This window comes from Sebastes fasciatus, chromosome 5, assembly GCF_043250625.1.
Source record: "Sebastes fasciatus isolate fSebFas1 chromosome 5, fSebFas1.pri, whole genome shotgun sequence".
Lineage (NCBI taxonomy): Eukaryota > Metazoa > Chordata > Actinopteri > Perciformes > Sebastidae > Sebastes > Sebastes fasciatus.
Window position 1 is genome coordinate 10,757,463 of NC_133799.1, and position 128,215 is coordinate 10,885,677.

At 40.3% G+C, this 128,215-nt stretch overlaps 1 protein-coding gene across 7 annotated transcripts; it reads left to right on the forward strand.

The window, feature by feature from the left end:
- The first annotated feature begins 593 nt into the window (after positions 1-593).
- LOC141767569 (discs large homolog 1-like protein) lies at positions 594-121,644 on the forward strand. Of its 7 annotated transcripts, XM_074635030.1 has the most exons (24): positions 594-953; positions 2,438-2,608; positions 6,579-7,443; positions 8,259-8,385; positions 69,519-69,572; positions 72,309-72,359; positions 74,867-74,991; positions 76,122-76,291; positions 76,819-76,955; positions 77,763-77,907; positions 78,994-79,126; positions 82,252-82,408; positions 83,089-83,191; positions 97,533-97,647; positions 104,855-105,037; positions 109,121-109,184; positions 111,387-111,402; positions 112,778-112,819; positions 113,221-113,271; positions 113,954-114,055; positions 115,125-115,297; positions 115,390-115,499; positions 116,003-116,094; positions 117,978-121,644. In XM_074635030.1, exons 1-24 carry the CDS (start codon positions 935-937, stop codon positions 118,082-118,084), a joined length of 3,312 nt encoding a protein of 1,103 aa, XP_074491131.1. In that variant the 5' UTR covers positions 594-934; the 3' UTR covers positions 118,085-121,644. The 7 variants fall into 7 exon arrangements, with proteins under 7 accessions (XP_074491131.1, XP_074491132.1, XP_074491133.1 ...); XM_074635031.1 differs by lacking the exon at positions 112,778-112,819; XM_074635032.1 differs by lacking the exons at positions 594-953; positions 2,438-2,608; positions 6,579-7,443; positions 8,259-8,385 and adding exons at positions 31,873-32,169; positions 37,585-37,707 and having other exon boundaries at positions 117,978-120,982.
- The last annotated feature ends 6,571 nt before the right edge of the window (positions 121,645-128,215 follow it).

The window sequence follows — 128,215 nt, forward strand, 5'->3', positions numbered from 1 at the left end:
TTTAGCTAATTATTTCAACTACCTTTTTATTACTTTTAGCTAACTATTTACTTATTTATTACTTTTAGCTAATTATTTTAACTAACTTGTTATTACTTTTAGCTAACTATTTCAACACTATTGATTAATTTTAGTTAACTATTCCAACTATGTATTGTATTACTTTTAGCTAACTATTCCAACTGTGTAAGGTATTTATTACTTTTAGCTCATTATTTCAACTGTGTATGGTATTTATTACTTTTACAGTGGCTAACTATTCCAAGTATGTATTGTATTATTTTTAGTTAACTATTTCTGCAAATTTCCCCACTGTGGGACTAATAAAGGAATATCTTATCTTATCTTATCTTATCTTATCTTCAACTATGTATTGTATTACTTTTAGTTAATTATTTCAACTGCTTCAGGTATTTATTAGGTAGATAGAGTTCAGTGGATTACATTTGACTAAAACCTGCTTTAATGGTGTTTTGAGGTGTGTGTGTGTGTGTGTGTGTGTGTGTGTGTGTGTGTGTGTGTGTGTGTGAGATCATCCCGCACTAAGAACCGGTCTGACAGCGTTGGGAGTCAAGTCACCTGAATGAAGAACTGGAGGAAAAGTTAGTATCAAAGCGAGGAGACATTTAAAGTGAAAGAAGAAGAAGAAGAAGAGAAACAACAAGATCCGGGTACTAAAGTCCAACGTTTGATATCAGCGTCTCTTTATTGTTTTATCTCCGCCGCCCTGACGGCTTTTCTTGGACTTTCAAACACTTTTTAAAGCTTTTCTTTTGATGAAAAGACAGAGACAGGTTGGTGTGGTGTAGAGACGGTTGTGGTGTCAGTTTGATGTCCCAGATTGGGACAGACACACACATCTGTGATAACAGACACTGTCACAGCCACACACACACACACACACAGCCGGAGGAGGACGGAGCGTGTCACCATCATGCCTGTGCGACAGAAAGGTAATAATGTCTTTATTTCTATTTCTTTACTAGCCCTACATCCACTCACATGTTTTATCTTGTTAAAGAGACTATATAGAAGAGGCTACATCAGTTGTTACCACTCTAACAGGCTGTGTTGGTGCAGCCAGCGCTGTAGAAGCGCTCCTCCTCTTCTTCACCCGAAACTTCATCTAAAAAACACGCAATTTAACGCTGAAGGGTCTATTGGTGCACGAATACAACGTATAGATCATATTTTAAGTGATTTCACTAATCATTCAGATATTGTGATAAATTCGGCGCACAAGTTATTCACCAAGTGGTATTTTATTATCATTTTTTATTTGCTTTTATTAGTTTACAACCTCATAGTTGGTATGCAAACGCATGGAAAGAGAGCTCAAAGATTTTTTGACTCTTGCCAAATGTTAATTGCATGCCCATTAAAATGTGCAATTGAATAATATATGAAAGCATGCTCTTCTTTATATGCACATAGATACATCAGTCAACAGTCAATATGTTTTGAATGCTGTTTGGCATTTAAAGAAAGCAGTATTTGTTTGTGTTATGTTGATGCTGTCAGTGCTTCCGGTTTAATCAGCTGTTCCATGAGTGCCATGTAGTCTGCACCCTTCTTTCACACCATAAACTATATTGCCCTCATGTCATGACAACTTAATAGTAGTTACCATTTCACAGAATGCAGATAGGCCTACTTCATAGGTTGCACCATTTTCCACTGTTTCCCTTATAATTAAAAAAGTATCACTCAAAACTCCAGTTCAGTTTTATTGTATTATTAATTCATATGACGTCAGGAGCTGAGGATAAACTTACCCTTATATACTTTTTTTTTTTTTTTTTTAATTTCTGATATTTATTTTGCATTTTCAGCTCTGGCTTGAACCTCATGAGCATCCATACAGAATTCAACAAACAATACAACCCTTAACAAATTGAGCGAACAGTACAACATTTAACAAAAACAGTTGTCAGGGGGCAGTCAAACATGTATATATTCTCCAACAACACATGCATCATGTTTCATGTTCCATGTAAATGATCCATTTTTCCCAGTTCTTGTCAAAGATATTGCTTTTAAATTTTTAGTTGGTACGTCAGTTTGTCCATTGAAAAAATATCACGGACAATCCCTTATATACTTTTAATTTTTAGTTGCTGTCAAATTTGCAATTCAACATTGATGTCAAACACTGACAATTGGCAGTAGTTGAGACTGAAAGGGAAAGAAAACATTCTTGTGGCACACCTGTGTCTACACTCACTATATGGAGCCAGGTGTTATCAATCCGTCTCTTATTAACTTCACCCTGATGAAGACCTGTGAGGTCCGAACCAGTTTTTTTAACCATAGTAATCCTCAATTAAGTAGATGCTTTTAATTGACATTAATCTCCTTGTTCTGCTAATACTGCCTGGAGAATTGTGTCATTGGGGCAAAAGGGTTTCTGTTATTTACTTGAATATTTTGTATTTAGATGCTGAGCGAGCCCTGGAGCTTCTCCAGCAGTATCGGGCCAAGCTGGACCAGAGACAGCACAACCAGAGCCGGACCAAGCAGGGCCATGTGGAGGAAGATTCCCAGCTGCAGCAGTCTCTGGACAGAGTCATCAATGTCTTCCAAAGTCAGCTCTTTAGCGCTCTGCTTGGTAAGTTGAGATCTGTTTGTTTGTTCATATACCCGGCCAGTCACTGTTCCTCTACACATCCACTTATGCCTGGTATTACAATGTGAGCTGCTGATTTTTGATGCATGGATTTGACATCTGTATATTTTTCTGCCCCAGAATCAAGGTATTTAAAGGGATAGTTAGAGTGTTCTGAATTGGTATTGTATGAGGTACTTATCCATAGTCAGATGATGGTCGGCACGCCCCCAGCTTGGAGAAACAGACAAGAATACAGACGTAGGAGCAAAGCGATGTGCTGCTGTGGACGGGGACAGCAGAAAAACATATTTTAGCCACCTAAAAGAAAGGCTCACCTAAAAAAAAATCTATATCTATTTAAGTGTACGCTATATTTAGAATATTTTGGCGGCTAAAATACATTTTGCTGCCAGCCTTTTTCCAAACTGTGGGCGTGTCGACCGCTATCTGTAGGTAATACATTGACTATGGATAAGTACCTCATATAACACCACTTCAAATCACCTGAACTATCCCTTTAAATCAGCGCAGTTATGTTAGATTGAAGTGTTACCTCACCAAAATCACAAATCCTTTGGTCGTCACTCATTCCAGTTTGCTGCTTCTAGTGACTGAAATGAGTTGCAGAAGATGCTAAAACTCTACACCTTCATTCTCTTACCCTCCTTTAATTAGTCATTACAAGCAATCGTTTCTAATCACTGGACCTGCTTTTGAATCTCTGGAACACAGTACACTGATCTCTATTTTGGTATATACAGTATATATTGTGATTTAATTTTGTCTTGTTGTTTTATTCCACTAGTTGCATCTATGTTTTAAGGTCTTGTATCGACTTGCCTTCTGTCGTTGCGTCTTGACCAGGTCATCATTGTAAATAAGAAACGCTTTTCAATTGACTTACCTGGTTAAATAAAGGTAAAATAAAAATAAATAAGTTTAAATTGGGGTAAACCATTTGCCTTGCTGTGGGCAGTTTTCACTATTTTCTAGCTTTTCTTGATTATCTAGAGTAACTGGGACTTTGTTTATGGAAAGCGGTTTCAGTTAGTAGTTTTTCAAATATTATTTTGGATTACAAATAAAACAGAAACTCTATGTATGGCTAGATGCCAATGTTTTTTTGTGTGATTTGGGTGAACTGACTAGCTTAACTGTGCTGGTCTCCACAAAAAGTTCATGAACTCAGTGCAGTGAGGTTCAGTCGTCTTAAACGTTGACGGAGCAGTAAGTAAGTAAGTAAGTAAGACTTTATTTATATAGCACATTTCATACAGGAGTTGCAGTTCAAAGTGCTTTACATAAAATAAATTAAAAACAAGCAGCAAGAGCAGTGCATGGAGTCAACAAAATCATGATAAAAATAATAAAACATTTTAGAACAGTAGAAATAGTAAAATATAAATAGTGCAGGATAAAATTCGTAGTGCAAGTTACAGAGAAAATGCGCTGGTAAAAAGATAGGTTTTAAGATGTCTTTTGAAAATGTCTAGCGTCACACAGTGCAGTGTGTCAGTCCAGTCGGGAAGGATACCATGTGTTTGGGACTGTATATGAAGGCTTGAAGACAGGTGCACTTGTGTGTGCATTTGTCCAAATGAAGATAAGAAGGTTTGGCTATAAGACAGAGGGCCTGTAGGCCAGCAGACAGAGGGCCAGGCTGATCATAAGAGAAGAGGAGTGCTGTGTTAGCACTAGTTTTCACGGTAAGATCTTGTGCTATCACATGACTGTTCACCAGGAAATAGAGATCAGAACACAAACATGTAGGCGTGATGTGGCCTGTCACTGAAAACACAAGGCCCCTCTGTAGAAATTCTGCATAAATTCAGAGAATGTGTGGCAAGCATAAATTCCTCCCAAGAGTTAACAGTCTGTGTCTAACTGGTTTGTTCTGCTTGTGGCGAACTGTTGCTTATTGGAAGGAAAACACATGTGGTTCAACAAACTGGTTCTTAGTCTCTGGTCCCACCTGCTTTGTGCCATGCCACTCCTTTCTCTGTTTAATGTGTGTGTGGGTGTGTGTTTGCGTGTGTGCGTGTGTGTGTGTGTGTGTGTGCATGTGCGTGTGTGCCGTTCACTAAACATGGGACTGAGTTCCTGTTTGTGATTTTGACCTTTAATCGAGCCGTCTCTTGTTAAAGTTTTATCTTGAAACAGCGCAGTCTTTCTTTTTTTTCTTCGTATTATTGATCCTTGATTTCTTTTGTGTTGAAGACATTTGACTTATCTATTATGTAATATGTTTGAGTATGTTGTACGTCGGTGAATGTGATTATGTGTCACCGTACTTTCTATCTTTACTGCTTGTTTTATGGTCATTTTTATGTATTGTACAGTTAAATTCCCTGAGTGCTTTTCACTCTTCTCCTTTTCTCTTTACACATCCTCCTCCAACTGTCTGTGTATTCCCTGTCCTCTATCCACATACTGTACCTCTTCATCATCTCTTTTATGACCACCAAACTTATCTGAGTGAGCAGCCTGGGCTTTGATTAATTGTAGTATTGCTGGTTCTGTATGCAGAGAGGGAGAAGTGAAACATCTAATCAAAGCAGTCACTGATGCGTTCTGTCAGTGTGGTTACTTCTAAAAAGGGAAATGACAGTAGGATTAACTATTCCTCTTTTAAGTGGGAAACCCTGCATACTTCAGGAACTACTGTTCTATGTGACTATAGTGGCACCGTGGCAGTATCCTTTTGCTGCCACTAGAGGTCAACAGTGTATTAGCTGTTTATCCTTTGCTTTCTCTAACATGTACCTAATAAAACAATTGAGACTTTTTTGAGATCAGCTTCAGTAGTGATTAAGGTTTTCTACAGCTTTACAGGGCTGCAACCGGGTGAATATTTTCGTTATAGTTAAATCTGGAGAGTTTTTTTTCCATTAAAGGTAGGATTGGTAAAGATTTTATAAACATTTTTGTTATATTAGTTGAAATTCTCATTACCTCCCGAAAGCAATCAATGAATCAAATGCTCTGACAAAAAAACAAAAAAAGGAAAACAAATCTGGTATCAGTGGCTGTCGCAGGACTGTAATAAACCCGTCCAATCATTTCATTTGGCCCGAATGAAATGATTGGACGAGCAATGATTGGCGCGCACTCTGTCCGTGCACCCATAGCACGTCACCGGAGTCTTCCACAAGCTTCTAGCTTGATAGCTGTGATTACTAACAATAGCCATGTTCGTTGTTTACATTCATTATGGTATTTATGTTCGTAATGATAACAGGGGGGGGGTGGCTTTGGAGGGAGGCCTGAAGCGACGGACTGCCAGTGTTGCAGACTTGGCGACTTTCTCTCTAGATTTAGGGACTTTTGGAGCTAGTGCTGCTAGATACTTTTATCGGAAAAGAGTTGGCAACGCTGGGCTCAGTTTTTTTGGCTGGATCATTTTTAAAAATCTAGTGTACTCTTGCTAGTTTCTTAAGATCACCCACCCTGCTTTTAACCACTTTCAGTTGTTCAGTCTATACACTGTCAAAAAGAAGTGTCCATCACAGCTTCCCTGAGCCCAAAGTGACATTTTCAGTCTTGTTTTGTTCAACGAACTGTCCATAATCCAAAGATAATCAGTTTACAATGATATGAAACAAAAACAGAAATAATTCCTCAGTTCGGATAAGCTTAAACCACAAAATGCTTTTATTGTTCGAGTGATAAATGTCTGAAATGATTAACTGATCATCAATTTAATTTGAGTTTAAGTTTTGACTAATCTGAGGTAAAAAAAATATTACCTCAGTGTGCTGATATTTAGTCAATTATTCATTCATTCATTCTTTTTGTTTTGTAATTAGTTATTCTTTCATTTTTTTATTTATATTCATCCATCTCTTCAATGTGTCATTACCTAATTTACTAATCCACTAAACCCTTCAGTCATTCGTCATGTATCTTTCATTCTTTCTTCTCATTCTTTCATTTTCATCTTTATTCATCAATCTTTGCTTTTCTCATCCAGATATTCAGGAGTACTATGAATTGACCCTCCTTGCAGACAGCAAGTGCTCTGTGGACCAGACAGAAGGTCCGTGGAACCTCCCTGCCTCCGGTAACCTGCTAGCAGAGCTCCCAGTCCAGCCACAGCCCTCCTCTGATTCTTTGAGCCCCCAGGCTTCTGGAGGATCCCCCCAGCCCAAATCCCCCCTGACCCCTAGACCCAAGTCAATCAAGTCCCATGCTGCTCCACTCCCATCCGGGACACCCACATCAAAGCCATCTTCCCCTACAACGCCGTCCATTACACCCCAGTCAGAGCCAGGCAAGGTCAAGTATCGTGCTCCTCTCCCTCCTGTCCATCCTGGAGCCTCCACCTCATTGGCATCAGAGACTCATTTTCCGTCTTCTCCCTCTGCTGCCACGTTCTCCGGAGTCACATTGAATGGTGCAGAAACCCCCACTGGCTCCATAAAAACACCTCCTGGAGCATCACCGAATGGAACAAAGCCACATGTTACTGCCACCAACTCTAATGCTTCTTCAGAAAGCTCCGTCACTTACATCAATGCACAAAGCGATCCTGTCTCTCCAGACCTCAGCCTGGTGACTGTCTCAGCCCTCGTCTCCAGCACCATCCAAGGCTTTGTGTTTCCAACCACTCCAGACAAACTTAGCCCCACCCACACCACTCCTATCACCAGCCCAGGTTTCAACAGAGTCACAGACGCTAATAAAGTCTCTACACCTCCTGCGATCAGCAAGGACCCAGGCATACGCCAAGTCACTCCCGGCACGAGTCCAACTAGCCCCAACCAGGGGAAATTTACCTTCAGCAGCTGCAGCCCCACAGGTCCTCCAGGGCCTTTGACTGAAGGGCCTCGTATGAGGTATGTCCAACATCCATATACTTTAATTGTTATTAGGGTACATTAGCAAGACTTTACAACTGTTAACTGACATTTTAACACACTCAATTGATTAATTATCTCTGGAAAATTCAGTGCAAAACACTACGGCAATAAGCAATTAGCACCTAAAATGTGGACAAAATAAAAAACAAAGTGTGACTTCAGTCCCAATTTGATCAAACAGGGTACTGACACTGTCACACTCCTGGTTATTGATACTTTGAATAAATATAATATAGAAAAATAAGCAGTATGCTACGAACTATGAGAGCTTTTTCATTCATTTTCCATTGGTGACGTTACAACAGGTGGTCCTTTTCTTTACTTGGTCAGCTTTCGTTCTGTAGCCATGCTGCTCATTCTAATTCACAAATTTAGTCTATTTATTTCCACCAAAATTGAGAACACAAAACCCATTTCAACAAAGATTTACACAATCCCTGGTGGTTAAGACAGCAAAACTAATATACTGACAAACTGGACACAGGTTAACTCTTTCAATTTATGATCAGTCTGTGATAGAAATTAATAAAATGTGCATTTATTTTATTTAAAAATGCCTCAAATTGTTATTTTTATTAGAAAACTTGTATAAACACAAAATTATGTTAGCTATTAAATATCATGCTTTTTATAATGAAAATGAATGTATGTCACGTGGCTTAAGTGACTGATAGACTACAACACTGCATTTTGTTTGCTATTGGGAATTAAGGTGTGGCAGTACAGAATAATAACTGACCGTTTTCAGAGTTCATCTCCAGACACCCTCTCTCATTGATCTCTGTTCCTAGTCCAACCAGCCCCGGGCCACCAAAAGTCACCTCCACTAGCCCTAGCCGAGGTCCAGCCAGCCCCACTAGCCCTAGCCGTGGTCCAGCCAGCCCCAGGACAGCTACAAGCCCACTGACCCCCAACAAGGTAAGACATCTCTGGTTGTATTGTGCCTCCGGAAACCTACAGGAAATATCTCCTCAGTTCATAGCAGTGTATAATACGTATTGCCTCCTATCTGAAGTCGATGGGTGATCTCAGTTGTTGCGTGGCAACCTCGAGGTTACAGTAAAGTAGGGTTGCAACATTGTGGAAAGGGAGTGAGGTTATGTTTTCTGTCCTGAGTCTTAGAGGAACTATTTTTAAATGAAAATATAGCATCCATTTTCTCCTTGTGTCCAGGAGAGCTTGCCATGTTTGGTGATGTACTGTGTAATTCTTCCATTAGATGTTTATATGGTCAGGTGGCACAGACTTCCTACTAGGTTTCATGGTCCTAATAGCCGAATATTTCATATTCAGGTTTTATTTGGGTAGGATCCGTCAACTAGTATATACAATTGTTGTCGGCTAAACATTGCTTGCAAGATATATGCTGTCATGATTGTGTTTTTGTCAGAATTAGGGTTGGATGAATTCCTAATCATCACAGACTAAGTTTTCTCGATAATGGCATTTTGTTTTAGCTCCAAAGGTTTTTTCTTTCGTTGTGCTACAACCTGTTTTGTTTTTTGCCTCCTGTCTGCGCACAGTTGGTTTGACGCTTACTTGTCATTTATGGATGCAGCTTATGAAGAATTTAGGAACACAGTTCACCCTGCTAAAGCAAATATAGAAGAATCATATTCTCATACAAGAGAAGATTTCATGGATACTGAAAATAATGGTTTTAATATAACTAAATAACTGCAGAACATGAAGTTTTCACATAGAATTAGTCTGGATTTTTTGCTTCATGTCACTTGTCCCTACATGGAAATAGTTGTGATACAGGGCAAACATGTTTTTTACTAGTGACAACATGTCTAATCTTGAACCAGTATTTGGAAAGGCTGCTGGTGGCTGCAGAGAGCAAAGTTAGATGGACAGATCGTTTATGCAGGATGGCTGTTTGAACATTGGCTCACATTGCATTACATAATATGACAAGGGGAATCAATTCAGTTCAGTAACATTTTATTCTCCTGTAGAGTCAGCAGGACGAGCTCAGAGATGGGCTCATACAAGTGCTTTTGTCTTGTTGATCTTGCTGAAATGGTTTTGTGTGGTTTGGGCTGTTTGAACACAGACTTACACTGCACACATCATTGCTTTGATCTGCTGCTGATAGTCCACATCTCAGGACATTGTGCTAATATTGACTTACTTTGCTTTATACCAAAGCTGTTTTCAATACAGTGCTGTACTGTATGTGCATCAGGCAAGATTTATAAACACTGCTTGTATTGTGTTGTTACACAATGAATGTAACTCCGGGTACATTCATGTGCTATTCAGGCGTTCCTAATTAAAACATGTAAATGCAAATCAACTGTTATTGTCACACATTATATTGTACACAGCATAGTACAGAGTGAAATTTAGCCTCTGCATTTAACCCATCCTAGTATAAGGAGCAGTGGACAAACTGGCACCTCTCCCAACCTGATATCACGCCAAAGCGTGTTATAGACGCGCCAGTCCACCAGAGAATAGCGTGTCAGTGTCACGTTTTGCCTCGCAGACGTCACTAACGTAACTTCAAAACAAAACACTGGTCTCCTGGTTGAAAGTCCTGTGTTTGTTGGACCCATCCACCTCCCCACTCGACCGCCTGTCATATATATGGCTCTTAGCGTAGCATATTCACTTGGATGTATTTACATTGCAGTCAGTACAGACTACACGGCAGGAAAATGACACACCTAAAGCAAGAAGGGCGTTTTTATTACACGCTTTTTGCCTTGCGCATTATCGTGTCATTCACAAGTCTTTTTGTACAACAAGGCTGCCTCTCCAGCTACCAGTCCGCACTCCGTACTAGGTCCGTGCGAGGACTTGAACTGGCGACCCTTCATTTCCCAATTCAAGTACCACAGACTGAGCTACTGCCGCCAAATTAATTTATCCAATAATAATTATAAACTGCGGTGATTAATTTAGTTTTTGTTATCACACAAAAAAGGGAATTGTGTTCTTAGTGACCGAAGATTAAATTAAATTAAACACATTTTTTGCGTTTCTTATTAACCATCACTGACCTGTTTAATGAATGAGTTTACTGGTGTTAAATGGCTACAGAAGAAATTGAGACCCAATAATAATACTCATTTAGCACAACCCAGTGCAGAGTAGACAGACTGACAGCTCTCTGTTGGCAGCAGTGAGCATCATGAGAGAACTAACAATGAGTGCAGGGCCAGAGGAGGGTGGAGCAGGACAGAAGTAGAGTAGGACAGGAACAGAAACAAATGTAAAATTGGGTGTATGTGAGTGTTTGTTTTATTCAAGACGTTTGGATGTGAGACACCCAACGTTCCCTCTCTGCTTCGCTGGTCTTGTATAGTACAGTAACATCAATTGTAGGGATGTTGTGTATCTAAAAATAGCCCAGTATCCTGAGTGAGTGAAATCCCATCTTTGTGTGAAGCTTCAGGGTGCATATGGAGCTTTAACTTCGCCAATACCCAAAGTTGAAAGTAGAGCATCCATTGCTATACCGCTGTTACTGCTCACTCAGTCTAACCCCCCACTCCTCCTGCAAGAGACTGACCTGATAAAACCGCAGAGAGTGGTGTGTGTGTAGCATAAGTATGTGTGTGTGTGCGCTTATGTCTGTGTATACACGTCTGTCTGCGTGAGTGTTTGCCTGTGCATCCATGTGTATGCGTTTCTGCGCCTGTCTCTGCATGTTTGCCATTTTTTTTGTGTGCGGATATATATTCTGAGCCATGCACTCTTTGAGGTCAAAATGTGGCTACCCGCTGCCATAAAATGAAGACCGCAGCTGGAAAACAAGAGGGCGGGCGGAGGTGCACCGGGACAGCTGCCATGTTTCCGAGTCGGCCCCTATTTTAGCGGAGAAGTCTTCTCTGTCTGCTCCGATGAAAGGACAGGTGGACAGGACATGAGAAAGGGAGGAGAGTGAGGGATGAAAGAAGAGGGTGAGAAGGAGGAGACATAGACGGCAAAAGGATGTCACCAAAAGCAACAAGCGGCTGAGTGGTGGAATTTGCAGCTGGAGGATGTTTCGGTGAAAGTTTGCCAGTCGGACTGGTGAGGATGGACTGCATCTGCATCCTCACTACCAAGGTGAGACACAGGAAGAGAGCAGATCGGAGTAGAGCAGAGGAGCATGACAGACAAGACAGAGTAAACAGGGTGTGACAGCGTGGACGTTCAGCCTCATATCAAGTTTTCTAATAACTACATTATCGAGGTTTTGTGATAAGTGTCCCTGATTGTTGAAATTGTGTGTGAATTCCTCACATGATCATTTTGATAATATACCGTCATCAAGATAGAATGATTTTCACCTGCAGTCCTTTGGAGGAAGAGGGTGGAGGGGGATTACACTTACTATAAGACATCCAAATTAAGCATTTCCTGATAAACTACAGGCTTAGTAAATGATGGGAAACTAAGTGCACCTGCAAACAATTAGCCATATCTAATTGGCGACAGGTTGCTTCTTGCACAGATGGCGTGCTGTATTTTGTGAATGAACAGGCTATAAGGTGATATCTTACAGGAAAGGGCTGTGATCTAGTGAAGCGACTCTAATGGGAATGCCGAGCTGTTTCTCAGCTGTTGGTCTGACAACATGTGACACCCAGAGAGACAGGAAACTGGGTTGATAGGACACACACTTCAAAAGGCTAGCTATCTGACTGACTGGCTGGCGGTGTAGATAACTGACTGATTCGCTGGTTGACTGACTGGTCTCAAGACGGGAGAGATCGCTTGGGTAAAAAAAAAAAGGCTGGCATGATGGACTACATACATACATTATGCACAGATATGCGTGGCCTATATAAAAGGAGCAGAACCAGTGTGAGCTGAGGTTAAGCAAGTATAGACAATGGATGGATGGATAATTTAACTGTTAATGCTTTGAATGACTTTGTATGATGTGTCTTCTGACCTCATCTAAAGACAGAAGTATTCAGATTTGTCCCAAATGGCCACGCTTGAAGGCAGGGTGAAAAGCTTGCTGTTTATGAGAGGGGCGACATGCGATCATTTTTCACATAATGATAACAGAGCACACTTCTCAAAGGCATTCATGGTTGCCCTACTATAGTTTGTGCTGAGAAAAAGAGAGCTTGAGAGAAAAAGTTCAAATCCTGCATACTTTGTCACCTGGAAATTGTCCCACAATTCTTGGACGACACTGTTTGACGACCTTTCAAACGCTTTGTTTGAAGCAACAACTATACTGCCTGTACAGATCTTTGCTGTAACTTCTCATCAGTCATTAGACTTGGCTTGTGTTTCCACTACATCTCACAGACTTTGACCACACCACCTGATCCTGCACTTACAGAAACAGTAGTTTATTCTGAGATACTGGTGTGGTTATATCTTCAACTTAGTTACTGTAACGGAATACAACACATTGAATGTGTGGCTAAATCAGGCTTGGCATCTCGGGGTGCTCTCAATCTCATTATCTCAATCTTATTCATGGACTCTACTTAAGTGTTTATATCACATTGTCTGCTTGAAGTACAGACACTTTGACCCCTACAGTAGGTGACCCTGCCGCCTTAGTAAGAAATACTGTCTTAGAGCCAGTTCATGAGGTTGCTTATTAGCTGTTAGGAGCAGTATGACCTTCCCTTGTGCTGGCTCACACACGGATTGTGAGGTTGAGACAAAGAATCAAACTCTCACTGCAAAGATGTTAATTCTATCTGATAACAATATAATAATAAGCTCAAGAAAGAAGCTGCATGGTCTTTAAAGGGATCTGATGAATGATAAAAAGCGCTCGAGGACTGACACACACATATGCACACAAATACAAATAAGTCTGCAGTGTGCTGGCATATATGCAAACAGACTGCAGGGATTCCATCTCGCATTCATCTGGCTAATCTCGTTTATCTCATTAAGATAATGGATTAAATAACAGAGGGTGTCCCTTGAGCTCAAGACTGCTAGATTACTGCTGGAGGATGTATCCGTTCATCCTCCCCCATCCTGCTTGATTCATTTCTTCCTCCCATCTCCTTCTTTGACTCTTTTACTATGTGCATTCTGGTTTTAAGATCCAGACCTAAATGCACTGGGTTGATCAGAGATGCATTTGGTTACATTAACAATAATAAGAGTAAAAATTCAATTTATTTCCGGTGCACACATAGGAACAATGATACAAATAGATTCAATCGGTTGCACCTCTAATCCTGACATAAATATCAAACTTGAAGTTACTACAAGGAACTTTGAACTGGTTATGAAGCCACTATATGAAATACATAAGCAAACGAGACCATCAATGAGCTCTTTCTAATCATTCTTAATGTTTGTCATCGGTGCCACCGGGTCAGATTCTGCTCAAAATCAGATGAAATTATGCAGGTTCACTACAAACCTCTTCATCTCAGACTCCAGTTATCGGCCCACTGTGGACAGACCAAGATTCGGCTTCGCTGCCGCCTTCAACCTGCAGTTGGAGCTCTGGCGGGAGGCGAGGAGCTCTGCGCCCGGCAGAGCAGAGCTTTGCCTCGCTTCTCCGCTGAGAGCCAACACCGACACAACGCTGCTAGAGGCCCAGGCTGTATTGCTGGGTCCACTGGAGAGAAGGGAGGCACGGGAGAACCAGAACCAGACTGTCACACCCTGCTGCAGTAAAATGAGAAGTTTTCTAAAGGGAATCTGGTGCTCGGAAACACTACCGCTTTTGTCCACAGGGACCGCCAAAATCAACACAAAATGAAAGTTCCTTGTTGTAACTTTAAAGATTACAGTACAATACTCTTATATGTGTTTAATACAATCCTTCAAATAATAAATACTCAGTTTTCAAACATCTACCAAACATATATATTCAGTAGTGTCTATACTTGTGGAGATTGTTGTCAAACATACAGGATGTGGATTTTACTTTCTCTCGGTATACTCTTCTCTATCTTGCCCAATCCTCTTTTCCTCTCTGAATTATCCTGTCTTAAATCCCACCCTGGTTTTATCAGTATGTGATTGTTGTCTGGCCTTCTGGCCTCCCCCTGCTCCAAGAGAGCAAGAGTCTCTCCTAAGAGGCTTACCTTAGGCTGCTAATAGACTTTACAGAGGTGGAGCTATTCTAGGTGGGACAAAGAGGAGAAAAAAAGAGACAAAAATGAAAGAGACGCACACAAAGACTGAAGGGAGAAGAGAGATCTAGTCTGTGAGCGAGTGCATGAGTTGGAGTTCCTTGTATATCTAGCGTTTCTGGGTTATTTGACTGGATTTTGCCAAAAACGTCTGCGCTACATCATTCCACCGATCCATCCATCTGTGCAACTGTCCAGCTGGCACTGTGATGTAACTGTGAGGAGGGGTCACGGCCGACAAATTAATCAGCGGAGGAGGCATGAGAGGAGAGGAGAGGAGGGAGAGAACTTCCCAAGCAGCTGTAGGACTATTGATCTCAGAGCTATGTATCTGCCGTAGGACTAACCCAGCGATGTACTGTAGGGCTGCTGTCACAGGTTAACTCACTTCATGAGACCCTCAGCGAACGGTTCAAAGATATAACCTCTTGTGAAGAATTGGACTAAGTCTGTAGGTGTTTGGATAGCCCTGCCTATAGTAGGGTTGACACCTACTGGGCCAGTGCGAGGGCTACATGTGAAGATGGACCATCGCAACTCTTCACCCTCAGTCAATGTAATGTATCTTCACTTACTTTACAACTCATTCTCTGACTCACCTGCTGTGTGGTTCACGTAGGGAAACGGCCAAAGTCTTGTATTTATGGTAGAGAGTAGCAAGGTCCACTGAGGTTAAATCCATGGCAGTAATGAATGACCAGCAGTACGTCACTGTGTATTAATGTGTGGTTTATGTGAAACCACATGCAGTGTTGTTGCAGACACAATTTGGTTTTAAAGCTTCACAGTTTTAAATTAAACAAAAATGTAAGTTTACATAGTATCTGTGTACATACGTAAGGCACATGTCTCATGATCCTTATCTAAATACACTTTTAGATAATAATAATACCAATAACTCATTCTCTTTCACAGTATTAAACCAGTATCAACCTGTTTCCAAAGCCTGTTAGTTAAAGTACACATTGGCATATCAGTGTTATAGATGTTATAAAGATGTGTGTCCTTCTGAAACACCGTGATCTAGTCCCTGATTCATGAGGTGCTAAGGATCAGGGATGCTGGCCGTCAACCAAGATGGGCTGAGTAACTAGGAAGAATTAGTCCAGGGCCAGAGGTCATGACTTTTACATTAATGATAGCTGCCTGCTAATGGTCTATTCCCTGTAGTGGCTAAACAACTACTTCTCCACTAAATAAATAAAAATCCACTGAAGAACACTAACGTTACTCATTCACCTCGACATTGACCACGATGGAAAACATGTCCTTTTATGTTTAACAAGGGACATAAGAGAGCCAGATAAAACTGTAGCTCCATTACTTTGCTTTAAGGACTCTTTTTTTTGTTGAAAATGCTTTGCAAATTGGTAGATTTAATAACCTCCAGATCATAAGTGAATTCATTTTGAAAATGTTTCAGTTATAACAATTTAATATTTAAGTTTTCTTTCCAATTAATTAACAGAAAAATTGTATAATATGTCGGAAAACCCAAGTTGTATCAACTTGTTTAAGGCCCTGACCCTTGAAGGTGGGTGAGAAGCTGGTCATCATAGTGAGTTCGTAGCTGTTAAATGCGTGACTTTGATGGAGACAACATAAGATGGGATCAACTTGTCATAACAATTCTAGCAAGGTACCCTACTATAGTAAGTGACAAAGCCCAGATACCTTCTTTTATATTCTCCTTGCTCATTATTTCTAATCACACAATACAATATCAATGGTCGGTACAGTAACTGAATGGAACTGCTATGATGTCTAATGCGTGGGAAAGCCATGAATCATTTAAAGTGGCCCAAAGCTAGCTAGAGTGCTGCTAACTGGAGCTGTCCACATCCCTGAAACCGAGCCAAATCCGGAAGCCATGCAACAGGCATCCGGTCCCAGACCTCAGCCACGATCAGACCAACTTGGCTGGTTACCAGGGTCAACTCTGGAGGCAAGGACTGACCAGTGCTTGTCTCTGAAAAAGAAATCACCTGTCTGAAAAAGGGTTCTAGCAGGATACCAACTCTCTGGTGGGGCTGATAGCCTTATGAACAGGAGTAGTAGTAGTTTGTGATCGAGGGTGCTGTTCATATCTAAGTTAAGAGTCCAGTTCTCCTTAGATCATTTTGTTTTTCTGTAACTACTGTTTACAGGAACAGGGATTTGTTAGCTGTGTGACCTCCTCTTGTTTGGCCACCTCAGCTAACAGGCTAGTGAGCTAACATTTAATAGTTCAACCCATGTCATGCCTGAGTACAACCGGAGCAGCTAATCCCATTAAGCAGATGACTAATCTCTAAGGAGTTACACACATAGACACACATTCAGAGATACCAACCTACTGTGTATATACACACATACAAACACCAAGGGAGTCAGCTGAGTTCAGTTTAGTCTTATTATTGATTTTTTTTCAGGAGGGGAAAATTAATCTGCTTCAAATCATTGCTTTATGAACTCATGACCTCCGCCTGTCAGGATAGTTTAGAGTAGATCAGGGCCGTTCTAGTGTATTGTGGGTCAAAAAGATTATAAAATGTTCCCCCTGTCCCTCTTGTACTGCACTGAAGTACTACCAGTAGCATAAATGCAACAGTTGCTGCAGAAATTATCATTTGTTGAGCCAAACAGTGGAAAATCTGTTTCCTTTAAAATACTATTTGGCCTCAATTGATTGCTGCACAGTGTTTTCACACTCAGTGTGATTACATACATGAAAGTCTTTCACATTATATGGCTATATAACCACCTGGTTATTTTCCATTAAATAATCAAGTACTCCATGTTTTAATGAAAATGAGTTCAGTAATTAATATTGAATGTACACTCAATATATGTGTAACGCTATTCTATGTCTACGTCCAGATCCAGAGAGGCGGTGCCATGTATTACTGCTGTGTTATGCAGTATTTGTAATGTGGATGTATTTTACTACAGCTCATACAGACCTTCATGAAGAACTTAATAAGATGCTATAAGCCCCGATGCCCTTATATTTAATTCTCAATGTCGGCAAACAACTTTAAAACAAAAGAAATCTAAGTTTATATTAGACATGATTGTGATAAAATTATTATTTCCAGAATATTGCCCAGGTGCTGCTGTGTCTGTGTTTTGCCACATAGTGGCACTGTATGTATGACAAACACACCAACATGTTGGCTGCTCAAATTGTGTTTCTGCAGAGACTTGTCACTCTTGCTATTTGTCTTTTGGAATGAATTATCATACAATATTCAATAAGTGACAGCCCATTAATGGGATAAACCGCAAAATGTTTCTGCTGCACAGTAGATATTTGTAGCTGCTGGGTTTCAGCAGGAGTCGGTGTGTCCTCAAACAGCATTTTAGAGAGGGAGGAAGATACAGTATATGTAGAAGAAAATTCACTCATGTGGAAACTGAATACACAGCTGGTAAAAGCTGATCATGTGACCATATTTGAAATGTTGATGTATGGCGTCCTTTTGGATTGGTCGATGTGTAGAATGGAGAATCCGCCATGATTGGCTAGTAGTGAGTGTATGAGGTTACCTCACACACATACACACAGTGTAGTTATTTCTGTGCTGGCTGACCTACTAATGTTAACATGTAGTGCATGCCTGCTAGGCTCATGAGGTAGCATCCTCTGCCTCTCTCTCTCTCTGTCTCTCTCTCTTTTTCTCTCTCCCAATTTCTATCTCATTCATTTGTTTATTTCTGTCTATCTATCAGTAATTTTTGATGTGTGATTTTGGAAATGTGACGTTAGATTCTATCTTTAACCTCACAGTATGTTTTATAGCCATATGAGCCAGAACGCCTGTGGCTATCCCAGATGTATGAATGTGTGTGTGTGTGTGTGTGTGTGTGTGTGTGTGTGTGTGTGTGTGTGTGTGTGTGTGTATCTCCATCTGTTCCTTGACAAACACACTCATACTGTATAGCTGATCTCAGGACGGCAAGACTTTTGGAAGACTTGCACTTGACCCAAAGCTGACTCTTTTAAAACATAAAAAATAACTCAGATTTTTTGTTTTTGTTTTACATAAATCCTAGAAAAAGACATAGACGAAAAGTTAGTGTCTGCCTCCAGAACATTTTCATAATAATTTGCCCCTTTTTCTGTTGTCAGGAATCACTCTTACTCTTTACTCTACCACTCCTGGGAATAACTCTCAGGCCTACAGCAAATGTTTATTCGAGAGGAATAGAGGAGTTGGGTAGTTGGCCTCAGTGTTTGAAGAGTGATATTCAAAATGTTCAGAGGAAATCTTCAAAGCAAGCAGAGAGCGCCAAAAATGTCACCAACAAACAAGTAAACTCCAACACACACACACACACACACAAAAGAGGAGCTCATGGATTACTGGTAACTCAGAGGGATTTTTTTCCAATCATGAAAATAAAATACATCAAAGTGACATAAAATGCTGCTAAAATTCTTAATAAGGATGCTAAACAGTGTTCCCTCCATGAAACTCAGGTCTAAATAAAGACCACTTTCTAGAGAGATTTGATCTTTGCAACATGCTTAAGGTATTAATTATTCATCAATTATTGATGCATTACACAGAACACACAAAGTTGTACATGTGTAAGTTTTTGCATAAGGAAGTTTTGAAGAACAGTCCCTGCTGTGCTCAGAATAACCTTTCATGTCATTGCATTATTTATATGACTTGTCTACCTGCATCAGCTTCTAGACTTAATTGGCTCCTCCAGGCTTGTATCTCTGCATCTTGTTTTGGAACCATTACTGATTACCAGCTTTGAATGTAACTTGGCATTACCTTGGATTGTGGATTACTCTATCAGTAAATTTATGAAATTACCTTGGAGACCTTTGTATAGTATCAGCTTGTCTTTCCCTGCCGATTCCCCGTCGGTGACCTCAAAGTCACCCTCTGCTTGCTTGTTTCCCTCGCTTCATCCCTCTGCATTCTCGCACTATACGCATCCCTTTCTCTGTCTCCTTCTCTCTCATGCTGTGTTGTTTGTTTTCCTGTCGAGGTGAGAAGACAGAGACAACCGCAGAGAGGAGTACTGTGTGTGTTTGGGTCTGTGTTTCTGTGTGTGTGTGTGTGTGTGTGTGTGTGTGTGTGATAGTCCAGATGGCCCAGCCGTCAGCATCAAGAGCCTCGGTTGAAGAGTGCGCTTTGACTTGTTTGACTTCCTCTGCCCTTTATCTCCCATAAATCCTCTCCTCTGGCATGTTGAAGTTGGTAAAGTAAAGTCAGCTTAGATAGCATGTGGACAAATTCACACTCAAGTTGAATTGCCTCACTCTCTGTTGCCATCACAATGTGTTTTACACCCTATGAAGTGGTACATGTTTGGTCAAATATTGAAGTAAGAACCTAATGTGTGATAAGCTGTGACCACATATACTGACTTGGGATATCTTTGGTAAACGTATAGTTTGGTAGTGTTCTTAATAGTATTTAAAAACTTAATAACCTCTCTGAATCAGAGTTTAATAATGCTATTGTAGCAGTGTGTAAATCATATTTGCCTTAAAGGAGCAGTGTGTAACATTTCGCATTTTTGCAAAACCGTGGTACCGTCAGCCATCGTCTAACTTCCGTTGTTCCTAAAGTAGTGTTATTATGGTAAATATGTCCTCTGAGTAAGCCATAACACGGTTTTGCACTCGGCAGTCTTGGAAAGGGAGGAGTGAGTGGAGGGGTACTCAGTCGGTTGCAATCTGCAACCGCACCACTAGATGCTGCCAAATCCTACACACTGCACCTTTAATATTTACAGTAAACCCATCTGAAAACGGTAGTCTGTGTTATGTACTGTATATAAGGTACTGTACATTAATATGTACTATACGTTTTTTTTCTTATGAAATCATTCAGGTGTTAAATGTTTGTTAGTTCAGCTGCATAAAGTGCTCATTGGCTGCTGTTAAGTACAGTTTTGAACACACAAATGTCACTATTTCATTCTGAAGAACTGGATGCAGAGATTAGCTGACGCCTAAGGCCATGCTCAGACTGACTAAAAAAAGCGCAGACCTCTCATTCATTTTAATTAGGCCAGCCCGGTGACACAGCAGGGGTGCCAACACAGAGGGTTCCAACAACAAAAAAAAATGCAGGGTCGTCCAGCAAAAAAGTTCTGGCTCAAAAGCGCAATGGGACGTTTTCCTGTAAAGCGTTGCAGTGGCCAATCAATTATATGCAAGCACACACTCCTGGCAGATTACTTTGTAACGTAAAGGGTGTAGTGTACTGTTTACATGTGACCGTTGCAGCGAAAGATTAAATAATTGCCGTCATTGTTATCATTATATTTCAGGTCTCACTGATATCTGAAGCAACACATCCCCACCAACACAACCCTTTGCGTTGTTTTAACGCAGGGCTGTTTCCACAATGAATGCCTTCTTAAACCAACATTTTGGCACATGGGGCGAATCTGCGGCATCTAAGTTAGTATGGATGGGACACCCTACTTTGTGTAGAGTAAGATATGTGCATTTTAATTTTATAATCTTGTCCAGTGCTGATTTCATGTGCCATTCTGCTACTCTGATCATGCGTTCCGGTCACCTGTGATTTAAATGGCTTAATGCCAAAGTTGTCGCCCCGCCGCCAGCACAACAACAGGGCTGTGTTCCAATATCAATTGACCATGTCACCCTTTTAATGTGTGTGTGTGTGTGTGTTTGGGAGACATCATGGCTTGTGACTCTGGATGATGTAACGACATTGTCTCTGCCTCACTCACTCACTCTGTATGTCTCTCTATCCCGCTCTGTCCACCAATGTCATATTTGGTCAATTCAATCTTCACTAGCCCGTATAATACTGTACTCCCCTCCTCCCCGCTGTAGTGTGTGTGTGTGTGTTTACTGGTATGTGACTATAGCAGGCGGAGCATCACTGCAGCAGGTAGAAAGAGAGGGAGAGAGAGAGAGAGATAGGGGGGACACTAGAGAGACGACACATTTTTTGAATCCTCCCTCCACCTCTGTGTGCAGGTCTCTCCTCTCTCTTTCTTTCTGTCTCTCATTGATCTTGCTGTTGAGAGGCGGGCCAAGAGAGGCAGTGGAGCGAAGCGAGGGAGAGTGAGCAAGCCAGAGAGAGAGAGAGAGAGAGAGGCAGAGGGAGAGAGAAAGAGAGAGAGAGGGAGAAGGGGAGCGATGGAACGAGAGAGGCACACTCTCATACAGATAGAGAGAGAGGAGATAGAGGACTGGGACTGCTGCTGCAGAGGAGGACAAGAGAGACCACATTCATACTGACACACACATGCACACACTTGCATGCACACACACACACACACACACACACACTCACTCACACATATTCATGCACACACAGACAGACAGACTGACACACACATGCTGACAACAACAACAACACACTGAAAAGCCAAACACATGTGCTCACAGATTCAGACACACACACACTGACGCACAGGCAGACACTGACCATGTTGCTCCACGCATCCTGACCAGCTATGAGGATTACACAGATGGAGATGATGATGAAGATGAGAGCAGTGAAGAGTGAGAGGGAGAGGACGCCGGCCTGCCACAGCTGAGGACCACAGCCGGGCGGTGGGGGGGTGGGGGGCGGAGGCGTGGGGCGGGGGGGCCGGCAGAGTGGGGGATTGTGGGACAGGATGGAGCGTGATTGATAGAACACATGCATGTGCATGCGTGTGTGTGCATGTGTGTGTGTGTGAGTGTGTGGATGTGTGTGTGTGAAATATGTGTATGAGGACTAGGATGCCCCCCCAGCGCGGGACCAGCTAGCTAACGTTAGCCACATGTTGTGCCACTGCAAAGTAGCATGCACCAACAACACCATATCTCTGATGTTTGGATGCAAGGTAGGTAGAGAGCTGTGTGTGTGTGTGTGTGTGTGTGTGTGTGTGTGTGATAGAGAGAGAGAGAGAGAGAGAGAGAGAGAGAGAGAGACATGCAGGTGGTATAGGTAAAATAATGGACAGTGTGAGAGAGAGAGAGAGAGAGAGAGAGAGACACTGACCAAGGCAAAATGTGCTGAGAGAGAGAAGGAAAGAGGTAATGACTAAGCTTGTCAAGGGACTCTGGGTTGAGGTAAACTAAGGTGAGAGTTGGTAGCCGGCAGGAGAGAGCGAAAGAGCAGTCCTCGTGGTGTGTGTGTTTGTTAGAGAGGTAGAGAGAGAGGTTTGTGTTCTGCTGTCTGATTTCATATAGTGAACTCTACAGCCAGTCTACCACCAACATCTTCATCATAATCCCCGTTGCTACAGCAATGGTATCTGATGGTTCTTTCATTGAATTCATCTGTGAAAGTAAAGGGAGACTTTATGTTAAAGTGGAAACGGACAAGTTTTCAACCCCCCAATTGGATCACTTTCCCTTTTCACTTTCCGTTACTTCGGTTATTCCTCCGTCCGCCTTTTCCGCTACTGGGGATAGTAACTTACATTGTAATTCTTTGGTAACTGGGGATAGCGGCTTCCTGTTTTGGTTGCGCACTTTCTTTGTGCTGTAAAAGCCTTCATTTTCTTTGGAGATCATACCAAGTGACAGAATTGCACAGTGAAAGCAAGGCTTATAGGGAACCAATCTATGGTGTCATTTTTCTATAGCAGGTGGGTCCAAACTTTTTCCCTTGGAGGGCCAAAACTAAATGAACTTAATGGTGGGCCACAGACCAAAAGCATAGACCTATTGAATTGTATTGTTAAAGGAGCTCAATACAAGATTAGGAGCATTTCTATTGCCTCTCGACGGCTCTCAACATGGTGGACGGAAGCCGGTGGCTTGTGCAAATAATGGTGAAAGTGCTGACAGAGATAATAGTGTTTACCTGTGGGGGAACTGGAGGGTTGGAGCTTCTGCGACAGCGACGTCCGATATCTTGAGGTCAGAGGTCAAGGGACCCTTGTGAAAATGGCCATGGCAGTTTTTCCTCGCCAAAATTTAGCCTAACTTTGGAGCGTTATTTAGCCTCCTTCCCGACAAGCTAGCATGACATGGTCAGATTCCTTAGGTTTTCTAGTTTCGTCTGATACCAGTATCAGCTCTAAAACAGCCTGCTACAGCCTCTGAAAGGCATTAAAGTCGGTCGGTATTACCGGCAATCCCGCGGGTCTTTTAATAAAAAAATTAAAAAATCACTAGAAAACGTCTGTCAGACCAAATCAAACCTTATGGCGGGCAAACTGTGGCCCGCGGGTCCCACTATGGGAAGCCAGTTTTATAGCCATTACATTGTGCAATCAACATTTACTTCATATTGATAAGTTACAGTAAAAACTGTGTCTATTGCTTCATACAGTTATTGAATTAATTTCGATGTCTTTGGTAATTTTCAATCTTTTAAATAAATTATGATTGGCGATGACAACTTTATTGACCGATCTATCAGTTGTTTTTGTGGTTAATTATTAATCGTAATAGCCTATTAAAATATCACAAAATATTGAAAAGTGGCCATCAAAAGTTCTCAGAGCCCAAGGCAACCCCTTCAAATTGTCCAATCAGCAGTTCAAAAGCCAAAGATATTCAATTTACAAATATATAAAGCAGTCAAAAACAGCAAATCCTCACATTTGGGAAGATGGTTCCAGCATATGTATGCATTTTTTGCTTGATAAGTCATTCTTAAATGGCTAATTAATTATCAAAACTGTTGAAGCTTAGTTTTAAAGGTTACTTAGCCTCTGTATTGTAGCCTATTGGTTCTGTTAAACATTGCCAAAGTTAAGGAAACACTTTCCATGATCTCTATTGCTTAGAGAAGCCAAATATGAACCGTTAAACGTTGTCGAAACACAAGCTGCTTTCCAAGGAGAACCTAAATAAAATAGTCTGATATCGGCAAATAATTTAAACCAGGAAGTATCTGATTGAATAAGTACTAATTCAAGGTCATTTTTATTACCTGACATTTTTTGGTACCAAAAAAACTATTGAGGTTTGATAACCAGCATTAGTGTCCCCATGTGCATTTATTTACACACAATGTGCAAGTTAGCTGTGTAGAGCAGACGATGGCGGCACAATGGTCCATTGGGTAGTGTAGCACTGTTGCAAAGAACATCTTAGACTCAAACTGTGCAGCTAGTTGCGTCCTGTCTGTAGAGTTTGCATGTTCTTCATGTGTCAGCGTTGGTGCTCTGCATTTCTTCCCACAGTCCAGAACACAAAGGTTTACTGTAGGTCAGTTTGGAAGCTCTTCATTGTATGTACAGTATTATTATGGCATAACCCTGTTGCAAAAAAAAATGAAATAAAAATAGAATTCCTTTGCATCTGTCCTAGTAAATCCAAATTCAAGCCACTGAAGCTGCCTTTAATTCAGTCATTCCATTATGAATGTGAAAACTGTAGCCTCTTGACAGGTCTGTGGCATCCCTAACCCATTATTAAATGAATATCACCATATCCCTTACGAGTGTACTCACTAATTACATAACATAAGTACTAAGTGAATGAGCTTAGGCTAAAATTGGCAATCATCATCTTGCAAAGTATTCTGAAACTGTTGAGTGGAAAATCAACACATGAAATATTAAAAGTTCTACCCGAGCGCTTAAGGAACTGTGCCTTTGATGTGGAGAAACTGTTGGTACCCACTGTGCTGCATCTTTGAATACACAGCTAACCCAAAAATGGGTTCATAAATGGGTCTATGAACTTGTCTAAATATATTTTGAAAATATACATTTTGTTTACTGTTTGACTGCTAGCTTAACAGATTCATTTCCTGTGAGAAATTCATGTACAGTAGTGTAATATATGAAGATACAGTGTGACCATTGGACTGTGTGGATCTGTGTATATGAGCATGCATGGGTATGCTGTTGTCCAGTTCAACAGTGAGGCCATAATACACTGTATGGACTTCACTTCTGTCCTATTAGATCACCTCACCATGATAGCCTGTTAGATGGAGGCAGGCCGGGAGACAACTGTTAGGCTGGAGCGAAAGAGTGAGAGAGGGAGTGTGTTTGTGACACAGTAGGAGCACTAGTTTTGTCCTCTACAAGTATAGCTGGAGAGGGTCTTGAGGATAATAAGATGTTGCTCAGGGCTTTTTAGTTTGCAGACAAGATTTTTGAGAGATGGTCGTGTTGGTCACAACTGCACTGTATTCTGTATTTCCATACATCAGGAATAGCTTGGGTTGAGGCTGCACCTGTATGTCTAACTAGATCACGTTTGGATGAATATTTTTTATTCATGTTTTGCCTATAATATTCAAAACTAATCACAAAATAGTGCAGAAACATGTCCCTATGTAAACATAGACCCATTTTTATTTAACAAGGAGTTGGCAGTCAGTAGACTTTTTCACGAAAGACATTAGGCTCGTTCGAGATGAGCCAGGCATGCGCTGCATCGATCACCAGTGATCGCCGCACAATGCATGATTTCTGTCTGACTTGATCCCGACTTGCTCTGATGTCATGCACACGTGGGCAACGATAACCTCACGAGATCGAGGCGGACGCAGATTTGAGGCGCAGTTCATCTCCAACAAGCCTACCTTGACTTGTCGGTAGGAAAAGCACAGGTGTAAAAAATGAGGAAATTAATGATGGTTGCTGAATCCCATTTAGCTGCTTTGATATCAGAGTCCAGGTATTGTGCATACTGGCTCACCGTCGCTCTCACTTGACCACCTGAATATAACAGAGCCATCGCTAGTGTTATTAGTAACACCTGTGCTTTTCCTAAAATGACAAGTCGAACTTTTCGGCTATGAAAAAAGCCAATGGCTAATCTTTGGCTTCACCTGGATTCCAGTTGGTTTGCTGGTGAAAAGCTTTGAATGTGTCTCAGCTGCAGGAAGTGTTGTCTTTGCATTGACACAAACAAATTTACAAAATGAAATTAACAATTCCTAACTGTATCGCTCTACAGTAATAGCATGGCAAAAGAAAAACACTAGTTCAGAACAACTACTTCCTGAATATCTGCAGTTTGAAAGAGTGAAAGTAGTTCAGTGCTCATATCAGTTTGCTAGATTCACTGAACATCATATTTCTATATATATTTTAGCAATCTTTCGCACAAATTGGTCAAGTCGACTGGGTAAAGTACTTACTACTAAACCTTACCGTACCTTGCTGAACTCTCTTGAGGATGCCCCCCGCCTTTCTAGTGTTGAGTCAGCAGATACTGCTGCTGGAGAAATGATTGTGTCATGTACAGTATGTAATGAGGACATCCTCTTGACTTGCTCTTGGGGCTAATCAAGATTGATTTTACACAGTAAGAGGAGAAATTGATTTACCGTTAAGAGTTCCTCCACAAGAAGAAGGGTTGGGTATTGAGGATTGGTTTTGAATTGGAACCACTTTGAAATTCAAGAACTGTGGATATTACATTATTATTATTATTAATAAATGCTGACAGTGAAGTGTGGAAATGCTGTTCATCAGTGTAAATGATAGTGGCGGGCTGTAGTTTGCGCTCAAAAGTGTGACCAAAAAAGGCTCCAAAAAAAGGCTTATAGTGATACAGCAAAATCTAAATGTAACTGCATAAAAATAATTACATACATATTAAAAAGTCCATAAAACATTGGCATGATAATGAAAATTCTGGGGTATTATGACTACAACTAAATGTTGGAATGCTATGTTGCAGCACAGTATAATAATGCAGCATTTGCTAAAGTTAGCACTTCCAACTCAAACAAAGCAGTTAACATTCAACAAATGTATGGCAAGATAAAAAATATTATTTTTCTCTTTATTTTACATTTGGATTAAAAAGAATCACACAATACCTTGACGAAACTTTGAAAACGTTTATGGCAGCTGAAAATAGTACTTTTTTTCTTCCAGCGTATTTTTGTTTCTTTTCTCACTCAAGTATTGTGCCTGTACTGGAATTGATTAGCTGAATTGTTGATACTGAACCCGTAGAATGAGCAGCTACTGACACAGAAAACACAGTGTAAAGTTTGATTAAAATCACATGTAAAAGTACTGTAATATACAAGAAGAGATACAAGCATAACAGACAGTTTCAACACATACAGTGCATAGAGTGGAGAGTACATCTTATATACATGAGGGTGAGCTACATTTATTTTATCTTGCCAGTAATGTGTCCATTGCTGAGGTTGTTTAAGTGCCTCAGAAGATAAATCAAACACACCTTAACTAGGTCAGACATTTCAACACATTCAAAATAGATGAATCTCTTCCTCTCTTTCTGCTCAGGTCTGTTTATTTTTACTGACTGAAGCCCTGGTGAAGTCAGTTGAGGTTTTCTCTTTATCACCGCTTCACCGAGTTAGATCAGATGTTTTAGATGTATTGAAGATGTTTATGACAAGCTTTCAAATTAAACCATACCTAGACTGTATATAAGAAGTGGACATTGGTTTGTGGACTGCCATTTTGGCCGTCGTCATCTTGGTTTTTGGCCGTTGCCATCTTGTTTTTTTGCAAACAGGAGTGACCCGAGAGAGTGGAGCTAAGTACAACAGAACACTGATTAAGACATTTTTAGGCGACCAAAAAGGTTATAATTAAATTTCATTAACATTTCAACACACTGTGAAAGGGTTAGATTTCTAAGACGAAAACACGGACAACTCCCAGACCAGACAACGTTGTGGTAGTGACCTGTCAATCACAAGGTAGCCACGCCCTAAAGCATCCCCTGCTTTATGGTCTATTTGACTCTAAATGGGACCATAATTTACTAAATGAACATCATGCTGTATCGAAGAAGACTTGAAATTAGCGATTGAGACCATAAACTCATGTTTACAATGTTTACTGAGGTAATAAATCAAGTGAGAAGTAGGCTCATTTTCTCATTGACTTCTATACAATCAGACTTCTTTTTGCAACCAGAGGAGTCGTCCCCTGCTGGCTATTAGAAAGAATGCAAGTTTAAGGCACTTCAGCATTGACTTCACTTCTTAGAACCAGAGGTTATCCCTAATTTAATCATTTAAAATAACTTTGTTTTATTTTTTCAGACATGTTATGCTACTTGTTTTCATCCCATCAGCTGTTAAATAATTCAGTTCCCGTTGCTGTTTTTTTATATTATACTTTCAATCCTAGTTTTAGAAGTTTAAACAACATCAGCTTTTTGTTGATAATTTAATTCCATGTGGATATTGGTAAGTTTTTAAAAAAAAGAAAACTGCGTCCAAGTAGCGCATGCATAACTCTTATTGTGACCTTGTTTTATCGATGATATTACATCACTGTATTGTGCACATTCAGAGAGGATGAAATTGAAATCTGTGTCTAACAAATGTGTCCTCTGATTGTGTTTGGCTGATGACTTTATATTGTTAAACCATTTGTGTCACGTTGTTATTGTTGCTAAATGAATCTGGTCATCAGCTGTTGCCTGATGTTCTTGCTCTGGAAATAAGTACTTCTGTACTTCATGCCAATAAAGCATGAGAGAGAGAGATGTTGGAGATGGAGAGAATGAAAAGATATAGAGAAAGAGATGGAGGCACGTGTGTGTGTGTGAGAGAAGTCCCTTACGGCAGAGGATCCCCTGCTCTTTCATATCTCACCAAGCGTGACTAACGCCTGGCTTTACTCTGACACACACACTCACACACACACACACACACACACACACACACACACACACACACACACATAGATACAAACTAGCACATAGACATGTACTAGGATGCTGAATCTGCTCCCAATCTAGTCACGTTTCTCTGGCTACGCAAGACTGGCTGACACACTAACACATGACAGCAACAGTGTGCACGCATGTGTGTGTTTCTGTGTTTGTATTTGTGTGTGTGTGTGTGTGTGTGTGTGTGTGTGTTCAGCTGGCTATCTGCAGGCATAGTCCTGATTAGGATGCTCTTGCTAGTCGAGCAAGCAGAAACACACATGCACACACTGTGATGTAGGAAGAGACATATTTGGTGTCTCTGTCCATTCATGCATTAATTCATTCAGACTGAGGTGTTCTTCTGCCATGAGAAAATTCAACGCCAAATATAGGATTATGGCGGACTACGTGTGTGTGGGTGTGTGTGTGTGTGTGTGTGTGTGCGTGTGAGTGCAGAGGGCAGTAGCATCAGTGTTGTGACAACAGTGTGAGCCAGGGTCTCTTCAGGGTCTTAGCGCCTGGCCGTTCAACCGCTGCTGTCAAGATTATTCTGAGGCATTTCTGACTAATTAGCGAGTCGACAGTGAAAGAAAAGATCAGGCCGAGAGGCGGCGAGGAAATGAAATGCGCTGAAGGTCACGAGACGGGTTCAGATCAGTTCATTTTGTCAGAGCAGTGTTTACTCCCAATCCCGGTCTAAATGAGGTTAAAGTATGCAGCAGGGGGAGGGCACGCACACACACACACACACAGCCACGTCTTTTTGAATCTACAGGAATTAGCTGATATACTGTTCTCCACTCCCTCCCTGCCCCAAAACACAATTTCCAGAATAGATTTTGCATCTTGTTGCTGACCAAGATGACAGTCAGCTGCAGTGTAGGGTCAAATGTAAACGATAGTGTTTTAATGATAAGCTTGCTGGATGTTAAAGCATGAGTTTGGAAACATCATTGATCAACACATCTCCAAATCCACTGGTGTAAAGTCTTTAGAATACCTCAAGTGTGTTACTAAAAAACTCATGACAGGAGAAATACCAATAACAGTCTGAGCCTGAGAACAAAACGTCTACATTTCTCTCTAGGGAAATAAGTTTAATTAGGACTGTGGGCTGTGTAGTTACTGGTGTAGAGACACAGAGGGAGCTGTATGATAAATCACACAGGCACACTTGATTTTGTAGTTCATCCATTCGCTGGAAGCTTGCCCTAATCTTAACCATTACCTCTACATGCCTAATGCCGATCTGAACCCCTAACCCAAGTGCACTCTCAGGGATGTCAGCTCTGGCTTTATGTTGGCTTGGCTACCTAGATACTATGTTGACATGCAGTTAGCAGCTAAATCTTGCCATGCGAGTGCAGCTTGTGTGTCATCTTGGTGTTGACATGGTCAGAGAATTTAAAAATCATCAGCTTCTCTTTATCAGTATCTCCTCTTCTGATTGGTTTACATTTAAATGGACAAATTAATGATTTAACCTGGATTGATTTATCAGTGTACTTCCTGGAAGGAGGTGTGCATTCAGTGTACAGAGAGACTCTCCTCTCAGCTGCTCAGCTGACTAAGTTGGACACCATATAACCACAATGTTACAGATTCAAAACTAGCCTAGGACCTGTCGTCCCTCCTATCCCCCCTCAGCTTCACTGACTCTCTCCACTTTACTCTGTCCAGTAAAGCAGAAAGAAGCATCAAATATTATTTTTAAAAAGACGAAGAGAAGCGACGGAGAGTGCGTAGGAATGGGGAATGGGGAATAAGACGGGAGAGAGGAAACAGTGAGACGTAACTGTAGTGCGAGTCTGAGATGTGGAAGGGAAAGAGGCATGATGAAGGTATAGAGGGATGAGGAGGAGAGAAAGAAACAGCAATTCCCCGAGGCAGGCTCGTCTCCCGCTCGCTGTCCTCATTCAGTTTTGCGTCTCATTTTGCCTAAAAACTTCTGTTTCAAGTCCAGGTTGTGTGTGTGTGTGTGTGTGCGTGTGTGTGTTTGTGTTTGCGTGGGAATGCATTCACGTTATGTACAGTACAGGAAGCTCAGGAACACAATTACTACCATGCTGGGTGTACACCTGGACTGCCCCATGTGCTTACACACGAAAACATTTCTATAAAAATAACTCATTACACACACATGCACACACACACACACACATACACACTCTGCTATGCTCTTTTTTGCTGGTTGCTTTTTCTGCACTAATCTTTCTTCTTTTCCAGCCTGACTAAATCTTTTCTGCTTCCTAAACTAACACTGTCTCTTTTTCTGTCTTTTTCCCCCCCTGCTTCTTCCTACCTCATCTTCCCAACCATCTCTGTCCTCTTTTTCTTTGACATTTCCTCTGTCCCTCTCTCTTGGCCTTCCTTCCTCTCCTTTACCATCTGGTGTCCTCTCCTCCTCCTCCTCCTCCTCCTTCTCTTTTCTCACTATAGAAGTATCGGTATCAAGAAGAGGAAGGGGCGTCACCAGGTGCCCCAAAACTCCACCAACACCCCTGCCATCAGCACCCAATGGGAGTAGCCAGAGAGCTGAGGGATGGAGGGACACTGGGGAGGGACGGAGGGACTCTGGGGAGGGACGGAGGAGGGACCCTGGGGAGGGACGGAGGGACCCTGGGGAGAGACGGAGGGACTCTGGGGAGGGACGGAGGGACCATGGGGAGGGATGGAGGGACCATGGGGAGGGACGGAGGGACCATGGGGAGGGATGGAGGGACCATGGGGAGGGACGGAGGGACCATGGGGAGGGATGGAGGGACCATGGGGAGGGACGGAGGGACCATGGGGAGGGATGGAGGGACCATGGGGAGGGACGGAGGGACCATGGGGAGGGATGGAGGGACCCTGGGGAGGGACGGAGGAACCATGGGGAGGGAGGGGGGGACCTGGAGGAGAGAGGGAGGGGGCGCCGGGACCATGGAGAGAGAAAGGGAACGATCACTGGGGAGGGACGGATCTCTTGGTCGCCGCGGTGACCTGCGGGGCGCGGAGCTGGTTCAGGTGGCGGAGCGGCAGCTGTCTCAGATTCAACACGTTCACGGATACGTCACTCACACACACATCACGCCTGCTCAGGTAACTAAGGCTTTGGCTCTTTCATCAGTATGTTAACCAACACACACACATGCACACACACATGCACACACACACATTATACTGACATATTGTCAGTCAGTTCCCCGTCACATCTGCACTGTCTACCTGCCTGTCTCTGTTTAAGAAACAAACGCATGGCTCAGGGCTCACTTTTACATCATGTTCGCCCAAGAGATTATGTCTGTCTGTCAATCCATACGTCAAAATAACTTTGTTGACAAATGCTGTATATTTGGAGCCAGATATCACTGCTGTTCCCTGAAACCTTTTGGTGATCCTTATGTTTTGACTCAAAGGCCCAATGGAGGTACAGCGTCAAATGATCCTTTCAAAAGTCAAAAGATACTTTATTGGAGGAAAACAAATGAAATACATTGTCACTTCACATTTTACTTATCCATTAAGTATGAATGTTTTTTACTAGATACGGTCATTAACAATTAACAACATTAGTTTATTATGTTGATAAAAATAATTATCTGGGCAACATTACACTTCCTTCAAAATGTATTTGCTGTTATTAAATTAGTGGTATATTATTATCATTTCTGGGGTAAAGGGTTGCAAATCTTGCGTGATGATTTTTTGTTGTGGGTCTACTCTTTTGTTTACAATTTGATCACGGACTTTCCCTTTAAAATGACTCTAAAATGACTCTACAGTTCTTTGGGAACCTTGGGCTTTTGAAACCTTTTTTTTAAATTATAATGCAGTCAAGCTTAAATTAAGCCTGTTTGTCACGGTCCCTTAAAAAGTGACATGCTAGAGATAAAAGATTATTAGCCAACAGCAGTGATATGCTAAGTTCATGTCTATTGTGATTGTGACGTAATGTATTCAGAGTTTGGTCTAATATCAGAAAAACAAAAACAGACGCTGATGGCTTTTCACAGTGTTGATCAAGGTGGCAGAGGCACCTCTCTTTTTTAAGTTCAAGTGCAGACAGAAGTAAGGAGACTTGTTTCAATATGTCTCCAGACTGAAAGTGCTTAGAAGTCAAGGATACTGGCCTACATTTTCTTCCACGCACAGAGCCTTTCTTTGTACCAGGAGAATACTTTAGCAGAACTGTGCATGAAGCGATTCAGTCGAAATCTTGTCCCATTTTTTAGTAATGAGACCCATTACTATCTCTGTTCTGCACTCGGTCCGTGTCTGTCTGGCTCCCTCTCGCTTTGTGTCTCTTCTTTTCCCCCCCTCTATCTCTCTCACACACACACTCATAATAGCACAGCGTAGCCGTCTAATCTTTTTATTTTGGTTGATTGGGCTGTATCTGTCTGCAGATTAGTGCTTACATCACTGTACTCGCACTGCTCTGACCACACACACACTCTCTCACATACACATACTTGTTTCCCTGCAGCACACTCATTCCCCAACACAAACACACACAAACACACACACACACACACACCTCATTATGCCCCATCATGTTTGTTTAACTTTTGTTGACATTTCTTGCTCTACTTTTGCTCATACTATTACTGTTTTTTTTAATTGTAGGTTTTAGTGGTGTCTGGTAAATCATAATTATGGTCTTTTATATGTGGGATGTAACAAAAGCTGGCCCATAGTCCATTAAAATTACATAAGAATATGCTAATTAAGAATATCCAATTACTTACTACCACATTGAATTATATGGTAGTGGTGATCAAAGGGCCATTAACTCGTCGGTCTTCCTCTGGATTCTTTTAAGAATAACCTCAGCTTTTCAAGCCATAAGCCACAAGAGGCTTTATAGTGATTTTAAAACAGACTTACATATAAAATAAGATTTAAATGTTCCTCTGCTTCTTGCATGACCCACCAACATGTCATCCTGTCTAAATTCTGTCACAAGTGAGGATCAGTTAGTGTATTATTTTCATTAAATCACCTCTTACGTTGTCAGTAGTACAGTATGTGTACATTGGGGTGAGTTACAACTGCCTTTAGCAGTATGTGTATTAGTGGTGTGTCAGTTGCAAGTCATTATACACTGTCATTCGTTTGTCTCTGCACTGAGTCAGTCGTCAGTCACCGCAAGTTCAAAGTTTGTCTGCTGGGAAAGCCTGGACAAAACTGAAGATGTCATCACTATTGTGAAGGAAAGGTTGGTGTGTAGCTCCACCTTGTGGTTGGACACCACCCTCCCGTCACTTCCAACCCATAAATAGTTCACTGTTGAAATCACAGAGGGGGCATGTAAGGCCATATGGGTGTTGCTATTGATAGATAGATGGAATGAATTGTTTATCTTTGTATCCATCCATCAATAAGACTTTCCATCCGATCTCCGTTTACTGTACGCCAACGATCGTGCAGTAGATGTGTGATGTTTGTGGAAATACAGCTAAAGAGTTTTAGGCTGTTGTCCTTATATTGCATCAACCTCATTCCCTTAGTAGCACTGAGGTTCCGCTTGCTTCATGGTCATGGCGTAGAGGTTTCAGTACCCTCGCCCGTACCACACCACAAAATCATCATCAGCATCATCACCGCTCTTTACAGACAGATCCACTTCAACTGCTCATCACCTGTATGGCTGTATACAATCTGTGATGAGGAACTGTGGTGAATATGTGTGTTGCTGCTGCTGTATTTGGGTTTTCAGGTTGAGAACTCCTCCTTCCCAAATGGTGTGTGTGTCTGTGTGAATGTGGGACCGCAGGTGCTGGATCTGGCTAGCTTCTGTATGACAGATGGAGCTGCCACCTTGCTCTCCCCATGTACATGTTCTCCCTCTCTCTGGCACGCACGTACGCACGCACGCACGCACGCACGCACGCACGCACGCACACACACACACACACACACACACACACTTCTTGCTCTCTGTAATTTATCTTAAGTGCACATTTGTGTTACTTCTCAATACATTTTATAAATAATCCATGCCTATAAAACATCTTTTAATGTAACACGTATGTATTTACTGAAGACTTATTTTCCTCCTCTTCATCTACTCTGCCCTAGTTCAAATCAGAAAGAGATTTTTTTTTTTTTACATCAGTTTTACCATATGAAAAATACTATGCCGTAGAAATGTGTAATTTTTAGGGCTGTCAAAGCGATAATAACGTGTTAACGCAAATTCATTTTAACGCCACTAATTTCTTTAACGCATTAACACAACTTGCAATTTTTAGGTTGTCTCGAGCTCAGTTTTAAAGCTAGAGTAAAGATACTGGCATCATATGAAACTAGGAAACCTAAAGAATCCATTGGTACCAACCATGTCATACTAGCTTGTCACGAAGGAGGTTAAATAATGCTTCAAATTTGCACTAAATTTTAGCGAGAAAAATTGGCATGGCCATTTTCAAAGGGGTCCCTTGACCTCTGACCTCAAGATATGTCAATGAAAATGGTTTCTATGGGTACCCACGAGTCTCCCCTTTACAGACATGCCCACTTTATGATAATCACATGCAGTTCGGGGCAAGTCATAGTCAAGTCAGCACACTGACACACTGACAGCTGTTGTCGTCTGTTGGGCTGCAGTTTGCCATGTTATGATTTGAGCATATTTTTTTTGCTAAATGCAGTACCTGTGAGGGTTAAGATTTAAAACTAGAGGGAAGATACTGGCATCATATGACACTAGAAAACAAAAAGGAATCCGATTGGTACCAACCACATCATACTAGCTTGTGGCGAAGAAGGCTAAATGACACTACTAATTTACACTCAATTTTGGCAGGGAAAAACTGGCATGGCCATTTTCTAATGGGTTCCCTTGACCTGAAAATGGGTTCTATGGGTACCCACGAGTCTCCCCTTCACAGACATGCCCACTTTATAATAATCATGTGCGGTTTGGTGCAACTCATAGTCAAGTCAGCACACTGAAACACTGACAGCTGTTGTTGCCTGTTGGACTTCAGTTTGCCATGTTATGATTTGAGCATATTTTTATGCTGAATGTATTACCTGTGAGGGTTTCTGGACAATATTTGTCATTGTTTTGTGTTGTTAATTGATTCCCAATGATAAATATATACATACATTTGTATAAAGAAAGCATATTTGCCCACTCCCATGTTGATAAGAGTATTAAATACTTGACAAATCTCCCTTTTGAGGAACATTTTGAACAGATAGAAAATGTGGGATAAATTTGCGATTAATCGCGATTAACTATGGGCAGCCATGCGATTATACACAATTAAATATTTTAATCGATTGACAGCCCTAATAATAATAAAAAAGTAAACACAAACAAAGGAAGACAGAACGGACAGACAGCAGACCATCCATCCATCCATCCATCTGCAACCGCTTATCCCGTTAGGGGTCGCGGGGGGGCTGGAGCCGATCCCAGCCGACATTGGGCGAAGGCAGGGTACACCCTGGACAGGTCGCCAGTCCATCGCAGGGCTTACACATAGAGACAGACAACCATTCACGCTCACATTCACACCTACGGGCAATTTTAGAGTCCACAATTAACCTAACCTGCATGTCTTTGGACTGTGGGAGGAAACCGGAGTACCCGGAGAAAACCCACGCTCACACGGGGAGAACATGCAAACTCCACACAGAAGGGTCCCAAGCCGGATTCGAACCTGCAACCCTCTAGCTGTGAGGCGCCAGTGCTAACCACTGCACCACCGTGCAGCCCCTGACAGCAGACCGTGAAGAGATAATCACTGAATTTGACAAAAAGTGTATTATTGTATTAAAATCACAGGCACCACCTTTAAGGTTAGACTGAAATGCAGCTAACCGAAGCTAAAGCTAATTTCTAGACTTTTTTTTAATATATTTCCTGTGATTGAAAAAGCTATTTTGATGGTCCAACACCTCAGCAATTGTTTGTTACACTACATGCAGTACTTACTGTTTATAAGGCAGTGGCTAAATTCAACTATTACAGATAAAGAAAAAGTAACACCAGATAAACTAGTCCTGCTAAAAGCTGACTAGCCTACCTTAGATGCCCTTTGGATTGTCCAAACAGAGACTAAAGTATCTGATTTTACCTGAAAATTAGCCTACTTTTGTGTATAAAAGTGATAAACTTTCTGTAGTTCGTGCTGTCTGCCACTGTAAGGCAGTACTGGTCAATATATTATGATCTCAATATTTGAGTTAAATAAATGAATGGTCATTGGCTATCGATGACATCCTGCTCAAGCTTGATTGAAGGACCTGAAATATAGAGTTATTTGCACAGACGAGAGCTGTGGACAATTTTGTCTCATGCAGCTGAATTGTTTCCCTTCGCTTTGTAAAAAATTGGTATACATAATTATATTTTAGATAACTGTGTAACAGTCAGGCTGGTACCCACGTGCAATAATCAGACTGGAGTAGACTTTATTGGTGTGCCACAGTGTGTGTGTGTGTGTGTGTGTGTGTGTGTGTGTGTGTTGCACCATGCTGAGCTCTGTCTGTACATCGTAGGTAGAATCTCCTGAGGTTCCCTTTGATGACGAGGCGTGGCCTCACCAAGAGGGAGAGAGGCTGAACGAAGTCCCAGCTCCGCCTTTCTCCTCCCTCTATCCACAGAGCCACACCTACTACCAGGTAACCCCGCCTCTGAGCATGTCGCATGCATTCTTAGCTTTGTTTGTTTGTGACATGATGTTCGTTTCTCGTCTCTGAAGTTCAGGTTATATGAGCATGCTGTTCTAGATTTTTTGTTCATTCGTTTCTTGTTTCGTGAGACAGCTGTGCAAATAATCCCAAGATTTGTGAATCTGTGGGGAATTGTTGTTGCATCGGTGGAAATTCACAGACACCGTGCCTCAACACCCTCACAGAAACATCTTAAAGTGTTCCATGTAGCATCTTAACATCAATAAATAGTTAATAAGACAGACACTCTTCCTCTATGCAAATGGAGCTAAAGCACCAGAGGTCTCAGTGGCAGATGGTGCAAAGGAGGAAAACTGAAGGAAAAATAACTTGTTTATATTCGTATAAAAAAAAGAGACTGGAGGGAAGGCTGTCAGGAGGGAAGGGACACATTTGATATCCTCTTAAAGAAGCTTCATGGTTTAATTTGGAGAAACAACACAAATGTGAGACAAGGTATATCTTCAACACGTCCTTTGTTTATTGTATAATTAATTTCACAATCTGAGTATACTCATTATTACTTACATTTAAAAAAAATACAATGCTACATGTAGCATCTTTAAAAGGCCGATTCTGCAGCATGCTCACTCTTTGCTTTTATCTGATAACAGAAATGTACTTCACCAAAACGCAGCTGTAATGTTCTCGTATATTCTGGTTTTGTTTCTCTAAACCACGAGAACACAGAGCATGCTAATGCTGCGATTGTTATGTTTGTCTGACGTGACAGCTTATGTCTTTATGTACTGTGCACATGGTCTGACATGGACTTAATTTATTACACAAGGAGTAGACCTGCATGTGATCTCATCTTCACTTGATACTCAGAACTGCTGCTGAGTCTTTTCTTTGAGTCTGTATGAAGGATTTTGAAATGAAAGTAAATAGAGAGTGGAAAGAGAACTGAGACGGTTTCCTCTTCCATCTCCTCTGGTTGTATTAGTTGAGATATGTAGTTGCAGTTTGTAAACTGCAGGAGGCAGTAGAGGCAGAAGTATAACCACCATACTGTGTGGTGCCTTCACAACTCAAGATCTGACTGAACTGAATTAAAAACGGTTTAATAGCAAGCATTATGACTGAATGATTGAATATTGCTGGTAAAGAGACTCAATAAATGAAATAGCAGGGCTTATTGTTAACAGTATTGGCATATGTGTTAGACAGTTTATGGTAGACTGAAGAGGAAATGCAGCCGACACTGCAGCAGTATAATTGACTTTGCTTAAATAACTCCACTGACTAAATTTATATCTACTGCAGAGACTGATTAAGGAGAAACAGTAAAATCAAAAGTCACTTGGTGCCTTTCTATAACACACACGAACAGTAAGACACACATAGGCCACTCAAAAACCTTATAGTGGCTCTTAGTCATTAAGCTAATGCAGATAATTAGGAAGGAAGGAAAGACAGAGAGGGTCAGGGAGCGGCAAGAGATGGGATAAAGAGAGAATTACAGGCAGACAGACACAGAGACAGAGGGCAGATTTGTTGCTAGATGTTAATCAACCTGTCAGTCAGCCAAATCACTCCACTCCTCCTCCTCTTTTCCCCTCCTGCTGCTGATACAGTAATAGAAATTAGACATTTACTCTGCACTTACTGTAATGTCTGACAGGTGTACAGTGACTGCCACAGTATGGGGGGCCACATGGATGAATAGACAAACAAACCAGCTACTGTATATTCAGCAAACTCTCAAGTTTTTACTATTCTCCTTGATTGTGATTGTCTTTAAATCAGTGTCAGGGTTATATTTGTCCACCTTTAAGGGGAGGTCTGGTTTGCATTGATGGACTTGAGCCCGCTGTGTAGATCAAGTTTTTTAAGGTTTAATAAAACAACAGCATGGCACTAGCTTGACCCTTGGGCAGCTATTATTAGATGTTACTTAGATGTTTAGAGCTTAAATATGGCCCCTTCCATATGTAATCACCCTTACAGTATAGCAAATACGGCGAGGAATAGTGTCGCTTTTATTTGCGCCATCTATTTACAGGAAAGTTAATTTGCAGATGTTTAAACCTGCAATAACTGATACATTGGCCACTCAGGGGCAGTGGAAACTGACATATTAAGACTTATTTACGCATTGAGCAGATACAGAGTAACATTAACTTCCTGGTGGAAGTCCAATATTCACTCTCCTTTTAGCTCTGTTTTGGTCTCCACCAACTCCAGAGGGAAAGCGCTGTCTCTTTAGCTGCTAAATGCTCCACTATGTTCACCAGCTAGTTGCTAACTTTGTTTCTCTGTAGTTTGGTGTTGAGCTGCATGCTACAGCCAACAAAGATGCTATAAGAGAGGCGATAGTGAGCCAAAACAGTAAAGTTGCTGCTAAACAGCTAAACAATGAGCTGAAACTCGCTATAAAGCTCTGTGGAGCTGCAGAATCGGATGGTAATTCTCTGTGAATTCATCACTACAAGTGACCCCTTTCACATTACACTAAGTAATTTGATCCGTTGCCACTATAAAAAAATATTGTGCAAAGAATAACCTGAGCTGTATAGCTAAGTAAAAGCCCCACCCCACGCCCCCAAACACCATCTGAGACGCTAAATATTTGACCTGGCCTATTGGGATTGATCTGGGGCTTTGCTTACACTGCAGTGCTTTATATCTGTTCGTCTATACCCCCAGTATTTACCAAGGGAGCTCGACATATAGCTTTTCAAAATGGTGCTTACCAGAATCTGAAAGGGATCTAATGGAAGGGCTGGGGGGGAGCCAGAACGGTTAGGAACCACTGGAATAGACCGCAGTATAGATCTGCATGACGTCTGGTTTACAGTGCTTCTAGCTGCACCAGCGTCTCTTTATGGTTGTTGACAACACAAAGCTGATAATTATTATGATTCTATTCAGAGCCATGTTAAAGTTAAAGGCGAACTAACACAATGTTACAGGGCAACAAAAGTACAAATTATGTCTCAGCTTTGGTTGGCCACCGAAAAATGCTTGTTAACCAAATATACTTCAGATGTTACTACTTGTAAATTAATTATACAAAATCTTATATAAGCACAGTCGCTGATAAAATCAGTAGGGATGAAGCCTCAAGTCTGAATTTTGGCCAAACATACATAAGTGCATTGTTACTGGGTTACAGTGTCAGGATGTCTGCTGCCTGCTGAGCTAGTATCCAAAATAGATTGTGGGTCAATCTGTGTTGGAACCACGGCCAAATCATTTGTTAAAGAAGTGAACACAGCATTTGTATGCCAGGCTGTCTGTCTATCATAGCACGGCCTACCTGTAGAGGATGGAAGGGCAAAGTTGGCCCTCCCAGCAGTCGGACATTAAACATGCATGATGTGTGCTTTTATTTAATTGGTCCTGAAATATTAATAGAGCCAGCATTCACTGGCTGACATTTGACTGGAGAGGGAGAGAAGGAAAAAGTGAAAGAGGCACATGAAGGCGGGGTTAGTTGTGATATAGCCAGTGTGTCACTGGATTGTTGCTGTGTCAGCTGGCATGTCAGTGGATTGTATTTTTTGTCATGGTGGCTTGCTGCAGACACACTGGCTGTAGAGAATGACTGGCAGATGCTAATGATATGGTTCCAGTTGTAATTTATGCTCTTACTGTGCGTTTACATAGCAGCCAACATGATTGATGTCTTGCTCAAGTATGTGTTGGTTTAGAGAGAGTTTAACCAGGAAGCATTTATCCAATATCTTACCATAAACAACTCAATGCTTTTTTTAGCCACGCCAGCAGCAAGACTCTAGGGAAGGCACTATTGGTCGTTCCATCACTTTGGTCCAGTTTTAGTGAAACAACTTGACAACTATGGGATTGATTGCCATACAATTTGGTTCAGACATTTATGTCCCACTTTAGGATGAATTGTGATAACTTTTCTGAATTGCTTATCATATATATACATATCCATCAGGTCAATTTCAATGTTTCCAATACTTTGGTTTATGACCAAATATCTGCAAAACTAATGACATTCCCATCAGCTTCAGATGGACTTTGTGTGAAATGCTAATTAGCAAATGTTAGCATACTAACACACTAAGCTAAGATGGTTCACATCACAATGTTAGCATTGGTATTGTGAGCATGTCAACATGCTGATGAGAATTCTTGGCGGTCCGTCACAATCCACATTTTACAGACAGCAGGTTTGCTGGTTGCCCCCACACGAGCCAAGCTTTCCAGGTTGCTCAGTGGCTTTCTCGTGGTGTGGATATACAGAAAAAAATATTATTTAGTAGCCACTTAGGACTGTTAAAGGAACAATGTGTAGCATTTAGGGGGATCTATTGGCGGAAATGGAATATAATATGAATAAGTATGTTTTCTTTAGTGTATAATCACCTGAAAGAATCATTGTTTTGGTTACTGTAAAATGAGCCATTTACACAGTATCTACATACGGAGAGAGTCCTCTTCATGGAGTCCGCCATGTTTCTACAGTAGCCCAGAACGAACAAACCAAACTCTGGCTCTAGATAGGGCCATTTGCGTTCTCGCGTCGGCCACTGTAGTTCTCCTACACGTTTGCCAGTTTTTGTTGGTTGGAATCTGCAACCTCACCGCTAGATACCATGAAATCCTACATACTGCACCTTTAATATCTGTAGCCTTTGTAGTCTTGTAGCAGCTTGGCTGGTCTGTAGCTATTTTATATTCAAACTCTTAAGTATTAGTCACAGAAGCCTCTTGTAGAGGCGATTCAAGCCAGATCAGGGGGACACTTCACGCTCACCCACTCTATTTCCCTGTCACATATGAGGCAGTTTTCTTCGTATTAGTTTAATAAAAATAAAAAAAAAAGCATAAGAAAACTCAGTGGTATTCAGATCTTCAAACAACACATTAGTCAGCCAGTACCAGGTGTATTTCAGGACTCGGAACGCTGTTGCCATAGATACAGTTCCCAAGGAAACACAGGAAGAAGCTGTGACAGGGGTCCTGCTCCACCTGTGGCTAATTCCTCAGAGAGGCTAAGATAGCTGTGTAGGCTAGCTGTACAGCTCAAGCGCTAGGGGATACTGCTGCAAATAGCTCTGTTTAGTGTGTGGTAGTGAGCTCAGAGTGACCTGCCAGATGAAGCTAGATATACACCTGGCTGCTCTTTAACTTAGCTTGCCTTTGGCTCAGACATGCTAGCTAATTCACTGCATGCTAGGCCTTTATGCCATGCTTATGCTTGAGGGATGCTGTGAGGACACTTGCTCGCCCCGTTGTCCACTTTCTCCTCTCCTTTCCCCCGTCTTCTCTCTTCTTTCATCTCAGTCGGTACCCAGCAACACCCTGTTGTTTTCCATTCTGGAGTCATGCTCTTTGCCTGCATGTCTGCGTGTGTGACCGAGTGTGCATGTGTATGTTTGTGTGTGTGTGTGTGTGTGTGTTTGTGTTGGTGTGGTGCATGAGTGAGAGTGTGTGGGAGAGCTGGGTGCTGCAGTGTCCGGAAACAGCCTCAGGAGAAGATCTCTCTACCGAACACACACACACACATAAAACACACATGCATACACACATGTATAACAACAATCAACTGATGCATCCATGCACTTTGACACACACACACACACACACACACACACACACACATTAAAAGCATACTTGTTGGTACAGTGCTTGATTGTGAATTGTTGTTACTGGGTGAACGTCCCTCTCTTATTTCACTCTTGCTTCTCTCTCTCTCTCTCCCACACACACACACACGCACACACACTCATGCGCACACCATCTACACACACAAACACCGTATCTATGCACAAGCACACTTATCTTGACGTTATTTGTCTAGGCACGGTTAGCTTTCATTTTCTACTTCTGTGGCATTCAGCTGTTTTCTACCTCATCTCCTCCTCAACCTGCAACAGGCATCATTGCATATGTTTGTGTGTGCATGCATGTGTGAAGGTGTGTGTGTGTGTGTGTGTATTTGGAGTAGGGGGGCTCTGTCATTGGCTGGCTGTTTTGTAGGGGTGTGGCTTGTACCAGTAATGATATCTGACAGTGAAAGAGAGAGAGAGAGGCGTCAGGTTGCAGCTCCAATAAAAGACTGGAAAAGACAATTTGCTGAAAGACAGGCAGAGAGAGAGAGAGAGAGAGAGAGAGAGAGAGAGAGAGAGAGAGAGAGAGAGAAACAGACTGAATAATGTACTGTACTGAAGAGAGAGTGAGACTTGGAGCGATATCACAGATGTAGGAGGGAGGGGAGGAGAAACAGAAGAGTTGCAGAGTGATTTTCTTCCAACCATCCTCCTACTTCAGATGCTCTCCTCCTCGCCTGCATCTTTCCACCTCCCTCCTCTCATCCGTCCGTCCAGCCACCCGTCCCTCCCTCCCTTCTTCCTTCCATATTTAATGGGAGCACACGCAGTGACAGAGGGGAGATTGACTGGTCATCTCCTTGGACTAGAGAGAAGGAGGGAGGGAGGGAGGAAGAGGTGGGGTGGAGAAAGACCGAGAGAAAGAGTGAACCCCCTTAAATAATCAATCCTCATATCCTGTCGTTGCCTGGCCCACGCTCGCCCTCAGTCTCTCTGAAGAGAGGAAAGGAAGGAGTGGAAGAGAGGAGATTTTTTGGACGACCAGAGATGTGGATGTTGGACATTTCTCCTGGCTAGAGAGAGGATGGGATGATGGGATGATGGACAAATGGACGGACAACAATGACGATTGGGCAGATGGATTGACGAGTGGACGTACAAAGACCTCGACAGACCGACTGATGCTCCAACTCTAGGAGGACTCTGTCTACCTGCCCTGCACTTTCTACCTCCTCCTCCAACTCCTCCTCCAGCTCCTCCTCCTCCTCATCTCTCCATCTGCCAGCTGCTCTCTCACTCCTGAGGGAGCTGAAGAAGAGAAAAGGGAAAAAGAAAGAGAAAACAATAAGAGAAAATTGAGAGGTTGAAGATGAAAATAGCAACATAATCTCCAGCAGAAACTGATGACAGCAAATAAGGAAGTGCTGGACTTGTATATTTTGACAGCAACACCCTAAGAGCTTGAGAGAAAAAGAAAGCGAAGCGACAGAGGAGAGAAATTAGAGATGAAGCAGTGGCGAAGCGCTACAACATGAACTCTATCTGGTGTGTCTAAGGGGAAGAGCAGACAGCGGAGACGATGAACTATATTTTCGGCAACAACACCTTGTACCCCCGCAGTGCGAGGGTGGGCGGGGGATCTGGGGGTCAAGGGGTGGGGCTAGGAGTCAAACAGAAGCCGGGGCCCAAGCGGGGCTCCTCGGAGGAGCTGGCACCTCCCCACACCTCCTCTCCCTCCACCTCCTCTCCCGCCTCCTCGCACCCCTCCACCTCCTCCTCTCGCTGGCAGCAGCTCCTTACGTTCTTCTCCAGGAGGAGTGCCTTCACCGACTGTATCACTGCTAGCCAGGTAACACACACGTCACACCCTCTGTGTGTGTGTGTGTGTGTGTGTGTGCTTTATGCTTGAGGGATGGTAGGGGATCAGGGTGGGAAGCATGTAACTTAACCTGGGTTTTTGTTGTGTGTGTGTGTGTGTGTGTATGTCTGTGTGTGTGTGTGTGTGTGTGTGTGTGTGTGTGTTACGTTAGGGAAACATTCTCTAGTTTCAGTTTCTTCGCCAAAACAGGGAGTCAGTCTGGGGGGGCAGCAGGGGAGGTTTTAAATTGAAGTTGAAGCGGCTCTCTGTTGGCGGTTGAGATTTTTGATAATGTTGTCATGGAAATGAGCCCTGGCATAGTGTATGAGACCCAGAGAGCCGGTGTGTTGCCATGACAAAGTAGTCCAGTGGCACTAGATGCTAAATACACACAGAAATCAAAATCATTACCGTGGAAAGGGAAGGTGTGTGGCCGACCTGATGAGAGAGGAGTCACCACATGTTTATACGGCATATTTTGGCGCAATGAGCCATATAGAATCCTGAGTGTTTATAGATAACGTGGCTTTGCATCTTATTTAAATTTATAATGTGAGGCAAATGTTTTACATACTTAAGCCTATACGCACGTAGCAGACGTAACTACGCCACAGCTGATGTGCACCTCCTCGATAATGTAACTACAGCCCCGGCATCTAAAGCGATATTATGTAGAGAGAGACTGTGAAACAAATGTGATTGGTCAGTTTGGGCTATTTCTACAAATTTTGTTGAGAACATTAATCAGTGAAGACAACGTGAAGAAAATGAATTATCTTAATTATAATTTATATATTTATTTAATAATCTTAATTGATTATCTTCTCCTTTTCAATAATACACACACCTAGCAAGAATATATTAATATTAAGAATAGTTACCTTAACCACAGTTCTATGAGTGCACGAGTAGCCCACCGTCTCTCTATTTCACAAATTAAATGAGGGAATGTGCACATAACTACTGTGGGGATTATAATTAAAGCACAATACAGCCTTATTATAGACGATACATCCGTCGTAGTGCTGCAGTGCTGCTATCAGTGGGTTAAATATGATGCTGAACTATAACTCAAAACTAGGGCTGGGCGTTATGGAGAAAATCAAATATCACAATATTTCTTTCCAAATACCTCAATATCGATATTGTGATGATATTGTAATGATATTGTAGGTTTGACCGTCGATGCTTTTACAAAACATTTACATGAGATTTTTGATAAATAATCATCAGTAATGTGGATATAATATCTTGTAATAGAACAATCTGGTAAGTTCAGAAAATTACATCGCTTTTCTGTAATGCAGCCTTTAAAACCAGGAAGACAACACTAATGCCAAATTACGATATCCGAAATCTAAGATGATATCTAGTCTCATATCATGATATTGATATAATATTGATGTATTGCCCAGCCTACTCAAATCCTACGCTGTAGCTATCTATGGTGGGACTGCCATTAACGCCTTGCGTTAAGTATAAATCCAGCTAGCTGCTATGACATCGGCATTATAATGACCTTTCACATGCTGATGTACAATTATGGCTCAATTACAAATACGATGCTATAATAATGATACATCAAGCTTTATTTACATGAAAGTGTTTGTAGCCTACCTGGGTGGTTAAATAAAGGTAGAATATTTACACCAATTCATGTGGTGATGTTTAAGTCCCCCGGTATTTCTCTGTCAAACACACAGGACGCGTAGCGCTGACAGAACTCAGAAATAAATGTCATCATACCAACAACTTGCATAAAATCCAACAACCTATGAAGGACCCAGCAGGCCAGGAGTGTACTTACTGTACTCCATAAAGATCTTTGCATGAGGCCTCTCTGATGTTGACAGATGCTGCAGCCACTGTCTGCAGTAAACAGTTTCAAGTTGTCTCCTTACACCACTTCCATAATTACAATAATGCATCAAAGTACCCTCTATCTGTTCAGATTCTTTAATCCAAAGAACCTTTTCAGTAGACACCATCACAAAAATTGCTCAATTTTGTGCACAGCGACACATAAATCCCTTTCATGTAGGTTTGTTTCATGTCATCAAGTTCTGCCTTTTTATACTTTTTTCTTTTTTTTGCTCTTAAAATGTGAACCACCTGCAGTTGAAAGAGTATTTAGGGTCTTGATATTAATATTAGATGCTTATATTTAGGATGCTGCTGTGTCTGGCCTGAAATCTCAGCCCATTAGGAAAGTGCTGCTGTGAGCTGATCGGACATTATTGAGTCCCGCACCGAAATAGAAACATTGACAAAAACTTGTCCGAATATTTTGTCATCCTACTTTTAAAAAGTAAGCGTTTCTTGATCATACATGACTCAACTTTCCATCCAAATGTAGCGCAAACTTTGACTCTGAATTTTCAGAGTCGTCAAATGAAACTGCAGATTATTATGAGGAGTTGGACGGCTTGAGAGGAAGTGTTGGTGGCACTGATTCGTCAGTCGGGTGCCAGTAAACCATTGCAGAAGAAGAGGGCACAAGGAGATGACGTAATTAAAAGAGCACCAGTCAAACCTCAAATGAACGAAAACAATGTGGGAATATTGCATTTATGTCTGCATCATGCATTAATTCAAGCAACATTACAGTCTCCTTCTTGATCCACACATACTGTCACTGATGTCTTTGTCTGCCACAGTTTCTTATCTCTTCAGTGGAACGAAAGCTTCAGTGGGCGTTCATGTCACATGCTTTGTCATGATTTATTCGCTATGCCTGAATCCATCACACTTTGTTCAGTTTACTTTTATTGATTCATTTTTCAACCTCATCCAAGTATAGAGAAAAAGATTCAAATTGATCATAAAAACAGGTGGATGGAAAAGCACTCATTGTAATTGCTAGAATGATAGAAAGCATGATGATATATTTTCAACTGTAGCACAGAATGATTAAATACTTTCTGTACTGCAGATGACAAATGCAGTAATGTCTCTGGATGCAAACCTGCATTATTGATCTAAAGTTCCTGAGTGGACGGGGCGCCACACAACGTTCAACCCTACAGCACTTTTACTGCAGATTTACAGCGCAGCCCATGGAAAAAGTTACACCCCACCCCCTTGCAGTAATCATATTGGCCAGTGTTTTCCCAAGGTGTTGCCATTTTCCTGTCTAAGGCACTTACTGCATGACTGATAGGCCATTATACCACACACACACACACAAACAGAGCTGTTGGCACTGATGCAGGAGAGGGAGAGACTGTTTTTTTAACTGTTTGATGGAAGTGATTTGGATTTGCTGGTTTGGCCTCGCAAGATTAATCAGAAATATGCCATCACGCATTTCAAACTGTGTGCATTTAAGTGTTCAGGGTCATGGTCTGATTAGAATTTGATGGTTGAACTAAACACTGGGGAGGTGTGCATTTTTCACCTGTACACACCATAGACTGTGTATATAGATGGACGACGCGTCTCCACTTCCTCCAAAATATCTCGGATACAGGAGCTGCCATCTTTAGATTTTGACGTAATTTGGAGCCTGAGTCTGCACAGTAGTGATCGGGGGGCTGGAGAAGCGGTATTGAGGTCCCGCCCACACACCGGCCTGAGCCAATCACGAGCCGAGCACGGCTGCAGCTTGCAAGCGTGAGCCACCTAGCTGCTATGTTAGCAGAATGGGAGCTGTTTGGCTAGAAAGACAAACCAACTGACCCTAAAATCTCTTTAACTACATTTATGATCAAATTGACACATTCTATTACACAGACTTGTAACGGTTATAGAAAGTTAAAGTTACATCTCCTCTCTGATATAATTCCTGAGCCTCTGGCTCTGCGACTACTTCACTCAGAGCAGCTGTCAATCACAGCTGTCAATCATGACGTCTCACCCCCTTTTTATAGCATCAAATAACTAATTAAAACCAAACTTATCAGAAAATGTAACACTTGAACACACATCAGCGTGATGAGAACTACCTAAAATGACAGAACACATCTTTGGGAAAAATTGATTTGACGTGTTCTTTGACTTTTTAGTTTGGCCCATGTTCCATCCACTAACATGGAGGGGGTGGGAATTACGACCTATACTGCCGCCAGCCACCGGGGGGCGATCCAGATGTTTTGGCTTCACTTTAAGGGAGCTATCATGTCATTCATCTTTATATACAGTCAATGGAACACACACACACACACTCATACACCTCCATTACTCTTTAATCACATTATTCAGTCCCTCTGACAAAAGCCATATAGGGTAAAACAATGTGACGTTAAGTGGTCTGGAACATGTTAGAGTCCAGAGATAGTACTTAATCTCACCGGAAAGCATTTTATTGCAAAATCTCCTCTTTGCTGAGCATAATGCCTTGTGCTATTAGCCCACCAGTCAATCCGTCTGTTTCGGTGGCTCCACTGTTGACTTTAGGTTGTCTTATGATAGTGACATTGTTAAACTTTTTTAATTGTAGATATATATTACTATAATATATAGTGATTTTGTTCCATCTCTATGCTCAGCAAAATGTAGAATTCATGTTGCCTTGGAGCAGCTCAACAAAGTGTCATATCTTATTTATGTGTTTTCGATCTTGTATTATATCCTCACCTGAGTTTATCACTCTCAGTCATCACAGAAAAAAGGGTTGACCCAACTCTTCTCCATTGTTTTTGTTGTGGACTCAAACAGTGGCCCTCGCTCCCTCTCCCCTCGCCCCCACCGTCCTGTCTCTGTATAATTGATGAGTTGTACAGCAGAGGTATGAAAGTCATCCCGGCAATTCAGAAAGAGCTCTAAAAGCCTTAAAGATGTGTTTAGTGGTCACAGGAAATGAGGGGTAGAGAGGGATGAACAGAGATGGGATAGGGATAGATTGAGGTAGAGGAGAGAATTAGTGATTGATTAGGACTGTGAGAGAAATCTGATAGCTTATTAGCTCAAAGTGGGCAATGTGAATACAACATGCACATTACCTGCTTAGATAAAAATAGATCCATCAACACAAAGAGCACACATCAAGTCAGCTGTCAGTTAATCGATTATTTTGATCAGGATTGGTTATGACGGGAATATTAATAGTGTCATCAGAGGCAGTAAGTGAAACTGGTATTACTACTTCTATCTGTGCTAGAATGAATGAAGTATGGAAATCAGAGATGTTCCGATACCATTTTTTCCCTCCCGATACATGAACTTGCGGTATCGGACGATACCGGGTACCGATCCGATACCAGCATTTATTTACTACTGATCATGTATGGATGTGATATGATTATTATCTTTGTTGTATGGCCCTGGTTCAGGTTAAACTCTTTGTAAAGCATGAACAAATACATACAGAGAATGAATGCAATAACTTTCTTTTATTATTCAGTTTGTCAGTTACAAAGAACATAAATAAATTAATCTAGGAATAAATAACAATACTGTATTCTCTTAGCTGTCTTCTCAGTGGACAGCCTGTGTGCTAATTTGTCCTGCACGGTGTAATATTCACAAACCCTACTAGGGTACTTCCACCCCTCGAAACGGACGCCTCACATACCGGACATATCGTCATTTTAATTGTTGGATTTCCAAAGTGAAATGTTGCCAAACGGCTGATATTTTCCTCGCTTTGACTACCGTTACACACTCCACTAGCACCCCACTGTTGTTGTTTGCTATCGTCACATGACAAACTACCTTCTTCGCTGCTCTAAAATAGTAGTTGCCAGTGACAGCCGTGATACATCCAGGGCGTCAGAACAGTAAAGGCTACTGTTTTGGAGTGTCTAAGAAGCATTGATTTCCAGTTAAACAAGTTGAGTTTTCTTCTGGTTTAATGAATTATGGTATTGGATCGTTGCATAGACTGGCGTACTCGCCGATACCCGATACTGAATTTTGGGCCGTATCGGACGCCTTTCCGATACTGGTATCGGTATCGGAACAACTGAAATGGAAATATCATTTATCTTTTGTATATTGGGTCATTTAAAACTGGAAAAAGTGTCAGGAGCCACGTCATTAACACATCAACCTATACTGCGAAGTGTGTGTGTGTGTTCAGTAGAGTTCAACCCACTCTCCCCAACATACACCCCGCTACTCTAGAGAGTAGCTCATTACCCTTCTGCTGCCCAGGGAAACTTTCCGCTCTCCCTGTGCCTCGTGGGATAGGCTTCTCCAGTTTTCTCTGTCTTCTTTCTTTAGATCTGTTGCTCCAGCGGTGCAGTAAAGGTCGTATTTAGGTGCATTTGTCCCGAGTCGGATTGTGCAACCAAGTATGCCTGAACACTATGAAACTTAATCACAGCTTCTGCCACGTATTTTTTTAATAGATCATCTGTTACTGAGGGGGCAGCATGTAAGAGACCAAACTATTTTTGTGTATCTTCACACCATAACTGCGAATTTTCACCTCCCGCAGTCTTCTTTGCGCACTCAGAAACTATACATCATCGGCGCATAGAAATTGAGCAGTGCTTCAGTGCAGAAGTGAGGGGAAGGGAAGGCCATACATTTAGTTTACAAAAAGAACCAAATATGGGACAAAGAATAAAACAAAGATGTGTGATTCATTCGTCACAGAACTGGATAGAATCTGTGCTTATTCCTTTTCCTGTGCTGCTCTCACATCATGTTGGAATACATATTGGAGCAGCTTGAAGGTTAAAACCAATGACTTGGAAACATTAAGGCGTTCAGTTCACTTTTTTGAAACCTTCAAGGCACCATGACTGACGTATACTGCCCACTCTGGTTGATCCCGATCAGCTGCTACATGTGAACTTACATGTTGTGGGCTGCAGTTTAGAAACTGTTTCAAACTAAAATGTTGTTTATTTTCTTTTAAACCAATCATTTCCCAAATTGGAGTTAGAGAACAAGACGTCATTAGACGTTTCATCTTTCCAATAAATCCTAAAAACAGTATGGAGGTGATGTCATCAGTGGGAGGGGCTTTTGCAAATGTTCACAACCTGGACCCCCATCGCCCGCGGTAACCAATGAGCTCCTTCTCTGATGCTGGCCAACACTGCGGGCGGCATCAGCTGTTGTCATGGTGATGCTGCTATGCTGATCACCAAGCAGAGCGTGTGTGTGTGTGTGTGTGTGTGTGTGTGTGTGTGTGTGTGTGTGTGTGTGTGAGAGAGTTGAGGAGAAAAAAAAACAGATGAGTGTGTGTAAACTTAAAATCTTAATTTACTTGCTCAATCAGTTGCATACACACACACACACACATATTGTAGCAGTGACTAGTGCATTAGATTTGTGGTGCTTGAGAGTGTGTGAGGTGTTGCATCACCTTCTGTGTGTGGGATGAAGCTTGCATATCGGCTCGCTCCCACACACACACACACACGTCTCCACACAGACACACTTTCTCTCTCTTCATCAGTCTCCTACCTCCAGCCTGTTCTCTGCCGATAGAATCAACACAGATTAGCTGACCACAAGCAATCGCTTAATATGACCACTAACTAATGAGGCTGAACACAACATAATGACAGCTCCATCTATCCTCCTGTAATTAGCATGGAATGGTTTAACACTACTGAAAGCTCTCGACCTATTCACTGCTGCCACATGAAAACTTCATAACTTGATATAAACGATGATGATAAGAATCAAAAGAATTAGCATATTGCTGCTTTAGAGAGTCTTTATCTGACAGCAACATTGTATGCTTTTGTGATATTACCAGACAGAGTGATTTTAGTACTTTTGTTGTTGCAGTAAGTGACAGGCTCATTACTGTATGGCTCATTACTGTATGAGACACAGATTTTGATTGTAGACGTCATTGTTACAGAGAGAATATTGTACAAGACAACAGCAAACTGTGTCCCATGTAAGTGATGCCATCCCTCTTAACCTGTAATTGTTGTGCCTCCTCGTAGGCCGGTCAGTGTGTTTCTTGATTAAAATTAAAGTTTAATGCGACGTAATTCTCTGGCATCCTGTGACACAAGTGAACGTTAGCACCGCCAGTGGTTCAAGGAGGAGGGAACCTGCCTGCCAGCAGAAAGGCTTATCTAGACCAACCAGTCTGTCTCGGTAAACAAAGCGCTGACCACAGTTTTGACTAAAAGAGACGTTGCTGTGGAGCCGGACAATAAAAGTTAAAGGTGCTAAATTCGATATCCAGAGCATTAATATAGCATCAAACAACTATTTGCTATGTAAAGATATAGAGGAGTAATGTCTACCTGAGCAGAGAATGAAGTCGCTCTCCCTCTGTGTGTTTTGTAATCCGAGCTTCTCCGTGCTTTGTTGACATCGCCTGGCTGACTGTGTGTGCTTTTAGCGCATGTTCGTGCATGTCGTCAACTGGCTAGCTCACAGCTGCCGCTCTGCACTGCTCTCATAGGCGGATACAGCTGATTACGTCGTGCCGACTGATGGCATCGTTGCGGAAGCGTAGCACCCACCCTCTGGTTCCTCCTCAGTTAAACACTGTTATCTCTGTCAGCACTTTCCCCTTTGTTTGCACTGTTAGCGCTGTTGGCACTGTTAGCTGCGAGCCACCGGCTTGCCGTCGCCATGTTGAGAGCCATTAAGAGGCAATAGAAATGCTCCCAATCCCGTATTTAGCATCTTTAAAAATGCAAAATATTAATGCACATCTTTCACTACTTTTTGTTAATTTTTAGCAAAATGATTAATCAGGAAAATAATCAGCAGATTAATCGAAAAATGACCGTTAGTTGTAGCCCTTGTGTCATTATCATCATTGTCATTTCTCTGTTCTGTTTGTACCTGTGATGTGAGCTTGTGGACGACATATTGTGTTATTGTAATAAGTTATTGAACTGGAGGAGGAATTGATGATCAACCTCTTTGTAATTAAGTCCTACAGTATTGGAAGTTAGATTTTATAGTCACTTTTTGTTGTGTTGCAGTGGTGGTTGCTGATCCGTGATCTCTGCCAGCGACAGACAGACTAGAGGGCAGCATCTCTAAGCATTGAAAACAGAGTCAGTAATTAAGTCTTGGAGGAAGAGATCTCGGAGCTGGCAGACACTGTAGACACCTAGATAGAAGGAGAAAGAGACAGAGTGGCAAACTCATCTGTAACAGACACTGAGACCATATCCTTAACAGAGAATACCATTACAGAGAAGACATTACTTCACTCTTGTTCTTTGGCTCGCAGTTAGAGTGAGGCACAACCAGTCTAGCCAAGAGTACAAGTTTAGGGTTTCACCAGAAAGAGCGAGAGACAGAGGGTGACACAGATAGATGAGAAAAGAGAGAGTATTGTAGTCTGAACTCCACGGTGAATGAGACACTCAGTTAGTGTTGAACTCAGTGTCCTGACCTGAGGAAGTGATCTTACCCACAAGGGGGATGACTTCCTGATCAGTTTGAGAGGACGAGGATACTTTAGACAGTGTAGAAGACTCCCCCTGTTGACCCCACTACTAACTCCCAGATCCTATGACAGAATATAATAGCCCTGTTTAATGTATTTGGATTAATTAGAGGTGATATTGGATTGCAGTTCATTGACTAAAGCGTTTTAAACCTGTGCTTCATATTAACTTTAGATAAAAATACGTGAGTTTCATCACCTTAAATCATAAATGGGCCTGTGACTCAGGGTGCAACATATTCAGAATGTGTTGGGAAAGAACCATAATATGAATATTTTAACTTAAAAGGACGGTCGTATAAGGTTTTTTTTCAATGAAATGGGCCTTCAGATAAACTTATTGCAAACCAAAGAATCTGTCAAATTTGCCAGGTAAAATAATTCATCAGGAATTTTATCTGATAGAGTACCAAAATGTTGTTAATAAAGTGAGTAAGGATTCTTGGGTTGCGTCATATAATGGGCAGTAAAAACATCTCTTTGTTTGCCCACACAGACTGCAAGTACTCCACCCAACAGATCTTTTTAAGCTGCTTTTTTATGGAAGTTGAAAAGACTTGTGCGGTAACTGGGAAGGCTTACCACATAGGCAAAAATTCTACTACATCACAACCAATTCTACTGTGCAGTTTGTGAGACAGTGGTATTTGTGGGTCCTCGAGAGAAGCCTTGGACCCTTATGTAGTTGGACAGACTGCATAAAACATCCATAACTCTCCACTGATACACTATGGAAAAAAGTGTTTACCCAGATTGTTTTGGTGACCTGTATGGACACTGGTAGAATTTTTTTTTCATGACAAATCATGCCATACAACTTATTGCTCCATTAAAGGTACCCTGTGGAGTTTTTGACCTCTAGTAGCGTTATGGAGCAGTTTTTTAATAAGTGGGTCCCCGTTTTGTTTGTCTAACGCATGCACACTCACATGGGGGTAACGCCATACTCATTCCTGCCAATTGTTTCACATTATTGCACTGGTCTACAGGTGGTGGTAACACGCAGGGAAGATAAAGACCACTCACGATGAAAACATGGATGTAAACAATGCAGGCAAATCTTTTTGTGGAGAAGGAATACATTAAACGTGTTTGTTAGACCTCAGGGATGCACACAATGCATTTTGGTGACACTGATTGTAAACTTTTAATTGCTTAGACGAAAACTCCACAGGGCACCTTTAAGTGTTTGAATGAATCAAATTACCTTGCAGTCCTACACAGCATTTAGCTTCTTTTAGCACCTTGTTTTGAACTAAAATTACCTTCAATGAGCTGTGACACATATAGTCTCTTTTCAAACCCTGATATAAAACAGTACTAGGCAGCCGTTTCCTGCAAACAAGCTTCAAGCCGGGTAGTCACGGTGAAGGAAGTTGAGCATCCACTGGATTTGATTTTGTCAGGTGGCCAGAAGCATGACTCCAGTGGGATGCTCATGTTGCTCCGTCTCTGCTGGATGCTTAAGTAGGAGATTGTTGGTTAACACATTAGCCATAACAGCTTGATATGCTGATGGTACATCAGTGCTGTTTTCTGTGACTTTACATCATCTGATAGATTTCTTACCACAAACATAGATGATCCAAACTGACATTATTTTCAATTATTTTTGGCGCTAAAAGTTTAGTTATGTGATAATACTGCTTTTCACACCACACTATATCCTCCCAACCTCATCCCCAAGCAAATCCCTGCTCCAATCATGACAGACGATGTAAATTAATACCGATATAGTCTGCCATGTTGTGTGTGGCTGCTGGTGTGATATATGATAATGAAGATCTCAGGCTGTAGCCTCCCGTGTCTGATCGCCCACTGATCCATGGAGACCACAGCTCTGCTGTGTTGGGATGCAGTGTTTTCATATGCTTTACCTCCAGAGGATGCCAGTGTATCTGCAGCCGTTATGCAGTTATTCTGTGTCCATTTTAATATGAATTTAGCTCAGTTCAGTCAGGAACCAGCTTGTATTTTTAAATATTAAAAGAGCGGGACACTCTGCAACACTTGGAGTTATTTGGTTATTATTTTTAAGGACTGGACTATATATAAACACTAGCACATAGTACACAATATCCAGTTTCCCTCTAACATCAGTGTACCTAAACTAACATCATGCTGGGCTGGACATTTGCAAAATACAATCTAGAAATTAGTCAAATACTTTGTCATCAGTGTCAAATAAGCAAATGAGCAACGTGATACTAAGATGAAACTAACCAACTAACACAACTTAAAAATTCTACAGATGTTTGTAGAACGAGAACCAGACAAAAAAGCTTTAAAATACGCTGCTCCTTCTTCCTGGAATAATGTAGAGAAGGACCTGAAATTGTCAGAGCTGATTACTATGGGGGAATTTAACTCCATTCTAAACGATTGAGAAAGTGGCACTCTAGGTCGATGTGATTGTTCTTGAATTTCTCACTGAATCGTTTTGAGATTGACCTTTTCTGTGCCTGTGCATTATAGCTGTTTTTGTGTTGCATATACAAACTGGACGTCATGCTCGTTCATTTGTGGTCTGTGACAGTTGTATTTGTCTGCTTGTGTGGTTTGTTTTTATTGTTGTAATACTGGTTGTGCTGCCCTCTTGGCCAGGTCGCTCCAGGTTTTTTACCTGGTTAAATAAAGCATATATATATATATAATTGATTAAATTACAGTGAATGATTTTGTGGCATGATTGTGTGTGTATAAGCTCAAACTAGATTTAACCCACTTTCCCTGTGTGCATGCATTTCCTACCACCGTTTTTTATCTCTTCCAGGAGTCTGCTAGACATTAATGTGAGATGCAGTGCTGCAGTATCTTTGTGTGATATCATACATGCTGTCAATCAGTGCTGATAATATCAGACAGCTGAATCAAATAACTCAGTAATGACGAGGGAACAATGCTGTAGAGAAGCATCTTCATATCTGCATGTGTGTGTGTGTGTGTGGGGGTCCCATCTGTCGGTGGAGTCTGAGGCCCCCTGCTGGTGACATACAGTGTCACAATCTTGGCTCCCTGAACACAATGGAATTAGGAAAAAATATTTATTATTATTAAATGTTTTATGCAGGTCTTCCTAGCAGCCCCTCTCCAAGGTGCTATTTCCCTATATATGTTTGCTTTCCCTTTTAAATTTGCATTAATTCTGCTTGGCATAGTCACAGATCAGCTTTTGAGAGAAATGCTAAGGAGTTTGGAGATAAGGAGTAATGATAATTTCATAGGAATAGCAAAGACGTAACAAGTGGTCAGATGATTTAACACTGGGTTTGAGTCTAGAATAGTGGGATTGAATTGTCTGAAATGTAATTATATCGTTGATATCTTTTGCTATTAAACAAAGACACCGGATGGCGGACAAAGGATGGCGCTCCTTCACTTTTTACTGTATTCAGCAGCTACTCTCACTCTGAGTCAGACTGACCTGCTACAAGTAATTAGTGTGCATGTTCACTAGACTAATTAATATCCATACACTAATTAAGTGGAGTAGAAAAAGGTTTTTCCTGAATTTTTCAACTCCATCATCGGGTCAGTCTGACGCAGAACGTAAAAACGAGGATTCAATTAAGCGAACCGTTTTACAGAATTGATGATGTCATGCTTGATGGACTAATTTGAAGTGTTTCTAACAGCCGTGTCAAAAGGAAGTGGGGGTAGAAAACTAAGTAGAGCTTTAAATGGTGTGGGCACGCTGACTCAGATGTTTCATACATAACAATATTTGAGGGTGAGTTTTGAATTAGTGAGGTATGGATATAATAATCGTAGCATCCACTAGAAATTGTTTGACAGATCAGATTTTAAACTAAAACTCATCTACTGTACTAAACTAAAACTCAACCCCCATCCCCTATTTTTGTTTTATCTTGTCTTCAACCCTTCCCCACCACAACCCTTCCTACCCCTCCCTCCAGCACTATATTAGTGTGGGCTTCATCTAGCACTGTGATGCTAACAGCCTATTCTCCTTGCTCATCCTCCCCTGACTGAGCGGTTAGCCTGCAGCGCTAGCAGCACTTTACACAGGGAACACACGCACACACTGGGCGGCTATAACAGCCTTTCTCTCAACCACCCTCACCCTCTTTTCATCTATTTGTGCTCTCCACATGGGTGCTGCTTTTTAATGTCTCTCATCTGTCTGCCTATCAGCCTCTCTCTCTCTCTCTCTCTTATCAGGTTGGTTTGGGGCGAGTTGTGGCATACATTTACTGACATTATAGAGGCTTGGACCTCAAAGTGTATAACTCTGTATGTGTGTGGCAGCTCATGTTCTTGCTCAAATACCAGCTGAAGCCAGCAGTAAGAAGCCAGAAGCTATAATTAAATTGATAGTTAAAGAGATACTGATTAAAGATAGCGACCATTCTGCACATCACTGTCAAACTAATATTAAGGATTTTAGTCATTTCCTTGTAACTATATAAATATAGAAATACTTTAAAATGGCTCTATACGATATCCAGAGCATTAATATAGCAGCAAAAAATGATTTGCTATGTAAAGATATAGAGGAGGAAGGTCTACCTGAGCAGAGAATGAAGTTGCTCTCCTTCTGTGTGTGTTGTAATTCTAGCTTCTCTGTGCTTTGTTGACATAGCCGGGCCGTTTGCGCGTGTTTTTAGTGCATGTGAGCGTGCCCCACTGGCTAGCTCACGGCCACTGCTCTCATATGGTGGTTACAGCTGATAACGCCGTCCCAACGGCGACGACGTTGCAGAAGTGAAGTACCCACCCTCCGGTTCCCTTCCCTGGTTAACACTGTTAGCTTTGTCAGCACTGTTGCCGTTGTTTTCACCGTTAGTGTTGTTAGCACCGTTCAAGCCACCCACGTATGAGAAGTTTGCCTACAGGGCTTTCTGCCTGAAATCATTTAAGGTTTAGGCAACAAAACTACTTGGTTTAGGAAAAGATCATGGTTTGGGTTACAATAAGCCATTTTTGGCAGAAAGCACCTGAATGCAAACTTCTCACATGTGCGCGAGCTGCCAGCTCAGCCGTCGCACCACTGAGAGACATGCGGAGGTAGTGGAAATGCTCCCAGTCTCACATTTAGCACCTTTAAAGGCTGCTTGATCAATTGATTGATCTGTGTGTAGACTAAACATTTCAGGGTTTAAATAATAAATGGACACTTTTATAGCATAAAAGCTAAACCTAAGCAGGAAAAAGTGCTTCACATGCATTTCACTCACACACACACTGGCTACATACTGAAGGTGGTGGAGCTGCAATGCAAGGAGCTTGCCTGGCCTTTGTAAGCAATTTAGGGTTCGTTGAGGGACACTTCAACGTGTGACTTGGAGTATCCTGGGATCAAACAACCAGCCCTGCGTTTATTGGAAGACGAGAGTGATGAACTCTCAAAAGTGGGTCAAATGCTTGTCTTGAATCAAACCTCAATATAATATACAATTAACCAAGTTATTATCTAAATCAGGAAATAATTGATCAAAGAATTTGGTGCAATCTTTCCATAATTTACAGTTTATGTTCAAAGACAATAGATACAATTTGGTTGTTACTCCAAAAGTATTGAGTTTCTATACTATAAAAACTCAATACTTTTGGAGTAACAACCAAAGAATCTATAGTAACCAATAGTACCATACAATAATGCTTTAACGCAAAATCGTTTTAACGCCACTAATTTCTTTAATGCATTAACACAATCGATCTTTCTGAGGTTGTAGGGTTTTAAAGTTAGAGTGAAGATGCTGGTATCATATAAAACCTAAGGAATCCATTGGTACCAGCCATGTCATACTAGCTTGTCACAAAAGAGGCTAAATTACGCTCAATTTTGGCATGGCCATTTTCAAAGGGGTCCCTTGACCTCTGAACTTAAGATGTGTGGATGAAAATGGGTTCTATGGATACCCACGAGTCTCCCCTTTACAGACATGCCCACTTTATGATAGTCACATGCAGTTTTGGTAATAGTCATCAATATTTTTTTATTCTAAATGTAGTACCTGTGAGGGTTTCTGGCAATATTTGTCATTGTTTTGTGTTATTAATTGATTTCATCAAGCATATTTGCTGCATGTTGATAAGAGTATTAAATACTTGACATATCTCCGTTTAAGGTACATTTTGAACAGATAAAAATGTGCGATTAATTTGCGATCAATTTGCGATTAATCGCGATTAAGCATGGACAATCATGCAATTAATCGTAATTAAATATTTTAATTGATTGACAGCCATAGTTCCAATCCTTGACCAAAAGAGGAGAGACATTTCCAGTCTTTACTGTAACGTCACCGTTTGCACTGTAGCTTTGCTCCTGAATAGACTCGACTGAACTGACTTTATATTTTACCCAATCATCACGAGACCTACACTATACCTGGAGTCTTGGACTGTGTGTCTGTGTGTGTGGTGACTTAGAGACTGACTTAGAGACTGCAGATTGAAATACCTTGTCCAACCCAACAAAGATTTAATTTGGAGACACACATACAAGCAGAGAGACACACATTCTAACAAGGAAGTAGGCCAACGCATAGAGACACACACACAAACACACAGCAGGCATTTCATACACTGTATTCCAGCTGACCCGGCCTGCCTTGTGATGCTCTAAAAGAACAAGACAAAGGTTGATGGAAGGGACTGCCCTCCACCAATCACATCTCTCTGTTCATTGTACACACACACACACTGAGCTCTGAGCGCTGTATCACTGTCCCTGGTCGCCTATTGATTAGTCATGCCTGGCTGCTGTCATGTGCAGGAGTCCAGGGAAGCCCCTAATTGGCTAGTCCAGGAAAGAGAGAGAAAGAGGGGGGGAGTTGGAGAGAGAGAGAGCGAGAGAGGGACAGACACTGAGAGAGAGAGGGACAGACACTGAGAGAGAGAGGGACAGACACTGAGAGAGAGAGGGACAGACACTGAGAGAGGGAGGCAGCATAGAAAGATGAGAGAGGCTGAGAAAGAGAATTGTGCATAGAGATGTGGCCTAATATCAAATCATGATAACAGAAAGATAAAACAAGACAAGATGAAAGAAGGACGACGAAGAAAATTGAACTTTTTTTAACCTTCTGGATGGAAAGAAGGAACACGAATCTGAAAACAAAAAGAAATCAAATGTAAGAATCTAATCTGAATCAACTCCTGTTTGACTCTCTCTACGTTTTCCTTTGGAATGAATCGAGCGTCATCGTCGACAGAGCAAGCAACACTTCAGATACGGCGTGCGCAACAACATGGGTGGATAATATGAGTTACCCTGTGTGACTGACCCTTGAAGTGGAGCGTAATCCCAGAATGAGAAAGACAAGTCTTCCATTGGAGCGCATGAAAGAGAGACATCTTGAAAGAAAACAGGACTGAAAGGAGAATCAACTTGTCCAAGGGGTCCTTCTGCTTCTTCTTGGGACTCACATTTTATTCTACTACTGACCCTGTAACCCTGAGAGATGGTAAGAGGGTCAATGTGCTCCTAAGCGGAGAATGTCGAGAAGAGGAGTGTTAAATATCGCATTGAAGAAGGATGCTTTGCTTTTCAGGACCAGCTGATGTTCCAGTCTATGAGGCAGAAGAAATGGAACCAATGCCCTCAAAGGAGTATTTAAATTTTCTGATATTCCTGTGATCTTAGAAACACCGACGTACAGCAGGGAGAGAGAGAGAGAGGAACGACAGGATTACCTACTTTGTACTGGACAGAGAGGAGGATTGGTTGTTCTGGAGAGGCATGACCTATATTATACGGACACAAGCTACTCTCAGGAGGTACTCCCTTTTGTCATCTCTGTAAAGAAGATGATGTGGTGAGAGGGACACAATAAGATAGAGAAGATCTCTTTTTTACTTTTCTTTTTATATATATATATATATCTCTGTAGCTATGACCACTTATTTCCACAGCCATGAGTTCTGTTGTAGCCCCAAGAAGCCCAGCAGTGGCTCCACTAAGGGCAAATCTGGCAAAGGGAAGACCAAGTCAGGGAAGAGCCACTCTCACTCGAAGCATAACCAGAATTTACTGCAAGTACAGATGCCGAATCACCAGCTGCAACCTTTACCGCTGCACTCACCAAATCAGCATGCCCATTCACCCAAACATGGCTGCCATTCGCCAAAACTTCTGCTTCCTTCTCCCTCTCCCAGCTACTACCACATAGCAACATCATCTCCAAGTTGTCAACTGGCTCCGCCATCGCCAACTTACCAGCTGGCTCCACAATCGCCAAATCGCCTACTGCACTCGCCAAGCCACCACCATCTTCACCTCTCACCGAGTCATCATCAGCTACAGCATCATTCTCAAAACCAGCAACACTACCACCCGCCGTCCTCGCCAAGTCACCTGCTTTCTTCCCAGTCGACTCATCAAATCTACCACCAACAGCCGCAGCAGATGCAACTCCATTCCCCGAGTCACCACTCGTTGTTCCAGCAGTACCAACACCACCACCACTGCCCTCCTCCTCTTCCTCACGCCTCCCAGTCGCTGTCTATCCACCCCTTTCACTCGCCACAACTCCCCCTGTGTTCAGGGCTGGGCGGATATGGGTGGAATACACTGCCAACCAGCCTGGCCACTAGGGGCTCCAGAGAAAAGTTTCCCAACCTGAGGGACAGCATGAAGAAGAGTCCCACAAAGAGCAAAGCCAAGGGCAAGGCTGGGGGCAGGCCGTGGCCCAATGACACGTATATCTGGACCTCACACTCAACCCCACACGTGCCAGTCATTCACCACTTTCCACAAATACAGGCCCAAGTGCAGGTAGGTTTGATGAGTGGATAGTAGATGGATGGATACAGTAGATATGGGCACTGATCCTAGCAAAGAAAAGCTGATACGGAGCTGTTACAGAGCACAGGTGGTAAAAAGTCGTGCAATCGTACTAAAAGTTTGAAAACGTGGTAGACTCCTGCACACCTTTAGCACAAACTACATATATTTATACTTTTCATATTTAAAAACCACTATGTTTTGATCATACTGTACACCTTTGTCAGGAATTTAAGGAGAAAATCAGTTTACGGTGTGGTGTTCAGTTGAGGGTCAGTCAAATTGCGAATATGAAACATGAAATCAAAAACAGCATGCCTTAAATTCTTCTCTCAGTGTTTTTATTGGCCTAACCTTATCTTACTATACCTTTTTAGAATTAAACAATAAAATGCAAAAGGGAAAATAGCAGGGCTGTAGAGTGTTTGTTGGACAATTCATCATAACCTTTATTTAACTAGGAAGTCACATTGAGATTAAAACCTCTTTTACATGTGAGACCTAGCCAAGACAGGGTCAAATAGCAGCACCCAACACACAACAGCAACAATAGGTACAACAAAATACATTATATCTTACAGTGCATTAACAAGGCAGCATGTTTGGGTAGTGTTTGATATTTAATTGAAGCAACTGCAGCTTGCAATGACCACTTCCTTTATTCTATGTTTAAAATCATTTAAAGAGATAAGGGTCTGCAAATCATTCCAGGACCAAGGACCGTAGTGGAAAAGGCATGTTTTGCCAGCTTCTTTACTGATAGAAGACACTTTAAACTGAAGCCATTTATGTGACCTTAGATTATAACTGTTTTGGAGAATTACAAACTTCTGGCTTAAGTAAGTCAAAAGTTTTCCAGAGATGATCTTATAGACTCAAATGTACCAGTGTTGTAACCTCTGCAGAGTGAGGGATGACCATCCTACCATGCTGTATAAGGTACAATGATGGGTCCTAAAGCCAGAATTAGTGACATACCTCAGGGCTGAGTGATACAGTATGTCAAGTTTGGACAAGGTGGACGGTGAGGCAAACCTGTAAATAGTATTAACAAAATCAATCTGAGTCAAGAAACGGCCAGCAACTAAGCGTTTTCTTGATGCCATGGAAAAACAGGACTTTAGACTGTACGGAAACCCCAGTGTGAATTTTAATTTCTTTGCTAGATGGTCAATATGGCATTTCAAATTTAGACTTTTGTCCATCCAAAATATTTGTAATGTCAATTTCTCCTGTACTATCAAAACATCTGACAATAACTTAAATTCTCAACAAAAGGTGGATAGAATAACATTCTACCAAGAAACACAACACAAGTTATGTAGACAAATTGATTGCATATTCCATTAATGTTCAAAGTACTCCTGGAATCAATACTTGTCAAGATATAATAGATACTAAAGGAATGATAGGACAAAGAGAAGGGAAGAAATGTCTCCATCAAACACACAATATTACCATGGGATGTCTACATCGTACGCTAGCTGCTGTACTTAATACATTTATCACTATTACTTGTCAAACTGCTCTTTTAAGTAAAGCACTGACATCCTGAAGTGCTTCAGTGCTGTTCTGAACGTAAACCTGCACTCTGAGCCGTCTACAGAACTGTATTATATTCATAGTGTCTGCAGGTTGAGACTCTCACTTTGCTGAAAGTAATTCTAAGAAATGCTGGAAACTAACAGACCAAGCAGATTGTGGTTAAATGAGAGTCTTATCAGATAAGTCATCACAAAATAACAAGGCAGGACATGTTATATAAACTATACTATAGAGTGCTCCAGGGATGACGTATTTTTGTAGGCCAACCAGGAAGTTAGCCTCGACAAAAAGATAATAGGATTTTTTCCATTGGGTTTTAGATTATTGCAGAAAATAAGCTCTGTGGCAAACACACATTTATGATACTTATACATTTTGTTCAGCAAGATACTCGTCACAAATGAACACCACTTTTAGGACTTTTGAAGTGTAAATGCAATTGCCAGAAGTAAAAAGCTAACGTTAGGCTATAAATTAACTACACGACGGTCGCGTGACTTCAACGTCACCACCACCCAGCTTGATTTGTGACATTTAATGTCCCACGATAACCTCTGTAGTCTCTTTCAGCCACTTGTTAACAACTGCCTTTTTTTAAGACACGTAAAAGCTTCAAAATTCACAAATGGGGTATTTACTGACACATTTTACGTCGTAGAACAAAACGTAAAATCTCTTGTGTTAACCGCAGACCTTATTTCAGGCATCTAACTAAAAACCCATTCAAAAAATTTACTTCCAGACGAGGGAACCGGAAGTGTTAAAATGCTAACTCATTTCCGGGTTGTACGACTCATTCCTGCGCCACTCTATGGTGAGATAAGGAAAATAATCCAGTTTGGCAGCTGCCCGTTATTAGCTGTCGGTTGGTTAGTTATCGTGCTGTACGTCGGCACTGGCCACAGTGATCAGAGATAGCAGGAGGTGATAGTCTGATTAGCGTGATTAGCATGGCCGTTCTGATTTGATTAGAGTTGCGCTCCATCTGATTAGCTCATTAGTCAAATGGAGTTTCATTGCACATTAGGAAGACAGAGTAGATAGTGATATTAGGAGTGGAGTATTTGTGTGTATGAATGGCTCAACACTGGCCTTTCGGTGCTATAATAAGGTGGCAAAGTGACCTTAGCAATAGGGTCAGTTTTTAAACACTCGTCATTCTGCCCAATTTGGTTTGTGACTTTTCCTTTTTGCACTTTGTTTGTTTATATGTTCTTACATGTATGAGTGTGTGTACATGGCATAATATGGCACAATGCACTGACTGATTAATTAACAAGCTGCTGATGTGCATCATTTAGATATTTTGGGATTCTTGATTTCTGTTTATCCAATCATGATTCATTTGCTAATTGAATTATTATGATGATGGTGTAGACGCTGAACCCAGCACCCTGCGCGCACACACACGCACACACGCACACTTCCTCACTTACTTGTCCGTCTTGTTGCTTGGTGAGACAAACCAGTGATAGTCTGGATCGTTTCTAAACTGCGCTGTGCTGGACTGAACCAGGCCACGATACCGGGATAATACAGCTGGTGTAACAGCAATTATGTAACAACTAACAATCACTTGCATAGAGCAGCAAAACACTATGGATGTTGCGTGTTTGTGTATTTGTGTGCGAGTTCTTGTTTGTTTATATTTGCACGTTTGTTCTTTTGGCCTTTTCATGTAACACAACCTCATCCACACACACTCACATCGATGTTACATAAGCTTGCAGTCCGACACGGCGTGTCATTCGAATCACCAGCGCACAAACCCACTGGATTTGACGCTCAGTGAATGACGCACACACAGACGTTTTGTGCTTTGTACAATCCTGTTGTTACAATGGCGAAGGTGTCAGATGAAGTTTAGGTGAGACAATGGACTGTTATTGACAGACAAGTTAACTTTAGTGAAGCCAGAATGAAGGTATATTAGGTTACATTAGCATCAGCTGAGATGACTCTGCAGTCAGATGAAGCATTTTCATCTGAAATGTGGATTCAAATAAGTTCAATCTTTAGTCAGTATATATTGAAAACCCTTCACTGTTTTACAGTGTACAGGTCAGGATACCTGTAGTTATTCTACGACAGCAGAAAAAGTTTTAGAGGCTTTACAGAATCATAAATGCATTGTTGTTTGGTACAGTCACTGTTGTTTACCTTCCAATCCAAACTGACTAAATATCAGGTTACAGAGTGGAGAATTGACTGGTTCTCTTTGTCAATATGATTAGAGGTAGTTCATCAAAATGCTTGCAAATAAAGCAGGTTCTACTTGTCACGTCACAGGTTATGGCCTTACTATGAACATGAGTTGTGAGCAGTGATTTCCTCCCCCTCAGGTTGTTTCATTTGAAGGATATTTGGAGGCCTTAAGTGGTAAAAATCCAGTTTTTTTATTAAAAAAAAACTAACATTTAGATAAAAGTTTGAAAAATTATAATTTTCTGGTAACAGACATATATTTTTAAAATCAATCTTTAATCCTCTTGTGAGCAATAAATAAATCAAATGCTTTGACAAAAAAAAAAAAAAAAAAATCCAGTATCTGTGGTTGTCCCAGGCTACCTATCTGTCTACCTACTTGTCTACTTGCCTGCCTGCTCGCACTCTGCACGTGCACTCATTGCACGTCACCAGAGTCTTCCACAAGCTGCTAGCTTGACAGCTGTGAGTACTAACAATAGCCATGTTTGTGGTTTATATTCATTATGATATGTTTATAATGATAATCGTGGGGGAGTGGCTTTGGGGGCAGGCATGAAGGAACAGGCTGTCAGTGCCGCCGACTTTTTTGCTTTTTTGAGGACTTTTGCTAGCTACTTTTATTGGAAAAGAGTCGGCAACACTGTGCTGTTTTTTTCGGTTGGATCATTTTTTTAAATCTAGCATAATCTTGCTTGTTTCTTAAGATTACCAACCCTGGCTTTAAGGAACCCCCTAGTGGAATTGATTGACCCTGATGTGACCTGCAGTGTCATTCTGTAATCAGTGGTGGAATGCATAATGAGTATTTTTACTTTATATACTTTGAGTACATTTCATTGAAAATACTTCTGCACTTTTATAAAAGCAAGATTTTGAATGCAGGACTTCAGATTTACCACCACAAACTAGCTTGAGAGATTTTGTGCAGCTCAATGGCACCATTGACACACAGATCCGAACAGCTGCAGCTGTCAGCACGACCCCTTACTGTCTCCTCAATATCCATGAACTCTGCTGTATATCTACCCCCACCACCCTCTCCACCTCCTTCTTTCATTCTCTCTCTGAATTTCCCTCCACTTCTGCTCTCCCACCATTATTTCTTTATGTTTTTTTACTTCTGTCTGTGGTTTGGGGGGTTTGTGTGCATCTGTCTGCACCCTCTGCTCCTCATTGCTGTTGTTGAGCAGGCAGATTTAACTCCTCCCACCATACGTACTCTATAATCCCTCTGATCCCCCCTCTCTTTCTCTCTCTTTCTGCTCCCGTGTGGGATCAAGCATCCTGTCAGCTTGACTGACAGACAGTTTGACATGTGGTGGAGAGAGAGAGAGAGAGAGACATAGAGTGAGATAATACATGTGTGTGTGTGAGAGAGAGATAAAGGAAGGAGTGGAAAAGGGGGGGATGAGGGAGGTAGAGATTAGCATAGAGGGATAGATGCTATTGCTTGCTCTGTTGCACATTGATGCCGTGAAGTGAGGTCTGGTTGCACTGTCCACTTGGTTGGCTAGCATGTTTGATGTTAGTTGGTTTGTTTGTGAACTTTTTTTTGGCTGCAGAACAAGAGCTGATGCTTCAGATTATTTTTACATGGACTCTTCTGCTCATTGCTGGTTTGTTGGAGAACACCAGAGCTGCAGACGCTGGACTGGCGAGCTCTAAATACTCTCTGGGGAGAAAGTGAGAGGAGACGAGGGGAAAAAAGTGAAGACGGGTGGCAAAAAGGGTAAAATGATAAGATGGGGGCTGGTGCTCACCTTGCAAATGCACGGAGAAAAAGACACCTCAAGGCTATTTATCAGCTAGTGTGAGTTTTGTCATTTGCTGGGCTTGCGTAGGAAGCAAGAGGAAAGATAATGTCAATTATCTGCTGCTGCTTTAACCCTGATCTGTCCAGGCCTGGACTCTAGACGGAGGCCAGGGAGAAAGAGGAGACCGAGCTTAGAGAAGGAAGAAGAACACACTTGTGGTAGACAGCACGTGGGAGAGAGAGGGGGAGATTGCAAATATTTGGTATTACACGTTGGATTTATGAAAGTGAGAAGGATCTGAGCTCTAGATTTCATTTAGGACTCTACATGCAGTTGGCATACAATAGGATAGAGAGTACAGAGTAGCAGAGTATCCCACAGGCCATTAGACAATCTAAAATGTAAAAGTACGAGGTTTGCGGTGCAGTACTGAATTGCTACGGTAAGAGTACTTTATGGCACATTAACAGAGCCTTATAAAACAGTCTGTTAAGTAACAGTGTGGTTTGCAGTGTAGTACTTATAGTATTGTCCAATATAAGGGCTGTACAGTATGTCATGCGGTGTATGCTGTCGCTCCGTGGTGGTAACCTGTAGCAGATGTACTCAGCATGCTGTACCAAAACATGAGACGAGTAAGTCATCATCACAGATCTCTGTATATGTGTGTTTACGTGTGTTTCTTAAGTTTTTATAGAAACCATCATCAGCGATCTAAATGTCAACGGTTTCGTGAAAATATAATAAAATTAAAAGTGTTTAATCACTTTGCTGTTCTCTCTTTCAGGCCAACCCCCCTCCAGTGGTGGTCAACGCCGACAGCGTCGATACCCCCCCATATGTGAGTACTGGTTCAAATACATTGTCAGTGAAATGTAAACCTCCACCCAACAGTGTACTTTACACCTTGCTGATACTGTAACGTTTCATATACCAACAAAAAGTAATGCACTGTAATTTGTATACTGTATATCCCACCAAATCAATTTGTATGTAATCCACTTAATTATGAACCAGGATGTATAAAGAGCGTCAAACACCATGTAGGGAGAAGTTTGAGGTAGATGAGAGGGTCTAAAAACACCAGACTTTCACCCAGGAGGCAGCTGTTTGTGTCCCGTGTGAAACCAGAAGTCAACGTTGATTTATTTGTCACTTAACCTCTGTACTTCTTAAGTTACGCCACTTCTGGAGTTATTTTAACCCAAACCATGATCTTGACTAAGTAGTTTTGTCGCATAAACCTAGCCAAGCTGTTTCCTGTGAAGACAGAATTTTATTTTGAAAAGACTATATGCATTTAACAAGTGGAAATTGACGTGTTGCTGGACATTCATAGGAAAACGCACGAAAAATGAGGGATAACTTTTCGTAAGATATCATACGAAGCGTTGTATGAGGATTCGTTTAACGTCTCAACTGGCCAATTGGATTTCATACAATTTAAGTCTTTGAAGAGTTTCCAGAGAAAAGGAAAATAAAGTTAAATCACACACCTTCAAGAGAAATGATTGAGAAGTGGTTGTGTTTCAACCATTGACCATTGATTTATGACCATCGTTGGAGCTGCCCTCATGTTCATAGTATAGGTGAATATGACTAGTGTAACATAAAACAGAGATTTTCTTTGCAGCAACTTTAAGTTGCACATTGTTGAATACTGTAAGGCTGTGAATCTTACAGTATATGGCAGTCAGTGGCTGTAAGGTTAACCTGCAGTACGCTTCTCTGTTAACGTGGTTACAATGTGCTACAGAAGCTTTTATTAAAATTCAGTGTTGCCACTGTTAATATATTTCAATTGGTCCAAGTCTATATGTATATATGTACAGTAAGATGTGTAAAGTTAAATTTCTAATTGAGCTTCCATATGAAATTCTAGTAGTTTCAACAATAATTGCGTAACTTTGTAAATCTTAACATCAAATCCCTTTCTCTTCTAACCAAATACCAGAAATAGAAATGTCATATGAAGGGCTTTTTTACTGTGCAAACCACTTTTTGGAGCTTCTACTAGAAATGTTTCAGTAATTTCAATATTTCTCCCCAATAAAACAGCACAATAGTGATAGCAGCGTCCTGGATTTAGACAGAAAGCTCGGTCCAGAATTAGATGGATCCAGATGTCATTTTACTGGTCGCCAGCTGCCACAGAGAATCAGTGTCTTTTGTTAGATAAGTTTATTATGTAATTACTGTGAATTACTCCCTGCTGAACTGGAATATAACACAGAGAGAGTGAAAATGATTTCTCTCTGGCAGATTTCTCTTAATATGTCCATGATATTTTATGTTCTGTTATTTAATGCATATAACAAATACAGAAAAACAATTTATTTTTCATTGCGTATGACACATTTTTGTTGTTGCTGATAATAAGGCAAAGGTGATATGTCGACCCTTTTGTTTAAATAGGAAAATATAAATAAACACACTGAAGATGCACACTACTGTGCTTATACATTAAGAGCTATAACTTTGACAATCAGTTAATTTCATCATGTTTTATTTAAATAAGCAGAAAAGGTCACAAACATTTTTTACAATAATTGAAACCTCAGTTTTAAGGGTGGCAGTAAACTATTATTGTCCTCAATTTTTCCTGAATAATCCGATGTTTTAAATGTATAGTAAATAACGAATTTGAATATGTACATAGTGTATGGAAGGTGATAGCAGACACACTGCACATGGTGACTGATGGGAGATTGTGCCTCTGTTTGAAATGACAGAAATTCAAAAATCTAAACTAATCTGACTGCACAGAGACACAGATTACAGCCAAGGGGATTACATGGGCCATTGGGATGCCACTTGACCAGTGTGTGTTTGTGTGTGTATGCGCGTGTCTGTCTGCAGCAGCTATTGCAGGAACAGGACACTCATCTCCCAGTATAAACAGACTGGAACACAAAATATATAATAGTCTGCTCAGATCGGATTTATTTCCGCATGCTGTTCATTCAGTCAGGAAATCTAGATGTTAATATGTTTTATAGTGCAGGCACTCCTGGCCAAGCAGTGTGATTGGCTGATGGGTAATTCAGCTGGGATGTTCTTAAATATGACATCAGAGGTACATCATCATTAATACGCATTACCAGTCTAATCTCTGGGATTCATGCGTCATTCATAAATCATCAAATGTCTAATTTTGCTTTTCTATAATTCTGATGTTTGTTGCAGTTTGTATCTCTTGATAGTAATCAGCTCACATTTTGTATTAATATGGAAAGGAACAATTCTTCAACTTCTGAGTGCTGATAGGTGTACAAAGATGGCATATTTAGTGGCACAGGATATTCAATCAGTGCATATGCATGTTGCACAGATTAAAGCTGTAAATAAACACAGTATGATAAATAAACATGAAGGTTTAATGCAGCGTGAGGTACATGTTGGTGTGCCTGCCAGTAGCAACTGACGTGACAGAGGAAAACACTGCATATTAATTATGAATGTTGAAAGCCTTGCTATAAAATCTAATGAGCATTTTAGTGTCCATTACAGGAAAACAGCTTCCAGTATTTACTCTTAATTGACACATTTCTCTTTTCCTCCTCTTCCTCTCGGACAGGTCAATGGAACAGAAGCAGACTATGAGTATGAGGAAATCACGCTGGAGCGGGTAAACATGCATGCTTATTTTATACACTGTAATGTAATCAGTCACATCAACCCCCACCCGGTGACAGTACCTCCATCTGTTCGGACTGACCCCTGTCCTCCATAATCACACTAGAAACATCATCAGGCATGTCCAGAGCAGAAATGATATTGAGTGCTAGTTTATTTAAGACTAGGAGAAATGCAACCTTTGCTGAGACAAAAATATGCAAACAAAGACTGAGAAGGTGTGAAAAGGTCAAACATATTTCTTCTGAAAGATTCAAACAAGTTAAGATAGCTATTGCTAGCAGGGATTTTTGAAGTAAGTGGATTTGAGTGAGCTGATATTGACATCTTTAAGCCCTCCAATGCTAGATGGATCAAGTAAACCTATATGCTGTATTTGAATCAGCCAATGCAACATCTTGCATAATATTACTTTATGTTCCATATAAATTAATATTAAACAGTAGCTTGTATATAGTTCTCACTTACTGCAAACTGCAAAATAACAACACTGTTTGGATTTTAAATTATTTGATTTCCTATTTAGTAATGTACTGTAACAATCCTGTAAAGATACTTAAATAATGGCGTAGTCGAAGCTAAATCCAGCAAACTTATTTTGCCTTTTGTGTCAACACCATTTTCGGCTGCCAAACTTCTGAGAAGTAAATTAGGTAGGATATATATAAGGGTATGTACTGTATAATCATGAGCAGTGTGACATTGAAGTAAATTAGGTAGGATATATATATATATATAAGGGTATGTACTGTATAATCATGAGCAGCGTGACATTGAAGTAAGTTAAATGACCACGGGGTGTTTCAGGAAACAAAATACATAAATTACTGTCAGCGTCTTGCTTACACATTTTGACATACTTATACTTGTACACACTTTATACTCCCACTCCACTACCCTTCAGAGGGAAATATTGTACTTTTAACTTCGCTACATTTATTTGACACTGAAATGATGATACAGTGTACTACTAATCTACTCAGTAGTATACAAAGTATCTCAAATTGGCTCCACATTGACGAACTACATCATTAAATGCTCTTAAATGTATTTATTATCCATTATATCCATAGTAATATAACACTGTGAAAGGAGCCATTCTGCATAATGAATACTTTTAATACTTTAAGAACATTTTGTTGATAATACTTCTGTACTTTTAGTGGAGTAACATTTTGATTCATATTTAATCAGCGCTGCCTAGTTTGACCGTTGAGTTTGTGAGTGATTGACAGCTGCTCAGAGACGGCAAGGCTCCAGCTCGGCTCTGATTGGTTGTTTTCCTCCGGTCTGTGAAATCTTGCAGATGCTATGAGGAACACCGGAGGACACAGAGGCACATGATGTTTTTCAGATTACCTGTCTCATGCACTACTGTTAGGATATAGTGACCGTTTTATAAAAATAACTTTTTTGGATCATAATTGCTACAATTCTATCCACTGCAGCTTCAAGTAAACGATGAGTACTTCGTCCACCACTGTCGAAAAATTACTTTATGTTCACTGATTAAAAAAAACAAAATCATGGGAGAAGTAAAAAATCTGTTGTTTTGACGTTTAGTATTTTAAACTACAAAGCAAATACATCATTTCAATCCAACGCATCAAAAATATATACTTTTATAAAACCAGAAACATGATATAAAACTTCAGCTATCTTCTCATTTATCTCTCTCCTTTCCTCCATCTCATCATTCTGCATTTCCTTTACTGTCCCACCACTGGTCCAACTCTGCTGACCCTATTTCCTCGCCCATCCTTCCCTACTTTATTTTCCTGATCCCTGTCCTCCCTCTCTCATTATATTCCCCTTTCTCTCACCCAGAGGCTCTCTCTCTCTCTCTTCTCTCCATTCTCCTGTGACCTGGTTCTGTCTGCTTGACTGGGTCTGCTCTAAAGACACTATGGACATACACGCGAACACAGGCACAGACATTACACTAGCTTTAAACCCAGTGACAAAGCATGAGAGAGCGAGTGAAACAGACACAAAGTAGAGGCTGTCATTAGGTAATGTCTTTAACTGACTGGGGCGATCTATTATATGTAATTTGGTAATAAGCCATATCTGGAGAGAGTTGTATTACATATTGGTTGTCCAGGTGATGAGCCCGTTTTGTAAGGAGTGATAATTGGGGAGATATTAGATGTCATTTTGCAACAAATACCATTTAGATAAGTATAGTATTTAATAGAAGAAGAATGGAGGAATTATTTCAGTGTGGTCATCTGCTACTGATATAAACTACTGAGGTGCTTCCATTATATTGTGTATTCACTACTTAAAAGCATCTTAAAATATCAGTGTAAATTAGTTTTTTACTAACTATCTGGTCTGGATGGGGAGATTCATCACTCTAACAACAGTAATTCTGTTATTTATCTTAGCTCATCAAAGCTTCTGGCATCAGATATGCTCCTTTAAAACCATTATGTATGTTCAAATGGTGTTTCTTTTTCCCATTAAAACACTCTCTGTGTTTGTGTTCATGTGTAGGGTAACTCAGGCCTGGGGTTCAGTATCGCAGGAGGAACTGATAACCCTCATATCGGAGAAGACCCCTCTATCTTCATCACCAAGATTATACCTGGAGGGGCCGCAGCCCAGAATGGACGACTCAGGTACACACACACACACACACACCCACACACACACACACACACACACACACACACACACACACACCCTTACCTCAAACCAAAACATAAGAATTAAAATGTTTAACCTTGTTGGGATCAGTTTTTTGTGGAGACAAATCCTCACAATTTGACTGCATCGCATGACTGTCCATAGTTAATCACGATTAGTCTCAAATTAATCGTACATTTTATCTGTTCAAACAAAACAATAATAAATATTGTCCAGAAACCCTCACAGGTACTACATTTATCAAAAACAATATGCTCAAATCATAACATGGCAAACTCAAGTTCAACTGGCAATAACAGCTGTCAGTGTGTCAGTGTGCTGACTTGACTATGACTTGCCCCAAACTGCATGTGATTATCATAAAGTGGGCATGTCTGTGAAGGGGAGACTCGTAGGTTCTCATAGATCCCATTTTCAGGTCAAGGGACCATGCCAGTTTTTCCTTGCCAAAGTTGAACGTAAGTTTGGAGCGTTATTTAACCTCCTTCTCGACAACATAGTATGACGAATGATGGTTGCTACCGATTATGTTTTCTAGTTTCATATGAAGCCAGTATCTTCACTCCAGCTTTAAAATTGAGCCAACTACAACCTAAAAATCACATTGCACGCAACGCATTGTTTTCATGTTAACTTTGACAGCCACACTAAATACAGTACATCATAGATATTAGCAAAATCTGGCAGTGCAAATTGGCTTGGTATTCATCGAGTCATTATTAAAGCTGCAATCCTTAAAGACATTCAAAACACAGCAAAAATGTTCAAGCATGTAGTGTCACAGTGATTAACTGAGTCTTACTGCATGAGGCAGGAAAAGTGCACACATGCTCAGTCAACTTTATGTAAGGGATAATGCCCAACGAGGTGTCCATTATCATTATACATTAAAGAGGAAAGAAGTGAAATAATAAGAAACAACTAAAAGACGTTGACAGCAGCTTCCTCCCACTTTGCTTCTTTTGTAACAGATAGATACTGTATCTCCCAACCAGACTTCTAGTTTCAGAGTGAAAGACTAACATTTGAGTTTAGGAGATGATGTGCTATCATTTGTCTTCACTATATACTCTTCCTTTCTGTATGTGACTTTGCTGTACAGGGTGAATGACTGTATAGTCCGGGTAAATGAGACAGACGTCAGGGACGTGACCCACAGCGGGGCTGTGGAGGCGCTGAAGGAGGCAGGAGGTCTGGTCCGACTATGCATACGACGCAGGAGGAGCCTCACCGAGAGAGTCATGGATATCAAGCTGGTCAAAGGGCCCAAAGGTGAGAAAATACTACAAAGGTGAACAGACAGTGGAGTCTGTCAGTACTAAACACAGATTCTTGTTGTTTTGAATTAACTCCAGCACCTTGGATTTAAAATGTGACGTTTGAGGGTGTTGACATGCTTTTTCTATCCTTCTACTTACTGCCTGCATGATAAAACAAAATAAAGAAGTAAAGGCATAAACTGATGCCTGACAGTGAGAGAGGAAGATGAGGCACAATTTTCTGATTTCTGCTGAGAAGTCATACATTAATATGATTGAGCAGGGAAAAGAAAAGAATAATAGAGCAACAAAATATGAAATATATGACAGGGAATGGTTCACCTAATTGGATTTTGCTTTTCTTTACTACCATATAATTGTACTATATCACATAAAAAATCTAAATGTCAGAACTGATAAAAGGGCCTACGGGAGATAAAATGCAGCACTGCAGCAAATAAAAATATCTAACATTATGAACATCCTCAGGAAAGCCAGAAGTTACATACAAAAATATGACCCATTGATGTTTTCTTTCAGGTTTAGGATTCAGTATAGCAGGTGGAGTTGGAAACCAACATGTCCCGGGTGATAACGGTATCTACGTGACCAAGATCATCGAGGGAGGGGCTGCACACAAAGACGGACGGCTACAGATAGGGGACAAACTTATGGCTGTAAGAAACACCTTTTTATTACACCTTTTTATGTCTTTTCTGCACTTACTATCATGCCTATGTTATAGAGTGTAGTACGTAGATTGCAGTCGTCATCAAAGCAAAGTTTACAATTCACTTTCTAATCTAAGATAAATTAAAAATGAAATGCCATACAGAAGAAGTTTGCATGAACAACTTTCAGATTAGTATATTAATTCAGGTTCATTAGCCCCATATAGGTAATGAACACTCCCAATAGCACCAAATACCGCATGCCAGGAATTGCTTTTATTGAATTTATGTCATAAATATCCCTTAGTAATAAAAAATATGAAATGATTTGCCCTTAATAAAACCAGAAATGTAATTATTGCATGTAAAATGTACAATGACTTGTTCTTGTTTATAATTTAAATTGAGAATTGAACAAAAACAAGGCTTATGCTCCATTGCACCCGTTTATTAGATCCTTACATATTACCTGCAGGGTATGTTATATTCTAGGACTAAAGTAGGTGTAATAGAGAAGGACAGTGGACAGGAGTATGATTGTATAAGATCTTCTGCTCTACATCCAAGCGTGTTAAAGGTGATTTAACACGGCAGCAGACCCATTCAGCATCAAAATAAATACAACATAATTAAAGCTTCTTCTCTATTAAGTTAACGTCCAGCGATATGTTTTAGGATACAAGTGCAGTCTATGGACGCTTCCACAAAACTGCATGATAGCATCCATATTATATGTTTGTGCTGAAGTCTGGTACGGACGTAATCGTGTAAGTGTGTTAATACATGTGTGAATGTGTCTTCATATGTCTGCAGGTGAACGCCTCCTGTTTGGAGGAGGTGACTCATGAGGAGGCAGTGGCCGCCCTGAAGTCCACTCCTGACGTTGTTTACCTCCGCGTGGCCAAACACACCTCCCTTTTTATCAATGACAACTTCCCTCCACCCGACGTCACTAATTGTAAGTACGCACACACCTCTCAGTGCAAGACTTTCCCATAATGCTATGGTTCATTTCATAACATGGGTTTGAGGGTTCCGCCGTCTTCCAGACACAATTTGCAGTGAAACAGTCTTCTGGTTAATGTAGCACACATCATTGCAGCCAAGAGACATTTAAGGTGTCTACGATCTGTTATTTCTTTATAGCAGACCGCTGCTATGTATAACAGACTGTTGCTATGTCCTGATGTCGGACTCTAGCTGACCAATTTTGTGTCAAATTATTGATTTCTTAAGTAAGTAGCCGTGTAAAAAGCTGGATCATTTTCAGCTAGCGTGTCATTTTTGTGAAATAAACCCCTTCAGGGCGATGCGGTCTTGCTGTCGAGGTTTATTTCACAACAATGACCCACTAGCTGTACATTATCCCTTACTTATCAGTTTGTTTGAGTGCTTATAACTATAATTATACAGTGCTATAAGCAGATTATAATGCAATATAAGTATGTTTATAAGGCATTATAGACAGGGGCGTCATAAAAAGTGTTACATATTTAACATGTGAAAGAAGAAGAAAAATAATCTGATCATAATGTGCTTATACAGTGTCCATTATGATAACACCAAATACTTCCAGACCACCAATTTACATTGGTTTGAAACATTTTATATTATTGTTTAAAGGATCCACTGATGACATCAGACAGACAGCTTTAAATGTGTTATATAACAGTCTGATGGGTAAATTTGGTCCACTGGACTACTGCCAGTTGTCACCTCACCAAATCAGCATATTATCAAACAACATGCCGTTTATTATCACCGCTCTGAATCTAACACATCACCAAACAGCATATATCACAACACCGTCTCTCAACATATCTGCAGTACATCTAATTAAAAATAATTCATCAACAGTTTTGACTGATTGACTAAAATTACAGTATGATTAGATAGTTGTGGGATGACGATGTTTCAAATTAGGAACCATACTAACAGCACATGAAATTACACATTCAATCAATCAATCAATCAAATTATGTTTTATGTATGACAGTATGGTAAAATAAGAAAAAATAAAGTGTGTGTGTGTGTGTTCTTCCAGCGTACTCCCCACATCAGGACAACCATATAAGCCCCTACATGAGCGGCAGCCAGTCTGTAAGCCCCGCCCCATTGACCACGCCCAGATACTCCCCTCTGCCCCGGGCCATGACCGGAGACGACGACATCCCCAGGTGAGACCTCACACACAGACAGCTGCACATTTATGGGACCGAAACAAAAGATGTTTCTCTGATTGGGACAAGAGACTTTTATTCTGTAAAATCCAAATTAAACACGCGGCACAAACAAACATATCCATTATGTAATCATTTTTTTGTAATTCCACTCAGGTTTTCCTAAAATAAATAAATATGTATGGTTGAACTACATACTGTATATCTGTATCAAAACTTTGCATATCTAGATAGCTATAGTGCTTCCATTAAGGCATCGTAGTATGGTTTTGAAAATGTTATATTAATTGGGTAATCTGGGTTTAACTTTGAACTCTGCAATAGAAATGCTCCGCCAGTGCCTACATTGGTGTTTTTGCTTATTGTGATGTCATTTCTTGGAGTATCTTCAAATGCTTCATATCCCTAAAATCTGTACAACCTAAGCTAAAAGGTTATGTCAGTCAATAAACCCTAACAATTGACAAAAGTATTGAAATTGTGTCAAAACTTTAAAAAAAATACAAAAATATAACATGATTTTTCAAAAAATGGTACTAAATAAGCACACAAAACATACTGATCCAAAAGATTTCTAAATGTAGAAACATGAACAAAATATTTCTTAACACACCACAAGTTATATGAACCATGCCCATTTTTTAGTTTTTGAGATTATTAATTAGTTTAGTAACGTTCCGCAAGTAAGGTAACATAATGTCATCACAGGCATATAATGTGATGATGCGAAACACAGAAGCCTCGGCTTTCTGATGCATAAAGATTGAATGCTCTAGCTATTATGGTTTTTATTGTACATACATAGATATACACAGGATCACGCAAACAACGATCTCCCATGGCCACCTGCAGGAGGTCTGATTTTAAAGGATTAAGAACTTAGTATTAAATTTAACTAAAAGTCGTCTGGCATCTTCTCATTGTTTCCATTGTATTTCTAATACGTCCTCTATTGAACGTTGTTAGATTTCACAATGGTTAATGCGTTTGATAATATTTGAATATATCAACTAATGGACATCCAACTCTAAAGGAGATTTACATGCAACAGCAGCTGTGTCTAAGGAAGCTTTACAGGCTGATTAGGTCAGTATCGTTATTTGTCTTGTTATGTATTGTCCTGCATGTCCATCACTTCTTATTGTAAACTTTGTCAGCCAAAGAAAATTCCAAATTCATCAATATTGACGATATTCTATCAAATTTTGCAGCTTCTTATTATTCTTACTCTCTAAAAAACAAAGTAAATCAATGTGTTTACATGATCTTCTTTGTCTTTGTCTGCTTCTTTCTCTTGTCCTTTATTGTTTGTTTCATGACCCCCTCTGAGGTCTGAAGTGGCCCACAAAGAGGTCCATGACACCAGATTGGGAAACAGAGTCCCTAGAGAGCCCTAAATAATAAAGTGTGTGTGTGTGTGTGTGTGTGTGTGTGTGTGTGTGTGTGTGTGTGTGTGTGTGTGTGTGTGTGTGTGTGTGTGTGTGTGTGTGTGTGTGTGTGTGTGTGCGTGTGTGCGTGCGCGTGTGTGTGTCAGTAAAACGCAGATGGCAGGGCGAATTTTGTCTTGCATGTAAACTCGGGTCACATATGTGCACACACATGCACACAAACATGCGGATACACTCTCAGTGCTGCTCCACTGTCTTTAATCCATTTTAATGGACGGATTACAGCCTATCACAGCCCAACTCGTCACTCAACTGGCGTCACCGTGGTTACCAGAATATGACTCATTTCGTCATAGCCCTCTGGGCCAATCGGTGCGCTTTGATTATAATAAATCTGATAAGCCTCAGACCGACTGCAGAATGGTCATCTTTGACGTCTGCCCCTCTCTTTTCTCTGAATGTTTGTATCTCTCTCTTTCATCTCTTCCTCTTTGGCTCTCTGATTAGTTTCTCATGCAAATAGAGGATTATGGGTTTTAACAAGTGTCCACTGAGTGTGCACAGTTTTAAGGACATCTGCTTTCTCTCTAAGCAGGAGATTTAAGGTGAAAGGTCTGATCATTTATTCATTTGTGCTGTAGAATGAACCAATACAACTTTTCCTCTCTCGATACCAATACCTTAACTCAGGTTTATCCGTCGAAATCGATTACCAATGCTCTCATTTTCCCATATTTAATATCTATATACTGCACCACACTGCATGTAAGGTAAGGCCAGGCAACACAGACATCTTTGACATTGACAAAATAAAGAGTCCAGTGGTTTTGGATCGTTGCACCCCTGGTTAGAGCCATTTCAGTCAGAGAGGCTAAAGAGGGATCAAATCTAATTTTCACATATTATGTACAGTGTATGGATTATTGATAAATACCCTAATAACTCACAGGTTTCAACTAGACTTGTTTCTGCACTAATCATGATAGTTTTCATCCATTTAAGTGAGGATGACATGATGGTCCAGTGGTTTCTTCACAATAAGATGGACCTGCTTTCAATTCTGTCTTAAATATGTATTTGCATGTTTTGCCTGTGTTGACTCGGATTCTCCGCATGTGCTCTTGTTTACTCCCACTGTCTAAAGACACTCAAGTCATGCTAAGTTCAAGAAAGAATCAAACTGTGTATAGGGTAAAACCTGAGTGTGTGTTTGAGTAATGTAACTGTGGTGGTGCAACAAAACAGAGACAGTGCAATACTGACATCTGCTGGTAACTGTGGTGAATGATCCTAATTTTAAATGCCCTTTCCTCCCACTGAGATGTACCATTTACCACGACACAATTAGCTTGTATCACACATATTATACACTCAGAAGCCATTAGAATATATACATTACACAAACTGCTAAATACTGTTGCAATATTTTTTGTAGTTATGTTGTAAGTATAAAATGCAAAATCCTCCTCTTATCATACATTTCTCCTTGTCACCGGTTCTGAGACTGTGGCTAAAGAGGTGTTACAACTAAATATCAGCTTAACTTTAAGCAGTGTAAAAGCAACAGTGGCTATCTAAGTCATAACTGGTTGATCAAATGTCATCGTACATCAAGATACCTTTAAAACTGATAAAAAAACAAACTATAATTCTGAACTAATTTGTGCTTAAAAGTTGGATGCTATCTTCTTTTACCTAACGCAAATGCGTGTGTTTAATTTGTGTTTCTTCCAGGGAACCCAGGCGGGTGGTGCTCCAGCGGGGGACCACAGGTCTCGGCTTTAACATTGTTGGAGGGGAGGATGGAGAGGGGATCTTCATCTCTTTCATTCTCGCCGGAGGTCCCGCTGATCTCTGTGGGGAGCTACGAAAGGGAGACCGCATCCTGTCGGTATGCGCTAAGCCCTATTCTACACACAGATATAACACATGCGCTGTCACCATTATTATTATAAATGAACTCATATCTTACCATTATTACTTTATAGGTTATATAGGGTTATTAAGGGAGCCATCCTGTTAGTTATTTATTTTACCTCTATTTTCTCTGTACATTATTGATGTGGAGTCACAACTGAGAATAACAAATATTTTGTCACTAAAGCTAAATATTGACTTTGATCTGATCACAGTTTCTACTGTCTAAAGACATTTCATGTAACTGATCATCATTTTCTTTGCACGTTTCCACTCACCACTAATGGCTGACGGGGGATGTGTGTGTTAAAGCTGTATTTTGTGTCCCACTAAAGTGAAATATTGCTTTAATTTTCTTCAAACAGGATTCAAACAGGATTTAGTCCTCAGACTTGTAGAGGCACTGATAATCCCCGCAGAATGACTGAGACTGTATTATGATGAAAGAACTGACGGGGAATGATTTTATGCATTAAACAAGCCTTCACAAAGTACACACATACTACACGTGCACACATACATACACGTGACTGGTCACCTGTGAGTTATTGACCCGCCGAGATGCACAGTGCTGTTAATGGTGTGCTCATCTCACTATACATTTATTACTATTGATCCAATCCACGGGCTTTACTTGTGTGTGTTTGTGTGTAGGTGAACGGTGTGGACCTGTCCAGTGCAACACATGAGCAGGCAGCCGCAGCTCTGAAGAACGCAGGACAGACCGTTACCATAGTAGCGCAGTACAGACCTGAGGGTGAGTACTGCAGATAGACACAGTACATTGACATCCATCTCATGGTCAAGATAATGCACAAGAAAATCTGAATTGAATTCAGAACAGAACGGAACAGATTTTTCTAATTAAATAGTCAATTAAACACCCCCTGAAAATCTTATTTTGACCTGACCTCCAGTGGTTTAACTTGTCACCTTGCTGCAGTGATGTACAGGTGTACTTCAGGGCCCCGTGACGTCACTGTTGGGTCTGGTTACAGGTTCACAGAGCACACTTCTGACCACACCAATCAGTGAAGCTGGGTGTGGTCAGAGGTGAAACCATAGACTGTATATAAAGATGGACGATATGACAGCTCCCCCAAAGTGAAGCCAAAACATCTGGATGGCCCCCTGGTGGCTGGCTGCGGTATAGATCATAAATCCTGCTCCTACACGTCAAATAAATTTTTTCCCAAAGATGGTTTCTGTCATTTTAGGTAGTTCTCATCACGCTGATGCAAGTGTTCATTTTTCTGAGAGGTTTGTCTTTGATTAATTATTTGCTATAAAAAGGGTCATGAGATGTCATGATTGACAGCTGCTCTGAGTGAAGTAGTCGCAGCCATAGGCTCGGGAATTATACGAGAGAGGAGATTGTAACTTTAACTTTTCCATAACCGTCACGAGTGTGTGTGATAGAACATGTGTCAGTTTGATCATAAATATAGTTATAGAGATATTACGGTTAGTTGTTGTGTCTTTCTAGCCTAACAGCCACCGTGCTGCTAACACAGCAGCATGGTGGCTCACGCTAACAAGCTGCGGCAGTGCAAAAACACACACACACACACACACATACACACACACACACACACACACACACTGAGACAGAGTGATGTTTCCCAACAAGCACCATCCTGGATGTTTGTCTACTGGGAGCGACCGAGAAGGCTGTAACCTAGGAAACCAGGTTATAACTGCTGACAGGCTCAGCTAATGGGATGCTGTCGTGGTGGGGGACCTGAGTATAACACATAGACAAACGACGCACACAGCTACACAGCTACACAGCATCAGGTCCCCTGATCCCTTTCTGGTATCAGCCATGTATTATTGAGTCAGAGAGGTGTTCCAGGGAGGTGTTGTTATTGGCAAGACCAGAGTATAATGCACAGGATCACCAATGGTCCTTAAAAAGCCTGAGGAGCAATTAATTGTAACTCTTAAAATTAATCTTATTTACAGCCCTAGAAAATTGTTTAGTGCTCTTAATACATATGTTTCGTTGCTTATTTTAAGATGTTCTGTTAACTTATTAATTTAAATTCTGGGTGGCATAGTCTGACATTTTGAAATCCTGCACATATCCTGCATATACTGTATGTATTGATTCTTTATCTTAAGAGGCCAGTTGATGAGTTACAAGTTTGAAAGGTTAATCCAAAACACTGGCTTGATTAAAAAAATGGAAAATGGTTATTTGGTCAGGTCAGGACTTTGTGAGGAGGAGAGGGGGCAAAGATCATTTGCAAAAAACGTGTGTATAAAGGCCTCAAGGTACTGATTTAAAGGCTGGATGTTAACACAGATTCAACTGTTTGCATTTGATTTTTTTACTTAGTTAACCATGGAAAAGCGGGGTTTGGAGAGCATGAGAAAGAGAACAGGCATTATTTGATAAATAAATTGAGTCAACATTTTGAATTTGGAGAATCAGAGAAGGCAACTGAAAGAAAAACTGCACTAATGGTGAAATTGAGGAGGGAAGTGTCAGCATCAACATGAACACTTTTATTGTAGTGCAATTGGGGAGAACTAGAAAATTTAAGGGAAAACAGTGGAGGAGTTTAAACCAGAATATCAGAGATATGGTGCAGAGTAATTAAGGTTTAGGTAAATGCCTATGGAGCCCTGATATGGATGGAAAAGGATGTTCAACTGCTCATAGAAGGGGGCAGAATTCATGAAGATGTGGAATGCACTGCCAGAACATAATGAAGTTCACTAGCAGCTACAGTATGCAAATGTATTGTAATCTAATCTGAAACAGCGTAGTCAGGATATAATCCATACATCAGGCTGAAAACAGTGATGTATGCTGGATTAGGGTGTTATGTTGTTGTGTTTGCCTGGTGATTGGTTGTATCTGGTCACTCCTTTGGCAGAAATACCACCGAGAACATCACTCCATCTCATAGAAGTTTGTTGGTGTCTGCTCGAGAGTGTTGAGTCAGATCAGCACCATAGACAGCGCCCTAAGATCTTATAAGCTCTTAAAGTCTCAGACTGAAATCTCATTTAGTTATCCCCTTTTCCAGTCAACATGTTTTATAAATGTGTTGTTGATTTATTATTAAAAGAAAGAAATGTCTTTGGAGAAATAACGTAAATGCTTCTTCTTGTCTCAGCTGGCTGGAGGGGTGTGTATGTGTTTGATTGACAGTACATGTCATGGGTGGACTGTTTTATTAGTGATTTTGACGAGTAAGGACCCCATCAGCATGTAACCAGATTTGATATGCTGTTGAATGCAGCTAATTAGCTATCTAGAAGACTAGCAGTGCACTTTTCCTGTTGAATGTTTGTTTTGTGGTTCGTTCAACAAGCTAACATGCAGGACAAGAAGTGTTCATTTTTGTACGTTAGATAAGAAGGAGATTTTAGCAGGAAAGCTGATCTGCCTTATGATAAAACAACAAATTACTTTATGCAAAGATTTGATTGGCTGTATGGGAAGAAGTTCTCCATATAGGTAGACAGAGAATTAAAGGTATTCCAACGAATTCATGCAAAACTAGGGGGCGCCATCATGACACCAAATAATATAAATTTCTCCCTTTTGGTTTCTGATTTTTGTTTTAAAGGAGACCACGTGTAACATGAAAATAAAAGTAATAATAGTAAAACAGAAGTATAATCTATTTCTCTGCTATTGATCTAAATAATCAGTATGTTCCAAACAGTTCCGTCAGAAGTAACAAGTATTGATGAAGCGAGGATTGTTTTGAACGTTTTTAGATCAATAGCAGAGAAGTGGATTAAGCTACTAAAATGGATGAACTACTTTTCACTTATGCTCAAGATGTTGTGGATTTTTTTGGTGTTGTTCATTTAGAAAGTAAAAATATAACTGTCCTTTTAAATCCTGCAGATGCTCTACTAATCAAAGTGTGAAAATGGTTCAATGGTCTGTTGGTTTGGCTTGGTCCAGCTCTGTTTTGGCATAGTTTGGTGTTATATTGGGAATCTCACAGTGACAACACACAGTAGGTATCAGAGGTGGTCCAGCTGGCGTCACTAAGAGCCGACTGTGATGTAGCCTGGTTTTAAAGTTCAAGGTTTTTCCTGCTCAACAGTCAAGAAACTATAGATGTGTACTTAAACATTTCATGATTTTGCTCACATGCTGAGCATCAAAAAGGATAAGTTAGTCTAAGATTGTGTGTCTGTCTGTGTCGTGACTCTCATTAGTGACCGTTGAATGAACTTTATATCAAACCTTCTGTCCACGCTGGGCTTTGGTGAGCACTGTGTGTGTGTGTGTGTCCATCTGAGGTTCATGTTTGTCCCGTTCCCGTGGCGATAGCATGCAGTGACCAGCAGTGCTCCCTCTGTTTCACACACACACTTCCTGCCAATGAGAGAGGAGCTCATAATGACCTCCACCAGGAGAGGAAAAGTGTCTCTCTCGCTGTGTGTGTGCAGGTCTCCTCCTGTTATTTATATTAAATATGGTACCCGGTGTACTCAAACACAACACAGCTCTGTGTGTGCGTGTGTGTGCGTATGCGTGTGTGTGTGTGTGTGTGTGTGTGTGTGTGTGCGAGCGTGGGCAGAGACACAGTTGATTTAAGCTGATGCAGCAGATATAGATCTGTGTTTATTTGAAGTGCAGCAGATGGAGAGTGTTTGTCTGTGAAAAGTCTTCATGCTGCATTAGTACTGCCGCCGTCCCCCATCACGTTTCAGGCTATTTTAAGCCAATTTTGTATATCAGACCTGTGGCTCCAAGATGTGTTCCGAAATTCATATGTACTGTATTCAGCCAGGCAAGGCTGTTTGGCTGAATTTTCTCCCAAGATATAGACAGAATAAACTTCTCTTGAAGCATATTGTGGTGAATTAGAAGCAATTTATGAGCACATTAGATCGCCGGATTGAATTTTCTTACAAATGAATCATCAGGCAGTCATGAAAAACTGACTTTTTCTTTGATATTATCTCCTTAACTTTACAGTTGACCCTATAAACATCCAGAGAAACACATTTTACACACTGAGCTTTACCCTGAAATCTAAATAATATTGATAATGATAATTTCATTGAAACAACACTTTTCAAACAAGGTGCACAAAGAACTTTACAGAAGAAGATGAAGATAAAACACGACAGGACACGCAAACTTTAAAATACTTCAGAGTCCTCCACTGGTTTTATTTAGCATTCTTCTATAACAAAAAAAATATCAAAATCAATGTAGCAGAACCAGAGATAATGTCATTATATTCCACAAATTCTTCTTCCTTGTCAAAACCTGGTGCCAATATTACCCACAATGCAACCGAAACACTGACAATTCAGCCTGAGACAGTTCAGAAGGAGCCAGTGCACTTGGAGTCAGTTTCCTGTGACTAGCGGCATGTCCTGAGTCTATTAACTCCAATGGGAGAAGTGACTGTAAACACAGATTATGACTGATTCTTTCGCCTTATAGTCACCAAAGTAAATATTGGACCCATTTTTCACAAGCCACATACTGTACCTTCTGAACACTCTGACACTAAAATGGCATTTTTCGGACAGACAAATGAAAAGAAAATTAACTTTGTCCGAGACCTTTCTCGTGCTGTATACTCCCCAACACCTCTAAACAGACTCTGATGTGTAGAATCGGGGGAGTTCCCCTTTAAAGCGAGACTGTGATACTTTTGCTGCCGCAAGGTCCAATTACAGAATAATGGCTCAATGGATTTCCTTTCATTCCCCAACATCCTCGAGCCAGATGCTTTAAAGACATCATCATTAGGGTGACCTGACAAAGCTAGGATGTGTAAAAGAAGTTGCACAAGTAGAGAAGATAATGAAATGTCAGTTACAATATCTATCTAAAGTTAGCCAGTGAGGCTGTAGCAGCAAATTAAATGGAGCACTGGTGTGTTTTTTTGCTAATGAACTAAAATGTTCATTTGTAAAAAATTATGATTGTGTTATTTCTTTCTTTCAGAAGTTGCAGAGTGTCACTTTAAAACAAAAAAGCTTTTTTTTACAACATAAAACAACATATAAATGAAGAAAGTTAGACGTACGGTTTATAAAAGAATAAAGCATCAAAAGGATATGTTTTAAATGAAATTATTAGTTTCTCACCCAGCAGTGAATCCTAAATAAATGCCACTCAGGTTGCCTCGTAGCTTAAAATTTGCGGCTTCAATTCCCAGTTGAAGTACCCAATTCAGCTGATCAGGAAAAAAAGCTAAAATGCTGCAGTATTGACCTTTAAACATGATCTCCTCCTGTGCCATAAGTTTCATGATGTGGGACTGGTAATGCGTGCACGTTGACAGTATTAGTCATCAGGATTACACACAGCCGTCACAGACTCACACTGTCACACACATACTGTACACACACATGACACACACACACACACACAGAGGCGGTGTCTGTCAGCAGTAATACTGAGGTGATGCAGAGAGGATTAGCTTCACTTCTGTTAGCCTGCTTATTACACTTTGTGTGTGAATGTGTGTGTGTGTTTTGTGTGTGTCAAGCACCAGTTGTTAAGTAGAAGATTAACAGCAGCTCTATCGCCGAGCTTTCAGACACAAAGTTGTGGGAATATTATCTGCTGAATACATACAGTAGGCTTCTTTCCTTTCTTTTCCTATACGTCACTTTATCGCTTTCTGTTTTGCTCACTTTCCTTCCTCTCCTTTGTTTCTTTCCTTCGTTTCCACCTGTCAGTGCCTCCTCTCCTCCCCAGTGTTGCTGGTGTCTGTGGTAATGGTCTGACTCACTGCTCATACGTTGTGTTTGGGGGATCGGAGGCGTTACTTTGCAACAGGAAGGTGACTGATTTGAGATTTGCAGCGTGCGGCCACGTCACTGTCATGCTGAAGCTTTTATTAGCTGCCAGAGAAGAAACATGTTTTTCAGTCTTGACATTTAAAGTTGAATTCAGTACATAATATAAGACATTTCTCTCTTTTTCTGGTCTGTCCTCTCATCTCCTCTGCAATATGAACCGGTAATCAATACCATTATAGATTACTGTACTGTATCGTATCAATTATAGATGAGCTTCCTCCACCAATGCTATTTTTAGAACCAGAGCCTCATATCGATTTTGGTACGCTTTAACAACAGACTACCAAGTGGAGGATCTTTTTTTAATTCAACCGATCAGAGAGACGTCTCACAAGAGGATTTTCATGAATTGCATGCTCCCTTTAATACGTCTAGTCTCTTGTAGTCTGATATTTACATCCACTGAATGATTAAAAACTAAGTAAAGCCCACATAATGTCTTGGAAATTGAGATAATTTCACTATATTCATCCCCTTGGAGGAATTAGATTTTTTTGCAGCAGCAGCAGTCAAATAATTCAGAAAAGAAAAATCAACAAATAACTCAGAATTAAAGGTGCCCTGTGGAGTTCTCTTGTAAACAAAGTTAGTGTTACTCACCGAAAACACATCGTTTGTATCCTTGAGGTCTGACAAATGTGTTGAATGCACTTCCTTGCTCATAAAACATCTGTAAGCCCGATGTTTTGAATATATCAAATCGTGCATTTACAGCCATGTTAGTCAGCTTGTAGTCTACCTTTGGCAGCACATTGCTACACTTCTCTGCACCTTACCGCCACCAACTGTCCATCAGTGGAATAGCGTGAAATCAGTGGCAGGAAGCGGCAGGTAATCATGTGCATGATACAAACAAAACGGGGACCAACTCAGGAAAATATTGCTCCATAGCGCTACCGGTGGTCAAAACCTCCACTGGGTACCTATAAATGTAACATAAGTAATAAAAAGTGAATATGTCGAAGCAATAATGACATGAAATAGGACATAAAAGCCGTGCTCCTTCCTGCAGGAAAGTAAATAACGGGAAAGAGTAGGGTTATATACAGTACATACATGTTTCTACAAATAGGGCTAACATTAGAAAGGGTGATCTGAAAGGTAAATATTGGTGCAATGCACACAACCCTAAAGATGAGAACTGCCCCTCTCCAGAGGTTTTCTGTTGGATAGCACTGAAGCTGCAAAACGCAGGAAAGGTCTCTGCCAGCTGCTGAATGGAGGAACAATGCTCCTCTAGGGAGAGGAGAGGAGAGGTTAGGAGAGGAGAGGAGAGGAGAGGACAGGAGAAGAGAGGAGAGGAGAGGTAAATGAAGGAAATAGGGAATATGAGCCCCAGAGCCATTAGTCTCTGTCACCACTCCTCCCCCACCTCTTCCTCTCCTCCTCCTCCACCTCCTCCTCTCTTCTGTCTCCCTCTCTATTATGTCTTGTTTTCTCCCTCTATCTCGGTCTCTGTGTCTCTCTCTTGCTCCTTAATCTGATAATGCTGCATTGAGGTGATGTGTGTTGAGACAGTTAGATGCTGATCACGTGAAACTTCATGTGTGTTACTGTATCACTCTTGGGGGGAGTTTGATGTCCAGAGAACGAGGCAGAGCTAGAAGAGTGCTGACTTTGACTTGATAAAAAGTCAATTTTTTTCAACAAGGTTTCTTATAAGTGAAACCCTTGAAAAGAGAAAACCAGATAGACAGAGAAAAAATGAGTCAGAAAGTGGAGATGGAGAGAGGAGGAGAGACAGATGGAGACACAGACAGACATAAATCATGCAGAGCTGAAATACTTTAATTCCTTATACTTATCAAGGCAGATGCTACGTTGTTTTTTTTTCGCTGTTTGCATATAAAATGGAGAATCCATTTTGGGAATATGAATTGAGCTTTTAATTAAGCTTCACAAAAATCAATATTGAAAATGCTTGGTCAAGCTTTACCTTGTGTGTGTGTGTGTGTGTGGCGTGTAGACCGATTCCCTGGGCCAAAGTAGGGCAGGAGAGCCTGGCACCGACTCAGCCTCCTGCATGAGTGACCTGAGGAAACAGTGTGTGTGTCTGTTGGCGAGTGTGTGTGTGTGTGTGTGTGTGTCTCCGCCCTACAGCAAGCTGCTGTCAGAGAGGGGGAGGAGCAAAAGAACGCGCCAGCGAACAAGAGATAGAGAAAGAGAGGAGTGTAGTAGAGAGAGAGAGAGAGTTAGCATCTGTTGTTTCTGTGGCAGCTGAGCAACACTGGACTGATTTTACACACACACACACACTGCTGCATACCTACACACATTCACATCTTTCTGCTCCGGCTCGCTCACATGCTGGATCCAGTGTGGAGCTGGCATTAGATTCGTTCTCCATCATCTCTCTTTCACACACACATCTGCTCTCTCTCTCTCTCTCTCTCTCTCTCTCTCGCTCTGTTTTTTCCTCTCATTCACATCCCGGGACTCTTAAGGAGCAAAACCTCACTCTCACACGCACAGACACTCCACCGTATACCGGCAACATATCGCGCAGACGTTGTTGAGCCTGCCTGTCTGCCAGCAGCATGTGAGTACAGCTGAGCGGGAGTTGAACTGATTTATTTGTTAACATACTGCCTCTAGAAACACCCTGGCATCACTGTTTTATTCAGGGATTGTTTTTTTTGGGAATGCTGGTAAAATTGGACTGAAAAAGACAGATGATTTGGTGACACTGTGATGACCAGTGATGCAGCATTAACATGTTGACTCCTACGCTGTCTTTGGTCTAATGACTCTCACGGTGTCAGAAATTATCAGTGATGTGGAAACATCAGCGGTTCAGCATCAACAGTTTTTGTTCTCTTCTTTCTGTTTTACTTCCGCTGTATCGCTGGATTTGTTTTTTAAGACTTTAAAAAGGATGATCAAGACTGCAGCTCTGACTTCTCAAGACTGGCACGCTAGCTTTGGTCTTAAAGCAGAAGATGATCAGAGCTGCAGACTTGGCAGCGCCGGCTTTGTCTTTCTCTTCAGGACTCAATAACACTAATATCTCACAGCTGCAACACAGTCTTTGTTCTATAGATCACAAAGAGGAACAACAGCTCTCTGTAGCTCTGCTCTTTCAACACTGCCTCTCATTGATAAACTTTACTGTATGAGACGTGATTTTGCTGCAACACATCTGAGCTCAATCACTCAGTCATTAATCTGTTTCCTCTTCCTCCTCTCTTGTTGTCTCCCTTTCTCTCTGTCTCTCTCTCTCTTCCTCTTAATCCCATAATGCTGCATTGAGGCGATGTGTGTTGACAGAGACAGTTAGATGCTGAATATGATAAAAGTTCATACGGTATCTGATGTGTGTGATCACTCTGTGGTGTGTCCAGTGAGACGAACAGAAATAGAAGCATTAATCCATCAATGTGTAATGGATTATAGAGTTTAGATTGGAACGGACTGAGGTCAGCAATGAAAACATTTAAGGTTAAAGCAAGAAATGAAATTCTCGGCAAAACTGGCATTTTGATCCTGAGATTGGAAGCAGTTGTGCTTCTATGTGAAGCGTTGCATTGTGATCCCTTTCATGTCGTCTGCATATAACATTTAGCATGGGATGTAGCAAGTTAAAACTGGGATACATGCAGGTGAATCTCCTTGTCAACAAACAACGAATCCATCAAAGTTTTTTTTTCAGAACATCAATGTGCAAAAAAGCACGAGAGATCATGTTACTCTGAGTGTTTCAGGTGTGTGTGGCTTTGAGCCGTCTTAGTACAGTTTAGTTCTTTGTGTCTGTGAGCGTCAGTGTGTCAGATTAATGAACGCTTAGGGAGAAATCAGAGCTGAGATCTGGGTGGTGAAGGCTGGTTTTTGACAGTGTTCAGAAGCTGAGCAGGCATGTAGAGACGTAAACAAAGAAATGAAAACTGAAAATAGGGAGAAAAACAGGAAAAGTCAGGAGATACTGCAGGTCCCACATCTCTGTGTGTGTGTGTGTGTAGTGTACCTCGAGTATGATTGAATTACTCAGGGTTAATTAGATTCTGTAGGCTACGGTAATGGTCCACACACACACACACACAGAAAGAGAGAGACAGGGACATCCTTCAAAAGGGTTTTTGCAGGCTTATTGCCAGCGGCGTTGTCATCCGTGTGTTAGTTCAGAGGTTTCTGGGAAGCTGCGTGGTGTTAAGGAGACTAGAGGACAGTCAGTAAGGATTTATCACACACTTATCTGCTGTTTGTTTTGCCACTCCGAATAAAAAATATCACAATTTGCTGACATTTTCAGACAGATAAAAATATATATTTTTTTTTTCTGCTGGAAGAACACCTAAAAAGCCAAGAATGCACATTAGAGAACACATTTCTTTTTCCACTCTGTGCATTTCCATAAATAATGTACATTTATAATTAAAGAGGCACAATGACATTTTTATGGCCACTAAAAAATGGGTCAGAAACTAAAGCGTTTTTGCTGCATGTAGCAGGAGGATACTATAAAGCTCAGGGCTGCTTTGCTGAGTGTGAGCAAATCACTGCTCTTTGCATTGATTGGCCAACTGGTTGCTCTCTCACAATTTACTACTTGTCATTCAAGTGAGATGAGGATACAGTTGTTCATGGCAATTAAAACTGAAAGTGCTGTTTGGAAATTCATTGTTGCATTTGTGTAAAACATCACCAAGTATATTTGTGAAATTTGAATTTGTTTGAAGGAAAAGAAGCAGTTGCTGTGTTTCTGTTTGCTTTGATTCCAGCTTTGTGTTTCCAGTAGGTTAGTTACATTCCAGCCAATGAGCCAAATATGAACTAATAACTCCTGCACCAATGATGCTATGTCACACCACTGCTGAGCCGCATGAACGTCACTGTGTGAACTCAGTGTGCATGTATAATGTGAGATACTTGTGTTCATTGCAGACTAGCCTGTTTTCCACCTACAACACAACATGTTTGACAGCTTTAGCCTGAGTCACATGGGCTTACAGTATTATGTCAGTTCTTCTCACAACGAAACTCACTCTCAAATCATTGTTATTCTTGTGGTTAAACAGTGTTTGACAGAGACTGAAATACAATTTTGTTTGCTTGATAGACTTGTGAAACTACGCATTTTACTAGTTGAATGAAGGAAGTAATGAAGGAGGAAATGGTTAAGACTAAAAGACATTGATAGCCTTGTTCCAGACCAATGGGCAACCTCTGGGTCTGAAAAGTGAAGCGGAAGTGCCAGCAGGGGGCAACTCCACTATGATAAAAGGAGCCTACTTCTCACTTGATTTATTACCTCGGTAAACATTGTAAACATGAGTTTATGGTCTCAATCACTAGTTTCAAGTATTCTTCAATACAGCATGATGTTCATTGAGTAAATTATGGTCCCATTTAGAGTCAAATAGACCATAAAGCAGGGGACGGTTTAGGACATGGCCACCTTGTGATTGACAGTTCGCTGACCGGATTGTCCGGTCTGGGAGTTGTCTGCATTTTCATCTTACAATTTTGACCCTTTCACAGTGTGTTTTCTGTTCATGAAAGTTAATTGTGACTTTTTGGTTGTCTAAAATGTCTTATTCAGCCTTCGGTTGTACTTAGCTCCACCCTTTCGTGTCACTTCTGGTTGCAAATAACCAGGATGGCGACAGCTAAAATGCTGAGCTTGAGTCTTCAAAATGGCAGTCCACAAACCAATGGGTGATGTCACGGTGACATCGTCCACTTCTTATATACAGTTTATGATCCAGACCTCTAAATATCTGCCTACGTCTCAGATTTATTCAGCATTTCAAACATGTCTGCTGTTGAGCCCATTGAAGGCTGTTCCTGCCTGTTATGACCTGAAGTAGTGTTCTGTGTACCCGGCTTTCGTTCTTTGTTTCATGAAGCTCCCAATCAACTAACTCCTCCTATCCAATCAGTGACACCGATCCACCTACAATAGGCTCTTATTTCCATGGACACTGCGGGATGTATTTATCCAAATAAATACATTCTGATATCTGCATTTATGAATAACAAACCCTCCTGCATGAAGAGATTTATAAACAGATTTGGAGGAGTTGTGTAAGTGATGTATCTCAAACTAGCTGTGTGTGTGGATGATTGTGTAAATGTGTGTTTTTATGATGATATTGACATGGACCGGGTCTGATGTAACAGGAGTTAACATTCAGATCAAACAGACTATTAGATTATGGCTGTAGAGAATCTGTTGACAGCTCAGTGCTTGTGTCTGCATATCCATGAATTTGTGTGTGTGTGTGTGTGTGTGTGTGTGTGTGTGTGTGTGTGTGTGTGTCTGTAATGTGTGTGTGTTTGTAGCTAAGCAGGATCGCCTAACACGTCTGCACTTGATGGAAAACGAACTTCTTGCAATTTTCATCACATCTCAAAAGGCTTCTTGTACTTGTTGTACCAGAGCCATTTGTAGGAGATGTGGTTAACACAGTGCGCAAACCCTCCACCGCCCTTAAAGCTGTGTTTGTTCATCATGCCCCTGATCTTCTCTTTGATTCTCGAACTGTAATGTGGTTTCTGAACTACTGAGCAGAGATGATTGAAGTGTAAAAAATCACTGTTTCTCCAGCCGATTAGACTTTTGTCAGGCTGTTAAATAGGCGTTATGAGTCACTATAAGCCCCATAAATGTGGGTTAATAGGGGCCTACTACACCCACTAGTAGATTATATATTCCATTCACATGGTAGATCACTGAAAGAAGGTATAAAAGAACACGACAGCGACCTCTAGCAACTGTAGTAATTATGACAGGAGCAGAAGCCAAGTCAAGCGCTGTAGTATAGACAGTGTGAAACTCCATTTGGGGTGGAGGTCGGGAAAACACAGGGTTTTTCACCCAGGAGACCAGAGTTCACATCCTGTGTGAAACCAACAATGTGTAGTTGTCTTTGTGTGCGTAGTTATTTCAACCCAAAACAGAATGTATTTTCCCTAAATTTAACCGTGTTTTTTTATGCCTAAACCTAAAGAAGTTGTAGTTTTGTTGCCTAAACCAAAAGAAGTTGTAGTTTTATTGCCTAAACCGAACTGTTTATTTGCCTAAACTGAAAGAAGTTGTAGTTTTATTGCCTAAACCTAATGAAGTTGTAGTTTTATTGCCTAAACCTAAAGAAGTTGTAGTTTTATTGCCTAAACCTAAAGAAGTTGTAGTTCTATTGCCTAAACCTAATGAAGTTGTAGTTCTATTGCCTAAACCTAAAGAAGTTGTAGTTTTGTTGCCTAAACTGAAAGAAGTTGTAGTTTTATTGCCTAAACCTAATGAAGTTGTAGTTTTATTGCCTAAATCTAAAGAAGTTGTAGTTCTATTGCCTAAACCTAAAGAAGTTGTAGTTCTATTGCCTTAACCTAAAGAAGTTGTAGTTGTATTGCCTTAACCTAAAGAAGTTGTAGTTTTATTGCCTAAACCTAAAGAAGTTGTAGCTCTATTGCCTAAACCTAAAGAAGTTGTAGTTCTATTGCCTAAACCTAAAGAAGTTGTAGCTCTATTGCCTTAACCTAAAGAAGTTGTAGTTTTATTGCCTAAATCTAAAGAAGTTGTAGTTCTATTGCCTAAACCTAAAGAAGTTGTAGTTCTATTGCCTTAACCTAAAGAAGTTGTAGTTCTATTGCCTTAACCTAAAGAAGTTGTAGCTCTATTGCCTTAACCTAAAGAAGTTGTAGTTTTATTGCCTAAACCTAAAGAAGTTGTAGCTCTATTGCCTAAACCTAAAGAAGTTGTAGTTCTATTGCCTAAACCTAAAGAAGTTGTAGTTCTATTGCCTTAACCTAAAGAAGTTGTAGTTCTATTGCCTTAACCTAAAGAAGTTGTAGTTGTATTGCCTAAACCTAAAGAAGTTGTAGCTCTATTGCCTAAATCTAAAGAAGTTGTAGCTCTATTGCCTTAACCTAAAGAAGTTGTAGTTTTATTGCCTAAACCTAAAGAAGTTGTAGTTTTGTTGCCTAAACCTAAAGAAGCCGTTTTGTTTGTGTTCAATAGTAACGTTTCATTCAGTTTTACAACATGTTAGAAGGAGTTGCTTTTAAGTTTCACTTTGACTTTTACAACGTAGTAGGTGTAGTAGGCCCCTAACGGCCCACATCTTATATGCTTATACCGACTGATAACGCCTATTTAATGGTCTGATAACAGTTGAATCGGGTGGTTACTCAGCTGCTTTTAATGTGGAGCAACATGTAGCTTGTAAATTAGATTATTATGTTATTATCTTATATTATCTATATAATGTATATCTATGTTAAACCTGTCACCTGAAGTCTGCTGGGTCTAACAGTGTTTGTCCTCTTTGTGTGTGTGTGTCTCTCTGTGTGTGTAGAGTACAGTCGTTTCGAGGCGAAGATCCATGACCTGAGGGAACAGATGATGACCAGCAGCGTCAGCTCCAGCTCCACGTCGCTCCGCTCCACACAGAAACGCACACTTTACGTCAGGTAACACACACACACACTAAGCAGTCAGGGGTGACTGATTGTCTAGTGTCCTTCAGTGTGACACAACTATTATAAGGTCTTATCTCAGCTGTCTGCTCGACGTTCTGTGTGTGTGTGTGTGTGTGTGAGACGCTGAAAGAGAGTTTATCGCATTTAAAATCACAATTAGATTGTCTGGCAAATACTGTCTAACACACAAACACAAACACATCCATCGCCATGTCAGCTCTCTCGATTTTCTGTTTGTGTGTTCCTCGTCCTCGTGTCCTTGCCTGTCCTGGTTGTCCAGTCTTCTCTGAATCACCCCGTCCATCCTTAGTTTCCTCTGCAGAGCCCAGAAGCAGTGTCAGTCCTAATCCAACTACACTTTTAAGATCCTTTCTTCACAGGAGTCACAGCATTTGAGATATTGATTAAACGCTAGGTTGCATTTGAGCTCTCGGGAGATCAATACAATGGAAAGCAATGACAGGAAAAGCAGCTCTAATGATCACGCTAATGATTAAATACACTGGTTAGGCTTTAAGGAGAGAAGGACACATTTTAGGGTTGCATCAATTTCAAAACATGTTGTCAAAGAGAAAATTGAATTGAATTAAAAGTTTTTTCTAGGTGTGTATTTCACTCCTGGATTAAAGAATAGATGTTGGATGACTCAAATGAAAACATGAGCAGTCAAAGAGAGAGAAGGAATGATCAGTCTTTGTGAATACAGGGAGATTGTTGGAGTTGTGTAAGGGGTTAAACCTTTAACACGCAGCGGCCTACTTTGACAATCTACATATCATTCAGAAACACAAAGCCTCTCAATTCTATCGGTGTAAACCACATTAAGATCCCACTATCACTGTGACAGCAGTTACTAATTCTGTAACAGGACAGATTTAAAGAAAAGAGTAAGAGTACCATGTTGGTTCCTCTGTAGGTTTGCTCCATTATCGATTGAAGTAATTCTTCTGATTATTCGATAGTGAACTTCAAAGAAGAGTCGGGTTCAAGAACAAGGACCGTTTTAATTTGTCATTTTCAGTCTTGTTTACAAGAAGGACAACCCTGTCTCCTACAAAATTACGTCCCCATACAACTAAACAGCTATCTCAACTACGTTTCAAGGGAAACATATTTTCTCCTGGATTATGGTTACAGTTTTAAACAGTTTTAATCATGTGGTTCACGTTGTAAATTGAAACAAAACAAAAAAAAACTGCAACAACACTACTTAGTTAGGTTTAGGAAAAAAGAACATGGTTTGCCTTAAAATTACTACGTTTCACACAGGACACAAACGGCAGTCTCCTTGGGGAACGTCCTGTGTTTGTTTGGCCCATCCATCACAACTCCCACCCACCTTTAGTGGGCTTCCACGCTTGTTATACTCATTGTATACCACGTAACTTTCAATAACGTTATTATCCCACATAACGTTCATGAACAGTCACTCGATATACTTCGTCACCTGCTCTGCACGTCGCTCGTTGTACTACGTCACTTGCTGCGGCCGTTCGCGGTATCACAAACGTATTTGTGATCTGCTTTGTATGGGAACATAATTTTTAGAAGGCAGGGTTGAAAAAGGATCAACAACACAATACACAACAATATATCATTTCTCCTATCTGTCGTTGTTTTATCTGTGTAGATTGATGTGCATTTCATCAATTTGTGATGGACGATTTTCTCAAAAGTAGTAAACTTTGAAGTGTCTCAGCCATAAACCTAAATTGGCTCTTGTTGGACATTGTGACAGACTCTTGTGCTGGTAACACCACCTTAGGTTTGAGAAATGAGCACCAAAAATATTGTATATATGTTTTCAATATTTTTCAATATTTTTATGTTTGTTTTTACATCTGGTCCAAAGATAATAAAAATACAAAGCTCAGAGGAAACTACAGCTGACAAGTACTACTGTGTATGAAAGGATTATCTGACCTGAACTGTTTGCAAGTGGCCTGGAATGAAAAGGCTGCAGTAGCAGCTGGAACAGAGTCACCTTGAACTACTCGTACTCTCTCACATACTGACTCACACACAGAGCAGGGCTTCATGGGGTCAGACTCTGTACAGGCAGCTAGAGGCCAGACTCTGGGATCTGTAGTCCAACAAATGCCAGAGATTTATCAGACTGCCTGAGAAACAAGCTGATTGATTGATTTAAATTAGCGGTCATATGTGACCAAAATATGATTCTAGTTTTTATTTTATTTCTTAGAGTGTGTTAAAGTCAACGCCAGTGGACCCACAATGCTTTGTAAAATCCTTGAATGACCTGCTTAGCATAACCGTCATTTAAACAAACTATCCTGTTTGTGAATTGTAGATTTAATAGAAAAATATGAGGAAACATGACATTGCAGCTGCTTGCCGTCACCCTAGTTAAATTTTTAAGTATTCACCCATAGGCGTGACTATCATTAGCATAAATTAAGTGTGCACCCACTGTTTTTATTTGGTTTTGGCTAACTGTAAGGAGAAATGCTCTGTCCACTGCTCGTTTGATTAAATCAGAAGAAGCCTGCATTAGCATGTTTAATAACTTAAATTCTGACTTTATGATAGCGCTAGAGGAAATCATGGGTTTTCTGTATACTATATCATGCCGATCCCTTCAATAGTTGTTAAGATATGCAACATATCATCATGCAACGGTTCGTATAATATCTTACGAAAAGTTATTCCTCATTTTTCGGGTGTTTTCCTACGAATGTCCAGCAACACGTGTCAACTTCCGCTAATTACATGCATACAGTCTTTTCAAAATAAACTTCCGTCTTCACAGGAAACAATTTGGTTAGGTTTAGGCAACAAGTCTACTTAGTTAGGTTTAGGAAAAGATCGTGGTTTGGGTTATTTACTACAGAAGTGGCGTAACTTAAGTACAAATGTTTTTTGACAAATAAATCAACGTTGACTTCTGGTTTAATACGGAATACAAACACCAGTCTCCTCGGCGTAAGACCGGTGTTTTTTGACCCACCCATCCACCCCGACCTCCTACTTATGCGGCATTTGTCGCTCTTTATACTTCCCGTTTCACAATTACGTGGATTACATGCAAATTGATTTTGTGGATATACTGTACGAATGAAAGTGCATTACTTTTTGTTGGTATAGCTATGAACGTTGTATGAGAACGGTCTGAGATATTTCACCAAAGTGGTGGAGAGGCCTACATTGGCAATCTCTTGAGCCACGCTGCAAGCAGAGCACGCTGTACTTGACTGTATAATTTCAGATTTAATAAGGAAACATGCATGTGTCAGGCAATTATGGCACCGCCTGTGAGCTAATCAGTTTAAAAGATGAATTTTAATGACAACGTTCCTCCAAGTCTTGCAAAAATCAGGCCATCATTTCAAGGTTATATAGAATAATGTAGTATCCCCCTCTCCAACAAACCCACATGATAAATCACTGTCATACCTGAAGTTCCTGTATCTGGTTACTGCCCATAAATGACCAATCAGCATCAAATATTAAAAAGGAACACTCAGACTGGCAACTGGTCCGTGGAGGTGAGGCTGTCGGTGCGTGATAGATTAGTGGTGTCTGGTGCCGTGGGCTGCTGTGTGTGTGTTCATGCATGTACATACAGTATGTGTGTGTGTAGTGGGTGTTTGTAGTATATGCATAATGGGTAAGAAGACTAACCTTTTCTCAGAGGAAATGTCACTGAAGCAAGGTGATATATGTACGACTGTCCTTTGTGTGAAAGGTGTGTGTGTGTGTGTGTGAGTGTCCTCCCCTCTTCTCATTTTACACCCTTAATGTCATTGTAGTTGTATATACACTGCGCAAAGATCCATCTGGAAAGGCAGGGATAGCTACAAAGTAATGATAACACAATAAATCCCACCCCCTATTCACAGAGTATATTAGATTCTCAATGACAAACAGTTTTTAAATGTACATTTTTTATCTTTTTCATTTATGCAAATTTTACATGTTAGGATTTATTTGCTACTAGAGAGGGGGATATATAGAAAGGTTCAAAGTGCTAACAGACCTGATATGTCATTATTTTCTATTAGGATTTGATCCATGCAGGATTTTTTATATCAGAACATTGATGCATTGATTGGGGGTTTGAGGGCGGTATGAAGGCTTAGACTTGTGTCTCACTGGGCGCTGAAAAATGATACTAATCTCTGCTGTACTCTGGTGCAGATATCAATTTCTAAGCATTTTACGCAGCCAAAAACGCTCTGGGACATTTGCTTCTTGAAACTGAATATTATGTATGGTTTTAAATTGCTCAAGGGCTTTTTTGAGTAAGCTGTTTGAATTTGGTCTGACTTTCATTCTGAGAATATATTCTATTCTATTAAATGTATAGTATGATGATAATAATAAATGTAGAGCATATAGTATAAATAAAAGAACAGAAATTACTATATATTCCTTACTTACTCTTTTGTATTAGACAGCACTATCCAGTGAATTTTACCCTGCATATTCACCTCTAAAATAAAGTGCGTGTATGCAGTAATCCTATATGAGTATTCAGTAAAAAGTTAAAACCGCAGTGCAGTTTGGACTATAGTTTGCTGGCTGTGCATAAAACAACACTAACATATTGTTTAACATTCCCACAGCACTCACTGGGAAAAGGTGTAAAAGATGACCAGGTGTTTCTGTTCCACTCTGCAGTAATTACTGCGTGTTCCTTCATTCGAGTAATTAGATTTCAGAGGTTCCCACAGAGGAATTAAAATGACTGTAATACTGAGAGCTGGTAATTGATTTAGAGTTGTGGCCTTATTAATAAACGATCCTTCGGTGTAACCTGCTAAAAAAAAAAAAACATTTGGGATTTGTGAAACTGTTATTTCTAACTGTACTTTATATTTCTGTCTTGGTGACATAATGAAGGAAAGGAAGGTTATTTATACGCTTACACCTGACAGCTGTCCTTTACTGTATGTATATGGTACTGTACAGTATTTCTTTCACATGCTGTACTTTTAGAACATTTTAAATGATTGCATATACATAGTAATACTATGAATATTGAGGGAAACGTTATATTGCAATACAGTTTGGTGCTGGCTAATATAATCTTTAAGGTTATAAATTTCCATATATATACATGTATTTCTACGGGTTAACACACACACACTGGGATAAGGCCTGTCTACAACACTGCAACGATCACTGTGTGTTCCTTCACTCGCGTAATTAGATTTCAGAGGTTCCCACAGAGGAATTGAACTGACTGAGAACAAGTAATTGATTTAGAGTTACATTTACATAGCTGTGGCCTTAATGATACTACACACTATCCATCAGTGTAACCTGGTTGCCGCAAAATCATTTGGGACGTGTGAGAGCGCACTTGTTTGTTTTTTACTCTGTATTTTCTTCTATATGGTTATTTACGTATGTATTTGTGGAACCGCTAATGTAAATGTTGCCCTGCGCTTTATATATCCGGTATATCCTGTAACCTTTCACATACCGTATCCTTCCCTTATGTCTTTTACTATTTCAAAACGCTTTAATGTCTCACTAAGTTGCTCAACTGCTGATACTGTAGACCTACCGTTTTGTATTTCTCGCTCATGCAGTTCATTGTGCCTACCTGTTTCATCTAAAGAAAGCTCAGGTTTTGTCTCATTGCGATGACATTTGCTGCTGCATATATTTACTGATGCACGTTGGCTGTAATGACTGAAATGCAGAGGAGGAAACTGAAACTAAGAGCATCTGTCTCCACAGTAAATCATCTGTTGAGTGTTTGATGGTTATTTATTTGTGCTTTAGAACGTAACCGCCATGGAACAATCAGAAAATAACTTTTCTTTCTCTCATTCACAGCACCACTCCCGTCTCCCTCTTCTAACGTTACCGCTCACCCTCGCGATCTCTCTCTCTGTCTTTTTCTCTCTGTCTTCTTTTTAATGAGTCGGGAAGCCGACAGCAGAGCCTAACTTTACTTTCAATGTTATCAAACAAAGAAAAATGCTCACCCCTCATCCTGAAATGGTCCGAAAGTATCTCCTTGTTTATGAATGATCAGTAACGGTCATCTCTGCAAACTCCAACCCGAAAGTTCCTGTACTGTCAGAAAGTACTACCCCACGATCAGGGCCTTTTTTGGGGGGTAAAATGTCTCTGGAATTTAATTTAGAGCCTGGTCCATGTGCTCCAAATGCAATGAGTTCCTCGAAAGGTTCCTAGTTCTGGGAGAATGTTCCTGCAGTGGCTATTTTTTTTCAGCAAACGTTTAATAAATCATAAGGAAATAACATACCTGTTACTGAACATGGTGCTATACCTGCTAATACGTTACCCCTGTTTCCACCAGTTTGAAGTTTCATCTGATTTAATGATCACAAAATCTCTTTTTAGCAGCCAGCTAAATATATAATGTCCCGTGTGGAGGTCCTACTTTTCTCATCTTTAATCTAACATCAATAAAACATGAGGTGGTGTTTTTTTTGTACTGATGTTAGACTCTCAGTGTGTCTACCTCTCTGTCTGATTCTCTCTCTCGGTTTCTCCTTCCCTGTCTACGTTCTGTTTTATTGATGAAGGCAGTAGGGACTTTAGGGGATGCCTGTTATTTCAGCTCTAGTTCCTTTGCATGCACGCACGCACACACACACACACACACACACACACACACACTCACACACGCACACACACACACACATACACTTAATGCTGGCCTACTTTCCCAGGTCTTCTCCCTAAGGACTGGTTTGGGACTCTGTGGTCACCGTTCAGACACACACACACGGATGCACACAAACAGACTGACATGCAAGCAGACAGATGTGCAGACACACACACACACACACACAGGCTTGTACACACAGACAAGGTCATAAATGAGTAGCGTAGGAAAGCAGTCCTCAGCTGTTTTGGCTTTTATTTACTACAACAGATCTGTCTGACTTGTTTTGTCAGTTTATCTTCTTTTTAAGTGTTTATGATAGATGTCAAGTTGTTGTCTATGGTTGTGAGAAATGTGAAAGGCATCAGGACAAAAGTTGTTTTCTAAACTAGAACGAAAATGAAATGTATAGTGAATATTTTGACTTTCCTATCTGCAAAATGTGTGTGGGTTTCATGCAAAATAAGGAGCGTTTCAACATCAGTGTCACTAAATGTACGCCTAATCTGTGTGTTGTATTGTCACACTGAAGTTGCATGTTAGACTAAATGTTTACAGCACATTGTTTGTTTCTCTGTCCGTCTGCAGAGCGTTGTTCGACTACGACGGAAGCACGTCAGATCTGAGCGCGCCCAATCAGGCCCTGCCATTCCATTTCGGGGATGTCCTCCACGTGAGCAGCGCTGGCGAAGAGGAGTGGTGGCCCGCCCGCCACCTCAGCCCCCCGCCTCCAAACTGCCCTGAAGTCGGAGTCATCCCCAGCCGCAGGAGGTCAGAGGTTAAAGGGTTCGGGATGGGAGTGGGCAGCTGATGTTATTGATTGAAGTCTGTGAGCTGGTTCAGTCAGCTCAAGCTTGTCCCTCGCTCTAGACGCCAAACATCAATGCTCTACATACTCTACATTCACTTAATCAATTCCATATCAGTTGCTCTTCATCTCCTCCTCTTCCTCCTCTCCTCCGCCTGCTGTTCCCCTAGTCCTCCATCCTCCCACCTCTTTTCCACCTCCTTGTCCTCTCCTCTGCTCTTCCTCCTATCCTTTTCTTCACCTCCTCTCCCCTCCACTCGTCCTCTTCTTCCTCTGTTCTTCATCTCCTCCTGTACTCTCCTCCTCTGCTCTTCCTCCTATCCTTTTCTTCACCTCCTCTCTCCTCCTCTCGTCCTCTTCCTCTTCTGCTCTTCATCTCCTCCTGTCGTCTCCTCCTCTGCTCTTCCTTCTATCCTTTTCTTCACCTCCTCTCGTCCTCTTCCTCCTCTTCTCCTGATCGCCTCCTGTCCTCTCCTCCTCGTCTCCTCTTCGTTCCTTTCTTCTTCTTTTTGTTTTACCTGCACCTCTTCCTCTCCTTTCATCCTTTCCTCCTATTCTCCTTTCCCTGTCTCCTTCTTACTCTCTACTCCTATTTTCCTTCTCCTCTTCCTCCTCTTCTCCTCATCTCCTCCTGTCCTCTCCTCCACATCTCGTCTTCCTTCTTCTCTTTCTGTTTCACCTGCTCTTCCTCCTTTCCTTCCCTCCTCTCCTTTCCTCTCCTTCTCATCCCCTCTTCCTCCTCCTCCTCTTTGTTTTACCTGCACCTCTTCCTCTCCTTTCCTATTCTCCTCCTTGTTCTCTCCTCCTCTTCTCTTCCTCCTTCCTCCTTCGTCTCTTTCTGTTGCACCTGCCCCTCCTCCTGTCCTTCCCTCCTCCCTCTCCTCTCCTACCCTTCTCTCCTCATCCTCCTCCTTTTTCCCGATCCTCTCAGTGGTGGAGAGTTTCAAATTGGTTTCAGTTTACGTCGGTGTGTCATTTTGCTGCCGGCTCATAACACTGCAAACATCATCATTATGTAGAATCTGCTGAATGTAAACTCCTTCCTCTCACCTCCTGCTTGTCTCCCAGTGGAGGAGATGACAGACAGATGTTGATATGTTTCCGAGGTGGGAAGAGGAGACGATTTAGAAACAAGTCTGTCTGTGACACGGAGAGAGGTGACGAGGATTGGAGGGATGTGGAAAGTGATGGAGTGCGAGGAAAGAAAGTGAGGGAGTGTTAGAGATGAGGGTGAACAAGTGAAAGAGGGATTAGTGGCAGTGAGGATGAGTGGGAGTGAGCGGATGGAACAAGGGGGGATGGATGTAGAGATTGTCACACAGGGGTTTAGACAGTCGGGAGGTGTTAGACTAGAGGCTGGTGCATTAGGGGTAACTGAGTTATGGTAAAAACTAATTGCACTTTATTATTAAAGAAGAGATTAGAGTACAGTTACCAGAGGTTTGGATATTAGAAGAGGAGGCATTAGATAGAGGATTTATAGATGGAGAACGTTGATCAATTATTGATTAGAGGCTCGTGTGATGATATGAGGTCTAATATGAGAAGTTAATTAGTGAAATAAGCTTTAACTTTCCTCAATCTTAACACATGTCCTGTCTGTCTGTCTGTCCTTCCGTCTCCTCCTCACCTCAACCTCTTTTCCACTATGTCCTCCCTCTCCTCCTCTCCTCAACCTCTTCTCCTCTATGTCCTCCCTCTCCTCCTCTTCCTCTCCTCCTTCTCTCCTCTACCTCTTCTTCTCTCCTCCTCCTCCCAGACTATCCTCCTCTCCTGCTGCTTTCCTGCTCCTCTCCTCCTCCTTCCCTCCTTCTGTCCTCTTCCACCTCTCCTCTCCTTTTCTTCTCCTCTTCCTAATCCTCCTCTTTCCCACATCTTTCTTCTCCATCTCCTCCTTGTTCTCTTCTCCTCCCTTTTCTGCTCCACCTACTCCACCTTCTCCTCTCCTCTTCCACCTCATCTCCACCTGTCCTCCTCTTTCTGCTGTCCTCTCGTGCTTCTTTTCTTCGTCTTTCTGTTTCACCTGCTCCTCCTTCTCCTCTCCTCTCCTCTCCCACTCTTCCTCTCCTCCCGTCCTCCTTTCCTTCTTCTCCTTTTCCTTTTTCCTTCTCCTCCTAATCCTCCTTCTCGCCTCATCTTTCTGCTCCATCTCCTCTCGTCCTCTCCTCGTCCTCTTCTCCTGCTTTTTCTGCTTCATCTGCTCTTCCTCCTCCTCTCCTTCTTCTCCATCTCTTTCTGCTCTCCTCTCCTCTCTTCCTATTTCTCTTCCTCTCTCAGTTTCACCTGCTCCTTGTCCTCCTCTCCTCTTCTCCCCTCACGTGTCCAGTTGATTCTTTCTAATCATGTGTTTTGAAGGAAAGGAAAAAGAGGAGAGAGGAGAAAAAAGGAGAAATGAGAAACAAATACAACTCATGTGCTGATGCAGGAGTGTAAACATGCTCACATGAAGCTATTGTCGGGTTTTAAATCCTTCTAGAGCAGCCGAGCTGTCACCAGGGATTAAAAGCGAAAGGATAGCCTGCAGTCTAACATTGTTCCTTTGGTTATTGTTGTAATCTCTGCTGTGGACTTCGTCTCTGCTGGTCTGTTTTCAGTGACAGTTTTGGCTGTTTACAGACATTAGGAGGCTAAAAGCTACATCATTCAAGACTTTGTATAAAAGCACATCTGGCTTTTCAGCCTAAATTATAAAACGAGGTCCCTGAGCTGAGACGCTGCAGATTCACCTTATTTAACATCTTAGTGTTGAGTGTGATCACCAGCAGGAAGTGGCTCTGCACAGGAAGTGACAAATCTAAATTTAAACTTATCAGACAAAACTGTCTCCTTAGCAGGAGCGAGCAGAACCCTGTATGAGGAGAAAGTGTCTTTTCTACCCCGAGACTAAAGTATTTTGGTCTTGTCCCACTCTCAACCCTTTGCATTTGTTATAAGGAAGTCCCATTCTGATAGTGGACATGAAGCTCAATGTCCTCTTTACTATCAAGTTACAGAACATCTGGAGGTAACACCTCATTTTACAGGTCCGCAAATTTCATGGCAATTAGGTGATAATTAGCAAGTAACCTATTTGAAATTTCTTTGGAATTACCCCAATATTTACCTCAAAATGTATCGAAAATTACTTTATTATAAACATTATTTAATAATTATAGAGATTTGTGTCTGATCAGAAGTGTCTTCTATTAGTTTTGGTTTTCCACCTCCGATGAAGAGCAGCGCACAGCTGCTTCTTAAGCCTAAGGGCCCTATTTAGTCTAGTTAAATAATGTTTATAATAAAGTAATTTTCGATAGATTCTGAGTAAATATTTGGGTAATTTGGTAAAAGAAATTTCAAATAGTTTACTTGCTTATTATCACCTAATTACCATGAAATTTTACGGACCTGTAAAATGAAGTGTTATCAAAATTCCCATCATCTCATAGAGCTGCTTATAGACAAGATAGATACAAAACTACTTAAAATATAGTAACCTATAAAATAACTTTTTTGAATAAAGGGACGTTATGGGATGTTTTGGCTTTGTTTGTATATTTTTTGGATGTGACGAGATCTGACTGTGTGATTAAAGTACTTCTACAGAGTCAAGGTGCCAAATGTTTTCAGATGACGACTCTGTGATAACAGGTTTGATCTTCCAGACGTAAGAGGAGATCAAATAGAGTTCACATTCGCCTGGTTAAATCCCCATTTTTTTCACTGTGAACAGTTACTGTTGTGTTTCTCAATGAAGCGATGAATAATGTCTGATATGCCTGAAGAAAGATTGATGCTTGATTTGTTTCCGTTTCTGAAATTGTCTTCACAACAAATCTTTCCCAACTCCTCACTAAACACCATCTTCTGTGTAAAACGAATATCGTATTAAACTTTGTCTGAAGAATCAACAGATTCAAACAGAGGGGATAGGAAGTAAATTCAAATCAGCTACATTTCTTTGTATTTGCTAGTATCCAAAGTTAACTCTGATGTGTGTGTTTGTATCTGTCCTCTCTCAGCATCTCTCTCAATGTTTTTATTGTCTTGTCGTTTCCATCTCACAGGGCAGAGAAAAAAGAGAGGTCGCGGTTAAAGACGGTCAGAGTGACGAGGTCTGGGGACAGATCGGTGAGTAGCAACCCGATGCATGAACCTCAAAATGATGTTTGGTCCTCACAAAGGTCACTTCAGTCGCATCTTAGAGTTCCCCTTATTGGTGTTTGCTGCACTAACCAGCATGGGCTTCATTACTCAAATGAGGAACTATATAGTAGGACAGATAAAGTCAGAAGAAATATCCTCCCTTCTCATTTATAACATTAAGACCGAAGGTTGTTGCTTTAAAAACATTTAATCCTTTTTATGAAAGTGTCAAACATTCTCAAAAAACAAGCAACATAACAACATAAATCATGAAAACCATGTGAAACTTTTAATAATAGCTTCAACTTCAGTTCTCAGATGAAAACTCGAATGAGAAGGTGTTGAGATGCTGTTGAACTACATGCAAAAGAAGCTGTGATATTGTGTTATTTGCAGAGGAAAGTGTTTTTTCACCTGTCCACTTCATTATGTATAACTGTGCTGTTAATACAATCTGAGTAGAAACAATACTTCCACACAGAGATGTTAAACCTTTCTACCATTTCTCATCTAAGCTGTCTCAATGTGAGAGCACAACACAATCATACTCAGCACAACATGTAGTGAAATTATTTTATGCCTACTAGCTCCAGAAAGCAACTAACAAACTAAAAAGTACAACATTTCACAAAGAACCAATAAAACAATATAACAGTACGTTTCAGAGAAATGAAAAAGTAAACAATGAATCAGTATGACCATGTGTGGGTTTCAGAAATATCTTTGAGTTGTGGACAAAACAAGATATTTGAGGACGTCATCTTCAACTTGATTCTGGATGAGCTGCAGCTGTTTAAACAGCTGATTAGACTGTTGTCAGGTTATGAAATAGGTGTTATCAGTCACTATAAGCCCCATAGATGTGGGTCAATAGGGGCCTACTACACCCACTAGTAGATTGTATCATCTATTCATGTGGTAGATCACCAAAAGAAGGTATAAAAGAACACCACAGTGACCTCTAGCAACCGTAGTAATTATGAGAAGAGCAGAAGTGAAAGTCAGGCGCTGTAGTATAGACATTGCACAGGGTTTTCACCCAGCAGACTTGAGTTTGCATCTTGTGTGAAACCAACAATGTGTAGTTGTCTTTGTGTTCGTAGTTATTTTAACCCAAAACACAATGCATTTTCCCTAAACTTAACTAAGTGTTTTGTTTTTTTGCCTAAACCTAAAGATACTTTTTGTTTGTGTTCAAAACATGACATTTCATTCAGTTTTACAACACGTTAGAACGCTTTGCTTTTAAGTTTCACTTTCACTTTCTTTAGTCGCCGTAGTAGGCCCCAAATGACCCACATCTATGGTGCTTATAGCGACTGATAACGCCTATCTAATGGCCTGATAACAGTCAAATCGGGTGCAGCAAAAATATATTTTTAGAGAGACCCAGAGATACAGTAATAGAGTAAATGGATCACTGTTACTGTTCCTTCTTCTTATTACATTATTCAACCAGTCAGTCATTAGGATCTTTGTTGACTACTTCTACATGACTGTTTTCATCTGTAGAGCAATAATTTCACTGTTTTGCAGTTGAATCAACAAACTGACGAGTCGAACAGCTCCCATGATTATGAGTTTACAAAAACATGTCTTGAGGCCACACCACTTGTTACTAGGAAAAGTGTAGGCGGGTTAAATACTAATTAGAGACTAATTAAAAGTACACAAACTAGCTTTTTGTTACTTTGTGATTTAGAAAGTTTCCAGTCTGAGCTCAGAGGCGATGACGAGTCTTTAATCACACTTCACACAGCGTGATGATGAGAGCTGGCACACGAGTCTAACACGAGCTATTGATATCACTGTGTTGTCAGCTCGCTCTCTGTTTTCCTCGCGCTGTGTGAATCAGCAAGTCTGCAATCAGCAACTCTGCACGGTGAAGAGCTGATAATTAAAAATGATCACACATACACACACACACACACACACACACACACACACACACACACACACACACACACGCACACACACACACGCACACACACGCTGTATCCCCTGGCTCCTTGCTTTGAGAAAGACTGCAAATTAGTCTTGCTCACTCAAACTGTGTGTGAGAGGAATAGAGAAGCTGTGAGCTTTCAAACAGGGCTTCAGCTGATAGCAGTCAAGATACTGTTGTGATTGTCTTCAGTATGATGATTAATGCTCTCTCTGTCTCTCTCTCTCTCTCTCTCTCTACAGGACCAGGATGATAAAGGTAGGTATTCCCTCTATCAGTGACACCTGCTGGTCAGTATATGTAACTTCAGCTCAAACCGGACTGACACTACTGTACCTTCACCTCCACCTTCATCTTATCTCTTGAATCCTCCTTCAAACTCCTCCTCCTCAAACCTGCTCTGGGATGGAGGAAGAGGAGTATGACGGAGAGGGAGGATGAAGAGGGAGTACTGAAATGGACAGTAAAGTTCCCTTTAAAGGACTGTAAAGTTTGAAGCCATAAGGCCACTGTCCAGGGTAGCTTATTCAGTCAGTGTGTAGTTTTAGGACAGCCAGCAACCAAAAGTGTGATAGTAAAAAACTGCAGTAGTATACATACAAAACAAATGTGTTGTGTACTACTGCACAAGTTGCAAAACGTTTGGAAAAACTGCAGTTGTCCACAAAACAAATGTTCAGTGGTAGTATTCAGGTCTTAAACTGAAGAAAATGCAGCAATACCACAGTGAAGAAATACTTTCTTCTAGATTCAAAATTCTACTTAAGTGAAAGTACATAAGTATTATTATCATGTCCTTAAAGTATCTAAAGTAGAAGTACTCATTTGACATGCTTTTGGGCAATTTAAAATCTTAATTTGTAAAGCAGCTATAACTATGAAAAGTACAATATTTTCATCTGAGATGTAGTGGAGTAGAAGTATAACATAGCATGAGATTAAAATACAAATACCTCAGAATTGTACCTAAGTACAGTACTTGAGTAAATGTACTTAGTTACTTTCCACTACTGTAAATGTTTGTAGTGTGTCTGGGAAGTTTGTGACGATAACATTTTTAACAGCTGGAGGTGCAGAGTTTTGAAAGAAACATGTAGGAGACGTCTGCTGCTTTCATTTTGACCATTCTGTTTTTTAATCCGTCTCTCACAAGTCTCACAAATCGCTAGAGTACCCCTTTAATATTTCTCCTTTATTACATTAGGAAAAGTACAATATTTGATGCCCACATTGGCTGTTTTTCAGGGGAATCCTCTGGACTTTGTTGTATTTATTAATGTAATAAAGTAGAACTTTTTAAAGGAAGCGGTTAACCGTGTTGTCTCTTGGAGGCTGTGATGTTCAGGTGTCCACACACTTTTGCAGTGCTCTTTGCCTTGTTGCTGAAATGTGCTAAACTTGCCTTGCCCTGCGGGACTGTATGATGCATGCTGGGATAGCCTCTAGCTCAACTGGAGCGAATGTGTAAAACAGATGGATGGAAAGATATCGTGTGGCTGATGTTTTTTCTTTTCTAAGTGAAAGTGTGTCGGTGGTTGTGTGACATAGAAACAATGCAAGTCTGTGTGTGTTTGTTTGTTTGTTTGTTTGTATGTGTGTGTGTTGCTGACTCTGACCTGTCTTGTCCTTCCAGAGCTGGTAACCTCTGGCACCAGCGATAGTGAGAGTAGTTCCTGTAAGTCTAGACCCTCCTCTATCTCTTTCTTGCTTTCCTTCTTTCTTTCTTTCTTTCTATCTTTCTTTTCTTCTCTCTCTCTCTCTTCCTTCTTTACTCGTTCTTGTTCAGTTTTTGTTTTATTTGTGTGTGTTTCTCTGTGTGTGCTTGTGGGCGTGTCATGCATACATGCACATGTGTTTTTGTGTGTTGTGATTATTGTGTTCTTATGTGCATGTGTGTGTGTGTGTGTGTGTGTGTGTGCGTGTGTGTGTTACCTTTCTCTGCTTCTCCAGCCTGCTTTTCCAGAGCTGTTGAAGAAGTTTAGTCCAGAAGTAGAAAAGGGTTGGCTGTGTTTTGTTGTTAATAATCCCACCCACTCTGTCTCTAAACGTGTCCATCATTTCTCTTTGTCCGATCAGCCGGCCAGGAGGAAACCCTCCTCACCTACCAACCTGTCATGCAGCAGGAAGGTCAGTGCTGAACTTCACATCATGCTTTTGCTTTAGTCTCTCAAGGTTCATTTTGTTTTCTTGGGAAGTAGGGTTACTGAAGGCTTTCAACAGCATATACACAAATCATTATATTCGCAAGATTTACTTTTGCTATCTCTCCCCAACGTCCGTCTTGAAATATGAAAAAGGACCTTTAGACTTTTTGAAAAGTATATTTTTAATCTCAACGAGGCTAATCCTGGTTAAAGACTCACTTACTGTTTTTAAATCTAATCTTAAAACTCACCTGTTCCTTTTAGCTTTACCCTAGGGTTTTATAATTACTATGATTTTATAGTATTTTTACTTAGTTTTAACTTATGTTGGAAAATAATTTGTCTATAATTTTATATTTTTACGCTTCTAATCGCATGTTTCTTGAGTAAATTGTCTTAAAGTTGTATTGTGATTGTTTTGCGCTTTGTGTGAAGCACCTTGAGATTTCGCTGTATTTGAAAGTGTGCTATATAATTTAAATTCATTATTATTATCAGTATAAATAAATTCTAAATAAAGAATAAATATAATCAATCAATAATATGATATATTTGCTTCATAATTAGTTTTATAGTTAGTTTTATATTTCCGAGTGTTGGCATTGCAAAGCTCAACATACTGTGTATCTTAATGTGTTGACCTGGTTCTGTTTGTCACATCCCAGTTAATTACACGCGGCCAGTCATCATTCTCGGACCAATGAAAGATCGCATCAATGATGACCTCATCTCTGAGTTCCCTGACAAGTTTGGCTCCTGCGTCCCACGTGAGTGTCTTCACTTTGTGATGAATCCCAACAGTGACCTCTAAAATAATACTGGAACTTTGCACACAAGGCAAAGACACACTATGAAAACTATAAAATAATGCTGTGATGAAAGCTGACGTAAAATAAAATGTTAGATTTTTGTCGTACACTCGTCAGCATCTTTTTATGAACTCACTAGAAGAAGTGTAGTGAAAGCAAATGGTCACGGCTGGTTATGCAGGGCAACGAAGATAGGACCCAAAGGCAGACTGAGGAGGCAGACAGGTAGACATGTCCAGGTAAACATAAAGGTAATGAACACAAAAGCACAAAGCAGCAAACCAACAAAGCAACTAAGATGAACTGATAAAGACTAAAGTAAAAAGGGCTGGTTAAATATTTGGAGGACAGGTGAGCAGATGGACGGGGCAGTCCGGTGATGGGGAAGTGGAGGGAAAGTCCGAGAGCATCTGATGGGTGGAAGGAGAATGGCAATGGTTTGGTTTGGTTTGGTTTGGGTTTGGTTTGGGAAAATTAGAAATATGGCTGCAGAGGAGGGACAGAGAGACAAATTGTGAAAATAAAAGATCAAAATCAATGATTCAAGTGAATCAATTCAGGCCAATGTAACTCAGTTCCTTTAAAGTGTAAATCCTCAAAAGTATTTAGCTTTAAAATGTTCCTTTACTCAATCTGGAAAGAAGTCAGAGGTCAGCAGTAAGCTGGATCACCACCATCTTTACTTTATCCTCTCTGTTATTGCTTTTTTTTTGTTTGTTTTATATAATATATATGTTATATATTATATAATACTTTTATACTTTTTATTCATTATTTTTTATGATTTATTTTAAAAGGGAAAAGTACACAGCATCAACCAAATACCACAACATTTAAAGCCTAAAATAGTTTTTGACACCTGTCAATAGATGGGCCTGTATACAAATACATACAGCTTGACACATACAAAACAGCATATGCAAAATTATATAAAAAAAATGAAAAGGGACCTCATCATCATCATCATACTGTATATACGAGATTATATTTATAATAGCTTAATGTGTGTAAAATCTCTGATCCGCAGACACAACGCGGCCGCGGCGAGACTACGAGGTGGACGGCAGAGATTACCACTTCATGGCCTCCAGAGAGCTCATGGAGGGAGAGATCCAGGAACACAAGTTCATAGAGGCTGGACAGTATAACAACCATCTGTATGGAACCAGCATACAGTCGGTCAAAGAAGTCGCTGACAAGGTGAGTTTAAAGAGAGCGTGTGTGAGGAGAGAGAGAGATAACACATAGGACAGAGGAAACAGATTGATGGAGGACATATGTCTCTCTCCCAGGGTAAACACTGTATACTGGATGTATCAGGGAATGCGATAAAGCGTCTCCAGTTGGCAGGCCTCCATCCCATCGCTGTCTTCATTAGACCACGCAACGTCGACAACATCCTGTAAGTAACGTAAAGTTTACTCTAGTTGAGCTTTAAAGTTCATTGTTGACCTTGGTAAAAGCAGTTTACAAAAACAATCTCACCACAAAGTCCTTTTATTAGCTTATTTTGGAGCTTTCGGCCATATCAAACGGTCCTCGTCAGCAGCTCGACGTACAAGCTCAACTTTCCAGCACAACATGGATGAGAGATCCTAAAAGTCCTCAGAGGAATGAACATCTACAGTTTCATGACAACTGAACAGGCTCTTATTTCCTGATCAGGATAATGTCAAGGGGTTGAAAGCTCCAGAAAAAGCCACTAAATGGACCTTGTGGTGAGATAGTTTTGTCAACTGTTGTTTCAAGCTCAAAATCCTGTATGTAACATTGGAAATGTAACTGCAACTTGGTTAGTGGTATATTCTCATTCACTCACTTGGTCCAGTTCCAGTGTGGATGTTTTTAAATTCTTGTTGTGTACCTTGATATTTGTAACTCTTGTCTGTCTGTCTGTCTGTCCAGAGAGATGAACAAGCGTTTCACTGAGGAGCAGGCGAGGAAGACCTTCGAGAGAGCTGTCAAACTGGAGCAGGAGTTCACAGAGTTCTTCACCGGTGAGTCACCTGCACACAAACATGTACACATACAAACACGATCACTATAACCCGTCAATGTTCTGTGAAATTTCTGTGATGATGTCTTGTGTGAATAGAAAGTCAGTTTTCCATGTCAGACATTTCTGGGAATTTGACAGCCCAGGACCAAGAAAAAGTTATTGGGAAATACACTTTCTTTCCGAGAGTAAGCTGAGATGATTGATAGTACTCTAATGTCTGCGCATTCAGTACGCAGCTGGAGTCAGGATGTGGTTTGCCTACTGTAGCTTAGCATAAAGAAAAGGAGAAACAGCTCGTGTGGCTTTGTCAAAAGTTCAAAAATCCGACTGCCAGCAGCTGTAAAACTCACTAATTAACACGCTGTAATGTTTACATGTTGAGGAAGATCATGTGGTATAACTGAAAGCTCGAGAACAGCTGAATGGAACTTTTGATGAGATACAAGTGTTATTTTTTTTTATTTTTTTTTTGACAGTCGAAGTGTAGAGAGAGGCAAGAGAGAGAGAGTGGGGCAACAAAGGTCTCCCAGCAGTAATGTAACTGTGAATGTAATGAAATGTAAAACCACACATTTAAATAATTTGTGGAGTTATGTGGAGTTATGTGCTGTAACTCTTGGCAAACAACAGCTGGACATAGTGACATTTTGAGTCTTGTTGTCACAGAGAGACAACCAGCAGATATACTGCACAGAAATCCTGGGTGGGCGTACCGTTGTTTCTAGGGATGCACCGATACCGGATCGGGCCGATACTGACTCATATAGCTGGATTGGGTATTGGTGACAATGGGGCCGATCTATTCAATTCAGTTCTATGTTTATATACTATTATTTATATATTACTACATTATATGCTGGAATTTTAATTTCTGTTTAAGTTTTGACCAATTTGTTGCTGCATTAAAACGGTATGCACCTGAATTTTTTTACCAAGTTGCCGGTGTACGATTTATTATTTTAATAATAAATAGCAATTCAGTAAATGTACATATTTATATTTAAATTTATATTTTATATATTTAAATAATTTATTATACAGTGTTTAAGTCAAGCCTGATGTTGCCTCACACATAAATGAATAATCCCAGGGACTTCCACACAGTGACATACAGTTTATTAATGAAACACTGGTGTCAGATCGGTACTGGGTATCGGCCGATACCCAAAGACCAGGTATCGCTATCGGGACTGTAAAAGTCGGATCGGTGCATCCCTAGTTGTTTGTTAAGAAATAGTTACAGCAGGTAACTTCTTCCAAAATGAACACATTTTGAACAAAATATATCATTTTAATTAGTGAGCTTTTGAGGTGTTATTAGGTGTATTTGTTTTATTTTTGGACTTTAGTCTTTATGTTTAGCTAAGAGAATCAACTCACGGCTGTAGCTCCATCCTTCAGTTACAGACATTAGACTAGTATCAATCTTCTCATCTATCTTTTGGGCAGGAAAGAGAATAATCATATTCCCAAACTGTTGAACCTTTAACAAAAAGCAGGATGCAAACAATTGCAATGTCACTATGTATATGTACAACACGACAACAGTTTTATGAAAGTCAACCACAAGAGTGGTACGTTACATTTTTACAAGCTAGACATTATGTCAATGTTAAAATATGTACTTCTTGGTCTTGAGGGAACAGATTCATCACTTTATTTTCCCATATAGGAAGTATGTGTGTAAAGAACAAACATACACAAGCACACACTGAAATACACAGATGTTGACCTTTAGAGGTCACTCTTCCTTTAATGGAGATTTTCATTATAGTTTTTTTCTGCAAACACAGTGGGTTACCATGGTAATACATTTTGGTAGATGTTCTTCTTGGATATTAATCTCTCTCTCTCTCTCTCTTTCTCTCTGTCTGTCTGCAGCTATCGTCCAGGGCTTGTCTCTAGAGGAAGTGTATTCGCAGGTGAAGCAGATCATTGAGGAGCAGTCTGGTCCTTACATCTGGGTGCCCACCAAGGAGCGACTCTGAATAAACACACACACACCAACTACATGATCACACACACGTCACTCTCTCAACACTTCCTACGTCTCTAATTTTCTATTATCAGCCTGCTTCCTCTCTCTCTCTCTCTCTCTCTCTCTCTCTCTCTCTCTCTCTTGTACACACACATTACTACACACACACATTCACACGAGCACATGAAGTCGGACGAGGCTGGGACTATCTGGGACTGCTACTTCCTGAAGTGGGAGGGGCTAATGTCTGTCCAGCAGCCTATTGGTGGATCTTCCTACAGCTCAGTTCCTTAATGTTTAAGGAGGTGGTTCAAATCAAGGCGACATGTACCATTATCTGATTTGATTTCATTATTGTTCTTCTTATTGTTGTTGTCGTTGTTGTTTTCATATTAACGAAGGGTAATGCATTCATGTATGGGTTTGTAATGATAATATTGTCACCAAGAGGCAGACTTTTGCACGCTGTAGCTTTAAGAGCATGTTTTTGGGACAAAATCTTGATCTCCTTCCCATTCTGTCCGTCTTTCCTCACGGCATTGCTCCCGTTTAGTCTTTTTCTGTCTTTCTCTCGTATCCCCTCCTCCTCCTCCTCCTCCTCCTCCTCCTTTCCCCTTTAGACTACAATCTTCAGATATAAGGTGAAAACGTTATAATGTGCCCCAGCATTTATGGTAACAAGGGCCAAAATTAAAACTATAGTACAATTACTGTTTAGAGACGTAGCAAGAAAATAATCTTAAGAATTTTAGGATTGCTAAAATTGGGACTCTTGCCGATATTTCTTGTAACAAGCAGACATTCTCAATCAAAATTAAAGTAGAAAACTAAATTAGATAAAATAAATAAGTATGGAGCCTCATAATGTTTTTAGAGTCCATTTGGAGTCCTCAGCCCGTATTTCTCACATTTCTGAGAATTATGCTTATAAAAAAAGTTATTCGTTAAAAGTAAAAATTAGGACACATCACTCCGATGTACAGTGAAGTGTAGGTGTGACCTTTAAGAGCAGCTTTCAAGTGATCACATGATTAATTACATGTATGATCAGAGAAGGAACAGCCAATCAGAGATAAGAATTTACCAAACATCCGCTCTGTCATTGTTCTTAAAAATGCTTCAATTTTACTCATTTTATTTTGCAAAAACGTGTCATTTTAATTGTTAAAAAGTAAATTTTATTTGTGTGAAATCCATTATTAAATTCTCCAGTATAAATTAAGAGTGAATTAACAACAATCTAATATATTTATAATACATAATTATGGATGAAATAATGGGCTGAAATGGAAACAAATAGAAAACCAAACTGAACTCTGCTGTTGGTAGACGAGGTACACCAGAGAAAACTGATCATGAGGGTAACATTAGTGCCACATTGACAAGTGCAGATAATGAAGAATTACACGTATTGCTCATCATGACCAATAATCGTTTGTACAATCCTTCTAAAACACTTAAATGTAAAAGTGACGGATTTCAAGTCCAACATTTTACTTTTAGCAGTTTGATAAATACGGGCCCAATTGTATTACCCAATTCTTCGTCCCAGAAGGGCTTCTCTGTCTCCCCTCCTCCTCCTCTTCCTCCTCCTCTCTGTCTCATGCCTTCATGTCTCTCCTCCTCTTCCTTCTCCACATCCACAGTGTGACATTAGCATCAAACAGTGTATCACCTTCTTCATCAACACTATCATCACGATCATAATCATCAGCATCATCGTTATAGCTTTCCTTCTTACTGTAGTTGCACTAATGAGGGCTGGTTTCTTAAAAGCATCTTAGCGTGACAGAATCACAGTGTTTCTGGTATTTGGGTGTGTGATACGCTCACTTTTCCTTCAGCTATCAGTGATTATTATGGTTTGAAAGAGCTAACGAGGTCAGGGAACTCTTTATGGTCATTTGCTGTATGTCATGCTATTGTTACGTAGTTAAAGAGAGCAGGTGAACTCTGGTAAACTCTACGGTTATGACCCACTAATCGACTGCATTAGCCCTTTTTTTTGCAACATCATGCTGGGTTTACATGTTTGAGCCTTCAGTCCCAGTGTGCATGAGCAACACCTGAAACTAGCTCCATTTGTGACCTTAGTGCTCCATCCGTCACTCCATGACACAGGCACATGGTGGACAATCAAAGCGTTATATTTGTACCTGTTATCCAGCAATGGGGTCGTATCATCAAAGATGTTTTCATGATCACACAGACTTCTACAGTCTGCCAAAAACGACTGGAAGATGTTTTTATTTTTGAAGCACTATTTCCTGCTTTTTTGGCGCTACAACATGCAACTTTACAGTATAAGTAGCCTATATGGAAGCTGGACGTCACCCTCGTTTTGCACATCTGGACACCCACGGGCAGCATTATTCAAATCTTGCCATTAGTTTAGCGCTTTAATGCTGATCAACAGTTGGTGGCAGGATCAGCTGAGAATGTAAACATAACACAAGAAAACTCGACATGGCACCTTTAATGTACGTTTCAGCAAAAAAGAAAAGCAGTAAGTGTCACTATTTAAATTTTGGATTTCTAACAAACTTGTATCTTTTCCGGGCAGATATAGACATCTGTGAGACATCTTAAAGACGTAACCCTCTGCTGGGTAACAGGTTAAAAAATAATGATTTGGCTTTTCCCTTAAAGCGACTATAATCAATATTTTTATAATAACAATGTATAAAATGACAATGTGAAAACAATGTGACAATGTGAACAGATAATTATCAGCTGAATCTGCAGCTCCCTCTGTTTTACGGAGCTTTATAGTGAGTTTCAGTTCACTGTTTAGCTGTTTTGGTTCACTCTCACCGCTATCATAGCGTCGTTTTTTGTCCGCAGCAGGCAGCCGTTTTCAGTGAAAAAGCTTTATATACCCACTGTACGCTACCTGCCAAGCAACAAACAGCAGACAGACAGAGTTAACAACTAGCTGGTGAACATAGTGGAACATTTATCAGCTAAAGAGTCGGACGTTTTCTTCAGGAGGTGGTGGAGACCAAAAACGGAGCAAAAAGAGAGTGAAGTCACAAATGGGGCTTATCTGAAACATGACGATAATCTCTGTTGTTAGGCGTAACCTTTGAAATACCGAGATGCTTTTGGTAACACAGCCCCTGTATGGACCTTGTCAGCCACCCACTTCCCATCTCCACCCTCAACCCCCTGAGGCGACTCCTCCAAGCTGACTGGAGACCAGAGACGCACAGAAAGACCGTTCTGTCGACAGATTAGACTCTTAACAATGAATAGTTTTGACCACATGTGTTTTGAAAGCTTTAATATTTCCTCACAGAATGTCCAGCTAAATGATTTCTTTCCATCTATAATCCTGTATGAATCCAGTGAACCCGTGATGTTGTCAGTTGACAGAACTGGACTCTCTGTGTGACTCTGGCTGTGTGTTTAAGTCAGGGGACCATGCCACTGTCTGTTAGAGTAAAGCACTGATGCAAAGAATCTATTACAGAGATGGATCTATATCTAACATATTATAATATTTATCCCTGCTCTAACTGCCTATTTTGGTACAAAAAAAATAAAAGTCTTCATTGAGATTTACTGAAATCCCTGGACCGATGACCGGAGATGATTATTCTTTTTGCGTTGTGGAATGTGTATGAATGTGATATAACTGTAAATATGAATATATTTTCCTTTACTTTCACCTCTACTGCAGGTTTGTAGTGGTCTCTATTGATGTCTAATGTGGCTCCCTTTAGCAGAGACACCCAGCTCTTTGGCTGGGAAGGTGAAGCATCTTCTGACTCTTTAAACCTAGGGAGGATATGGATGTATTTTAGAGAGATTGTTATATTTTTTTAAATTCTCTTTACATCCCGATAGCAATCAATACATTACATACTCTGACAAAAAAGAGAAAAGATTCTGGTATTTGTGGCTGTCACAGGACTAATAAGCTTGGACCGCCTACCTGTCTGCCTGTCTACGTGCATGCACTCTGCTCGTGCACTCATTGAGCGTCCCTCTTCCACGAGCTGCCAGCTTGTCAGCTGTGAGTATTAACAACAGCCATGTTCGTTGTTTATGTTCATTATGATATGTCTATATGTTCATTATGATAATTTTAGGGGAGTGGCTTTGGAAGGAGGCCTGAAGGGACGGACTGTCAGTGTCGCCGACTTTCGACTTTTCGACTTTCGACTTTTCGTTAGGTTTAGGTACTTTTGGAGCTAGTGCTGCTAGCTACTTTCGTTGGGAAAGAGTTGGCAACTCTAGCTTACTCTTGCTGGTTTCTCCAATGTTATCTACTCAAGCTTTTATGATTTAAAAAAAATATTTTCTATGAAGCGCTAGGGACTCTTAGTGCAGCTTGCTAACATTTGCTAATTAGCACTAAACATAAAGTACAGCTGATTGTGCAGGAGGAAAGGTCAGGAGATCGCTAAAGTGATTAGGATTCATCCTTTGAGGACCATGAATGTCTGTACAGAATTTCATGGCAATCCATCAGATATTTGGATATTTCCTTTTGGACCAAAGTGGTCGACCAACTAAGCAACATCTCCATTCCCGGAGCCGAACCTGCAGCGTGGCTAAACGTTTAGCCGGGGCGTCAAGTCCCGACGCTTGGGCAATAGGAGGGAGGGAGTGGTGGCTGGGTCTGGCAAACACAGGACTTTTACTAAGGGGACCGGCGTTCGTGTCCTGTGTGAAACCAAAAGTTGAGTGATTTTTACTGATGACGTTATGTCACATGACACTATACCACAGTAGTTTTGTTGCCTAAACCTAACCGCCACGTTTTACAACATTAACCACGTTACAACGTTAACCAAACGAGAAACTTCAGCTTCAACTTACTACGCAAAAGGCTACCCAAGCGGCATAATATGACGTGTAGGGATGAGATCACATTGAAACATTGTTCTTGACCTCTGTAGTTGCAAATACAGTGGAACTACAATCATGGTAAAACATGAACAAATCATTGAAGTTTTTATTTTTAATGCCAACAATGATCCGTCTGTTTTCTAGGTTTGATATTTAAATTCATTTTCTGAAGATCCTCAGCCTCTAAATAGAGGTCAATAACATTTCAGAAAGTACGCCCCACATTTACAAGCGAGACTAAAAGTCTGTGAATCCCTGCTAGCGGCACCTAGAGGATGAAGTGGTCCTTGTAGACCTTTTATTGCCTGCATAAACGCAGCTTCATTAACACTGGGTGAAATGTCCAATTTCACACTCAAGTCTTTCATGTGCTCATATTCAACAGTATCAGTCACACACTCAGTGCTCTAGTTAATCAGTCACTGCTGCTGCAGAGCCAGCAGGTTGTTGGTGAGTTTATGTGAATGAGGTCACACCTGACCTGAAAAAGAAGACCTCATGTTGGGCATGTAGTGCTGTTCTGAGCCTTACTATATTCATTAACCAAATGCTACTGGATTAAAATAGTTCAACTTGTTTTCAACTTTAAAATTATGTAAAGAATTTAAAATATTAGGATGTAATCTAAAGAATGTCCTTCTTAAGTAACATTATGCTAATACTATCACATAATAATAACAATATAGTAACATTTCTTAGTTTTTCATGACCAAAAAAAATATCACCTACAGTCAATCAGTTAATGGGTTTCCTGGAAAGAACTCTATTATTTGGTATTAATTGTGAAGAAAATAGGAATGTCCTTGAAATAAAAGCTCCAGTACAGTAAGTATTTATTCACTATATCAATCCATAATCATCTTCACAGTCGCGTCAGTTCCAAAGTTGATAGTATCACTCTCCTTGAGTTCATACGGTCCTTGAGTTCAAGTTGCTATAATGTGGTAATTAAAAGTGTATTTCCTGCAGTAAACTACAGAGTGAAAGGAGATATAAATCATAGATGGTTCAAAATTGGCAAGAAATCCACCTCAGGATGCGAAAAAAACACCTGCTATACAAATCATTGCAAAGTCATATAAAAATGTCTGTATAGGTACTGTTGTTGCACTCAGAACATGCTGTACGTGACAATAAGAAGAGCTCAGTGTCATTGTGAAACACGTGAGGAACAGCAAGATCTGCTGTTTCAACATTTACCAAGAAAAATTGATTCTTTGCATGTGAACTGTACTATGTGAAGCAGCTCATAGGTTTACGATTTTAGAAAAGAAACAGCAGATTCTCGGGTCAGCTGATGTTAGGTGGTGAAGGTTGAGAAGGGAAAATAGCAGCATTGTGACACATTAGTTTGGCTGTCACCCACGTATCATCCTCACTCCGTTACGTTGTGTCTTGTGAGTGTTGCAGCAGTTTAAATGTAATCTGACTTTCCAAAAGACTCAGTTTTTAGAGTCAAATTTACTTCCTAACAATAACTGTAATACTGTTCTCATTGGAGGAGTCTTCCTTACAGTGCGTCATATTTTAAATTGCATTATCTATCCTGTTTCATTTATAGGTTTATAGGTTTAAGCACCAGAGATATTAGATGTTGTTGTTGCCTTCATATACACCCATTTTAAAGATTTATTATTCTTATCACCCATGCGTTGGTAATATCCGTTGTTGGCCCACTACCAGAGTATGAACACGGAGGGAACAATCAGAGCAATTACACATTTTTATGATTATGCTGCCATCCTGTCTTTCCACCACAAATATTTTATTGTCATAATCACACTTAATTTGATAGGAAGCAGCTACTTGCTGAGGTCTGCATCTTTGTTGAGGAGAGTCACACATTTGATTTGGATTTCCGCGTAAGCCTGAAAGAAAATGTATTGAGAGTCTGTTAGCCTTGCATATGAGACCTTTTGGCAAAGAGGAATTGGGAAATATGTAGTGGTGGAGGAAGTATTCAGATCAGTGTGTTTGATTTAAGGGGACCAATTTGCAGAAAGGGAATATAATATTCATAACTATGTTTGCATTAGTGTATAATCACCTGAAACTAAGAATCGTTGTGTTTTCTTTACCTTAGAATGAGCCCTTCATATGTACATAAGGAGCGGGTCCTCTTCATGGAGTCCGTCATGTTTCTCCGCCATATTTCTACAGTAGCCCGTAACAGACAAACCAAACACTGGTTCTAAAGAGAGCCTTTTAACGTTTTTACATTACCTGAAGGCCAACATTGTAGTCGGACATGCTTGTGAAACTGTGGTAATGGTAGCCGCCGTCTGAATTTCATTGCTCCTAAAGTAGGCGAGGCGAAGGTCCTGAAAGATACCACGGCGTTACCACGGTTTTGCACTGAGGGGTACTCAGTTGGTTGCAATCTACAACCATATCCACTATGCCATTATTCCTTCACACTGGTTCTGACAAAATCACAATGTGAAAATACTCAATTACAAGTAAAAGTCCTGCATTAAAAATGTTATATAAAAAAAAAAAAATGATGAAAAAGGTAAAAAAAAAAAAAAAAATCTTAAAAATGTCTAAAGAAAAAGTTTGGAAAATAAGGTCTAAACAATGTCTGAAAAAGGTAAAAAAAAAAAAAGTCTTAAAAATGTCCAAAAAAAGTCTGAAAAGAGGGTCTTTTTTTCCATCATTTTTCATACTGTTTTTTTAGACATTTTTCCCAGAATTTTTTCCGACTTTATTTCAAACATTTTTCAGACTTCTTTTTTTTTTTTTTTTTTACCTTTTTCGAACATTGATTAGACTTTATTTTCCAACATTTTTTAAACTATTTTTTCAGACATTTTTCAGACTTTTTTTTTTTTACCTTTTTCAGACATTGTTTAGAATTTAGTTTTCCAATATTTTTCAAACTTTTTTTTTCAGACTTTTTTTTCAAACTTTTTTTTCAGACATTTGTTTTCCAACATTTTTCAAACTTTTTTTTCAGACATTTTTTAGACTTGTTTTCCAACATTTTTCAAATTTTTTTTTCAGACATTTATTCCAGACTTTTTTTTCAGACTTTTTTCGGACATTTTTTCCAGACTTTTTTTTCAAGCATTATTCAAACTTTATTTTTCAGAATTTTTTTTTTCAAACTTTTTTTTCAGACATTTTATTCCAGACTTTTTTTTTTTTTTTTATCTTTTTCAGACATTATTTAGACTTTTGTTTTCCAACATTTTTCAAACTTTTTTTTCAGACATTTATTCAGGACTTTTTTTTTTTTTTTTTTTTTTTACCTTTTTCAGTCTTTGTTTAGACTTTTTTTCCAACATTATTCCAACTTGTTTTTCAGACATTTTTCATACAGACTTTTTTTTTACGGTCATTTTTTCAGACTTTTGTTTTCCAACATTTTTCAAACTTTTTTTTCAGACATTTATTCCAGACTTTTTTTTCAGACTTTTTTTTACAAACTTTTTTTTTAGATATTTTATTCCAGACTTTTTTTCAGAATTTTTTTTACAAACTTTTTTTTCAGACATTTTATTCCAGATTTTTTTTTTAACTTTTTTTTAACTTTTTTCAGACATTGTTTAGACTTTTGTTTTCCAACATTTTTCAAACTTTTTTTTTCAGAATATTTTTCAAACTTTTTTTTCAGACATTTATTCCAGACTTTTTTTTCAGACTTTTTTTTACAGACATTTTTTCCAGACTTTTTTTTCCAGCATTATTCAAACTTTATTTTTCAGAATTTTTTTTCAAACTTTTTTTTCAGACATTTATTCCAGACTTTTTTTTCAGACTTTTTTTTACAAACTTTTTTTTCAGATATTTTATTCCAGACTTTTTTTCAGAATTTTTTTTACAAACTTTTTTTTCAGACATTTTATTCCAGATTTTTTTTTTTTACTTTTTTTAACTTTTTTCAGACATTGTTTAGACTTTTGTTTTCCAACATTTTTCAAACTTTTTTTTTCAGAATATTTTTCAAACTTTTTTTTCAGACATTTATTCCAGACTTTTTTTTCAGACTTTTTTTTACAGACATTTTTTCCAGACTTTTTTTTCCAGCATTATTCAAACTTTATTTTTCAGAATTTTTTTTCAAACTTTTTTTTCAGACATTTATTCCAGACTTTTTTTTCACTTTTTTTTCCAGACATTTTTTCCAGACTTTTTTTCCCAGCATTATTCAAACTTTATTTTTCAGAATTTCTTTTCAAACTTTTTTTTCAGACATTTATTCCAGACTTTTTTTTCACTTTTTTTTCCAGACATTTTTTCCAGACTTTTTTTCCCAGCATTATTCAAACTTTATTTTTCAGAATTTCTTTTCAAACTTTTTTTTCAGACTTTTTTTTACAAACTTTTTTTTCAGACATTTATTCCAGACTTTTTTTCAGACTTTTTTTTACGGACATTTTTTCCAGACTTTTTTTTCCAGCATTATTCAAACTTTATTTTTCAGAATTTTTTTTTCAAACTTTTTTTTCAGACATTTTATTCCAGACTTTTTTTTTTTTTTTAATCTTTTTCAGACATTATTTAGACTTTTGTTTTCCAACATTTTTCAAACTTTTTTTTTCAAACTTTTTTTTCAGACATTTATTCCAGACATTTTATTCCAGACTTTTTTTTTCTTTTTTTTTACCTTTTTCAGACATTGTTTAGACTTTTGTTTTCCAACATTTTTCAAATTTTTTTTTCTGACATTTTTTCAGACATTTTCAGACTTTTCGTGGGACATTTTTTAGACTTAATTTATTTATTTATTTTTTTCCTTTTTCAGACATTTGTTACACTTTTTTTCCAACATCATTCCAACTTTTTTTAGAATTTTTTTTCCGGAATTCTTGAAACTTTTTTTTCAGACTTTCTTCAGACATTTTTTTCGGACATATTTCAAACTTTTACTCCAAAAATGTTACCTGACTAAAAGTATTATTAGCTAATTAGTTCATAGTATCAGAAATAAAAGTCAGTGCAGGAAAAATGGCTCCTGATATACTATCACATATTATGACTGATATTTTTGTTGATCCATTAATGTGTAAGCAGCATTTTACTGTTGTAGATGTCAAAGTGGAGCTAATTGTTTGACATTTGTATATACAGTGAGGTAGATAACAATGCATTGTAATTTATAAGCCACCATACATTTTTACGTGAAATATTAATATTTATATAACCATCAGATAAATGTAGTGGAGTAAAAAATGCATTCAAATGTAAATACTTCAGTTAAAAGTTGAACAAATTTATACTCCAGTACAATACGTGTGTAAATGTTACATTCCACCACTGGGAAAAACTGACTTTTGTTGAC

Excerpts from the sequence above, each read along its gene's own strand:
- LOC141767569 (XM_074635030.1), top strand. Across the intron at positions 7,444-8,258 it reads ACTGAAGGGCCTCGTATGAG|TCCAACCAGCCCCGGGCCAC; the intron begins GTATGTCCAACA and ends CTCTGTTCCTAG. Across the intron at positions 116,095-117,977 it reads GTTCACAGAGTTCTTCACCG|CTATCGTCCAGGGCTTGTCT; the intron begins GTGAGTCACCTG and ends GTCTGTCTGCAG.